The sequence below is a fragment of the Watersipora subatra genome, chromosome 7 (genome assembly GCF_963576615.1).
Source record: "Watersipora subatra chromosome 7, tzWatSuba1.1, whole genome shotgun sequence".
Lineage (NCBI taxonomy): Eukaryota > Metazoa > Bryozoa > Gymnolaemata > Cheilostomatida > Watersiporidae > Watersipora > Watersipora subatra.
Window position 1 is genome coordinate 21548154 of NC_088714.1, and position 121131 is coordinate 21669284.

The window sequence follows — 121131 nt, forward strand, 5'->3', positions numbered from 1 at the left end:
ATGATGTACAATTATAGTGTAAAACGTAATATTAGAAAAGTACATACAACAGGGAAAAAGGTTTCCAAGATAATCTAGGATTCATTTCCCTGCAAAAAAAACTAAAATTGTGCCAATATTGATTTTCCTGATTATTGTGGCGCATGAAAGTTATGGGTATCTAAATGAACTTTTAGGCCGATCTAATTTATAATGAAGGTTTGTTAATATTGTACTTTAAAATGTCGATCAATCCGCAGACGGTTTTTAATTTTTAAAAAGCAACATTACGCTGAAGTATTGTTCCCCTAGTAATTATTAATGTTATTCTCTTATACCGTTGCAAAAAAGGGATATTACAAAAAGTGCATGTATATGAACACTGTTAAATATCTTCTGATATTTAAAAGATTTTGAATAACGCTACTAAAACTCTATCTCAATAGTAATGCATGAAAGTGATAAGCCCAACCAAACCTAGACAAAGGGTAGACAACTCCCTAGTAGAGAAAACGTTTGCTCAAAGTATTGCATCATTCAGTGACTTTTTGAAAAGTGATATTCAGTAGGGTTTCCCAAAGGATTCATGTAGTATGAATCAGAAGTAGTATAGATTCTGTAGTATAAATAAGAATTGCATACACCTTGCTTCACATTGGTAACACACACGAGTTAGGAGACAGAGCACAAAGAGTGTGAAGTATCATCTATTTCTTTTTCTTGCATACAACTGCGGAAAAACTTTAGCACATTACCTCTCTTGCTTTAACAGATGGCTCGGCAACATCAGGTAACTAACTTATACATATGTATATATATATACATGTACATATAGTATATATATACATGTATATATAGTATATATATACACATACGTGTATATAGTATACATACATGTATATATAGTATATATATACACATATATAGTATAGACAGATATATAGTATATATGCATATATAGTATGTATATGTATATATATATAAGTAAAAACGTAAGATATACATATATATATATATATATATATATATAGTACATATGTACATGTAGTATAAAAACCATATAAAACATTATATATAACAAACAGTATATAAAACAATGGTAACCTGTGTGGCATATTTCTTTAATTTTGCTGCAGTATATTTGGTTATTTTTGTTGGCAACTAACTTATACATATGTATATATATACATATATATATATACATGTATATATAGTATATATATATATATATATATCTATATATAAATATATGTATATATATATTTATATTTCTATATATATATATATATATATATATAATACAATTAAAATTTTATGAAAGTATTTGCTATTTTGCTGTAAATGTTTTTAAAATGGTATTCCTTGAAAATGGTCTCATAAATGAAAATGATCGATAGTGGTAATGCTAATCAATTGTGGAAATCCATTGATAAATTTTGACCATGACATCTCCATTGCCAGACTGTCACGGCCAACAGCGTTTTTCTTTTAACTTTCACGCTTTTTCCTATGTTAAAAAGATGCTTCAAGGTTAACACGGTTTATAATTGTAAATATGTATTATTGCATTGCGTATAAAAGCGAAAGGAATTTTGACATCATACAATTGATTTTATGTTAAAACTTTTTTAGCTGCTATTAGTGAAAGCATAGATCTCGTTTAACGTTGGTACAAAGTATTTTACACGAAACAACATTGTGCTGTAAATTATCTAAGACGAGTCATTACTTGCAACGCTCTTACGACTCACACTTGTACGAGTCATACCATTGTTGCATGTTATGACGCGTGTTATGTTGCATCATAACAGCGTACTGTAGCAGTTGTATGTATTTAAAGTAGTTGTGTGTCATCTTGGAATTATTATGTAAAAATTAAGTTATTTCTTTGTTCGGGGTAAATCTAACTCACTGTGCAGACTACGTGGTGACATGGTGACGTGGTGACATGCTATTATCCGATATACAGTAGGCCTAATTGCCCTGCACTCACTCCGTAATTATCTGATATTATGCTATGAACTATCATGTAGAATGATAGTATATAATGTGTTTGGTGCTCTATTGTTGAGTTGTTGAGACTTGAATTAAGCTAGTCTGTTATATCTTACACTCAAACTTATTTGGATAGAATATTAGCACAAACATCTTTAGCAGATTACGCTGTGTTAGTAATTATAACCTGCAAATATATGTTCTTGCATAACGAATAACTTGTACATTATTTTTGGGCTGCTGCGTTGATTGGATTACAAGCGAAGCCAACGGACGTCGTAGCTTCACTATTCCAGCCTTGACGATAGTCGTAATGACAATAACTAGTCTACCAATAAAACACTGAATAACACTGACCAGCCTCATTCCCAGATCCAATCAATAGCTTCGGTTGTGCGTACGCCGTCCAGTGAAACTTCCAAGTTACAATATTTCCATTATATGTTCGCTATTAGCTTCGCGCTGCTGCGAGGATTTATCAAGGAGTTGGGAAATATATTTTCCAAAGGTTTGTTATAAAAGTCGAGAGTCAGTAAAGCAATATCAATTTATTGTTCCTGGTAGACTAATCAAAATAACCAAATTTACATTTATGCTTGTGTAACGGCCTTGCTTGTACATTGCGATGATGGCCATTCACAGAAAACAGTGCTGTCGGACGTGATGTAAGGTGTAGACGAGTTTAAGCTTCAGGTAATTTTTACATATTAGTAGCAGCATTGAAATTTGTAAAGGATTGTTTGTGTCAATTAGTTATTCCCAATATTTGCATTATAATCATACATTCGTAATCGTTGTTTTAGCCTAGCGCTGCCAAGACGGCAAAGAAAATGGCCGACAAATCTAAAGATCCCCAAGATTCATCCTTTGACAGCGCATTAGGTGACAGCATTGCTAGTGATCACAGCAGTTATAGTGACTCCGTTGACTCTGTGACTCCGCCATCACTCAGTTATAGTGATGGCAGACCGCACACAGATTCTTCTAAGGAATTGTATTTGACGCCTGATCTAGCATATTATAGTGGCAGCAGCTGCGGTGCGTTTGCTCGCGAGACTGTGAAGTCAACACCAACGACTAGACATTTGGCAGACGACACAAATAACGGCAACTACTTTAAGGGAAATCTTCAGCAATATATAGATAAACTTGATAGTATAGCTGACTTCCGCTCTTGGGATCCAATAAAAGATATAAAAAACCTGCTAAGTAAAGAACATTTGGAGGAGCTTCGGCAACTTTTATGGGAACAAGACGAAGATAAAGAATTGTAAGTTATTATTCAATGCGAGCTACTGATTATAATAGTTTTGTCTTTTAGTTGTGATATTACATTGCTGTTTCAACTGTCATTATAAACAATACTATTTTTTAGTGAAGCCATAAATGCCGCTAGATATGGCGATGACAAAATGGTAGCTCTAGCCTTGTTCACCGCCAAAAGTCACAAGCAGCTCAATACGATGAATGCTGATCGTCAAACAGTTTTACATATAGCAGCTGAAAAGTGTTCTCCCCATTGCTGCCGCTTACTAATAACCCGAGGCTGTGATGGCGCGATTGCAGATGTGTGGGGTACGTATCAACATAGTTATTTTGATCATTTCCAATTATTGAGATAAATATATTTGCTGATCAATAATCTTTTCACATGTTAATAAATTATCATGTAATTATTTATTGCAGGCAACACTCCTTTGCACATTGCTGCCATGTTTGGCCGACCAGAAGTTATAAAAGCTCTTTGCACTACCCTGTCTAAAACTGAAGTTCATCATCCTTATTTTCGTGTACCATATAAATCACTTCCTCAAGATAATGTTCAGTCATACAATCATGATGGCCGAGCACCTGTTCATTTGGCTGCTCAAGAACCCCACAGTGAGAGGCATCAAGCATCTTTGAAAGCTTTGGTCAAATATGCACGGGCTGACATAGACTATCGGGTGAGTTTTATTGACGGGTTTATATATCTGTTTGCCACTTATCTATGCAAATACTCATACCAATCAATTAATTTGCTAAACATTTATTTTTTGATCAAATCCAAAGCTGATTTAACAAAAGTCAAACGTTTTTCACTACAAATCCATTTTGTTGTGCTGCTCATGCTGTAACACCTAGGAACAGATTTGTAGTGGGAACAATTGACTTTCCTGACAAGTTTTAGTTGAAAAAAATTACTTCACCTATTACTATTAGTGTAGAGTTTTTTTTGTAGATTTGAGTTTTACTTTATCTTATTTATGTTTAATCATAACATTACTACATATATATTGTTTACGTAATTATTTATTTTTAATCATAGAATCGCTATATATATTATTTATATATACATTAATTAATAAATATTATTTATATTATATATATATTTATATACAAATACTAGGTATTTTACTCTGGCTAAGATAAATAATAATCATAGACCTAGTAAAGGTGCTTGTTGTCCTGTTGTCCAAATTGTGCTGTTGCACAATTGTGCTTGTCAGTCATCAAACTCGTAACCTCGGCTTTCATTGATATCCAACATGATATTACCATATTGACAGCATCATCTTTCACCCTCAGCATGATTTGACCATATTGACAGCTTCATATTTTACCCTCAGTTCATTTGCTTTCTTTTTAATTCAAGAATTATGGTAGTTTTTAGCATCTCACTCTCCATTGAAATTTTCATGCCAGCATCACTGTATCCCTTGTATAACGAGTTTCATGTTTTATTTCAGAGGTTTGGCGATGGTTATGCTCCTGCTCACATAGCTATAGACAACGATGACTATGACTGTCTCGAGATGTGTTTACGAATAGGCGCTGATTCTGAAGTTCGCAATTTTCGCAGCGAGACCCCTCAGCAAATGGCCTACCTTTGTTATAATAACGACAAAGATCACAGGACGGTAAGCTGATTGGCTAACCAGTCTCCTTCCATAAAAGGAACAGAATCTATGATATCAAATAGGGGCGAATAGCTTAAAAAACAAATCCTTTAAATGAATATCTGAGAATTTGCCAAGATTGTTTGAATTACTACATTTTCCTTTTGATATTATTGACATTATTATTTGTGCATATTATTTTGATATTATTGACGCCTTGACATTTATTTGTGCATGGAAAATCAGAAAAGTTTGTTTGATATGGCAGGTGATACTTTGTCAAAAACATGGAGCTGGAGCATATCAGCTGGATTATGCAGAAGCTGAGCCATTTACTGATGATGAGGAGATGGATGTGGAAGAGGTAAATATTTATGATCTGCTGTGCGTTATGTGCTGCTGAACAGCATGTGAGCTAGGCTTGTATGACACTCCCTTGGCAACCCAATTCTTTGTATTTTATAAAAGATGCAAACAATCAATGTATTGGTTACTGCCCATACATGTCTGTTGGAACTTCTAATAAAAAGGCTTTCACATCCTGGAACAAGTTATGGTTATCATGTTATTCACATTGGTTTTTCATGCAAGCCACTTGATAGCTTTGTATGATATCAGCTTTGGCTTTGCACAATTGTAATCACTCAAGCGTTTATCATGTTGCTATTGATTAATCATAGTACCATGGTGAGGGTTGCCGAGTCACCCCCTTCCTCGTGTCATGTATGTGCGCACACTGGTTATGTTCAGGGATTGATATATATGACTTGATTGAACATGACCTGAATAATTACCGGCTGAGCCGTTCCTAGGGATTCCAGTTTGCCTCGGAAAACCCGCCTATTGCGTACCAGCTTTCCAAAATTGCCTGGAAAACAGCTCTCTAAGCCTGCGCATGGTTGAACACATACAGCATTTAATTGATGTCTGCCATGCCTTGATAATACAATGCTCTTCATTTTTAGGAGAAAGCGTGCCCTGTCTCAGAAGAAAGCCTCCGACAGTATATGGAACAGATGAATATGGGATAAATGACGCATATTCTAAACCACTGCTTTATTGCTTGTATGTGTCAGAGAAGCTCATCCTTCGTCTACATCCCTCAATATATTTTTTATTTGTTTTTATTTACTATTATAAATTTTACAAATGTTTTTATATGAGTGTTTTATGTTCAATTAACTAGTCAGTCATTCAGATCAGACAACAAGGTTTTTGGCATATGCATGCTCAATATCATTATGATGGACGTAGTCATGTAGAAAAGCGTAAATTGAAGAACTCTAGTGAGTGAAGACAATAAGAAAAATAAAAAAGAATGAGTGGAGAAAGGTTGCACTGTATGGGAGTGAAGAAAGGTTGCAGTGTATGAAGAGTGAAGAAAGGTTGCGCTGTATGGATTGTGAAGAAAGGTTGCAGTGTATGAAGAGTGAAGAAAGGTTGCGCTGTATGGATTGTGAAGAAAGGTTGCACTGTATGGAGAGTGAAGAAAGGTTGCACTGTATGGAGAGTGACGAAAGGTTGCACTGTATGGAGAGTGAAGATGCATGGGTTGCGGTGTAGAATAAATAATACTATCTTGTTAAAATCTCAGAGATTTTGTATTGCAAATGCTTAGAGTGTGTTACATGATGTGCCAAGTGGTGTTGGTATGGCTGGTGTAAAATTGGATATTTAATATCTAGTAGTGAATGGAATGACTGACTTACAATTATTTTCACTAAACTTTGAAGGCTATTATATTAACTGTTTTCCAAATATATCACCTTTTCAACCGTTTTAGTGAAATTGTCTTCAAAAATTTTTTGACAATGCAGCAAGTTGAATGCCAAATTTTATCAATCATTTGCCAGTGGTGCTTACGAGATTCCCATCAAGCTGAAGGACTAGTCTGCTTGCTCGATACGCCTTCGATCATCAGAAAAACAATTGCTTTTATTGTATCAAGATGGTCAAAATAAAATAAAACTATCAAGAAACTTGCCTTTGTTTAATAGCTTATCTGCTTCTTAGCAGTCTGATCCGCATGTGCATAACAGTGAAAAAAGCCTGGCAGACTTGACCATACAATTAGAAGCCTAAGTGATGTTTGCTTAATGGTGATAGCAAATTTGTTGTTATTAGCAACCAAGACAACACAACGGTTGAAAACACACTAGAAGTAAATTTTTTCATTTTTCTTACCTTCCCACCTGCTTGAAAAAATGATTTATAGAATCAGCTTATTCCAGAGACCATGGCTAGAATAATCTTTATTTGTTTTAAAACTAAATGAAGGAATAGATATTATTAAAATTGTTTCATAAAATAGATTATTGCATACTGCTTCAAATGACAATGATTTAAAAATGTTTGAGCCATGTATTTGAAAACATGATATTGAATAACATGAAATAAATATGAACGCTTAATTTCAGCAAAATACGCATGGACGGATTAACCTAAAATTTCTGCATCAGACTATAACAATCTCATGTTTCTTTTCTATCACAAATTATACGAAAGAGACGTACAAATTAAAGGAAACTATTCTTGTTTTGTAGCCTATGCGTCATCCAGTTGGCATAGTAGAGCCACTCCTCGAGACACCCAAAAATCGGGAGAAAGATCGGAAGGCAACTGTATGGCAGTGACAAAGTTAGTAGACAAGCCTGTGCTGGAGAGGGTACCAGCTCGTGCGGAGGTACGATACAATGGACATGCATAATATTTGTCCTCACTTGTGGTCATGGTGACACTTGTCTCAGCAGCTATCTGACAACAGATAATCAGCAAGAATAACCATGGTGCATTACTATTCCAGCGCCATCAACAGTATTTCACTTATTTTGGCTATTTCAACTGCTTACAAGCTAGTCAACGTATGCCTCATATGGAAGGTAATAGATCTCTTACTGCAGCTATCCATATGTCATATTATATTTTTTTACTATGGAGAATGTAAAGTTCATCTCCTATTTGAGATGTCTTGTAATATATCTGCCAGTTTCATTCTAAAGTTTTGACAATAAATCTTCAATTGCTCAATATTTCATATGGAATTTTCTTTTTTGCATTATTACCTTATGTGTCCAGTCTGAGTATCAGCCCATTTCGTACGATATCACAGTTTTGGTGAAAACATTGTAACATCTTTAATATCATGTAAGAGTTTCATTCCACAATGGTTAATAATAAATGAATGGTAATATTCTAAGACCAGCTGAAATGAGAATTTTTATATAATACATATAATATATTTTTATTGTATATTATATAATACACCTATGTATTATATAATACCCATTATATACGTTATATAACGCATAACTCTATGCTGTACCTGAGTTGGTTGAAGGACTAGCTCGGGTAGCCTTGAAAACCTATGGCCCGGTCTGGAGTCTCTGAGGCACTTCTGCTCAATGTCCCATCTCGCACCATCAAGATAGAGTCCAAATACTAAGATGCCATCCCCTTCATATACAGGGCCCTGTGCAGTTCAACTCAAGCACATTAGCAAAATCCAGCAATATTATGGTACACTGCTAGTCTATTTGGAACTCTCATATGGAAAGGTTAAACACTACCGCGGGTGCACGGAAAGCAAATAATAAAAATACAAGTTTAAATGTCAACAAATTAGCACCTGCTGCAGTTGTCAAGTATATACGAAGATCACCTTACTATATGTTGTAAAAAGACTAGCAAAGAATAATAGAATTGGTTAGCCAATCATTCTTACAATAAAGATATGTCCGTTTTACTTTAATTATTTTGAAAGAAACTCTAAAAACTCCATGATAACACAAAAAGGGATAAAACGCTCAACTATTCAAATATTATAATAGCTAAAATATACTTCAGCTTTTAAAGGCAAAATATTATTTCATTTTATACAAGAAACGGCTTGTTTGGTACTAGATGTAAACAAATGAATTTTTTATGCAAGCCTCAATAGTGTAAAATTCCTAGCAGACAACCATACTTCCATATAATGACTAGTTCCAAAAAGCTTTACAAATTGTAGAAAATGTAATTTGCAGCATAGCCTGGTGGTGGAGTGAGGAGGGGCTTTGGCTGGCAAAAGTCTGATATGGATAAATGAGCAGATTAACATAATTCACCTCTGGGGACAAACGATGAATAAACATGCGAAAGGTCAACACTCTACTTCTACACATATACTACAGGTATATGATTTTTATGGTTTCACATTTTGATTTATGTATTTTTTAAGGTAGGGCCACACGAAACAAAATTCTCACGAAATCGGCGACATTTGGACGAAACGATTCGTACGAATTGACATTTGGACGAATTCATCCATCGTTGGTTGCGCACCATGAACGAGTCCTGAATTGGACGAAACGTCAGAAATTCCTACGAATCGTTGTTTGATTGGTCGGTTGAAAAGGTTAGTTGAATGTTGAAGGTCGTTTTCTTCTACGTCTGAAGCAAATGATTGAAACGGAATCGGCTTCAATTTATCACCGCGTTCTGATTGGCTAGTTGAAATTTAGTTTCGTACGAATCCGTGGTGGGGAAACTCCGTGTGGCAGGTCAGAAATTTTGTACGAATGGAATTTCCCAGATTAGTTGAAATTACACGATACGTGTGGCCCCACCTTTAGTCAGCATCAGTTTTTTATGAGCATATATACAAACATTTTATTCATCTGACTGAGACAAATACACATGCACTTTAAACTTTTAAACTTTATATATACAGTGTAAATACTTGACTTTATTATGTTTCATTAACTACCTGAAATCCAAGTTCGGTGACTTTAAGGGATAATTTAGTATCATGCAACTGAACTTCCTGGTCAATAGAGGGATTGGGCCGAACCGTGAACTCAAAGTTAAGAGTATCAATAGAAATTGTCTTCTGTCTAGCATGATTCTGTAGCACAGCTGTTAGGAACCCTGTAAATACCGCTGGACTTTATTGCAAACAAAACATGATGATTAGCAAACATCTAAAGTGAAGTCTAGCAATGACAACTTACTGTGTTCAAATCTAGGAACTTAAGCTACATGTTACACTTTGTTTTATTATTACTATTAGGCCTGCTATTTTGAGAAAAATATTTTCTGTATCCGAAATAATATTTCCATGTTTAACTTTCATATTAATTCTTGCAAAATTTTTAACCACACCCAGAGAATGTTATAAATAAAAAGGCGGTCTTGCAAATTTTTTTACATTTAGAATGCTTATTGCATCAGGGTTTCACTAATTCCACCTGAATGTGAATTATTTCTCGAGTAAACATTTAAATATCATATGTTCTGCACATCAATGCTGCCAGTCAGCATTGTAGAAGTTTTTTTAATAAAAGTTAAAGTCAGCAAAGCTATGTGAAGAAACATAATACTGTCATTTTTACTGAAGCATCCTTTTTATGTAGACATCAGCATATCTGACTATCTGCACAGGTTCAAAACTTAAAAAACAATTTTGCAAATTAATACTGCCTGATAATAACAAACCTAGCTAAAAATTAAGGTAAACGATCAGAGAATAAAAAATATTCATTTTTTCTCCATCTTTGTGAATTATGCATTTTTGAATTGAGAGTAACCTTAAAATAAATGTGGATTACTTTAGAAGTTTAGGCATTCAAGAAAAGTTGATAATGACGATGTAGTGGGAATTCCGAGCCAAGTTGGAATCCCTACACCATTAGATTAGCTATTGATAACATGTTTAATAAACACAGCGCGCCTGCGAAACGCAGGCGTGTCAAATCCCTTTGACCCAAACAATAACTATATTGTGCCTTTGGTGCCAGGGTTCTGAGAAATAATATCAGAATTCGATTAGAATTACTTCCAATTGGGATTTTGCCACAGCAGTTGCGTTACGAACAAAAAGTGCTTATCAAGCCCTAGAAATCCAAGAAAATCTATTCACAAAAAGTTTTCCATAAAGCATGTGGAATGATGAATAAGTAAAAAAATTCCTTCGAATTTCCTTCATTCTAGTACATGACTCATAGTTACTTGTTATATATTATAGTACATGACTCATAGTTACTTGTTATATATTATAGTACATGACTCATAGTTACTTGTTATATATTCTAATACATGACTCATAGTTACTTGTTATATATTATAGTACATGACTCATAATTACTTGTTATATATTATAGTACATGACTCATAGTTACTTGTTATATATTCTAGTACATGACTCATAATTACTTGTTATATACCGGTATTCTAATACATGACTCATAGTTACTTGTTATATATTCTAGGACATGACTCATATTTACTTGTTATATATTCTAGTACATGACTCATAATTACTTGTTATATATTCTAGTACATGACTCATAATTACTTGTTATATATTATAGTACATGACTCATAGTTACTTGTTATATATTCTAGAACATTACTCATAATTACTTGTTATATATTCTAGTACATGACTCTTAGTTACTTGTTATATATTCTAGTACATGACTCATAATTACTTGTTATATATTCTAGTACATGACTCATATTTACTTGTTATATATTATAGTACATGACTCATAGTTACTTGTTATATATTCTAGAACATGACTCATAGTTACTTGTTATATATTCTAGTACATGACTCATAATTACTTGTTATATATTATAGTACATGACTCATAGTTACTTGTTATATATTCTAGAACATTACTCATAGTTACTTGTTATATATTCTAGTACATGACTCATAGTTACTTGTTATATATTCTAGTACATGACTCATGGATACTTGTTATCTATTCTAGTATATGACTCATAGATATCTTGTTATATATTTTAGAACATGACTCACAGTTACTTGTTATATATTCCAGTACATGACTAATAGTTACTTGTTATATATTCTATTATATGACTCATAGATATCTAGTTATATATTTTAGAACATGACTCATAGTTACTTGTTATATATTCTAGTACATGACTCTTAGTTACTTGTTATATATTCTAGAACACGACTCATAGTTACGTATAAATCATTCTAGTACAATGATTTGGACACATTTCTGGAGTAAAACTATTCATTCTATACAAACCATTGCAAAGAGAAATGCTTACCTTGAGGAAAGAAGAAAGATGAGATCCAGTAGCTGCGGGGGTGCTCAGATCGATAGAGGTAGGAGTTGTCTAACATTGCAGGACTCGGCGTCTCTTTACCTTTGTCCTTGCCGGTCTGGGTGCTGAATATATGCTTCTTGTACTCAACCTCTGCATGCATGGCCACCTGGCGGCCAAGCATTATCAATGATTAAATGAGCAGTAGATATGGATAAAATATTTATTTCTGAAAAAAATTGTATATAGAATAAACTGATAGTTAAATAGGTTGTTAAGGTGATGGCAAGTATTTAATACCATTTAATAAAATATTTCTAACCAATTCCCACACTGCAAAACATACATGCATTTACTGAGAGTAACATAAACAGCCAAACATTTTAGATGTCACTGTAAACAGTGAGATCTAAAATGCTTGTCTGTCACTCAGTGACATCACATTTTAGATGTCACTGTCACTCAGTGACATCTAAAATGTTTGTCACTGTAAACAGTGAGAAACAGTGCTATGTAACAGTTTTATTTCATGTATTTAAAAAGAATTATTACACACTCGTGAAAAACTTTTTATGATTGCCAGAATTAGTTTCATACAAAATAAAAATACATGTATATGTGATGATAGCGCGCATGTTATTTTATACTAGACTGTATGATGTACTTTCTGCTGGCCTGCCAGATCAAGAAATTCCAACGAACTGGGAGTTTTAACTCTGGGTAGCACGCTAGCTTAGCAGCTGGCAAAATTACAAAATCTTGATGACATTCAGACCTCTATTTTTTGCCTCGTATAAAGCGGCTAGCGGTTTGTGGCAAGGTGCCAGAGACACATTCCTAAGCCTCACCTTACTCACCCCTCCCTACTGCCACATAGAAACAAAGTCATAAATTATACTGCAACCGACAGAGGATTTGCATAATGCTTCAAGATTTAGGAGAATCGCACAAGTTGGAAATGCTCCGAAATGTCACGTCTTATGCGGTCCAATATTTTTATGACTGATTTATCACCTGATGGCACCATCTGGAAAGGTACTCTACCCGTTGACTCAAGTCTATCACCCAAGAACCAAGCGGTTTCATAGACTCGTAGGCAACTTTCTGCAAAGAAATCAATAATAACAATAAGATTCTAGAAGAAATGTATCTGATTGCCGTAGGTGACAAACAGACAGAGCTATGAATTTCTGCGTATTTAAACCAAAATGAGTCAGTAAATGTTGAAATTTTAAAGATAAAAGAATAAATAGCTTAATCCAGTTTTCCAACTATATTATAAGATATTTCAATCTAGCCACCTTATGTTAATCTACGTAATGACAAAACAGTGCAGTATAACTATACGAGCTGTCCATTATTAATATTATTATTACAGTTAAATATTATTTTTACGAAGTCTAATTGATTCTTTATATGACTCAACCTTCCATGCTGCAACATCAAAGTTTAATAATGAACTGCAAAGGTTATGGTTAACTTCCATGAGGTGGGCAAATAAAATATACGTGTAATTACTTATTATTACTATTAAATATCTTAGTGTATAAAACAGGTAAAGCTGAACAAGAATTTTAAAATAGTAGATTGAAGAGCAACCTGTGCTATTTCAAAGTAATGATACTATAAACGTAAAATACCCTTTACGGAACATGTGTGTTTGTTGGATCACAGACTCGTGTGAAAGATCAAAGGTTGTTGTGTGATAGGTTTGCAAGCCTTCCAAATGAGTATGTCATTGAAACATCTATTATTCAAGCTGGGATCATTTACATGTAAATTAGTGAACTTCAAACAAACCCGTAAAAATCGGAGACTGGGTTCAACTAATAAACATGAGTACCCAGGGTTGATACTCCCCCCAAAAGGCCCATTAGGCTCGGCCCAATATCACGTTTTAGGGGGGGGGGTTCAGACCATGGGGCAGTGTCAGTGAATTGCTACTTTAGGGGGGTTTCCACAGCCCGGCCAGTGAAGGGCCCATAGAAATTATTTTTATAGCTTCTGAATCATATTGGATGTTTAGCGGGACGTGGAACCTGGGCGCCCCCTTGGGAACTTCTAGTATTTAGGGGGTGTATTTCAAATTGACCAACCAGGTGATTGGGGGTACAATATCCAAGTCTGGGCCTAGCCAGGTGAGTGTTTCTTTCAGAGTATCAGCCCTGGGCATGAGTAGTGCTTGCATATCATGTGATTTACTTTCCTTGTTATAAAACCAGCTCAACCAATGCGATTCGCTGATACTGATCAAAGTCATACACGCATATATGTTTTCCTATTGATGGAAAACTCACTTTCCATCCTTTTATCAATCAATGATCAATTGACCAGTCGCAGCCAGTCATCATCATGAGAAATTAAACAGCAGTTTACATCGGTCCTTGAGTGAATCGCAAAACAAAATGATATGTCACTTGTATATTGACCTCAGATACGAAATAGCTTGTTCTTGCCCTAGAAGCATGTAAAACGCTTAAAAGCTATCATTTAAACCCACTAGCATAGTCTGTGCTCCTACATTATTGGGTTATTAATACCAGTGGCTATAGCTTAAATGACGAACCTTCCATATAGAAGGAATAATCTGGCCGAGTATGGAATGATAGATGTCCTCTAGCTCTTCTGACATGATTATCTCCCCCTTGACAGCCCTACAGAGCAGCGTGAGGGACTTGCATATCGTCTCAAGAAGTTTGTTCATACGGTCGACTTCTTGTCTCAAGAAGGTGACGAGAGCTGATTGCAAGATCCGCTGACTTAAGAATTCTGCCAAAAGTTACCAACCAGATAAATCTTTGATTAATCTATTTTTAAATCCAATTATCAGTAACTAGCGCCACTAGTAATTGCGTAGAAGTAATAACATAGATATCTGAGTTAGAGATATTCAAGATACAAAGTTACGATAGTTCTTATATTTTATTGCTTTGTTCAATTTGAAAGCCTAGATTTGTGATTACTACAAGCGTATGTTCTCTGTCAAGCATTTGCTAGTCAATCAATCAAGCTATCTTTACCATAATAAGAGGCGTGTCCGTCTGTCTCTTCATCTGTCCGAAGCTATAGTTGAAAATTGGAGAAAAAATATTGCACTGTATAGGATTCAAACCCATGCAATGCGATTTTTAAATACTTGTGAAGGATAACAGAACTAATGTGTGAGGTCAAATACACCACCCTTTATTAGTACTATCACTCTGGTAGTATTGTGTGTGGTAAGTGGTCATCAGGTGTAATAAGTATTTGCACAATTATTCTAAAGTTTGAAACGGTCGAGTGGCAGGGAAGTTGAATAGCCGGATTTGATTCCCAAGCGGTGCAATCTTTTTTCCCCGCTCTTAGTTTGGCTTTAGACTTATGAAAATGCCAAGTAATGACTAGTATTCTAGATATGGTGCTGGTATAGTCTCAGTAGGGCCGAGTGTTGCGGGTTGAAATCCTATACAATGCAATGTTTTTTCTCCAACTTCCAACTATAGCTTTGGACAGATGGAGGAACAGACAAACCCGCTTTTTATTATGGTAAAGATAGACTAGCATTGATTGACTAGCAAATGCTTGACAGAGAATATACGCTTGCAGTAATCACAGATCTATCGCTTCAAATTGAACAAAGCAATAAGATATAAGAAAATTTCCTCATTCCTTATTTTGTGTATCTGATTTAAGAAAATATTTAATACCAAACTTATTAAAGTTTCTTGAAAATAAAAGCAGAACACTCAATACAGTGTGAGTACGAGATAAATATAACACTACCCAACAGCGCATATAAAACACGCAACACTAAACAATATTTTTAATTCCGAATAGTCATCGATGCTTGATAACATTTTTTAGCTGCTGTATTCCAAAGAACACACAAGTAGATAAGTTTGGTATCAGAAGATATCTGCGTGTCTCCAAGCAGGTGTCGAAGGTGAGACGTAAATACTTCACAGGCACCATTTACTGCTTGTGTGACGTGATAGCTAGCGCCTTGCTATATGCACTTCGATCTTACTATTTTTCACCATGCTTGTTTCCAACTGAAAAAAACCTTTGGGCAGATTTCTGAATGTAAAGAAAGTTGTTAAAAGTACACCGAGTACATGTAAGAATATAGGGGATAAAAGTATAAATAAATTATAAACCTTACAGCCATTCAGGTAATGCCTAATAAGTGACACACAGAAGTAAGACTTTAGTCAAAATGACACAAAGAAGTGATGCCATCTTGTCAATGTGACACACAGTAGTGGTGACATCTCGTCAAAGTGTCACACAGAAAAGATAACATCTAGTCAAAGTGACCCACAGAAGTGATGAAATCTTATCAAGGTATCACACAGTGGTGATGACATCTAGCCAAGGTGACCCATAGAAGTGATGACATCTTGTCAATGTGACACACAGAAGTGATGACATCTAGTCAAAGTGACTCACAAAAGTTATGACATTTAGTCAAAGTGTCACACAGAAGTGATGACATCTAGTCAAAGTGACTCACAAAAGTTATGACATTTAGTCAAAGTGTCACACAGAAGTTATGACATTTAGTCAAAGTGTCACACAGAAGTTATGACATTTAGTCAAAGTGTCACACAGAAGTTATGACATTTAGTCAAAGTGTCACACAGAAGTTATGACATTTAGTCAAAGTGTCACACAGAAGTTATGACATTTAGTCAAGGTCAGAATAGAGCACCTGGCAGTTCAATGTCTTTGCTTCGTCTTTGAACTATCTGAGAGGAAAGATCAGCTTTCATAAGAGACTGGAATGTAAAAAGTCGTTTTGGAGGCTGAGCTCCAGATGGAAGTTGGGGCGGGTTCATGATAGCCTCCTCATCTTCCACTACAGATGGGATGTTGCGAAGCATGTCATCACACGCTTCCAAAACCACTTCATCGCTAGTCTTCACCACAGTTCTAGAGATCAAGATAGAATATAGAGTACTACGTCCAAACAAGCATTGACAAAAACACAATGAGAAACAACTCCAAATAGCTTTCATAATTGAAAAACTGTTTCATAGGCATACATCTTGCTCAACGTCCCAATTTGTGAAAGTATAACAATTTCACCTTAGGTGCAAAATGTTTTTATAGCCATTTAATTCGATCAAGGTAATAGTGCTTAACAAAACAAATGTGAATACCAAGCAATGAAGTGGTATAATTGTGTTAAGTTGGAAAAGTTGACAAGTTTACACAAGTCAATAAAATTGAAGAATGCACTACGTGTCCTTTTTGGATGTGCACTGCACTTGTATTGTGCTGACGTGCCTGAGCAAAAACACAGACCACAGGCAGAAATGGTTACTGACTGTTGCTATTTGCTTTGGCATTTAAGCTATTATGGAAAACAAATAGGTACTATGATTACATCAGCATGAGAGGATTTCATTAAACCTTGATGAGGGAAACAGTAAGGGAAGTTTTTTACAGCTCCTGAGAAATAAATACTCCTGGAAGCAAATACAAATCAGTGAAATTGGCCTGCTACTCTAACCTACTTAATGAAACATTGAAATAAAGAGTTGCTTGAAGTAACACAGATACATGTATGTGTATAACAACTTAACTTTGGGAGATAAGAATAACTCATTGGAAGTTATCTACTACTGCCACACCAGAGCTTCGAAATTTTATGAAAATAAAATTCTTTTTTCATGAGACATTAAAACATAGAGCTACATAGACTAACATAGACATGTCTATGACGGCTTAAAGTTTGGAGACAAAGATAACTCTATGGAATTTACCTACTACTTTAATTTGTGGGCCTAGAACTAATATGATAATATGTCTGTTAAAACACTGAAGCGGGAGTGTTTCATAAGGCAATGTAAAGCTACTTTTTACAGCAAGAAGCCATAATTACCCAGAAGAAAGATGGGTGGAGAGGTTAGGCTGTACACTCAGTACTGTTTGTATGATAGTTCGAGCCTGACTTTCCATGCAGGTCATCTCGGAGTCGGTAGTCATTCCGAATAGGCTGGGAGAGTCAACTGTGGGTAGCTTATGGGTAATATGTCTCTTTATGTCGCTAAAAGCATACTCCACTGGCATGGGCTTGTAGAGCTGTCAAAATAGAGATTAAAAATATTTAAAATATAGCATGATGTTTTCCAATTTTTTTAACTTTTATACATTCAAACTGTAAGTTTACGTGACTGATACTTCCATGGTTCCCTTCCATCTTTGATGTGTCTAAAAGATTTCCAACATGAAATAAATGCACACAAATTGCCAGACATTTGAATGGCAACCTCATCTATTTGATCTTAACTACTTTTCTTTCTATCTTCAATTTGAAAGGAATGTTATACAGGTGGCTAAACTTGCCTCTGGAAAATACATATTGTGACCGCACCTGACACACCAGAGCACCTGACACAGGCTGCTCAATTAAGTTAGTATGAGGAGTTGAATGAACAAAATCAAAACTTCGTCTTGAAGTATAGTAACCAACTTTCAGTCAAGTTAAATGATTCAACTAATTATCAGAAATGCTGCCAGTGCATTTATTTAACTTTGACACATGATTAGCCACATGCATGACTACTAGGTCTGTCGATAACACATAGATGATTCCATGCACTAAGTACAAACCACCAGTCTACTTCCTGAAATGACTAATAAAGTATTGTGAATGTTTTGATAGAGAATTCTGATGGGTGGCAGCAAACATTCTGTTATGATGAATTACAGATGACAGCTGCAACAGTGTGACTACAGATGACAGGTGCTCTAGTATGACTAATTTGGTCATGGTTAAAATAAGTATTTTCCTATACTAAGTATTTGTAAACCTATTCGAGAGTGCAATGTACGTAGAAAGCTTTATGCTGACTGTTGCCGCTGACTTTGTATATACCTGAATGACAATAGACACATCGGCATATTTTAATATATTGAAAGGATATGCTGTACCTTCACACAAGCCCAATGATTAACCGCGTCTTATAAGACATGACGTGTCCGTTACATGAACAATGTTTTAAATTATTCTGAATATACTAACGAGAATAATGATATGCCAGCTTAGTCGAAACTCATGTATTTTTATAACAACAGTTTTTATATATATTCAGATACTTGAAACCTTTGAAAAAAGGTTTAAATTTGCAAAAAAAGTACCCTAAATATAGGCTAGAATAATGAGATCTTCAACATTTATAAATTGAAGGATGACTAGTGGTCATATCTCAACTTATTTCACCGACTTCTTTGATGAGTGCTGAAGTTTTAGTATTAGAAATTTGGGATTTTCTGTGTCAGTACATCGTAGTAAGCCGAGCTAACCAGTTTTTACTTGCTGGCATCAGTTGTTGTTGTTGTCATTGTTACTATTGGCAGAAGAATTGTGATTGCTATAGAGATTGGCATGCAGCGTGTTGATGAGATAGCATTGGGCAATGCCTGATTGTTTACGACTTCAAACAGTAAAAACATTTCCTGCTAAAGTACAGCGTGTGAAAAATGGCAAAACCTACAATGAAGTGTAAATATGAATACTTTCAACTATGCCTTAAAACCAAAGAAATATGTAACAATAGATTGTTAAAAAAGTAACTTGAAAAAAATGCAAAAATTTTTCGAACTTATACTAGAGTTAACTTTGCAGTTACCGTAAAACCTCTAATTGAACGTCACTTCTATTTGAATGCCCCCTCCAATTGACCGCCACTATAGAGGAAAGGTTGAAAAATGAAGCGCCATGGCATTCAATTAGAGGTTTTACGGTAACTCATGGAGTCTAAACTGATAAAATGATAATTCCTCATTCTGATAGCAGGTAAAAACATCCTGTTGGAATCAGAGACAAGAAAAAAGATATGTGAACAATGCTCACCCCATCAGTAGAGTACACGTGGTTCTCTTGCAGGGCGTGGCCAGAGTAGAATTTACTAAGAAGTGCATGCAAGCACCTGCGGTCCCAGTCATCGGTGACCCTACCTCCATAGGTGATGTCACCTGTAAGGTAATGCAAAGCCTTCCATGGCACTTCTTCGGCTCCATCCAACAACATCCCAAGCTGCAGCATCGCTACCTGCGGATGGAATGGTAAGAAGTGATTTAACCATGAGAGGTCATCCAAATTTATCTAAAGAGGTCTAACTTGATATTTAAAACAAGATTTTTAAAGGCTACAAGTTATAACGCTGCCTGCAGATGGAATGACCATGAGAGGTCGTCCAAATTTATGTAAAGAGGTCTAACTTGATATTTGAGACAAGATTTTCAAATACTACAAGTTATGAAAAAAAAACAGATTTTTTAGTTTTTATAAGTAAGATCATAGTTTGCCACTCCTGAAATCTATTACACGCAGCTTCCAACTTACGCAACAGCAAAGACATTGAGCATACTCGCTACATATCCTCGGTTTGCTGAGAACTTTCAACAGCAATGTTTTAGCAACAGTTTAACAACATTCATTGGTTAAAGATTGTGTCTCATACATGTTTCAAACAACAATGAGTTGTGGCCAGAATATCCTTAAATTAATATAGTTTATGAGGAAGTTACTATAACTAACGTACAGACCAAGAGATTATTATTATTAGGAAAGGAAATCCGAATGCCAGCCAAAGAAATATGCATTGCCCTGCTTGGACGAAGCCTCCAAATACATAAAACAAATAGTAAAATCTTTCAATCTAGGCAACTTTTGTTATCAACAATCATGATAAGCCCACCAACGCAGAGTTCCCCTTGATAAATACTGGGTCTGTTTGGACCACTTCAGCGAGCGCATGACCACCCAGTCTATGATAACACTAGCATTGTATCCTACAAAATATTGCAAAACTCAACCAGATTAGATCTTCATTAAGACCAGAATAGGCAATTAAAAGCATTCTCCATCAAAAGATAATTTCCATATTGTATGATTGGACAGAATGTTTATAGCCTGTGTTTGTGAGAAATAACCCAAAAGACTTTTTAAACTTTTAGGTTTGATACATCCACAGGAACAAAACATATTCTGTATGACTCGTAAACACTATCTTCCAGTGTATATCAAAAACATACGCCTTGAAATCAGTCTCTTTGTATATAATAACTAAAAATGAGTAATCTTTGACATGCTTCTATAACCTGATCACGCTTCTATAACCTAACCTTATCATGCTTCTAAACCGTGGCATGATAAAGCAAATACAATGAACAAAGATAAAATTTAGTCATCAAGTATACAGGTATATTACCTCTGTCATACTCCCAGATAAAAGGATATCTAAAACAAACTTGAAAAGTCAAAAGTTACCTCAAGATCAGAATCGTTGAACTCGTATGGAATATTCCAGCCAAGGGCGCCGTACTTCTTCCTTTCATGAATAACTGAGTTAAAGAGGCAGAGACCATAGAGGAGGTTCTTCATTGTCACACTTTTAGCACTTGTATAAAATCTCTCAAAGCTTCCACTTTGGATGGACCTTAAGAGGCTAGATTTGACACCTTGCGGAGCGTCTACAGCGACCTATCAGTAGATCAGAAAAAAGTAGGCTCTCTTTCAGAGTTGCATGTAGTAACAAGTTTGGGTGTTTTGGACCCTCTATAAGTAGAAGGTATGCGATTGTCATGCGTATGAGGTGGTCCGAATCCAATCATATACTTTTCAGCATTTTAGACGAATGACAGTAAGTTTTTTGAAAAGTACATGGCAAGAGATGATAACTGCGACAGGTAAGATTTGGTGCTGCTTTAAAAATGTTTTTACTGGATTCATCTGTGAGTGTTCAATAGAGTAATAACCGTACCAGTTACACGATGCTGACAAGTATGTGTAGAAGATAATTTTATGGAACCAAATAAATGCTTATCGCCTACTCCATACAATAATAGATGCATTTTCGATATTTATTCACACCTATCCTTCCAGGGTATGCATAGGGGGTATAAACGCGTGCTTATTTACATAAGGCTTTCAGAACCAATTAAACCTGCCGCAGTTATAACAAAAAACTCACCGAATTGACAAAACACTGAACTAATTAACAAAACACTTTTCTTAATAGGTAAAAGATAGCTGACAAAAGCCAAGTTGGTGCTGCAAGGTATGAAGTTGGTACTGTAGGCTATAAACCTTGATGCCTGTTTGGAGGATGGAAACAGGAAATTTATCCTCAGGCTTGCTGCTAAGGAACAGTCTAAATTGAGGGTCGACATCTGACTGGGGCTTGCTGAAGTTAGAGACGATAGACTTGAGTCTCGGCATCCACGAGGCTGCCAGGTGGCAGTTTTGAAGAAACACCCAGCGTCCTACAAATCCACATATCGAAGCCCTAATATAGGAGAGATTCTTTTGACAAGACTTCGGTGAAAGATACCAATTGAAATAAGCAGTTATTTATCCAGCTGATCAAAAGAGTAATAGCAAACATCTCCTCAGAGTTTTACCAACAAAACACTCAGAAAAGATCCCAAATAGATTGTAACAACCGAATGTTATTGTTGGGTGACTTGATATAATTTGATTATTTTATAAAGTCGACTTCATTTGCAAAGTCAGACTAAAGATATATTAATAGCTGAAATAAGTTACTTATAAGTATTACGTCTACTAGCAACATAACATCATTAGGCATAAACAGTGTAACAAAATTTAATATATAATACAAATGAGAACTACCATACTATGTGATATATTCAAATATAAAACCACATAAATAATGCAAAATAATATTATACATTGCGATAATATATTAATGTATTATAATGAATTAATATATTATAAAATCATATATAGGTGTATAAAATGACTTTAAAGATAATAACTATATTAAAATTACAATTATTGATACATAAATATACAAATATATCGTGTAGCAACATTATGCCAGCATTCAGTTTAACCTGTTGATAATACTATAGACGCCTAGAGGAGGCAGTAAATAGCTAACCGGAGAGAAACACTCATATATACTTGTAGGACACTAGTATACACAGTGCATAAATATTCCCTCCCAGTATTGTCACATAAGTAACAATCTCAGGACCCCCTTTGATAGCACCAAATATAAAACACCGGATTGATTAAACACTTCATAAAATGACTACTTCAGCTTGAAAATATCAACACGCACCTTTGAGTATTTGTGCTTTATTTATAAACTCCTCAGCTTTAGGACCTTGGCCTCGACCTAACGATACCATATCTAAATGTAAGGTGCTTCCTCTCATGTCCCGTGCAAACTTCAGAATCTGCCCTGTTGGATCTGAGCCTAAAATATGTGAACAAAAGTTACGCACGACCACGCAACTCTTAATAAAAGGATCGGACAATAATTTCTTTTAAATAAAAAACTATTTAATTCAAGAGAATTAATTGATTTATAACAAGGTAGAATAATATAAAGCTGATTCGGACAGAACCATCTTAGCACTATATTAAAGACTCCAACTACAACATTGACAACCATATTTTAATTTTAAATTACACTGATTGAGACTTGAACGTGTGAAAAAGATCTTTAATCGACAAATAATATGCATCCTTTTTTGCTTTATGATTTTTGTATGGCATAATATAGAAAACATTTTAGTTTAAAAGGAAATTTTTGCTAAGAGCTAAATATATATATGCACTATGGGAGAGCACTATGGGAGAGCATTATGAGAGAGCACTGTGGGGGAGCACTATGGGAGAGCAATATATACATGCACTATACATGCACTATACATGCTCTCCCATATGCACTATGGTAGAGCTTACTCTCCAGTATATAGTTTTCATCAGCGCTTTAAAATATTTATATTTAGTTTACTTCCTTCGTCTGGCCTGGCAAATAATACTCAGAATTATATATATATACATTGTATATATATATGTATATATATATAATGTATATATATACATTGTATATATATATGTATATATACACATGTATATATATATACAATGTATATATATACAATATATATATCTATATATACAATATATATATCTATATATACAATATATATATATATAAAATTTATTCATGTAAAACCTTAGATAAAAAACAACTTCATTACTATTAGTTTCATGTCTGTTACGCAGACAATCATCAGATGTTACGCAGACAATCATCCTGATGATTGTCTGCGTAACAGACATGAAACTAATAGTAATGAAGTTGTTTTTTATCTAAGGTTTTACATGAATAAATTTTATATTTAAGCTCTGATCACTCATTGAGCACTATTTGGCAGCTTTAACACACCACATTGGAATATATATATATATATATATTCCAATATACATATATACAATGTAGATATATATACACACCGTATATATATACACTGTATATATATATATACATGTATATATATATATATATATATATATATATATATATATATATATATATATATATATATATATATATATATATATATATATATATATATTATTCGATATTTAATAGAAACAATTTAAAACTTAGCTATAGCTGCATGAAGAATATTGGACAGATTATTACAAATAACAACAAAGCGCAGCTATCAAATGAAAAGCCAACAGCAACATGCAACTGTCGAGATAAAAGTACGTGTCCACTGCCAAATGCATGTTTGTCCAGTTCCGTCATCTATCAGGCTACAGTTATGACCAAAGAACCTAATGCTACCAAACAGACATATGTTGGCTTGACAGAGGGCTCATTCAAGAAAAGATATTACAACCATCGTAGCAGCTTCCACAATACATCAAAACGAACTTCAACAGAACTAAGTAATTATATATGGCAGCTTAAAGATCGATCCATCCAGTACGATATCAAGTGGAGAGTGTTGAAAAAAGCGAGTAGTTACAATAAGACCAGTAAACGCTGTAATTTGTGTATTTGGGAGAAATACTTCATTTTATACAAACCTGAGCTTGCAAGCTTAAACTCAAGAAACGAGCTTGTGTCAAAGTGCAGACATTCAAATAAGCACTTAATTTGCAATGCTGTGACATGAACCAATTAAATTGTTGTATTACCATATATGTAGCTGGCCTTTATCGTTAAGCTACTCGATGTGTTTTTACGTACAGTCATATGAGCTTCAAATCATTTTAATTTTACCTGATGAATGGTAGCAACCATGAAACTTTAAGTTGTAAAATGTTTTAAAAGTTTTCAGTTCTTAATATAGTTTATATAAATGCTCTATTTTAATATTGAGCACTCTCTTCTAGTGAACTGCAACCTTCTTCTTCATCAGTATACACGCTCCTTTTTAGTTGAGCACTTTTAGCGATCACTAGCAATGGAACGAATAAACTTTGACTACTCAGATAAGAACATTCCGATACCATCAGAGGACGAGTATATCAGGAAACTCATTGAGAAAACTGAGCAGTTTTGTAGACGTATGAGATGGAAAGCCTTCTTCTATTTAAACCCGAACATAACATCAGAAGACAAGGAAACCTACGGCTTTAAGTCCAGAAAGACACCACCAGTGATTCCAGAAACCAGCAAGTTTGAGACTCGTCTACTCAACATAATCAAACATATCAAGTTCAAGAAATTAAAGGATAATTTTTTAAGGAAGATGCAGTCTGACATTAAACAACATGCAAAGAATGTCAATACCATTCTAGTACCTGCAGACAAAACAACTAACTACTACAAGCTGGATACCAACACTTACAATGATCTTCTCAAAAACAGTATCACCAAGTCTTATAGCAAGGTCGATAATAACACTATATCCTCCATCACGAGAGAAACAATGGAGATAGCTGATTCTCTTAACATCAGTGACAGGATAGACTCATTGGCAACCAATGATGCCTTTATCACTTTAAAAGACCACAAGGCGAGTTTTGCATCTAAACCATCTTGCCGCCTAATCAACCCTACTAAGAACGAACTTGGCATCGTAAGCAAGAACATAGTAGAACGCATAAACTTTAAAATAAATAGCGCCATCAGCATAAATCAATGGAAGAACACACATGACGTAATCACATGGTTCAATGCTATTCCTAATAAGAAAGAGTGTAGATTTCTATCTTTTGATGTTGTTGAGTTCTACCCCTCCATATCTATTGACCTTCTATCTCTAGCTTTAGACTTTGCTACCAACTACGAGACTATAACATCTGATGAGCGCAGAATAATCTTGCACACCAAAAAGACCCTGCTATATAGTGATCATGAAGCATGGGGGAAATCAGGACATGCAGACTGCTTCGATGTGGCTATGGGCTCCTATGATGGAGCAGAGATATGTGAACTGGTTGGCTGCTTTATGTTACATCAGATAAACCAAATCACAAAAGAGACTTTTGGATTATACCGAGATGATGGACTTGGCGTAGTGAGAGCAACTCCTAAACAGACTGAGAAGCTCAAGAAAAATCTGTGCACATTATTCCATCGATATGGGCTGAAAATATCTGTAGATGCAAATAAAAGCACCGTTGACTTTTTGGATATATCGTTAGATCTACAGAATGAAGTATATAGACCCTTCAGCAAGCCTAATAATGTTCCTAGATACGTGCACACAAGATCTAACCATCCACCTTCCATCATCAAAAACATTCCAGCATCAGTCAACCTGCGCCTCTCCGCAATATCATCAAATCATGATATATTTAGACAAAATACAAAAGAGCACCAAGAAGCCCTTAATAGAAGTGGATACCATCATAAACTGACATTTAGTGAGAATATAACATCGCATAACACCAGAAGCAAACGCAGGAGAAATATACTTTGGTATAACCCCCCTTTCTCTAAAAATGTTGCCACCAATATAGGAAAGCTTTTCTTCAGAGCTCTGAGTGAAGAATTTCCCAAAGATCATAAACTTTATTCGATATTTAATAGAAACAATTTAAAACTTAGCTATAGCTGCATGAAGAATATTGGACAGATTATTACAAATAACAACAAAGCGCAGCTATCAAATGAAAAGCCAACAGCAACATGCAACTGTCGAGATAAAAGTACGTGTCCACTGCCAAATGCATGTTTGTCCAGTTCCGTCATCTATCAGGCTACAGTTATGACCAAAGAACCTAATGCTACCAAACAGACATATGTTGGCTTGACAGAGGGCTCATTCAAGAAAAGATATTACAACCATCGTAGCAGCTTCCACAATACATCAAAACGAACTTCAACAGAACTAAGTAATTATATATGGCAGCTTAAAGATCGATCCATCCAGTACGATATCAAGTGGAGAGTGTTGAAAAAAGCGAGTAGTTACAATAAGACCAGTAAACGCTGTAATTTGTGTATTTGGGAGAAATACTTCATTTTATACAAACCTGAGCTTGCAAGCTTAAACTCAAGAAACGAGCTTGTGTCAAAGTGCAGACATTCAAATAAGCACTTAATTTGCAATGCTGTGACATGAACCAATTAAATTGTTGTATTACCATATATGTAGCTGGCCTTTATCGTTAAGCTACTCGATGTGTTTTTACGTACAGTCATATGAGCTTCAAATCATTTTAATTTTACCTGATGAATGGTAGCAACCATGAAACTTTAAGTTGTAAAATGTTTTAAAAGTTTTCAGTTCTTAATATAGTTTATATAAATGCTCTATTTTAATATTGAGCACTCTCTTCTAGTGAACTGCAACCTTCTTCTTCATCAGTATATATATATATATATATATATATATATATATACATGTATATATATATATACAGTGTATATATATACGGTGTGTATATATATCTACATTGTATATATATCTACATTGTATATATATACAATGTATATATATACAATGAATATATATATACATTGTATATATATATACAATGTATATATATATACATTGTATATATATATACATTGTATATATATACAATGTATATAAATATACATTGTATATATACAATATGTATATAAAGCTATACAATGTATATATATACAATGTATATATATACATTGTATATATACATGTATATATATACATGTATATATATATACAATGTATATATATACATTGTATATATATACATTGTATAGCTTTATATACATATTGTATATATACAATGTATATTTATATACATTGTATATATATACAATGAATATATATATACAATGAATATATATATACATTGTATATATATATACAATGTATATATATATACATTGTATATATATATATATACATTGTATATATATACAATGTATATAAATATACATTGTATATATACAATATGTATATAAAGCTATACAATGTATATATATACAATGTATATATATACATTGTATATATACATGTATATATATACATGTATATATATACAATGTATATATATACATTGTATATATATACATTGTATAGCTTTATATACATATTGTATATATACAATATGTATATAAAGCTATACAATGTATATATATACAATGTATATATATACATTGTATATATACATGTATATATATACATGTATATATATACAATGTATATATATACATTGTATATATATACATTGTATAGCTTTATATACATATTGTATATATACAATGTATATTTATATACATTGTATATATATACAATGTATATATATATATACAATGTATATACATTGTATATATACATGTATATATATATATACATGTATATATAAATATACAATGTATATATATACAATATATATATACAATATATATATATATACAATATATATATATACAGTGTATATACATATCTACATTGTATATATATCTACATTGCATATATATCTACATTGTATATATATCTACATTGCATGTATATCTACATTGTATATATATACAATGTATATATATACATTGTATATATATATACAATGTATATATATATACGTTGTATATATACAATATATATATAAAGCTTATTTAAAACTACAGGTTAAAATCATTACTACTAATAATACAGTGCAATCATTACTATTAATTACAGCGTAAACTACATATACTTATATATATAGAACTATATATATAACTGCATATATATAACTACATATATATAACTACACACATATATATCTATATATATAGGCCTATATATATATATATATATATATATATATATATATATATAGGCCTATCTATATATATAACTACACATATATATATATCTATATATATAGGCCTATATATATCTACATATATAGGTCTATATATATATATCTATATATAGGCCTATATATATATATCTACATATATAGGCCTATATATATATATCTATATATAGGCCTATATATATATATATATATATCTATATATAGGCCTATATATATATATATATCACTATATATATAACTATATATGTATGCATATATATATATATAACTATATGTATATGCATATATATAACTATATATATAACTATTTATATAACTCTATAGGCGAGTGCTCAAACTCCCAGGTCCTTGGTAGGAGACCCGAGTTAGAGCAGAAATTACCACCCATACGGGTTAACCGGGGTGAGGAAACAATTTTTATAAATATAAAAATTTATATATATAAAAATTTTTATTTATAAAATATATATATATTTATATATAACTATATATATAACTATATATACAACTATATATATAACTATATATATATAACTATATATATAACTATATATATAACTATATATAAATAACTATATATATAACTATATATAACCATATATAAATATATGTAACTATATATAAATATATATAACTATATATAAATATATATACCTATATATAAATATATATAACTAAATATAAATAACTATATATAACTAAATATAAATATATATAACTAAATATAAATATATATAACTATATATATACATATATATATATATGTACATGTATATACATGTATATACATGTATATATAAATAATTATATATACAATTAATACATATACATATATGTATATATAATTCTGAGCATTATTTGCCAGGCCAGCCGAAGGAAGTAAACTAAATAATATAAACATTTTAAAGCGCTGATGAAAACTATATACTGGAGAGTAAGCTCTACCATAGTGCATATGGGAGAGCATGTATAGTGCATGTATAGTGCATGTATATAGTGCTCTCCCATAGTGCTCCCCCACAGTGCTCTCTCTTAATGCTCCCCCACAAGGCTCTCTCATAGTGCTCTCCCATAGTGCTCTCTCATAGTGTTCTCTCATAGTGCTCTCCCATAGTGCTCTCCCATAGTGCTCCCCCACAGTGCTCTCTCATAGTGCTCTCCCATAGTGCTCTCTCATAGTGCTCTCTCATAGTGCTCTCCCATAGTGCTCCCCCATAGTGCTCTCTCATAGTGCTCTCCCATAGTGCTCCCCCATAGTGCTCTCTCATAGTGCTCCCCCATAGTGCTCTCTCATAGTGCTCTCTCATAGTGCTCCCCCATAGTGCTCTCCCATAGTGCTCTCTCATAGTGCTCTCCCATAGTGCTCTCCCATAGTGCTCTCCCATAGTGCTCCCCCATAGTGCTCCCCCATAGTGCTCCCCCATAGTGCTCTCTCATAGTGCTCTCTCATAGTGCTCCCCCATAGTGCTCTCCCATAGTGCTCTCTCATAGTGCTCTCCCATAGTGCTCTCCCATAGTGCTCCCCCATAGTGCTCCCCCATAGTGCTCCCCCACAGTGCTCTCCCATAGTGCTCCCCCATAGTGCTCCCCCACAGTGCTCTCACATAGTGCTCTCCCATAGTGCTCTCCCATAGTGCTCTCCCATAGTGCTCTCCCCTAGTGCTCCCCCATAGTGCATATATATATTTCTTTTTCTCTAAAAGTATGCGTGTTTGTGGATCTGTCTGTCACTCCGGCTATAGCTATAGCGGACGCTGAATATTTCACCGATGCGGCCACACGTTACGATGCCCCTGTTAAGAAATATTTTTTCGTAAGGTTCAATTACTATATCTGGGGTCAAAGTCAATTCTTCTCACGCAATTATATCGTCTCCGTAGAAAGAGCCTCTACATTCCCTCACCGTTCAATCAGATAAAGACAGTCCGATATCTCATTTTTACATTTGTACCAAAGTCGAAAGGTACCAGTATAGACGTATTAAAAGTTTTGATGGATAGCTTCTGGTGGAACGGTAACCTTTTTTTATACACACACTTCTATGCAAGAATAGGTATTATTAATTCTACATATTCAGGATTTTTATTTCGCTTTCTCAGTTCGTGTTAATTGTATCATGACAGAATCATCTTCTATTGTAATCGTAGGAAAACAGACTTAATTTAGCTATTGCTAATTATTTCACATTTGCATCTAAACCTTTTTATAGTCGTTTTATTTTTTTTTATTTATCTGACCTGCACAAAACATTTTTCTTATGATACAAAGTTTAAAAGTTGTTTGACAAAGTTTGAAAACCTTTACAGTTGTTTTTATTTTCTCTCTTAATTTATTTCAATTACACAAAAACACTTTTCTCATAATATGTAGTTTGAAAGTTAGAATGGCAAATTTTGTTATAAGTTAAATACAAATCAATTTCCCATGAAAGACTTATTTATTACTCGGGCAACGCAGGGTAGCACAGCTAGTACATATATATTTCTCAAAGTCCATCGCCTGTTTTCCTTCGGTACGTCTAACTATAACTATCTTGGAATAATGACTCCGTATCACAGAAGATTTGAACCCGGACATTCCGGTATACTAGTCAGACGCTGTACCAACTCAGTCACACGAATGTGACCATTTCACTTGCGATATATGTCGCAATATGGCAGCAAATACACGACGACTTTGCGTACTACGCAGGGTGATTGCCTAACCTCACCGAGAGGGTAGCTTTTATTTGCCAGTCCAACTAAATATAAATATTTTAAAGCACTGATAAAAGCTACACCATAGAGTGAGTTCTTCCATAGTTATAATAGGTTATCTGCTTGATACACGGAATAGTAAGGCTTTACTAATATACTCTCTATAGGGTTAAAAAGGAGCTGACAGCAATTCATATAAGATTTAAAAAGACGTAGATTTAAGTTGCAAAAATAAAAAGACGTTTTATTAAACCAGCGTTGCGGCACATTTAATAAAAACCAATGCAGCTATACCTTTTCGAGTTTAGCTTTCGCACCCTTTTAGAATGAAGATTAAATTTAATTTCTAAACTATGCAATTTTGTTACTAAAACGGTTTCTAAAAAACATTACTTGTATTTAGTATTATTTTCGTGTCGACACTGTGTTACGAGGCTCTGACTCCATTTTCATTAATATTAAAATTTCTCCTATATTGCGAAGATTTGAAAGACAATATCAAGGAGAAACATTCAACTCAGAGCTTTTCCAAAAATGGCTTTTAGGCTGTAAGTTACAGAAAATTCCTCTATGACTAGCACAATCATGGAAATCTGACTCTATCTCATAGCACTTTACATTATTCATGAAATGATACACGAGGAAATACTGCACCTGGAAAGGTTCCTCATTGGCTAATAGGAAACTGACTCACCTGTAGCCAATAGAAATATTAGTGGAGTTTTAGCGTTGACTTCATCAAATACTTCCCTGAGCTCGTACTGTGGAGCCTGCAGCGAGAGTATAGATTAGGGGAAGTTTCTATCATACACTTCCATAAGAACACATATGGGAAAACTACCGTAGTGCGCAAAATGAACTGAGCCCCCTTTGTTCGTTAAACAAATTTCTCAAACTTATTTATAACTTGTTGATCAAGTCTTTGTTACAAGTGAACAAACATAAATTATATACCATAAATTATATATCAATAGATTCAACCTCTAGTCACAATTCAGAATATCTCATCAAATCATGTCTAGGATGCAACCCACTCAGATTAGATGCAGTTTCTCGAACCAATGTAATAAAACTGATTGAATTACATATCAGCAGGTTTCGTGATATGATTTCAGGTTTCTAAAATTTATACTTTAATATAAATTAAATTATAAATTTAAATTCTTTGTTACCAACAATCTAGTCTTGTAGGTTATTTCTTGCATAATATGGATGTCTGTCGAAAATTGGCATTGACTTGCATCTTAGCGATGCATGCTTGGGTCAAGCAGTATGGTAGAGAAGAGGTGACCCAGTTTTCAGTATCTACCACTTCCGTAACTGTCAGATTATCCCGAAGCCTTTGCAACACATCCTGTCTGACAGAGCCAGGTAGGCATTTCACTTGCCCAGTGTGCAAAGAACAGAGGTGAATCTTTAATGTGCCCACATTGTCAGTGTGGTACACGGAGCCTCCAAGTTATGGGCTAGATCCAAAAGACTCAGCAGTTTAGAGTTGAAAGCTTGTTGAGAGCTTTTTGTCAGATCGGCATTAAGCAGGACTCGAACCACCGACCCCTTGGTTGACAGTCAAAGGCGCAATCACTCGACCATGCCTAGTGGGTGTCTGTTTGTTTCTGACGTTTCTTGCATAACACCACAAACAAACAGAATATTGCAGTACAAAGTGTGCAGCAAAACAAGAAATGTTCAGAATTTAGCCTGCATGATCATTCAAAACATAAGTTTAAAAATGATTGGTTTAAATATTTGAAATCAGAACAAAATAAGGATTAATTTAATATATGATTTATGGTTATTGACTAAATTCACGATGAGTAACAATATCGCAAATGAGAGTTTTAGTTTTCCAACTAAGGGGTCCAGTATATTCCACACACCACTGCAGATGATACAAACATCTATTAGAAGTGCTGATATGAAGTGTTAAACATATTTTTCATCAGATGTCTATGAAGAAGTACTAGCCAAGATATGGCTAAGCGAACATGTTGTAGTTAATATGCCTAAATTTACTTCTAAAAAGTCATTCAAAAGACCAGAAGCTAGTCTATGTATCTATATACATGTATATATATATTTTTTTTTTCAAAGTATGTTTTATGTCTGTATGTCTCTATGTCGTTGTGTCGTGTGTCTGCATTCCGGCTATAGCTATTAAAATCTTGGAATAAATAATCCATACCGAAGAAGATTTTATCTCGGACCCTCCCGTCCGCCAATTCGACACCCTACCCAATAGGTCGCAGAGAATGTGTTATTATATATGGGTCGCTATATGGGAGCACATACCCAACGGCTTTGCATACCACGCAGGGTGATTGCGCAAGTAAGTGATTGTCATTAGTTAGCTTTCTAAAAATTTTCCATTGGCAATCTGTCAGGCTAATAGTATGTGGCAAGCAGCTCTCATTACTTCTCATCGTTTATAAGCTGATTTTTAATACCCAGGCATACCCAGAGGTAGCACAGCTAGTGTAAGTATATATGTAAGCATATATGCTGTACAACCAATGTTTCGGCAGATTTCCCATAATATTTCTGTTAAATCTGTGCGTAAAAATTCTATGTTTCAAGTTGGTTAAACAAATATTTTTTAGACTTAGTTTTAAACATGAAATTCTCAACTGTTTTCGATTTCCTTTGAAAAGTCTGCAATGCTCACACACTTATTATCACTGAAACCAGCATCATATGATGAAAGACGTCAAGAGGAGGGGTTAACCGACAGCCACCATCCAACTGCGTGTCGATGTTGTAATTTGCATCATAATAAACTGATATAAATGTCATGAGTACCTTAGCATATCTGTCACCCATCTGCTGCTCAATAAATATTCTCATAGACGGTGTCAGTGAATCTGGCCTCAGAACCTTGACAAGCATTATTCTCTGAAAGGGGCTGAGGTACTCCCATGTGAAGACAACTTCTTCTGTTTCTTTGTCTGAGAGCATAAATAAAACATTGACTTGTATAGGAAGCAAAGTTTGCGCTCTACCATAGTTTTTGGCTAGTTAACAGTCTAATAACAATGTACTAATAAGCCATGTTTGATCGACTGGTGCTTACGTGAGAATTTAAAAAGTGGGCAAACTTTCTGAAAAAGATCTCTCAAAGTAGGAAAAGCTCATTCGATACGTACCGCTGCTATCAGAAGTCCACGGATGGGCAATCAAACTGTACACATCAGAAGCTGTCTTAAATGAACTCCATTGCTTATGACAGTTACGGATTGATCGACAGAGACCAGCAAAGACTGGGAGAATAACTTCCAGATGTTGACACAGCTTCCACATGGAGTCTTTTACCCAGTTTGGACGTTGTGGCGCATCTCCTTCGCGTGATACAAACTCGAGTCTTTGCATCGCTGATAAACCTACGTTTGTAAAAGAAACTCATAAAATGCTGGATATCTCTGTACATACTACAGAAACCGTCTTTGATGAGCGCATTGCAGTTCGAAAGAACCCTACAAGTTATTCAAAGTAACAAAAGATGGATTCATGCTAATTGCATGCGAGCTTCCTCTTGGGAGAGGTTTGACAACTCCTTGGAAGCCATGCTAGATTATCTATGTTTACATCACCAGCCATTGCAAGGCCTTTGGAAGAGCAGTGATTGTAATTATGGGAGGACTTTCAATATACACTATAATTGTATATATAAATATAATAATATATAATAATATATTATACATATTATAATATATTATTATACATATAACATATATCTACATATATCTAATAATATAATATATAATAATATACACATATAGGTATAACTGACAGATAACATATATGCAACTGTCAACTATATTTTATCTGTCAGGCAACTGTATGTTATCTCTTATATTGTACTGTATTTCTTGCTATTGTTAGTATTATAGCAAAGCTAGCTAGATTTGAACTTTTTTGATTGGTTTACGTAGCTTTGTAAGAACAAATAAATGAACTATCTGCGGTATTGATAATGCACAAACTACTATTTCATATCTCTATTAACAAATCCCACTTGATCATTGTGTGGCTGTGCGTATGTTATTCTATGTGATTGTTACGTGCCTCAACATCTCTATGGTGGATTTTGTCGAAACTTCACAAGAATATGCTCCTAGCAATAGTAACAATCATCGTACTAATACAATAACAATCTATCTACCAGATGGCAGCATTAAATTGATGCCGCTGTTATACCGTCATGCTGCTGTAACACCTCTTCATCGAGCATGTTAGCGAGAACAGGTCCCTGTAAGAAGGCCTGCCACTCGATATCAGCAATAGCATCGACTCCGCTGACCGTGTCTGGAAAGTTCTGCTTGGCCTTCATGATGTTGGCTGTCAGAAGGAAGGAGAAGACAAGCTGGTGCTTAGAGAAGAGAGCCATAGACACGACCCTGTAGACTTGCCACGTCAGACTGAAATGAGAAAACATTCCATAGAAGCAACATGTGTATATTCAAGTTTAGATAACTTCTAAACAGTTTGGTAGGGAATCAATTTTTATCATATACTTAAATAGATATGAAGTTAACAGATTTGTAGTTATTGCTAAAGGATCACTTAACGTAAGCCAGAAAACAAATGAATCATAACCAAACGGTTTTTATAACAGCTCTACTACAAACTATCACCGTTCCCTCGTCAGGAAACAAGAAAAATGCTTGAAAATTGAACAAAACTAACACAAAATTGCATTAAACTTTAGCAACTCGGGTAAATAAAAATGACAGTCGCGTAAACTAAAGTTTAGAAAACCTCAAAGTAAAAATACTGTTAAACTCTACCCATTAATCATGAGTCGCATGTATGAATCAAGCTGAGCTGGAGTCATCATCTCACTCGCCATTCTTGTTGATTGTCTCCTCCGACTAGCAAATGGCAACTGTGATGATCTGCAACAGATAACAAGTCCCCACTTGGTAAATTTAATACTGTTTTGGAAAAAGTGACATGCATCTAGTGAAACTTATAATGTTTTGTATTTACTATTATAGTTTTTTATAATTCCTCATTATCGTTCATTAGTATTATTATAGAAAATCTATCTAAATTTTAACTTTTTGTGATTGGTATTAAGGTTATGTTCGCTCCCGAGAAAAAAAACTGCTCTATGGTATCAATAATGCAAAAACTACCTTTCCATATCTCTATTAATAAATTCCACGTTGTCATTGTGTGTGCATGTCTGCTGATTTGCGTAATCGCTATACAATTTAGGAAATTTTTTTGGAAGGCTCCCTGCCTTCTGGCAGGTTGCCAAAAATATTTGCTATTAATATTTTCTTACAATCAGCTTCTCAAATCCTGATTAGATCTCAATCTGATTAGATGCTCAAGAATGCGCCTTGACATGCTTCAAGGACAATATGGATTGCGCTCATGGATTGCTGTCGTGAAAGTGGTGTCATATTTTGCGCTGAACATCTACAAGCGTGCTGCAGGTTACCTGATTGAATATGAACGAGATCCCGAGCAACCCTAAGCTTGATGCTAGTATTGTAACAAGTTTCATCAATTACTTTACAGAATTTGTATGAAGTATTTGCAGAAACATTAAGCGGTTGATTTCTCTTTCTATCAACAGCAGTAGACAACACCGACTTTATCTACCAAATCTACCTCCTCCTTACACAGAACCAATTTCTTATGTCTACACTCATTACACATCTGTTCGCTATCGGTTGGGTTCTACGAACTATTCCATATAATTATAGCTTTGATGATGGGGTCTTACTTTCGGTCGCTGCTCATTCTTTCTTCCGTCTGCATATCTAGACTGGCTCCAACGCTTATCTCAGGGCTCTGTCTTGAAGATGGCCTAATCACCCCTAAAACAAACATGGTCAGACTAAAAAAAACCCACATAATCTAAGTTACACTCTAGAGGCAGTTGGCATTTTTTAATAACTGCAAACTGGCCCAGACAATAGTGTTTGTCCCAGCCAAAAAGAAAATTCCCAATAGCTAACTGTGAAAGAGCAGAAAAAATTGGCAGCTCTTGAAGCGTAGAAGGGTCAATGCAAAAAATGAAGGTGTTTGTGAACCAGGCAGCGATGGTACTTTTTGTCTGAGCCAACAACAAAATTTTCAATAGATAACTTTGAAGGGCAGAAAGAATTGGCAGGTCTTGAAGCTTAGAAAAATCAATGAAAGAAATGAAAGTGTTTGTGAATGGCCATACTTTTTGTCTGGGTCAAAAAAAAAATTTCCAATAGATAACTTTCAAAGAAAGAAGAAAATTTTAATCTGTGAAAGTTGAGTCTTCATATAGATTTACAGTATGACATTAATCCAAAGATATTAGGAATCCCAAAGTCCACCAATCATATTCTAAATTTTTCCTGCTTCTTTTAGTGAAGGGAATTAAAAACTGAGACATATCTTGTGGAATTCACTTACTGACTCAGCAAACTTTCCATAGTATACTGAAATACTCTTCCATAGAGATTTAATGAGACAAGATCTAAGTTAATTAGCCATCTTCAACCACAGACAATGTTTAGCTTGTCATAATCTACTGATGATTAGCTCTATTAGTTCTTCTTGCGGGACTCCACTTTAGTCACGCTTGATGTCATCCACCACAACTTACCAGGAACTTATCTTAAACTTTCTCCAATGTGTACATCACACAGGCCTACTCATTATTTTGGATGGTATCAACAACAGTTTCACTGTGTACACTTAACCCCATGTTATATGCATACATAAGAGAATGATAATATGATACTGCATATTGTTGGAATCCTCTACCAAACGCAGACATGTTATTGGTCTCTTATATGCATTAGGCATAATTTGAGTTGAACTTATGAGATATAATTTGAAGCAGTATTAGCAGGGAATGAGTAGAAAGAAAAATCTATCATGCGCTTTCTATTCTAGAAGCTGTTTCCTGCGTTCTCTACTCCGGCAATTTGAATTGAACAACGAAAGCTCTTTTATGGTTGATTTTAATAAAACTTGACACGTTTGGTCTCAAACAATTGTCTCAAAACAACAAACTGAAATGTTTTATAGAGTATTAAGTCTACAAGCAAATATAAATTAGCATGGAATGGATATTAAATTGCAAATTGCAAATTATTACAAGATTTATTCTATAAGGTTTCTCTCGAGCACTTTCACCTCATTAGATTGTTAATTGCATTAAGAAGTATCCAAGATAAACTGTGAAACTTTATATGGTTACCTAGGAGTGCTAAGCTATAAAAAATGTTAATTACTCGTAAATTTGATTGGAATTTAGAAAAAATACATTCTGCTCAAAGAATATTTCCAGAAAAGCAACACAAAGAAAAAATGTAAGTCAGTTTTATTCTCGTTTCTAATAAATACTCAGTTAATAGTGCCAGTTTGTTCCTTAAAGAGCATCAGGAATGTCTGACAAAAAGCTATGTATGTTGTACGCAGGCATTCATGCTTGGTTGTTAAGATTAGATATTAAAAAATTATAAAATTATACTGACTAGTACCCTGGTAGTTCACCAGGTGCAATAACTAACTGCAATCTAATTGCACAATTATTCAGAAACAGAGCAAGGTGGTCCACTGGTACAGGTGGTAGAGTGTCAGCCTACTAACCTGAAAGTATGAGTTCAAATCCTATTGAAAGTAATATTTTTTTCTACAAGCATGGTTTCGAACAGTCGGATGAACCCAGCTCTTATTATAGTAAAAACTAAATCTTATTAGTTTGACCAAGTACATAAGTTCTTCGATAATTTCTACTATAGCATCACAATTGCCCCAAACAAACATGTTGGCATTAAAAGAAGGCTGCCGGTCCAAAGGCATAGGCGGAAGGGCTGGGTGTTACGACAAGGCTTACCTGACAGGCTTCTCCCTGGGTCCATATCAGCAGATTTTCTTGGCAGCTCTTGAAGCTTAGAAGGGTCAATGCAAGAAATGAAAGTGTTTGTGAACCAGGGCAGCGACCACTGGTACATGTAGTTGATGCTGGACAACTCAGATAGTACAAAGTAGAGGACGGCTCCTCGAGTGGCCACCTGCAGGTATGACATACTTTCTATTGTATTTATAACAGACAAGAGGTCATTTTAATCTCTAAGAAGGATGTTAAAAATAATATATGAATTTAATTATTTTTGCTAAGTTATCTGTTCATTCATTAGACAAGGCGAAACAACTTCACAACTCATGATGCACTACCAATTTTGTAAGGATACCTATGTTTTAGCCATCTACATATATATTACTTAATAACTGTGAGCTGAGGCTCATAAGAATCACAGACTATGCAAACTCGTGAGTTTATAGTGAAAACAAGCCCTAATCTGACAAAAAATGGAGAGATGAATATCAAAAGATGGTATCAATGAACTGATGAACAAACAAACTAGATGCCATGCAGACGCTTTCTAGTAGCTTCAAGGGCTTGATGATGTCTGACAAAAAGATTTATGGAGTTTTGTTTTCTTATGGTTAGACACGCTGGAGAGAACTAACTGAAATAGATCAATGACAATTTCCCATAAAAATAAGCACCTTCTCAATACACATTGACTTATGCTTCAATATTAATGAATGTTCTATTGTAACAAGTCAGATTCTCTCTGTGCTCGTGAGCTTCCACAGCTTTCATCCTCAGCAAATTTCAAAGCTAACACATTAATCTCCTAGTTGACTCATCATGCTAATCCTTTAAGAAAAATTCAATCAGCATAATAAAGGAATCTACATATTCTTACTATGAATATACAGTAAATGCTTCATCACTTTTATGAAGTTAATACATGACTTATCAGTTTAATATAACACAAAGTTTTTGATAGTAAGCAGTGGAATATGCCTATGCATGATGATAGATATTGTAGTACACATGTACATGATAGTGTAATACACATGATAGTGTAATACACAAGTACATGATAGTGTAATACACGTGTACATGATAGTGTAGTACACATGTACATGATAGTGTAATACACATGTACATGATAGTGTAATACACATGTACATGATAGTGCAATACACAAGTACATGATAGTGTAATACACATGTACATGATAGTGTAATACACATGATAGTGTAATACACAAGTACATGATAGTGTAATACACAAGTACATTATAGTGTAGTACACATGTACATGATAGTGTAATACACATGATAGTGTAATACTCTTGTACATGATAGTGTAATACACATGATAGTGTAATACACATGTACATGATAGTGTAATACACAAGTACATGATAGTGTAATACATATGTACATGATAGTGTAATACACAAGTACAAGTAATGTACATTATAGTGTAAGATACATAGACAAATAATGAAAGACTCACAGGTAAGTATTTTTGTCTCATAATGTTCATATCCTTCTCTGTCTGCTCAGAGAGATTCATTCTTTTGCCGATCTCTAGTGACATAGTCTTACTCTGCTCAAGGGTACTGATGAGATCCTCATCATCCAGGATGTGACCTTCAGACATGATATGGGTAAAGACATACATGAAGAAATATGTGTTTATATAACCTTGGTATAGGCCAGTGCTTCACAGTGTAAAGCACGATACCCCCATCTCAAAGGGGCTTGAGCCTTCGTTATGGGGTGCGCTTGACCTCAGAGAACACGCTTTTTATTTTATTGTCTGGCTATTCAAGAATAAAGTGCAATCACACCTCCACTACATCAGGGGCGGTGGCGGTCTCATTATCAGTGTGTGGGCAAAGAACATTCGCTCAGTAGTGTAGGAATGTTGTTTGAGCAGATTATATGCACCACCAACACAACACAGAACAAGAGTACGAAGTGTAGAGAGCAGACCCTCAAGAAAAAAATGTTTAACAGAGATTAAATAACAGGCAGAGAGAAATGGAAATAAAGAGACAAAAAAAGACTCTTGAAAGCTAAGATGAGGAAATCTAACGGAGCATATGTAGCGCCTGGATTTATCGTGACGCATTTTATTTTTAAATTTTATATCACTTCTTTTTTTTCTCTTCGGTATTAATAAGGAAACAATATTATGCAGAGGTGTACTTACAACAATTTTATAGACAATTCATATTATTTATAATTGTAGTGGGGAAGGGGGGCACGAGGTCTTTTCTCTTTCCTTGGAAAATAACAGGAAATATTTGAGAAGCACTGGAATATGCGCTCTTGTCTGTTATGGGTCAGCTAGAGACTCTAATCGATATGTTACGGCAGCAGCAACAAGCACCTGCGATTTCTGATATAGCCTGAGAAAACATAAAGATTGTTTGGACAAGGGGATAGTCCAAACAATCATAGTCAATCATATCAACATCGACTATGATTGTTGTATAACAATCATAGCTATAACTATGTGATGCATAACAAACTTATACATCACATATCGGCTGTGATGTATAGGTTTGTTATAAAACACAACTTTGAGAAAACTATTCTAATAAGACTCTAGTTAGAAGGTAGAACAATGCAAAGTCTAAATTTTTGATTTAATTTGAATTAAACCTCGAGAGGTATTATCAGCTACTTATGTTACCTGATCAAAAAACATACGAAAGCAGTTTATGGTAAAATCTGTATCAGCAAGTGATGTAGCAGATGAGATCTACCCTGCTGCTTTGCGTTTTAGTTGAGACTTCTTTAAAAAGTTAATGCATAATTAAAAACAAAGATGTTTGCCAAACATTTTTCTTGTCCTTCACTTTACAAACACTAAAGTATCACACGACAAACTACTGACTCTTTTAAAAATCTTGGCTCAAAAATGATCATGCCATGCTTAAAAATGGAAAGTAACTAAAATTGTACTAACCTTCAGACTTCTGTAAAAGGTCAAGAGTTTTGTCTTCAAGCTGTTTGAGCATGCCCATGTCACTAGCGATACTCTCTAGTAGCATCGACCTGCACACAAGAAACAGGAGACTTTATCACCTAAACAGCAACTATAAATACATGTAGATACAACACAGCTGATATACAATAATAACACATAAATAATGTATTATTTTAGTTCTGAGTGGATGTAAGAGTGGGCCTCATTTAGGCCGCTGTTAGCTTCAACCAACAACTTATGACTAGAGTGGTCATGTGATGACTAGAGTATAATCAACTCATAGTCAGCTGTTGGTAGCACCAATTAGGTCTCATCTAATAGATAGGCTAAAGGAACCCACTAAACGATGACAGAAAAACCATTTAATTTGGGTGTAAATATCTCACAAGGTTTGAAAGCTTGAAGGGGGGGGGGGGGGGGACAAAAGCTCTCTATCAACATCCTCTTTGAGTCAGTCAAACAGCTCTTGAGTATAACAGATAGAGATTTTTGTCAACAGATGGCTGAAAGTAAGCTTTCTTAGATTTGATAAAAATTGCCAAAAAAAAGTTCTTTTTAATTCAAGAGGAACTTGCACAAAATTTTAGTGGATTTTATCAGAAAGTATCAGTATTTTTCTTTCATTTGCGATCGTTTCTAATGTTTGAGGTGATCTGACTGCCAGGATGTTTCAAGATTAAAATAAACAAAACATGATCATCATTAAAATGCTCAGAAGAAAATATATGTGAAACGATGTCTCTAGCTGTTTCCGCTGGAATTGGCTATTGCCTTCAAGTTGCAGTGTTACCAGTCTCTATTTCGTCTGTCTCCTTGCAACTAGAAATGTCATAATAACACCTTTGCTTGATCTGAGCGTTTTAACCGCGATCAAGTTTTGTCAATTTTAATCTTGAAACATCCTGGCAGTCAGATTACCTCAAACATTAAAAACAATCGCAAATAATAGAAAAATACTGATACGTTCTGATAAAATCCACTAAAATTTTGTGGAAGTTCCTCTTTAAGAGAACTCTACTGATGTTTACGAGTTACCTGTGCGGTAATATTTACTAGACATAAGTAACTGTGTAATGTCAACAACGATATATGGTAATACTGCAATAGATTAAATTGGATTCTCTACTAACTTACATCTATGGTTGATTCTTAGATGCCGATAAAGTTAAAATAGAAAAAATGACCGCTAAAACTTGCACGCTTTTGATGACTTATCAAAGTCGTACCTACCTAGTTATTGATTAAATAATAAATCACAACTTGGGTGATTCCGTCAAACCAACTTCAACAGACCAATATGCATTTCTAAACTAGTAGAATTTCAGAAAAGAGATAAATGCTGAAACAAGAGAAAATTCAGTGATTCATGTATGAAAATCAATTAAGTTGGAGAGATAAACCTCTGTGTCTCGAGTTGTGGGTTTTCCTGCTTGACGACGGAGGAAAGGAGCTGCTCCTGGAGGCCATCAAAAGTCACTGTAAAGTTGATTATGGAGACTTCTATGCAGACTGCAGGCAGATAGTGAGGATTGCTCAGTGAAGTTATCAGGTACAGTCTACAACAAACAATATATTACCTACATGGAACAAAGTATACAGGCAACAAACTACCTGTGGTCTGCTTGCTACAGCCACAACATCGCCACCAATCATCGCCATAATACTACCTGTTGCAACTAAAACATAACCTTCAACAACCAGAACATAACCCGATACAACTCAAAATTAACCTGTCACAACCAGGATATAACCTGTCACAACCAGGATATAACCTGTCACAACCAGGATATAACCTGTCACAACCAGGATATAACCGGTCACAACCAGGATTTAACCTGTCACAACCAGGATATAACCTGTCACAATCAAAATGAAACAGTCATTCTCATCTTTGGTTTAACATATGAATAAATCAGAAATGCCACCCACAGATTTACCTAACTCCAGAATGTTATTGCTTTCAGTGTAATCTCAGAAGATGAGACATATGGGACAGTAAATATTGTAGTCAAAACAATCAGTTGTCTTCTCATGAGTTATTAATCTATTTTTTACTGATGACTTCCAGAAAATTAAGTGTATCAACAGACAACCTGACTACCCTGACAAACTAAAGAACTACCTACTTATTATGTACAACTCAGTACGAGTCAATAAACTATGACATCATAACAAATTCAAAAGAAAACTGGGAAAGTCAGATAGCCTGAGACCCACCTAAAGTTCTGGTTGTACTCAATCTCAGTCTCTCCAAGGGTGATGATTTCATGACCACCACGGGTAAATGTGTCTCTCAGCAAGATTGGCCTAAGCGAAGGATCCAATTCTTCAGTGACCTTGGTGAGGACTATTGGGTCACCCACCCTCAATGCCCTCTCCATCGACCTCATGTAATTAGGATCATCTGCCTGCGCTACGATGAGGCTTGACCCTTCTGTCTCCTTTATCCAGCTGCAAACACAACAAAGTATATGAACAATTTCATATAGAAACACATAACATACATAAAATTTTATTAAAATATAACACATCTAGAACTAGTCTGTGAGTTTATTTACTTGATATTTCTTGACTCACAATCATCCACAACTTTTTACAAAGTCCTAAAAATATTCAAAATCAAAGTAATATTTTATGAAATCCTGGCTTTTTGCCAATAGATTTTTCTAGAAGGCAATTGCGGGTACAAATAGAAACGCCCCTTTATTGGTCTATAAGTCATAGTTACAGACTTTACTGCAGTTTTACAGGATTTAGTAAAGCTGTATCTGATCTGAGAATTTAATTGGTATCTTGTTTACCTATATATATAGAAACATAATATACACAAATCTAGAACTAGTCTGTAAGCTTACAGACTTCATATTTCTTGACTCATCATTATGCACAAAGTCCTACAAATATTGAAAATCAAAACAATATTTTATGAAAATCTGCCTTTTTGACCAAAGATCTATCTAGAATACAATTGCGGGCACCAATAGAACCGCCCTTCTACACAGTCTATGTTAGGTCTAAGTTTACAAGGTCATGGTTACAGACTTTACACCAGTTTTACAGAATTTAGCAAAGCTGTATTTGATCTGAGAATTTAACTGTTATATTAGTTCACCTGTCATGCTCTCAATTTATATGAAGTAAGTTTGAGTAATTAATTACAAATATTGATAAAAAATTAAAACAATTCCAGCTTGATATACTACACTCTCTTAGTGAACACAACAATCTCGGCTATCATGCTAACTATAACAATACTTTTTCACCATCATATACTTATACTATTTAACTAAATATATTAAGCAACACCAATTGCTCAAAACTTTTTAAAACAATATATTTCCTGTGAGCTGGTCAGTTTGATACATGCACCACTTTATCTGAATGTTGAGGTCACGAAGCACTGATATATACAGTAAGTATGAAACTATGAGCTTACTGCAAGGCCTGTCCCTGAGGGTCGATGAGGAGGGGCCACTTGAAGCTGCTCTTTATTATAATGGCATTTTCCACGGAGTGACCATCCTGTGGCAGCCCCTCTGTGTGCCAATGTAAGACTTGGTTTTGCACAGCCATATCCTTGACAAAGTCGTAGCCCTGTCCAAACAGAAAGTATTCAATATCAATGAATTGTGAGTCGCAAACTCTTTGTGTAACTTCATAAACATGTTTAGTCAACAAGCATATCCAGCATAATTAGGATAAAATGTAACTGCTAATGAGTCATATGATGGATATATGCTGACACTTGGAGTCATATGATAGATATATGCTGACACTTGGAGTCATATGATGAATATATGCTGACACTTGGAGTCATATGATGAATATATGCTGACACTTGGAGTCATATGATAGATATACGCTGACACTGAGTTATATGATGGATATATGCTGACACTTTGAGTCATATGATAGATATACGCTGACACTTTGAGTTATATGATGGATATATGCTGACACTTTGAGTCATATGATAGATATACGCTGACACTTTGAGTTATATGATAGATATATGCTGACACTTTGAGTTATATGATGGATATATGCTGATACGCAGCTAGTTAATTGTTATTTAGAAATTAGCAAACAGACTGGCAGCCTTTATAAACAATGAACACAATAAAAGACAGAAAAAGTGAAATGATGGTGAGTAAAAGGCGAATATTTTAAAGTCAGCTGGTAAAGGATAACATAACGATTATCTAAAAAAACCGGGCTATTTATGAAAAATTGTAATTGCAACACTAATGAACAGGTTCTGGTGATTTCAATGAATAAAAAAGAAATATTGTGAGATTTTGAAACTAAAAAACAAGGCACCGTCGCTAAACTCTGTCTATCAAATCATATTCAAAAAAGGGAGTTGTCTACCTTGGAAAGAGGCAATTGCCTGAGCTGGCACTGCTTGGTCCAACCCTCCATCATGGATGTTCTGTATTTGGTAGTAAAAGCACCAAAGTATGAGACAGCTGCTGCCGAGAGCAGCGAGTCACCAACTATCGCTGAAACCTTCAAATCAAGTTCGTCCACCAGGTCTGCCCAACGTATCTACAGTTTGTTAAAACTCTCATAGAAATATTGATAGAGTTAATCAGGATCATAGGCTATCGCTATATAGAAGTGCCCCTTTAAAGAAAACGCATTAAATTTTTCAATCAAACTATAAAAATGAGATTGGTATTTTTAACAATTTTAAATAGGACACAAGAAAAAGTCCAAACATATATATATTAAACAAATTAAACTTTCTATTGTGGTCATTGTCCAATCAAAACATCAAGAATAATATACAAAGATCCCATTGCAAACTGATATACTAACATATGAAGAAATAATATTCACGAAATTTGTTGTTGTGTTACCACAACCAGCCTATACAATGCGCTCTATGAGTCAATATGCAGACGATTACATTTGCGTTGCATACTCTAAAGAATTGAAAACCTTTCATTATTCACCCTCTAAAATACTTAAAAAGAAAGATAGTTGTCACCTTATCACTTTGTGAAAGTTGGGCGAACTTATTTAATATGTGCCTCATGTACAAGTAGGTATGACATAATTATTCTACCTTTTCATCTGCAAGAGCATTAGTTAGAACTGATGCACGATCTAGTCTCAGAGCAGTTGTCTTCTTCCGTTCCTTCAACATTTCTCTCTGGTTTACACTGTCTTGGTACTGATTTTGGATAAGTGCCAAGTGGTCCATAATCTACACAAAAATGTAAGATAATACTGCCTCAGTGTCTAGCGAATCAACAACTACCGCAGGCAAACAACCAAATAGCTAAAAGACATCTCAAGAACACAAGCTATAATCGAATACCTGTGGTTCTATTACCACTTATAAAGTTGAGGACTTTCCCATGACCCCAAATTCAATAGGACGCTTACTCAACTAAACTATACACCAGTTGTTGATGTAAATTCTACATCTAGGTCATTGTGACCTAACTTATAGTGGTGACTTTGAATCAATAAGGTTCAGCCACCAGAAGGCCTCTAATCCAGTCCCCAAGGACATCAAAGTCTCAAAACCATGTTGAAACTCACAGTAATTTAACTGCAGGTGTTTTATATATACAGTATTTGACAACTAAAGTTTATGTTATAGTAGTAACAGTAAAATACATACTATAAAGGTGAGGTATTTGGACCCTAAGGGCCTTTAGTCGTAGCCCCATAAAACTACATAGCCTAAAGCAAACTCTGGACCTATAGAAGTTGCCCTGTGAAAGTTCGGTCCAATGTCGTTCACTGGTTTTAGAACACTTAGAAGACAAACAAACAAACAAACAAAGATAGATTATGTATGTAGATATCTGACTAGACATTTATTAAAATAATTTTGTTGTTTTACCTGATACTTAGAGCTATAAACTGCTTTTAGCAGTGAAGCACTTCAAAATATATTTCAATTTCAACAGGATAGTCAGATGTTGACCAGAGTGTCAAAAACGAATGGGCAATTGAAACCAAATATGGATCAATACTTGACCAATCAGGACTTCATGAGTCTTACACGAGCGACACTTTATGCCGCGGGTTATCACTAGTATTAGCTACAATGTCAGCCTACCTTCTGGAGACTACTCTGCTTGTTAGTCAGGTGTTCCTGAGCCAGTTGGAGGGCTTCCTTAGCCTCATCCACCCTCTTCTGCTTAGGCTTAACCATCTTAAAGACATTGTGGTAATGCTCGAGAGCGAGAACCCACTGACATATCGACTGGCAAGACATGGAAACTGTCTTTACCTTGTCAGGAACAAAGTCTGGATCCGATGTGAACTGTTTCAGCCGCTGGAATATCTGAATACATAAAGAAAAATCATTATTGTGAGCGCTGGTTATGTTGTGTGAGATGTTACATTGGTAACATCTCTTTAGTTGAGTGAGACCCTCTCTAATTCTCTCTCACAATTATGCATATAGATGTTAAATAGCTGCAAGATATTCTCTGTGTGCACACGTTAGTCTGTGTTAGTCTGTGTAAACACCATGCGTTTCAACACTCTATGGCTGATTTCATCCAAGCTTCACACGCATATGCTCCATACCTTTCGCCAGGTCCCCAAAAATATTTGATTTCAAAATTCTTCCTAGTTCTTGAGAACCAGCCTCTCAAACACCTATCTATAGACTATCTGACTGAAAAAGAAAAAATTCCTGGCTTACTGCTAGTTTTCAATAATATAAACTACTTGTTCCTTAATTCTCTTTTTAAATAAATAAATTGGCTTCATTTAATTTAAGCTGATTAAGGTGGTAATATTGGCAAAGGCACTTTCATTACCAGGTTTCTTAAGACGACATTGTTGAGGGTTCGCCTTAAACTAATACATAGTTGAACGAGCGCAAATATCCAACAAAACCTACATGTAGGAGAAAATGATACATTTTATCTAAACGATCACTAGACAAAAAATTCTCTGTCCATTTTATCTGACACACGAACTTAACAATGATTCAGCAAGCTAGGTATATTCTGAGTGAGTTTAAACATTACTTTCCCTAAATACCCGAATTGGCCAATAGAATAAATCTAGCTTTACTCAATAAGGAGAAAACAAAAGCCTATAACAACTCAACCTTATCAATCGTTTCCCCGTACAAATTTATAAATCAAGTTCATTACAAGGTTTTATCCTAGATTACTGCAGATTCGTGCTCATGTGATCAAGGCCTAGGTTTAAGTATTATTTGATTACATCTCAAAGCAATCTAGATGCACCCTGAACCCTTATTGTTTAGTGATGACCTAGCAGAAGGTGAAGCGCTACCCCAATTTATTTAGCTGAATTTAATTGAGTTTAGTTGAATTATTTAGTTACCTCAGCTAAAATACTCCTCATCCCTCAAGTAGTTTTACACAAGTTGAAACTTACAATATATTAAGCTGCTAAAACCTGAAAAGATTTTGATAGTTTTCCCAATGATATGCAGCCCCCCCCCAAGGATAAGCAACGGCTATCATATGGGTGGGGCTTAATAATCGAGCTCTGTTGGGATGAACCCGAATACGGCACCCGAACAGACAAATATGTTGAATAAAGCTGAGTAAATTTAAAAATACTATGAACTATAGTGGTTATTTTACTGATCTGTTGAATTCAGTTTGTTGTCAAATAAATATAGTTGCCCAATATTGTCACTATTATGATCAGTCAGTTGCCATTCACAAGCATTCATTATATTAATAGTCGCCATTGTGAAATAGCCCAAATTTGGTTTTATATTTAGATTTTGAGCATGAAAACTACACTGCACAGCTTTGCTTGCTGTCCCATCTTATTGGCCAGGTCAAACAATATGACAACGATGTAAAGACTTTGTCATTTTATATTAGGGGTGGAAAAATATTGATAAAAAACTAGAGAAAAAAGGACGTCATTCGGGTGATTTCGAGTAAATTATATTTAACTGTAAGCATATACTACGACCTCTAAAAGTCTCAAAACTGGTAAAAATAGGTAATTTGAAATGTTTTATTTTCCATGGATTCATTATTTTGGTTAGGTGTTACCCCTACATTGTAGAAATTCAAGGTTTGCTATTGTGAACCGCGGGGTCTACTGACTGAATGAGCTAATGAAACAATAACAGCGAGTCGTGTTTTCCAAAACCTAACCAGGCAACGCGACCGCCCCCCGAGAATTGTGTAAGCTCCGAAACCCAGGCTAGCACAATCCCAACAGAGCTCGATCATTAAACCCCGCCCATATGATAGCCGTTGCCTATCTTTGGGGGGGGGGGGGGCTGTATATCATTGGTTTTTTCACTCACAAACCTGACAGAAGTGTATGAAAAATAATTTTTAAAACATGTATGTTAATATGTAATATGTTAATTAAATTACATATTTTATATATAACATATGTAATTTAATCACATTAAATTACATATGTTATATATAACATATGTAAATTAATGTTGTTTATTTAACATATTACAAATTAACATACATATATGTAACATGTTTGTAATATGTTCTGTAAAGCCAGACCATTATAAGCAGCTGGAGATAACCTACTGTTCAGCTCATAGACATCTGACCTTTAGGAAACTAATCAATAATACCTTCTCAGGAATGTGGTCTTTGTCGATATGAATAAGTTTTGAGAGGAACTGCGCATCAGCGAGCATAGACAGCGCAGATGCCCAATCAGGTTTTGGTGCTCCCAAGAGTATCTGAACTGCACCTACAACCTTTTTTACGAGCACTGGTGGTTTCATGTAGCATTTAATCTCTGCGATATCTCTTTGGTTGAGTGAGTCGAGAGCTGTGATAGCAGTTTCCAATGCTGGTATGACCTCTGCCAGATCTCTCTCACAGTCCTGCACAAAAATGGTAAAATTTTGACTTTGCTCTTTCGCCTTTTAAAAATTATGAAATGATTTGAGTTCCCCAAACTTGTATTAATATATACTCGGGAATTCAATGAGACTGTTTATGTGACGTATAACAGACTCAAAGCGCAAGTGTTATTCCTCGAAACTACTCGATCAATTGGGTATTTTCCTCAATGAATGCCATGCAGGTATTTTTGGCTACAGCTGCAGTTCAAACAAAAATGAAGACAATCAGCAAGGCCTCACCTTAGCATATGTTTCTACAATGTCTGTTTCCTTCTGCATGATAGACTCTTCCTTTTGTACAATCTGCTTCACCTGGTCTACTGCTTCCTCATCTTTAACTAGTTGTTCCATAAGAGACTCTGTCTCCTAGGTAACGCAAGACCATTATGGAAATTTGTAGCATTGATCAACGCATTACCAAGGGTAGATGTTTTCTGTTTATGAAAATGTCAAGTTACATGAGGAGTTATCAACTCTCTAAAGAAAAAATTAAATTTCCCGAAGTGTTCAAAACTTTCTAGATGCAAAAGGAAATTAGGGGTGATCAATTTTTTGAAAATAAAATAAAATTGAGAGTTATCCAACGAGCTTTTTAGGCATATAATGTAATCACTAGTTATTGATACTAGAAAGATAACATGACTTACAAACTATTAACAACCTACACACATGAAGACGTATCACAGAGAGCTAAATACTTTCAACAATTGTATCAACTCTCTCTTGAACTAATATGATATAGAGATTGTCAGCAGTTCAAAAACTATAGAATATTCTAGACCCTGAGTGCATAGAGTTAAAGGCTATATATGTATGTCTTAAATAATTTATATCTATGTCATTCAAACCTTAGCTTTTTCTTCAATCTTTGGTCCAATATTAACGAGCTCTTCTTGCATCACTCCAACCAGAGAGTTGGCTTCTGATAGTTTGGCGAGTCCATTGATAAGTCGTTGTCTGTAACACACATGCAAGTAATAGTAAAGTACTATCTGCAACATACATGTAAATAATAGCAAAGTGCGGTCTGTAACCTATCTATCGATCTATCCATCTATCTATCTATCCATCTATCTATCGATCTATCCATCTATCTATCTATCCATCTATCTATCGATCTATCCATCTATCTATCCATTTATCTATCGATCCATCTATCGATCCATCTATCGATCTATCTATCGATCCATCTATCGATCTATCTATCGATCTATCTATCGATCTATCCATCTATCTATCTATCCATCTATCTATCTATCGATCTATCTATCTATTTATCTATCTACCCATCTATCTATCTATCTATCTATCTATCTATCTATCTATCTATCTATCTATCTATCTATCTATCTATCTATCTATCTATCTATCTATCTATCTATGACTGTAACTGTGCTGATATCCTTATACTATTAAGGTTATTTCAGTAAGTTTTATATAGGCCTAATAGAGTGTAACACGCTGACCTATTCTTTTGAAAGTTTGCGTTGTTCTCATTGAGCATGCGGCTGTAGACCTTAATAAACTCTAGATAAGAACTTGGGGTGGTATAATAGCGTCGCCTGATTTCATCCCAAAATCTCTGGGCCTCAGTCTCGACTGACTTGTGTATGCTGACACATATTTCTCCAACCATTTCCTTGACCGTCTGAAAAGTTCCAACAAATTTTAAAATATTCAATGTAATTAGTTTACAGACAAATAAAGTATTACACCGATATGGCGTTCAATAACCTTTAAACTAAAGTTATAGAGTGATGAACCAAGAAAAAGTGATCTATTTGAATAAAAACCTTGATCATACTAATAACAAATTTAACGTGTCGTTGGTTGCTTTTCCAAAATATGACAACCATGACGGTTGGTTTTTGACACAAGATGAGCATCGAGACTTGCTGCAAACTACTTTACTAAATAAGGGGTGAAGTGGCCTAACAGTTGCACCAGTTGATGCTACAAGTTGATGGTTCTACAATGCTGTGGTCTTTTATAAGACACGACAAGGACTCTGTAAGTTTGCCCACACGTAAGCCATAAGCAACCGGGGTACACGTAAGATGATAGGATTCCAATCGAGCAGTTTTCACAAGTTTAGAAAAGTTAAGGTAATTTTTGCTTTGGATGGGGTGCAGGGAGCTTCTCGACAATTGATTTAGGTAGGGTTTATTGATAGTATATGGGTGCACGACTGAAGATGCATCGTTAAGATCTTTGTAAATATTTTTACGTCGTTAGGCTACGAGAACCAGACGCTCATTAATAAATAAGTTTGATGTAGGCTAAAATGTTTTGTTGGATTTCTCTGTAGAGTACTTAATGTTTTGGTGACTCACTGCTGAGAGTAGCAAACAGCGGATAACTCCAACTTTTGGGGTACACATAGGCTAATGAATGTTTAACAAGTACCCCATTCCATGGTAGAAATTTTTTCTACAACCCTTTTTTATCCTCTTTAGGTCGCATGACCTTCCCTAGGTCACATGACCTTCTCTAGGTATAGTGACCCTTTTTAGCTTACATAACCCTCTATCAGTCACATGACCCCCTCTAGATCAAGTGACCCCTCTAGATCACATGACCCTCTCTAGGTCACGCAAGCCCCTTTAGATCACATGAACCTCTCTAGGTCACGTAACCCCCTCTAGATCAGGTGACCTCCTCTAGATCACATGACCCTAACTAGGGTAAACGCGGCTTGCTTAAGGGTGTACATAAGAAATATGAAAGCACCCTTAGTAGTCACTGTTGCCAACAACGCTGCCAACAAGAGGCAACAAAGAGTGTTTTATATCAACCCACGTCTGGACTTTTGGTGACCTCTAGAGTGAATGCTTTTCTTGGAAGATACATGTTGGCTACGACAAGCATGGCCTCTTCTGACCACTCGTCATACCAGTCAATCGTGCAACAGCTTATCAGCGACGGATTCATTCGACATCGCTGCCGGAATGTGTGGCCCGCTGGTGACATTGTCAGCACTATGTGAAGGTTTCTCTTTAATCGCTGAAAATAAAAAGTAGTAATAATGTAGGTGGATAAAAGAGCTCAAATATAACTCACATAACCAGAGCAAACCGGTTTGTCTATTACCTATAAAGAATCGAGAAACCTAGAATGAGCTGATGCAGTTGATCTGAGTGGTCACACCTGACAAAAAGCTTCTTGTCCATAATCTCTGACTCACCAACTCAACCAATGATAACGAAATCTATATTTTGAGTGAGCCTAAACATCATTAGTTTCCGCGAATAATTGACCAATAGTATAGTTCAACACACGCATATTTTCGCGAAATAATCAACTTTTATTGTTACTGTACATTACGGAACAGTAAACAGATTTGTCTGAAACGCTTGCATAGCCTTAAACTAGGTGAAGTTCTAAGTACTTTAAATTATGAAAAAATTTATTATTTGTTATACATTTGGTTTTAAATTTTAACCAGCTTCTGTACTTTCACTTACAAAATTTCAATTTACTTTAACTTAAAAAGTTATGTTAAAAATCACGTTGGCGGTAGAGTTAATGTTTGCTGGAATTGTCTTTAAATATTTAAAAATTCAAATACCAATAATACAATCATAAGTAGAAGTAGGACTGATCTAACAAATCAAAGTAAATACTCACATCTATGAAGAACTGAAAGACAGCAATCCTGTTGTCTGGCACTCCTTGCTCTGAAGCTAGCTGTTTTATCTCCATGATAATACCATCCATTTCTTCATTGTCAAACAGCCCTGGCACTTCTCCAGAATTGAGAATACAGTTTATGTCTTCAAGAAATTCTTCCTACAACAGAATTTGCCCTCGGTATAAACTGCTGAAGTTGAAACTAGTGAACATAACAAAGAGACGCGTATCTATAGTGACCTCTTCCCAACACAATAATTAAGGGTATGACAAGAACAGAAAACAGCAGAAACATAGTTGAATTTGATTTAAATTCATTATTTAATTTATAAATAGAATGTAAAATAATATCAATTGTTTGTTTAAAACATCTTCAAACTGCTAAGCAGATTGAGCAATAATAAGGAAAGATCTTGAAGACCGATGGCGGCTCTGCTATGGTTTATCATATGTTGTTTGTTATTTTAAAGTCGCTGGTTGACTAATTATAGAATAAGGTAGTTGACTAATGATTAGTTAATCATGGAAAACCTAACTTTGTTCTTCAAATCTATTTGAATATAAAGGAGCAGAGCGTTTACCGTAAATTCTGGCGTATTAGTCAACTCGGCGGATAAAACGAAGTTTAAAACTTGGTTTAGAAATACCAGTTTAGACATGTACCTGTTGTGTAAGTCGACTCTCTCCCTGGCTCAAATCTTCTGATTGGAATAGTTCAGTCAGGATCAGAAGCGAGCGATGCGTAGTTGAAGAAATGGCATCAGCCAAAAACGCCTGTATTTTTGGTGCCGTCGGCAATACAATAATTAACAAATGAACGAAAGAAGGCCGGCCTAGTGAAGACCACATGGCACAAAAAACAACACTTCACCATCGTATTGGCTTGTCTCGCCAATAGAACAAAACTGCCAGCTTTGATAATATTCACATATTTAACAGAAAAACACTACCGCAAGACAGAGTTTTTTCAGGAACCGTGATTCATGTACGAGAAAAAGAATGGATAGACGATAGCGGATAAATCATATAGATTATCGAAGTGTGGGTTTGTAGGAAGATACTACAAAAAAAGCATTAAATTCGAGAAAAAAAAACGTTATTCTAGAAAATAATCCTATTGATGACAATTTGAATGGTGAAGAATGAAACTTTGTGTTTGTTCTCATGTTGAGTAGGATCACTAGTATTTTAATATTTTATAAATAAATCCCTATATGTCATATGTGATTTTAATTTACAATAATTTTTTGAATTCGAATTTTGCTAAAATTAAATTCATGAAAAACTCGACTTCCGTAAAAGTTAAAGACTTTTAGGATTAAGCTTAAAGTTTGACATCAAATCTTTGACTTATACGCCGGAATTTACAGTATGTAAAGATTACACGAAGATCGTGCAAATTACCTGCAATGCATATACAGACCAGCCAACAACTACCACCCAGATAATTGTGTTGACCCATACTGTAACATACCTTACGAGCTATGGTTGAAAACCCAATGTTGTCACCATTAACTCGAATATACAAAAAAACTGGTCCTTGAAAGTATAATGTTTGATAATAATAATAATAATGTAAGATTTGCTGCAACAAATATTCTGTCACCATTAACTCGAATATACAAAAAAACTGGTCCTTGAAAGTATAATGTTTGATAATAATAATAATAATGTAAGATTTGCTGCAACAAATATTCTGTAAAAAGGAGTTGCTAAATGGGTTATAGAAAGTTTATAGTTAAAGTTTAAAGTTTAGCTCCTCACACCTCATGTTATTGTAATGGACCACCAATCATACAGAATACTGAATAAAGAAGCAGCGAATAAGAAACCTTAACGATGTCGCTGTCAGTTAGCAAGAAGACGACACTCTTTCCCTGTACGCCGGCCATCTTGAAGAGCTTCTTAAGGTCATCCCTGAAGTCTGTGATGCTGTAGCCACGAGAGAGAGCGAGTCTGAAGAGGGTACATCCAGCGATGTAGCAAGCAAGTCCAACGACGGTGGCCTTTCCTGTGCCATCTAGTCCAACCTGCACACAGCGATACACAACTAACAGCAGGCCCATTATACTCAAAACTAGCCCGAGAAACTTTCCGGGTTCTGTATTCCTCGTTTAGTTACCATTGTCTAACGCAAACAATTTACAGCTTATGTTAGTCCTCAGTTGACCATAAATAACTCCGAGAGAAACCCATGTTGACTTTTTCTCATTTTTAGTTTTCCGTCATGTTTACTTCACCTCCATGTTCACTTTTTCACATGGTTGCTTTTTCTCAGTTTTAACATCCCTCCATTATCCACAAAATAAATTTATATATAAGTACAGATACTTCACAACTTACATGTACATGTAATCAATTAATGAGAAATTCAAACCATGCATGTACTAGTAAGTCTTCCAAAACATGGGCAGAGAAAGGTGTTAAGGGAAATGCTGAGAATATGACACAGCATGTCACAAATGAATGTGACGAATGAACCAAAAGCAAATAAAGAATCAGTCAATGAGTTGGTAATGGAAAGCACACGTGAGTGTATAGCCAGACATATACCATAAGCATGTGACGAGAAGGTTGTCTGAAAACTCTCACAGCGCGGCAAATATGATGCACAGCCTCTTCAAAGAAAACAAACTTTTTCATCTGAGCAAGTGACAGGTGCTGCCGCATATGGTACTCTTCAAGGATGTTTCTTAGTTTATCCAGGTCAGACGTGGGACGATAGATCTGAAATGAGTTAATGAGAGCAGTGGATGAACTATCATAGAGAAAACTAATAAAAAATGTAACCCTGCAATAAAACACCTTTAGCTACCCATGACCTATATGTATATATGTTGAATATTTATAAGATATTATAAAGATTTACTTCATACAGATGATAACGACTGCATTTTGTATAAAGTTTTCTAGAGGAGTTTGTACCTTTCATGACTATTGTAATTTAGAAGTCTAGCAGTTTAACATGTCTTTGTTCATATACTCCTTTATAAATATATCTGTACTAGATGAATGCCCGGCATTGCATGGGTAATAGAGTAATTATCTAATGAATTTGAGTAACTTAGCTAAAAAGCTAGATCTTTACTAAATTCTTTACTAAAACAATACTGTTACATGTAACTGTTAACAGTGCTAGTTATTAATCCTAAGCAAGCGCTTTATGCGTGAGTATCTTAACCAGTATAATGACTATTTCCCAAACAAATTTATTCTATTCGGTGTAAATTAATGATTAAGTTTGCCGCCTCTAAATCTTGAGGTTCTGAGATCAAATCCAATGCCGGTCGGACTTTTCATTGCTAGATGTTAATCGCCATAACTAAAGAAAGAGTTTAACAAAAAGACAAATACTGAGATTTATATATATTATAGGTTTACAAAAGTAAGTATGTTTGCAAAAGTTGGAGAAACTATGGAAATGATATGAAAGCCAATTTATTAAATATCTAGTTATTGAATACCACTAAACTAAGTTCTTATTGCTATTTTACTGGCAACATTTTCATGTATAACAAAAATGTTTCTCAAATTATGCCATACAAGAATCATATGCTCATTGACCCTAACAACTTGGTCGGCAAACAATGTAAATGCTAACGCCAATATAAAGCACTAATTGAGGCGAACTAGTCCCAGAGCTACAACATAAGGGCATCAGCAGTCTAAAATTTAAAACAAGCTTGTGCAAAGAAAAGAATATCTTAAAAATTAAATACAAAACTATCTGAGACAAGACATACGACGATAAGCATTTGGCAGACAAACTCCAGGCTAAATAAGAATGGCGTAAGCTCAAAACAAAAGCGCAGTTTAATGGTAAGTTGGGAGAGGAATGGCGATGAGAGAATAATCCAAGTATGCTAGTAGGGAAGTAATAGGCCGTGAGTAGGAGATGATGTTCGATAAAATGGGAGAAAAGGCGAATAAAACACCCTTGAATATCGATGGCAGGTGAAATAAAAGATCTTACCCCTTCTTCACCTAACAACTGAAATACATATCAGAATTATGAAATTATCCTGACTTGCACACTCAGTTTTTTATGTTTTTTTCATAGAATTTCAGGCATCCCTCACATACGGACAGTTTCTTGTGCATCTGCACAGCATTCGTCATCCCATTTCTCATCAACATTCAATCAAAATCCACTATCATTTCACATATATCACAAGCCATCATGCACAACCAGAGAGGAAACCTTAGTTTTCTAGACAAAAACTGTCTCAAATTAAATTACCTTTTTGAATGATGCTTGCCAAATCTTACCTTGTTCGGAGCGGGAGCATCAGCTGTAGATGAGCTAGCGGAGTCCAAGTCTAAGAAGTCAGTGAACAAAATGGGTTTGGTCATCAACTGCTCTGTCGTCCAACTCACCTGTATCAACAATAGCGAAATGATACAAGCAAAGAAGACTTGTGCCGAGTGACTTGTACAAAAGGTATGGTGAAACATGCTAAACAAACATGAAAAAATAACTGTTCACGCTGAATGGCCAATTAAAAAGAAGCTAATACTGATAATAGAATACATGAAACGAGTGCAGAACTGTGAAAGTCTACAACTAGGTGACTAAAAACTAAAGATCACAAATGTACACAAGGAAATCTTGAAAGAATACCTCAAATACAGAGCGCAATCCAAACGCGTGTGAACAGCGAACAGCGAACGACGAAATGTTGCAAGTAGTGAATTGAAACAGAGGCAAACATGAAAAAAGAAATGGGGTAACAAGCAAAATATGTTTACATTCAACCAGCTGTCATTCATGGGAGAGTGCACCCAGGAGCGCAGACTTGGAGCTGTGAGATTCCGGTCTCGTATCTGTTTGTGCGATGGCTGTTAGCAAAGGTACACAGACTAAACAACAAGATAACACGAGGTCTCACAAGGTCTCACAAGCACTCAGTTTTATGGCTGATAGAAACTAGATTGTCATAGTGTAAGAGAAGAATGAACTTTGTATGTTTGCTTTTCTCCTTAAAATAACTTACTGACTCTTCAAGAATTTTAATAATCGACAAAATCATGAAAAATAACTTGTAATGACGCGAAACAGTATTTTGCCTTTCCAGTTTGCAAACAAATAACTCTCCAGATATAGGATACAGAATTCCAGTTATTATAACTAAGATAATTAGCTCACTTTGTCCATGATATTGAATTGCCAAAATGTTTTATTCAGCTATGGATAGTAATATGCAAACACTGGTATCATATTAAAAAAGTTATTATTAATACAAAGTATTTATTAACACTCAACATTCATCAATTTCTTTGAATTCTAATTACATGATTTTTTCAGATTAACAGGAAAAACTTATGGTACAGCAATTTGTACATTTCACAGGTTGACAGTCAACGCCAATATTACTAGGCTAACAAGTAACTCTTAGCTTCTTAAAATTTATTATCGACTGATGTCTCTAACATTTCAACAACAAATGTTTTTATACTAGACTAACAGGAACATTTTGTAGTTTGATATTTTAATATTTTCCAACTAAAAAATTATTGATTGAAAAATTGGACTAAAATTTTTGTTAATGCGGATAAGTTGCAATGTGAGATGACTGACATGGTTGTACAATGTCTGTTATGACTAGGGAGAGCAATAATGAGACATGTACTAGTGCCAAGTATACCTAAATGTTGAGTGAAACACGTAATATTATGTTGAGTGCGACATGTAATATCATTCAAACAAAATAATCACACTTTATGCATTACATGATCTGGAATCTAAAACATTTAAATCAGGAAGTATGAATCACATAAGCTCATAAATATACTAATGGCGTAAAGCTGACAATCCCTTGTATAGTGTGCTAAAATGCCACATAGAAAGCGCATTGGAAATCCAAAACTTGTTATTGTTTTAATAATCTTTTGTTCGTAATAAACTACATTGGTTATATTTAAGGATAGAAAAGCACAGAAGTTAAAAGTTGTAAAGATAAAAAATTCCAATTGTACTATCCATGCAATGACTGGGAATACAAGCCATTCTTTACTTGCATAGATGGATCCTGTAAGCAGGCTGTCACTGCACAACAATTGGGCGTTCACAATATATTGGACTATGATTAAAGCATGGACTACGAGTGGTTCCACCAGAGTAAGTATAGTCAACTTCTGATAACTCATTTGTTTTGTTTGGAACTCAATTTTGTCCTTTAAACATCCACACAAAATTAAATATCATGTGAAAACCAGTACTACTTCCTACATAGGATATGTGTAATTTTAACCAATATACCTACATGTACATATCATATAAATGTACATATCATATATATGTACATATCATATACATGTAGATGTCATGTACATGTATATATCATATATATTTACATATCATATACATGAAGATATCACTGTATACATGTACATAGATGTCATATACAAGTAAATGTAGATATCATACACATAAAGATATCATACAACTGTAGATATCATACACATGTAAGTGTCATATACACAAATATATCATATACGTGTAGATACCATATTCATGATGATATCATATACATATAGATATTGTACACCTGTAGATTAGTGAAGCTAGGCTGAGATGCATATAAGCCTAGTAATGACCCAAGCATATGATCATATACATTATGTAACTTTATGATGAGAACCAAAAATAACAGAATGGTTCTGAAATTTTGAAAAGGCAATTAGGAACCCTCTACTTGCAAAATATTGATTAGAAAATTGAAGTAAATATTTCTGTAATGCTATGTTACACATATAATAATAAATCCTATAATGCTGCCTCAGCAATAAGTAATTTGAATTACCTGACTGTCTTCCATCTGCTAACATGTTATACTTTGTTTTATTATAGCAACTACCTTCGAACAAGTAATTCATATGATATAAATAATCATAACTACATTAAATAGTAAAACTAAATACTTGTATCTTATATTTAAATACAAAACTGAATACAACTCATTTATTATACCTGTATGCTAACCGCAATAATTCCAGCTAAATATGCTTAGATTTGACAGAACAAACTATATGGTTAGAACATTATTGGACAATCCCAGACATCTAACTTGAAATGTTACCCATTGGTTAACAGTTTTTGACTTTTAAAAACTTCAGTTTTAGATGAAAGTGTTTTCAGCTTGCATATAGAAGACTATTGTTGATACAGTGAAAACTAGCAGTGTATACAGCCATGTGTGTGAATGTATCCAGGATTCCAGGTGCACAGGTATTACAGAGTATGCACCAAGTTTACCTTGAAATAGTCATGGAGCATCTCAGAGAGGAAGCCATAGAACTTTTCTCGGTCCGCGATAGAGATGAGCCTGTCATGGAAGGTTCTAGTAACCTCATGGGCTAGCAGTTGAGCACACAAGTCTCTGTTGACAATCACCTCCTCATTTGCCTGTAGCAGTCCTTGAATAACCTGCATAGAAAAACGATCGCTAAAATCTTGGCTATCTGACAAGAGAGTCAGAGGAAGGCACCGATAACTCTTCATATCTTCATACATTTGAGTCAAGCAGTTTTGGCTTGTATGGAGAAATTTCCAGTTACATCATTAAATTTTTGACAGATTAAAATAGCTTGAGTGTCAAAAAATCGGTTCAAAATTTTAATCATATTTTACTAACACATTATCAAAGTGATTTCCAATAGATCGCGCAAAGTTGTTAGAAATCAAAATGAGATTAATATGCGATTAGAATGTAGGCACTTCCTTGGAAAGATATGCTTGAAATAGACTCAGAAAACTTTAACTATAACTGCTAGCAGTATTTTACTCAGGGAATGAGAACAGTAATGTGAGAACTGGGTACCGAGCACCAATCAGAATAGAGTAATGTGAGAACTGGGTACCGAGCACCAATCAGAATAGAGTAATGTGAGAACTGGGTACCGAGCACCAATCAGAATAGAGTAATGTGAGAACTGGGTACCGAGCACCAATCAGAATAGAGTAATGTAAGAACTGGGTACCGAGCACCAATCAGAATAGAGTAATACAAAATTATTCTTTTAAAAAGTTTTAACAGCGCAAACCTAGTCACCTGAGAAAGGTCTCTGATATTGAACGTATAGTGTATCTTAGTAGGAGTAGGCAGCATTTCATTGCACATCCTGTAGTAGATAGCTATGCTGCCACTGACGAATGAGAAGAGAGCCTCCTTTACTTCTGGAACAAAGTCTCCCTCGTGAAGGAATTTACCAAGCTGTACCTGATAGATGTGCTGTAGACTTCTGGTTGAGGGAGTAGGCAGCGCCAGCATGCTGTCAAATGACAAAATGCTCTTGTCACATAAATCAGTCAGACAGAACTCATAGAAATAGCCAAATGACAAAGAGTATAACAGTAAAGACCGAGTCAAAGGAGGTGAAAAGTGTGATGAGGTGAAGAGTCAAATATGATACAAAGCTTAGCTGTGATAATGCCAAGCATAATATAATTTTACCTAAAAATATGATACAGATAATATGTTGACAGAAAGCAATTTTATATAATAAGCACAATGCAATACAACACTAAAATACAATTTAGCCAAACAATAACACAAAAGACAATACAATTTAGTACACTATGCTACTGTATTATATAATACATCCTTACATGGTATTATACAGATACAAAGGATGTAATATATCATGAACCGGCCAGCTACACTGAAATATGGTATGATAGAACAAGCTATGATATAGCTCGCTTTAACATGGTATACAATTCTATGACATGGTACGACACCATGATGTAACATAACACACTGTGATATGATTCAAAGCACTATAGTATTGTACGAAACGCTGTATACACTGTACACCGAAAGTATATCAACATAGAGCACAATCCAGAATGGCCAAATACTGTAAACAACACATTTAACATTGCTCTCCACACCAAATTAAAAGTACAGATTATTTGCACACTGGCAGGCAATTGTTAAACTGGCGCTTGATAAAAGAAAATATAAAAAATACCACAACAACCAATAGACTATTCAGTAACACAAAATAGGCCCTCAGCACGAGATAAAAACTTACCAGAAATGCTTGAGAAGCCTGGGATTGACTACATTCCTTCCTCCTCCAGGGGGTGCACAGGCAGCCGCAAAGGTCATATCGGCAGTGTTCTGTTCAACACATAAGCTTAGACGATAGCTATCCAATAGGTACATAGTGTTTTTCAGTAAGTTATTTAAAGAACAATTTGACGTTTGAATACAGCTGATAAAACTGTTTTTATTATAGTACAATTAGTATATTATTAGTATATAGAGAATGGGTGAATTTATGTAGGCCTATTGCCTTTCATATGATTTTAAAATCTAACCATCTGGCTCTCGATATTGTACATGTAACTGCGGCAGATAACTACAAGATAATTATGAAAGAAAACAAAAACCAAACAGAGTAAGTAGTTTTTTTTCCCACTCTTCAAAAGTAGTCGAAAATAAAGGAAAAGTATCTTGCTGGCAGCTCTGAGCAATGAACTTTCCTTTTAGCTTAAACAGTGGTTTCTTAAAAAGAAATTGTTAGATCCTACCTTTCAAACTATTTGTCATTTTTTTTCAATCTTGAATGATTAAAAAGAATGTGTGTCACAAATGACTTAACTAACATTTTTTAGATCACAAACCTTCCATTGAAGTTTCTTTGTGTCGTAGAAGCCGCCAAGGTCAAGGAACTGACGAAGAAGCTCAAGAGGAGGCTGTGCACCGTAAATCTCTTGTGAGGGCACATTGAGGTCGTCAATGAAGACAATCACCTATAGTACGGACCAAAATGGCTACTTTGTATTGTACTTGGTATCCAGCTAAATCTCTTTACTAAATGTCTTTTTAATGGCATATCAATCATACAACAATCAAGGTCAATAATACATACAATATCTGAAGCCAAAATATGTGTAAACTTCTAAAATCTTAAGTTTGACTTTCTAAACACGTAGGAGGAAAACAAGCAAAACAACCAACGATACGGGTTGTAGCGCACCACTGCACAGTTTGCCATGTTGTTTTCAGATGACCTTAATAATGGTTAACAACAGAAGCATTTGACGTACCTTCCTACCACGTGGTCCAACCATGTTGTCCTTGCCTTTTCTAACAAGCCTCTGTATTACCTGCGAGCACGTCCTCTGCACAGAAGTCTGCGCGCTAAATTGGATGATGGAGGAGAGAACTCCTGGAGATGGCTTTGCTTTTTGTGAGCCAAACAAGTTCATTTTTTCGACCCCGGTGTCTAAAAGAGGAAGTCCGTTTTCTATAACTCATTACAATTAGAGCAAAAATGCTACCAAACAATATTAAAATAAGCGAGGGCAGTTAAACAAAATTTGAACAGCAAACCATACAGCAACAGATGAACAATGACAGGTTTTGGGGCAAATATAAGGAGATCTGCAAAACTATACTAACACACATATTTATGATTAGATGCTCAACTCGACTATGGTAACTATGGTAACGGGTAATACAAGAAAGGTTTAGGGGGATATAAAAGACCTAAGCAGCCTACATCCTATGTTACTGCCTAGTTATGAACTGTAAACAGGATTTTTGACCTAGGTAGTCGTCCAAAAGTACTACACCGGATTGGGAGAAGAAGTGAGAGCTATATACTAACTTCTTTGTAACAGCACATCAAAAACTTGACTGAAACGAAAAAATTCTGTGACATACGACACTCGATAAGCTAATGCCAGGTAAAATACTGCGGCAACTGTTGCAGGTACAAATGCACTTAGCAGGCAGACGTTATGACTATGACTACAGCCATCCGTTGTCAGGAGGACGAGCTTGTTGAGTAAACAAATTTTGTTGAAAACTGAATAAATAGTGACAATGCTAATTCAATGAGGTCGATTAGAAGGTAAGTTAAGCATTACTACTGGACATCTTGCCTGACTACTGACACTTACTACACTACTACTGTCTCCTGATTGTCTGCCAGACTACCGAAACAAAACAGTCCAAACGACTGCTACCACAAGTTGAGAGTTGGATAGTTGCTGACAATGCAAAGCAAGTAAAATACAAAAATATCTAAAGAATAACACAGTAAAAGTTACCTGCGGATGGACGTTTTACCTGCGCCTCAGTTGCAGAGAGTGGAACTGAACAGATAGAACAGGTTGACCCAAAATGAAAATGCATTTAATATAGATGTACTAAAAGCGTTTGAAAATAGTATTATTAAACTAAAAACTTGCAATTCAACTAACAGAACAGATGGACATTACTATGTGACTGTTGCTACATGACTGTTGCTATGTGACTGTTGCTAAGTGACTGTTACCATGTGACTGTTGCTATGTGACTTTTGCTATGTGAAAATCTACATGTATATTAATAAATCCCCTTTGCCATTAAATATGTTAGTGTCTGTCTGTTAGTCTGCGTAAACGCTGCGTTTCCCCATTTTATTGGCCGATTTTTTCTAAACTTCACACTCATATGCTCTGTGTTTTCTACCAGGTCGTCAAAACTATTTTGTCTGAAAACTCCATCTGGTCCTTGAGAACCAGCCTCATAAACACCCACCTGCGGGATATCTGACTAAAACTGAAAGAAATCTCAGGCATTGGTGCAAAAAAATCAGGTTAGCATTTTTATTCTCGATGGTAGGATTACAGCTGGCAATGAATTCACACGTCTACCTTGAAGTGATTATAAACGACCTTGACATTATGACAAAAAATTAAAACCTATAGATTTGATTTTTTATGATCAGAACTATAAAGAAGTAGGTGAGGTCGCTGTTTCTTGCTGTAATCGTAGAATGGCATGACAACAGTCTTTACATAACAACCAGTTATTTCAATCAATAGAGAATTCACAATAGATTATACACTTGATACAATTAATTATACGCAAATTCATAACTACATTATGAAACAAATGTTTTGCTTGCTATAGATTAAAATTGACTAAACTCAACAGGAAACTGGATAGCTTTGCTACTAACCATAGACAAGAGCTGTAATTCATACTAACAAAGTAGAAAAGACTCACCCTCATTTCCTCTTGTCAGTGTCATGATGTTCTCAATAAGTTCATTGTTTTTGTCAGCAAAATTGAAAACGCTGCCGAGCAAGGAGTCAGCCTTGGTTCCTGTCCCGCCCTCCTTTGATATTTGTTTGATCATGTTGAGTATCAGAGCTGACTTGCCTACCCCTGACTCTCCTAGTCAATTGTAAGGTGAAGGTGTGTAGTTTTTAACAATTACCAAATTTAATTAAAGTTTATATTAACACATTCTGTAAATGCTAAATTTCTTAATTCGTAAAAATATATTTTAAATATCTAGCCTCTGCTCCAAAGTTAACATATGCTAACCAGTAAGTAGGACGGGGTGCTTGTCTAGCAGAAGTACAGCCATGAGGAATGAGTATCTCACTGAGTCTACCGTAGGAACAATCTCATTGGCTAGGATCCTTTTCTGCTGCTCTGCCTGTGAGTTGTGTAGTTCACCTGCACAACACAGTATTTATATGACACGCATTAACAGGGTACGTATATAGCATTACATTCACACAGATATTAATAAGTCACTATATATTATAACATTATGTTTATGTTTAAAAAAAACTTCATGTTGGGAGAGCTATCGCTTCTGATCTCCTTACAACAGTTGCTACCTGTTTCGAGCTTTGTGCATTGCCAAAAACAAAATTTTTCGTAAGAGATTTGTATCCTAACCAGATTTGCTACATCCAAGTAACTATATAATCTGTAAAAATGATCAAAGTAAGAGAAAAGCCATGTCGATTCAAAGTTCAACTTACCAGTCTAAATTATTTTTAACCAATTAACTGAAATTACTTGATGTTAGCCTCTGACATGAAGTCTTATCAAATTGTTGGTTGACCTATTATTTGAGAAAAAGAACAGGCCACAAATGGTTCAAAACAATAAATATGCATCCATTTAGTTCTAAAAGTGATTAATCAATATAATTTACATGTATATAACGCATTGTTGAAAAAGTTGGCAGTGAGTACAAATAATTCAAAACCATTTTGGCGCGTTGAAAAGTTAGGAAATGACTAATAAGTTAAAAGAAGCTCTCTATCGGTTACTAACCAAGAGACATGATTGCTGACTTCTCAATCAGAGTCTGTGTAGAAGGAACCAGCACGTCCCAGAGCACAAAGTTGCCAGATTTCATGTCAACAAAATAGCTGTAAATGGTCTTATTTCCAGTGGGAAGTCTTACACCTGCATGAGAGCGAGGGGAGGATATGATTTGTCAATGATGGCGAAGAAAACAGAAAACTGTATTGTTGAATGTTTCAAGTTACTCAAATAAGTCTCACAGCTTTTTTGAGATTTTATGGTACTACTGCTGGTTTAGTTCGACATAATGAAATAAGTTGGATGCCCCTTTCTGACACCCCTAATAACCTTGAAGGAGATTTCAATCTCAGACTGTTAAAAACTCTGACCTCTAGAATATGACGGTTCGACTAATCATATTAGTACCTACTTACATACATAGTGTGTTACAATACATAATACATATGTGTTAGTTTTTACACTTTACAAATATATAGTTGTATATTTGCTATTAACAATGCCTTTTTAATAACAAACATACAACTTTTTAAATATTCATAAGCTTGTTTACAAAAGTCTAAACAATTTTTCGCCATAATAGAATGAGATTATTCTTTGTAATGATTACGAGATTAATTTTTAGTCTATATTTTGGTCTCTAATTTCTATAGTACCCAAAATTTATGTTACGATGAAAGGTATTTGTTCAAGTCCATATTATTTGTAAACAAACCTTCTCACTCGCAGAGTAGGTTGAAATAACTAATTGTATCATAAAACAAGCCGTGGGTGCCAAAAAAAAGCCGGTGAATACCATCAAAAGGTTTTTGAATGTTATAAATGACTTAAGCTCAAATAGCTATCACATCTAACATATTCACCATCAACTAATACTTTTATACTAAAGCTATTTTGAAGATCAACTTACAAAACATTTTAATCAATTTTATCAGAAGTTTCTCTATCATTATGATCGTTTTTGATGTTTGAGGTGATCTGACTGCCAGCATGTTTCAAGACTAAAATTGACAAAACTTGATCGACAAAATTTGTTAAAACGCTTCAAGTACAAATGAATAATAACCTGATGACTTGAGTGCCGTAGTTAGTAGTTTATAATATTTCTAGATTGAATCAACAAGTCCAGTTTAACAACCAAACCCAACTAGTGTGCGCCCAACTGCAATGTTTCATATACCTCACAGATCTTTACCAGATTGACTGTTAGGTAAATCCACAAGCAAACAGAGATTAATGTGACGTACCAAGAGGAGGCTCGGTGTCGAAGACCTCGTGTACAAAGTTATCAAACTCGTACGTCACGCTGACTTCCTGTTTTTGTTCTCCTCTTTGAATGATTCCGCCATCATCGTCCAGATTTTCATCTCGTTCAAAGTTTCCACCAAAGCTCCAAACAAAGGAAAAGACGTAGAGCTTTCCTAAAAAGTTGGTGATTTGTGACGGGTTCTTCTGAGCGAAGTACATATCATCTCTGCAAAGAAGCATCAGCATTTGAAAGTCTAAACACCCAACACATCTATTGCATGAAAACATAACTACCAAAATCTGTCCAACAAAAATAGTTGTTAAAAATGTCAGGTTAGGTTGAAAGAGGGAATGCTCAGGAGTTTAGGAGTTTAAACCATACAAGTGCAAAAAATTGATAAAACTTAAAAAAAAAAGCCAATTTGTGAGGGCAACTTTCAAAACATTTTTTATCAAGTTTCACTTGAAGGCATAGACCTATTAACTATACTTATACTATTAACTATACTACATATAGTTAATAGGTCTATGCTTGAAGGTAATCTAAAGGTATTTAAACCAGGTCAAACAAACTGCTAAGTCGCTGCTTTGAAACTCAGGAAAATCAACAGACGTGTTATGAATCATTAGACATCTAAATTCCATAAACAGTGGCCAATTGATTTGAAGAGACAGGAATACTCACGTGTTCTGCTTCATCTTATCTTCGTCATACGCCATAACTTGGCGTCTGCTGCGCCGACGTTTATTCCTGCGAGCGCTTATGTCTGTGAACGCAGAGCTAGTTGTACTTCCAGCACTTCCTGGCCTGTTATGGCCACCACCCATTGGTGGTTTCTCTAGAAGATAAATCACCAAAGATAAAGTAAGTCAACAAACATTGTTAAGGCTACTGTTCGACCAATCAGATAGAGGTATGGTTAGTGGGAACTGTATTACATCATTACTAAATGTTGAAACTGATTATGGGCAAAGCAACCTGTGAGACAAAAAAATTTGTTTCAAGGTTTGGAATATTATAAAAATCTATAATCTGGGTATAGAAGCTTTGAGATTAGAACATAACATCCAAGTAGGTGTGTGTGTGTGTGTGTGTGTGTGTGTGTGTGCGTGCGTGCATAGGGTGTGTGTGTAGGGTGTGTGGTGTGTGTGTAGGGTGTGTGTGTAGGGTGTGTGTGTGGTGTGTGTAGGGTGTGTGGTGTGCGTGTGGTGTGTGTGCATGTGTGTGTGGTGTGTGTTGTGTGTGTGTGTAGGGTGTGTGTGTGTGTAGGGTATGCGTGTGTGAGGTGATGTCCCCAAAGTTAGTGTTAAATTCTCATGGACTATAACTGAAAAACGGATAAGATGACAGCTCCAAAAATCAGTGCATTTGTAAACCCAACAAAAAATGTTTTAATATGTTATTTTTTAAAGCTCTTAATGATAGATGAAAATTGTCCTCAAAGTGATGGTAAAAATATCGCGTCCCCAATTGCATGCGTTTACAAGACTGTGTGTGTGTGTGTAGGGTGTGTGTGTAGGGTATGCGTGTGTGGTGTGTGTAGGGTGTGTGTGTGTAGGGTGTGTGTGTAGGGTATGCGTGTGTGGTGTGTGTAGGGTGTGTGTGCGTGTGTGTGTGGTGTGTAGGGCGTGTGTGTGTAGGGTGTGTGTGTGTGGTGTGTGTAAATGCTATGCGTTTCCACAACTTTCATCAGATCAAATGCGAGCGAGGTTTGGATTTCATGTAAATCTCCGCATTTGCTCTACGCCTTTTACCAGGTCGCTAAACGTATTTGGCTTCTGTTACATGACTAGCTTTTTAGCCGGTATGAGAGAGAAAGATATTACTTTCTAACCAAGCCTAAAGCTTAATGATAAATGTGTTATTTCATTATTGACAAAATATTCTGTGCTTTATACAAGACTTTTAGTCAGGTTGTGTATATAATGGTCTTCTCTGAGAAATGTGTGGCTGTGAGTTTCATCCATTCCTATGGTGAAACAGTGCAATATGTGCTGTAAAGCTACATTCTGTCAGCAGGCTATCTCATTAAAAACAAAAGAAATCCCGCGCAAGGCCAGGGTTAAGGCTAATATTCTATGAAAAAAGTGTTCCGTCTAGTATTTTTAACAATGCCAGGTACATGTACGTAGTACCTCTACACCTACCCCTCACATTGGAAATATATGAGATATTAATATATTTATATAAATATATTAATATACATTTCATATATATATATGAAATTTGTATGAAATATATATGAAATATATATTTATATAAAGAAATATTTAAAATTTATTATATATTAAGAATATATTTAAAGAATAATATCATAAAGAATTTAATATTATAAAAAAATAAATTTATTCTTTCTTTTACCTTCCATGACTTCTCCAAAGCCTCCGTTGTTAGCCAAGAAGTTGATAAATGCAGACAAAATTCCACAAAGGCAAAAGACAAGGGAAAGTTCTGGAGCAGGAACATGCTGCTGCTTGTAATGCTGCCTCCAAAAGACATACCCTATAAGAGCATTAGATGAGAGGTGAAGCAGAGTCACATAGTAAAGTTGTTTTATTATACTTTACGTGTAAAAATACTAATATTAACACAGTTATTTCAAACATATAGCAATGCTATTTTAAATGTAGCCCATTTGATAACAGCTTGTTTGGCTATTACTAATTCATATTATTTTAAAATTACTTCCCAGCAGCTAAAAAAATAATTATTTTACATTTTCATTGTAGCTCGGTGAAACCAAGAAAATTATTTGAATTTCAGAAGCTTCACATGTTCCATTAAAAGCCAATTGTTGAAAGTTACTTCTGCACTACCAGGTTGATAAAGTAAAAGCTAACTTGTAGAAGAGAAGACAATTTCACAAAAATATCATATTGTTTATTTTTGACAAGAAGACAAAGGATGCTTTTTGAATAACTTACAATTCTCATTATAAAAAGAGGTAAATCTATTTCCATAAAATGTTAAATATAAGGAATGACAAAAGATTGAGTAACTAACAGAATTTAGGTCCTTAACAAGCTCAGCATTCATCTAACTCATACAAGATGGGGAGACAACTATATCAATGTTGTCTCAAGCTGTGTATCAACAAAATAGCTACTACCATCTCTTGTATTTGCTTCATATACTAGTAGCCACTAGTGTAAAACAGAACATTCAGTCATCTGAGCAGTGAGTAAATAATCAGATCTCAGCAGAGGACCTTAAACCAACGATTCTGCAGAGCCAAGTCGTCTAGCAAAAGACACCAAAAATATCATTTATGACAGTTCACCTTATCATGACAGTACACCTTATTATGACAGTACACCTTATTATGACAGTTCACCTTATTATGGCAGTTCACCGTATTATGACAGCTCACCTTATTATGACTACATAATACACCTGGCATGACAAAACACTCTCTGCATCTGGGCAAGTGAACTGAACGGCTCATCGGCGGCATTTGTTAAACAAGTCATTGTTGTACTTGTACGGTTCATGCAGGCAATTGTTACAGATTAATACTTCATAGACAGCATTTATAATAGCTGATAAAGCTCATACTGCTGTCTGTCACACTGTTCTGGGTACTCAAGTAATTTGACCTGCTATTTAGCCGTAGCACTAAATCGTCTTTTCTTAAAAAAATTGTAATACCATTTTTATCAAAAAACCTGTACAAAGAAATTTCACTAGGATTAGATAAATCCAGCACTGCTATCAGGATAATAGAAAAGTATCTACAGAACATGACTTACATGTATGTAGGTCTATGACACTATTTATCAGCACAAGATCCATAAAAAGTTAATTTTGTAGATAGTTTATTAGTTTAGGTAATCTCATTAGTCAAAAAAATTTAACGCATGTGTTATTATGGTTTAACTACCTATAATGAATTCAATGGAAGTAAAAATGATTCAAGAGCAGATAACTCTCATAGACTGTTGAGTGGTTCTAGAATGGTGGGTTACATTAGTGGCTTAACCCAAACAAAACCAGGTTACCTTTCTCAATAGAGTATTCAAACAGAGCAAACAAGTGCTCCTTAGCAGACTCTGGTAGCTCTCTGGGTAGCCTCTGCAACCATGTTTTCACATATGGCCTCCAGCTCAAGTCTACAGGATCCTATAACATACAACTATTTGTACAACAGCCACACGGGCTTGGTTAATACCTACCATAAGAGCATATTCCTTAATAGGCTGTGGCTGAGTAGAACATAGAAGAGTATAGACAATCATGTAAACATCGTTTTATATAAAGCCTCACTTCCGGTGGCGGCGTACGTTCAGAAAGTTTGAATACGCTTGCATTTGCATTAGGCCGAGTTTTTTTACACGTTTCGAAGCCTAGAACCAATGCTAAAAAATAAATATTGACTGAAGGTCTTTCATATTAGTCTAAACTAATAAAGAAGTTTAATTTCTAATAATAATTAAAAAATTAATTATTATTCAAAAAAAACGGATTTTACCCTTTATTTGATATACAACTTTGGAGTTTTTTTTTAAAACATTTAAAAAAACAACTTTTAATATATGCGAATCATGAACAAAGTAAAAATGGAGATGTAGAATTGTTGTGGTTAAGTAACCCTAGCCACTTTTTGAAGTGGGTTTTTGGAAGGTGAAAGTTAGTGTCTCAGTAATATCCTATCAATGGGAGGTGTAGCATTTCCGCCGCCACGGCTAACCAGCTATGACGTCATTCTCTAAACTCTTCTAATTTTAAACTCAGGGTTGTCTGTATGATGCTTATGAGTTGAGTCTTTATAAACGGTAAGAGTCATTGCTGAGCCGTATAGTTAACTGTCATGTTCCGCACGACTAGCCCATTTCCTGTAGCTATTTCATTATCTAGGTACTCCTTATTCTGATTCAGACAGGCTTTCAATTGGCCAATGCTCACTTTTATTACCACAATGTCTGTTATCACTGATTACCCTTTACTGGGTGACACCGTAAAATGGTGTGTGCGATGTCGATGACCACCGAGCAACATATGTGAGACTAGGTATGATTGCCAGAGGTTTCATCAGTCGTGAGATTTTTATCACTTACTAACTTTTACAGGACCTAATCAATTGTATAGGAGAACAAGTACAAAATTGTTAGCCACAATCCTCAAATTAAAGAGTTGTTTTCTCAAAAAAATTAAAAGAAGATAACTCTAGATCTTCAGTAAGAAATTCAATGATTATCTATTTTATCTATATATATAAATCTTAGATTTTATCTGTAGTTCGTTTGTTGGTCTGTCATTTGTGTGTCCAGTTATAGCAATAAAGTTTTAAAGACAAAAAACTCGTTTCGCACTGTATTTGCACTCAGATCCTCCACTTCTGCAGGCAGACTTTGTGTCGACAAGGCAAACTGGCTACATCGCTATACAATGGAATAATTGTGGTCATATCCATTACATTGTTTAAAATAAGCATAACAAAGTTTTGTGATGTTGGGTAATGCATAATGTCACACGTAACGATTATAAGCTGTCTTCATGGCTATTATTATAGCCTAAGTTACTAACTTAAATTAGACAACTTGCTAATTTTGCCATTGGCTAATTAATTAACTTATCAAATGGTAACTACATTACCTGCTACTGTTTATAAGCTGTTTTTTATTAATTAGCTGGTATACATCTAATTACATCTAAATGCATCTAACTGCTAAATGCACTTGAATTGACTCCGTGTCCAGTCCTAGATAAAATATGGTATAATGAGACTTATACAAATACGAGCAGATTCAGTCAAACAACTGAAAGGTGAAACAGAAAAGTTACCATGTAAACCATAGCACATCTGCTGATGGTGGCTGGGCTAGCCTGAGATAAGTTATCCACTTCAAAGAGCAATCGCATGCCATCAGCTAAGGCTATTCTTTCTCCATTGGATAAACAGAGAACCTTCGAGTCATCTAGTACAGTGTTAAGGTTCTCCACCCACATTGTGTCGACAGGCCCGTCCATCACTAACCTGCAATTAAGTAGAAATGAGGCAAGCATACAAACAAGATCTGCAATTGAATATTTTACAGGAAAATTGTAAGAAGCTGAAATCATATTCTTGATAATAACAACACATTTTCTTTATCTAAGTACATCTGAGAGAAATAAAACAAGGAAATATGATAATAAATGTGAAAAGAGAACAAGAATGATCATAAAAACTTAAAGCAAATAAGCTTATGGAGGTATTGGAAGTAAAGCAAAAAATTAAGAAAAACAATTGGAAATACTAACCATCTCCAGTTAACAATGCCATCATTAGAAGATGCTGCCTCAGCCTCCGATGATGGAGCAGTGAGTGACGAATCTACCACCTACAATGATTAACTAAACATGTGTCGTTGACAGATTGACCTCTACTCGCTTTACCTGGCCTAAACACCACTGCAGTTACATGTAGCCTATATTATGATAGACTATGAAACTGCTTTCACCCTACCACTTGAGCTAACCCAGCTGTCAAACTAAACAACAAGCGCTAATACTAAAATAAGTCATTAGTCTTAGATGCTAATTGTTAAGAAACTATGTTCAGTTAAATGTAAAATGATTTCTAAACAGTTGGCAAACCAGCCATCACCAACTGCAGACGTACTTCAGTGTCAGGTTGACTCCCGGCAGTTCCAGCTCCTTCTGTCTTCTTTGAATCTGGTTTGTTGTCTTGGTTGAGCTCTTTGGCGAAACGTCGAACTGTAGATGCGATGAGACCATCACTCCATTCAAATGTGTTTGGGTCTGACTCTCCATAAAGCTCTCCGAGCTGGCAGCACTTTGGGTTGATGACGCAACTCTCAACATGGCCTTTCTTACTCGCCCTCAACAGTTGCTAGTGATAAGATATGACAGGTAAGTATGAGGAGAGATAAGAATATTATTGTTGATTAGAAGGTAAAATAGTGCCGGAAGTTATTGAATGCCAGTAGAATATAACTCTCTAAAGACAAGATTAAGAAGCCAAAATGTTTAAACTTTTATGTGCCAACTTTGGTGATCAGTATTGAAAATATTTTAATAGTTTTGAAAAAAAAAGCCTTCAAATCAATGTTTACAAGCTGATTTATCACTTAATCTGGTACACCATGTGCATTTTCTGGAAATTTTTGTTTCCGATTTCTAAGACTGAAGTAACAGCAAGTAGGTGATTGATTACCTTAGACTTCTAATGTAAGTGATAACCTTAGACCTCCAGACTAGGTAATAACCTTAGACTTCTAATGTAAGTGGTAACCTTAGACCTCTAGATTAAGTAATAACCTTAGACCCCCAGAGTAAGTGATAACCTTAGACCTCTAGACTAGGTAATAACCTTAGACCTCCAGAGTAAGTGATTACCTTAGACCTCTAGACTAGGTAATAACCTTAGACTTCTAATGTAAGTGATAACCTTAGACCTCTAGACTAGGTAATAACCTTAGACCTCCAGAGTAAGTGATTACCTTAGACCTCTAGAATAAGTGATTACCTTAGACTTCTAGAATAAGTGATTACCTTAGACTTCTAGAATAAGTGATAACCTTAGACTTCTAAAGTAGGTACTATGCTATATATGTCATGCGCTGTCACACCATATGCATTATATGTTATGACTACAAAGTATTCTATAAAACTACTCTGATAGCAAAATGCATCACCCGTCGTAAAATGACCATTTACTCGCTGTTCACCCGGCAGTAGATTCTAATTGCAAAAAACTATTTTTAACAAGGGTGGATAACCTCTACTAAATTTATACTGTCAATCAAAAATTGTGATGACATGAAAGATAACACTACAAGCATGTTTATATAGAAATATTCAAAATAAATTTTCAAGAGAAGTGACATGTTATGAAAATAAACAATATAACTTTAAACAAAAACTGCAGCAAATGAAAGTATTGTAGAATAGGGAAAAGTGTGAATGTATTTTTTACAATCGATAAAATTGATGAATATATCAATAAAGACTAAAGAGTCGACCACATACAGAGTACAGATACAAATTTAAATATTGCTCTCTTCTATGACCACTAGCCTTTTTTATTGACTCTCTAACTGTAGCAACACAACTTAGCAAGGTTTACCTGTACAACTCATTCCACATATATCTTTTGCACTTGTACAGTTTTATCAGACTACAACTACTAAACAGCATCCAATCCTTATCACCTTGTAATATCTGTCATCCTATTCAGAGCCACTATTAAATTTTACTTACTTTCAATAAGAAACTATGAGTTTAGACAAGGACTAGCTAATAAGAAAGACGAGTCTAACACGGACAACGACCATTACCTGCTTGAAACTAAAGATGTTTACACGTCGTCGTTGGCTACGCGTATTCTGATGCTTCTGATATCTCTGGTTGTAAAAGCAAAATTGGTATAACAATGGCTACAATACCACAGAGGAACAACAGACAGTAAAATATAAAAGTTTATTCATAGGTGATAATTGTTATCTTGTTAGTAAGGCGATCTTGGTAAATTGTTGTCATTGATCGGATAAAGGCAACCACAATGTAACGTTGAAACTAAAGACCACAAAAGACAATTTTTAAATCACCCGACAGTAATATATACCAGTTAGCTTTAATGCGTACTTGTGGAAAAATTTCTGTTCGGCTACAAAGGCTTCAATTAAGGGTTGTTCTTTAATGAGACTTCAATTAAATATTATCCTACTTTATTTCAAAACTTTTGCTAAAATGTTTTAGGATTTTACGCCATCTGAGTTCTACAACCGGAACCAGAATTTTGGAACAAAAAATTCCTATAGTTTTAAGTATACTGAAAATGACTCCAATCAAGGTAAAGGTAGAATTTATTTTATTGCCTTATCCACACATATAATATTTATATGATTGACAATATTGAAACGATTGCGCTCACTCACTTAATTATGTATAAATGTTGCCATTGTTAAAATATTTCTTTAAAAAACCGAGAAAAAACTCTGTGATCTCTCCTGAGTGTATGCTATCTCAGGGCAGTAAACAGAGCGTGTGTCTGTTAAGCGGGAAAATCTCCTGAGATTATTAAAAACAATTCTCTGATTCAGCAAAATTTAAAATCGCAAAATTGAATTAAAATTGTCATTGAAGGTAAAGGGGGTGAAGGAGTAAAATTTATTTCATTTCCTTATCCATCCATATAATGAAACATTTATATTTAAACAGTATTTAAACGACTGCGCTCACGCACATAATTATGCATAAATGTTGTCATTGTTAAAAAATCTCATAAAAAACTGGAAAAAATTCTGAGATCTCTTCTGAGTGTGTGTTATCTCAGAGCAGTAAACAGAGCGTATGCCTGTCACACGGGAAAACCTCCTGGATTATTAAAAAACTGGAAAAATCTCTTCTTATCTGAAAAATTAGAATAAGTTTCCTTAGAGGTGAGACTAATAACAAAGTTACACAAACCTAGTAATTTCATTGGAAAGCTCATTTCTCTGCTAAACTTCAAAACCTAATAAAAACTACTGCCAATGACAGCTTAGGTGCAATTTTCCATCTATCATCAGCAACATGGGCGATATCAAATAATATGCTGTTTTTGTAGTTTTTAGCGCCACTTGCTGAGTGTTAGTCACTCGCTGAAACGCTGAGTAGATATCGGTAGAATGAATAAAACAAGCAATACCGAAAGAATCATAAACATAATACAACTTCACTCACTAGGGCAGGATAAATGAAACAAAAAATATATCACACAATTCATTCTGCTGCCACAGACTCACCAATCTAAAATCTCACCAAGTTTTGCTTATCAGACTCATCCATTCCCTTATTCACCAACACTGTTTCAATATTCAGATTCCGTGACCTACCATTGTATTTTTATTGAGAGAGTTGATGGTATCCCCTTTGCTATTCTGCAAAATTTCAGTGATAGTAGGCAGCAGCACTAAGGCTTTCTGTAGAATATTTCTGACTGTCGTCTTCCCTCCACAAGTTGGTCCAACGAGCATGACTCCGTGTCGCACCTGCAACTGGCTGTGCAGCTGCTTGACTTTGTCTATCTGACTTGGCCACCATTGTAGACCAAGATCTCTTGTGGTGATTGATATGGCTTTCTGTGCAGTAAAACATCAGCGTTGAAAAGAGAAAGCTAGGCAACTTTGATCTCACCAATTAAATGAAAATGTTTGAGATTTATTTAAATTCTACGATGAATAAACGCAATCATTCAAAAAACGTTAATCTCTTTATGCCGAGTTGGCTATGTGAGAGCAATTTATTGACTCATGTGTCTATTATTCATGTTGTTGCTAAGCAACAAAACAATTTTAAACACAATTTGTTTGCACAGTTTCATATTACTAAAAACTGCCTAATAAGAGCTTTTCAGTTAGACTTTGAGAATTATCTTCTCTTACCCAAATGCTCATTCATAACTAGCTTTTACAAAACGACTAATTTTGCATATGAAAATGTTTCTAAATATACATAAACTTCGTTTTTTTTGAGATTCTAATAGTTTTACAATGAGTAAATCTTCTAATATCGATTCCACGTGAAGACGAGTCACATCAACAGCCACAGGGTTGCAAGTATATTTAAAAATAACTCTGTTCTAATATGCCAATTTTTAACAGGATACTTTTTAAACATCTTATGTATTAATATAATTAAATTTTTGTAAAGTTATAGATCATTTCAGGCACAGATGTAAGGTTTGTGTTAGCTATAAAACAAACAAATTCCATATTTCATCAGGTGAACACCAAAGAACTCATGCACAGCCTACTATATCCTACTGCACTGGTAATAGTAGAGTGACCTTATTAATAATTAAAGAGTATAAAGAGTAATTATATAACATATAAATTGTAAACACACAAGTAAATGCTACTACTGCATTTTCAACTAGTAAACCGCTATACAGTCAGCTCAAGATCAAATTGAGAGCGAGGCACCACTTACCTCAAGAGCGACATTTTCGGGTTTAGGAGGTTTCATCCCTGGAAAGAGATCTTCAAGAAGACTTTCAAAAAGTGGCACATCCTCCGCTATGAATTTTGGGAGATTCGCGTCTCGCAGGGAATGGATAAGTATGTACGATTCTTCTACCTCAAGTTCATTTTCATTCGCTGCCTCAGGCTGCTGACTGATATTGGAACAGATCATTAGAAATAAAAGTGTGAAAACATCAATGATAGGGCATGTATCTAGAACAAAGCTAGGGTTTGATGTATGCCCCATCCTAGTATCTACTCTGACAACTTATACACATTTGTTATGAGATACAGTAATAAATATTAACTCTCAAGCAAATGAGTAACCTCACTCTTGTTAACATTTTGACTACCAGCAGAATTGTGTTTTTTTTCATTAATGTAATCCGTTTCTAATGTTCTTCAAGTTTTTTGTTAATTACATGCAAAGATAAAAAAATTCAGTTTCCAAAACTTTAAAATTGACCAACCGAGAGGAGTGCCTGGTGGAGTTGCCTTTCCTATGGCCAGCCATGACAAGAATGGACTTGATAGCTCTCATTCCGAAATCATAGTGGTCTTGTTGAGAAAGCTGTGTGCTAGCTAGCTGATAAAGGTTTACTATCTTCCGAGAGAGCATCTTGGCCGACTGGAATCCTGGGAATAAAATAGCAAGATAACAAGATGTCACTCACTGCAAAAGATAAAAGATAAAAAATGAAACTTGAAATGGAGAAGTAGAATTAAGTTATAGATCAGTTAAAGTTCAATAATAGATAATAAACCTTTACAAATAGTTAACCCTTCACCAAGTGATTCTCTGAAGTATACACAGATAAAGGCAATAAAAATTGTGGCGAACTGAAATTTGGTCAAACGGTGGCAGAATATCAAAAAAAATTCATTTCCTATGCCTTGTAACCAAGCTAATAACATAATAGATTCACTTCCTTCATTTATATGTGTACACAGAGGCTAATCACAGTATTTTTTATATTGCTCTGCAACAACAAGAATAACTTTAAACTTCACATTTCCAACTTTTTCACTCCATCAATACCAGGATCCATCGATGGTATCTGACTGTCAAACATAAGGTGGTGGCCGACTGTATCCCTTAGCGGCTTAGCCAATGATCACAGTCCCTGCTCAAGCCTAGACTAGAAATACTGATGAATTTCACAGTAGACCTACGGCTAACATGAACAGCTGTTTATGCCACTTAAAGTTGTACATTGTATGAACTAGAGGAAGGCAAGATGCCATGGGTGTCTCAACGAGAGGTATAATAAGTCTTATCCGCCTACCTTCAGAAAAGAGCATAATCTCCGCAATGAGGGCGTAATGAGGGACCATCATAGCCACAGGTCTAAATAATGACTTGAGATTGTCGGGCAGCTCCACTCGACCCGCGTATCTACAGAATAAAAATCTCAACAATGAGTATCCCTCAGTCTATAAATGTTTATTTATCAGTTCACACAATCAGTATCCTTTAGGAGATTGTAAATAATAGAATGCAACTACCAGAAAAGAGAAATCCACAAAACTAATGACTCACGTGGGATTCATTGTAATGAAATATCCACAAGTTGGATTGAGACGTATCTCTCGACCCTCAAACATGAACCTTGGAGCCATGCTATCTTTTGCAGTCTTGATGGTATGAATTTGTTGGGCTACCACTGACAGTACTTCGATGTCAATGCGATTAAACTCATCAAAACAGCACCACGAGCCTGACTGAGACAAGCCTGAGAAAAATTTGCCCAGCATCTACAACAAATGTGTGAAGTCGCACTTATTGCAAGCCTAGTAAGTAATAATTTTTCTTCATTTGCCTACATAGAAGATTCCATAAAAATAAGACAAAAATGGTATAAGAAAATTTATTAAATTCGCAAGTCAATGGCAAGTCGCCAAGCCAAATAATACTTAACTGTAGAAAATTTTAAAACGCATACAACATGCTACCAAATATATTAACAATTGTGATATAGGAGATAGCACCTTCTTCCAAACATTTATTCAATGTCAGATAGATACATCTCGGATGTATAATTTTTTTAAATTAAGTATTATTACTCTTCAAAATCGATAAGCAAGTCAGAATGGTAGACAAGCTTATGGGCATCATTGCATACAACTAAGAATTTCATAAGCAGGGCAACTGAAGACAGTGTAGCTAACTGATTCAGCGCATGAGCACACTATATATATTAAATTTTTAAACTGAACACTTAAAAAAGACACTAAGTCTAATTGAAAACTTCATTTTAAATTTCACTCATTGATCAAATTCTAGAGTTGCACTGAGACACATCTAATAATGTTCATCAAATGGAGGGGACTGGCATTTACAAGCAGGTGTTAACTCACTTTATAGTCCAGACCCTCTGAGCAGTTAAAGACCACACACTGCTTTCCCAACGACTGCAATTAGACCACACAAATAGCATGAACGGTATACTGTGTACATATGGCTTGCTGATGACATATCTATCATTTCTATATCTGAACACACTCTAAAGAGTTGTGATGTTGATACGTATTTATACATTAATGTATACATGGGATTTCTACATTTGAACTGACAACCAGTCTTGACAGATGGCTACTATAATAGATATAGCAGTACCCAATGACTACAACATAACCGGCAAAAAGAGAGAATATCTCCTACTAGGAGAGATATTGAAAAATGCTGGCATTTTAAAACAACTGTGATTCCAGAAGTCATTGAAGCATTCGGTGCAATAACACCTGCATATCAAATATGGTCCAAATACTGGCCACAATCAACTCAAGTAAGTTGTAGAAAAGTGCTATAATGGGAACTGCTAAGATCTTGAGGCGGGTGCTCAAACTCCCAGGTTTTTGGTAGGAGATCCGAGCTTGAGTAGACATCACTACAGACTAAGATTAACCAGGGTGAGGAAACAATTGTTTGTATATATGTATAAAATGGATATAACATATAACTAGAAATGTATATATTTCTCATGATTCTTTGTTTCTATACAGCTAACAAATTTCTTTCAATCATCAAATAAAACAGTTTATAGTACGAATTAACTTCAATTTTAGTTTAAATCTACACATTTCTGTTTATATATACGATAAGTGCATACAACAACGTTATCAAAGTTCCTAAAACGTACCTTTGCAAGGTCTTTCACTGTTTCAGTTTTTCCTGTTCCAGCAGGTCCTGCAGGTGAACCACCCAAATGGAGGTGGAGAGCACCTGTTAGTGTCAGATAGCACCTGTCAGTTAGAGGTGTCATGACAAGCCTGGGTGAACAGCCGAGGTACTCGTACCCATAGCTGAATGAAGCATCACACTGTATGAGTAGACAGTCGTTCTTCTGTTCATCCCATTCATATCTCAGCTGCCTACATAATGGAGCACAAGTGTTCAACTAAACAAGAGCATTGGTGATAGTAATGATAGTATATATATTAGTAAGATGTTATTATGTTATGATTTGAATTTAATAATATTCCTGTTTACGAGCTTGTTCCATTTGTTGCCATCATTAAACTGCAATAGTTGTGAAAGTCACTAATGAGCTTTAAGTTTTTGCGCCTATAATGAGAGCCGTCTGTTAAATTGAAGCAATCAAAGTTGAATGCTTTGCTCCTGGGAATTCTAAAATTTCATGAGCTTGTACCATAATTCAGAGCCAAAGATGACATGTAAAAGATAGTAATGATTAATCAGAGTTCACACACCAAAATGTAAAAAAATTACAAAGCTTTTATTTTATTCGATTTGAGTTATCAAATGGTAGAGAATTCAGGCATGAGTTTTACAGTCTTATGCAGTTGTAACAGTTTTATGTTCGTAGTTAGTGATGTAACATCAAGATCTTTGTTTGAATCAATCACATCTGCACAATTACTTGCTGTTATCATACAAACTCGCTTCCACTAATCCAACTACTTGCCTAGACATTCTATAAGTTTCATTTTGTAAAAAAAATGCTCACAGGAGAATAAAATAATATTTCATCCCTGAACCGAGTTGGAGCAACATCTATTGGTTCTCCGAAGGGTTGATTATGTACTGTCCAACAAATGAAAGAAATTAACTGACTCTATTGAAAAGACTTTCTAATATACAATTCTGAAAAGATTAGAGACTATATAAATACTTATTCACATGCACAATTTTTTATCATAAATACAAATTAAATAGCTTACATTGTATGTTTGTGAGTTGCTCAAAAGCTACGTGAGTCAACCACTCAGATAACTACAAGCATCACTAATTGCTATTTATGCAACGCTCTCGACAGATATATGAATTTTTAAATATTAATATACTTACTACGTCACAAGAGAGAGAAAGACAATAGATTTACCAGTAAATAGTAGTAACTAGTACTAGTACCTGAGCCACTCAAAGTCACTTTTATCACAGATCTCTGACTGTATGAGTGAGCTGATGATGTCTCTGTTATGCACCTGCACGGTGAGAAGTGCCTCTACACTCAACCTCTTGAAGCTAGACAGCTCAGTTGACACGAGTTCAGCTAGCTGACCCAGTGACAGCTTCATCTCCTCTCGGTATTTCTCCATGGCAGTCAAACACTTGTAGTCAGCGAAGCATTTGCTCATCGCCTTGTTGAACATTATTTGAATCTGCAAAAGAGAACATGTCGATGTGAGTGGTTCTGTTTGCAATCCCTAGATCTTATGTGCATGGTCTCTACTTCCTTATTGCAAGTAGAAGCTGTGCATGAGGTGTGATACCATATGACTTTAGTCAAGTGTCTCTGTGCCTGATGACAAGGCAGCCATCATGATTAAAGAGCAAAGAGTTCCTCTTGTGTTTGAATGCCACCGGCGGTTTAGACCGCCAAGCTGGATATCACAATGATAAGGGCAAAACACACAACTATAAAAATTCACTGAAGTCCACAGTTGATAACATATTGAATTGTTTACACATTCGCTCAGTTGCTCCTGACCATAGTAACGATGTCCTTCATGTCCATTATATGAGAAAGTACACTAGAAGTAGATGACAAGCATATTTTGAAAGATTATTTCAATAAAAAAGGAAACAGATATATAGTCAAACTTTTCCATATGCGAGTAATTTCAATTCGATTCAAAATCTTTGTTTATTAATTTGGTTTGTTACATACAATGTAGTCTTGACCATTCAACTTTTTGCACAGTTCTATATAATGCATTTTTACTGCTATACGTAGTTACCTGCAACATTTATTTACATCGCATTGTTCCATACATTAAAACTGTTTCATGTCTCAATTTAAACTGTTTCATAAGATATACTTCTACACATACACTGCAACTCATTTAATTTGTTCCACAGCCCAAACTAATAATGATAACTTCTTAATAAGTGTTGCAGGTAACTAAATATAGCAGTAAAAATGCATTGTATAAACTATGCAAAAAGTTGAATGATCAAGACTACATATTACGTAACGATCAAGTTAATAAAATAATAATCTATAAAAAACATGTTTTTTGTTACTTCAACTTGGTTAGAGACACTTGAAAAATCATGTACACTTGGAGATTCATAGAATCAGCCATAGACCTATTAACTATACCATAGTTAATATAATATATATTAACTATAGTATAGTAAATAGGTCTATGGAATCAGTAGTGAAGGAAATCAAGGAGATATGCAGCATAACATTCGGTGACATATACAAGATGAGGTTTAAGCTAACTTGGATTGTTCAATTTTTATTACTTTTCATTCTTCTCACATATTATTTTTTTCTATTTTCACTAGCTTCTTTACTATTTGCTCAAGTTGTACATCTCATATTTGAGATAATCCAGAAAAAATTATAAGTATTGGTTTGAATTTGACTCTGCACGGTAGTGAGTATAGCAGAGATCACCCACTCGCAGGCTACCTGCCAAAAAAACAGAAAAATATTATATATTTATAGCCTCTAATCACCTTCAAGCTTATATGTAGTACTAAAATCAGGTATGATGAGTCTCAAAATGAGGTAAATCACAATTTAAGTCTGCAATATTTCTTATTATCAATTAACTGTTGATACAAACTTTAAGATTCTCTAGTTGATACTTGAACTTTAGATCATGAATGTTAGATATTTATGAAGTTTGGAGCGTATTTACTGCAATGTCCAACTCTAAAACATGTATACGAGTTGTATAACGACTTTACATTCATCATCTAATGAGTGGTTCCAACCATGCTGGCTTTCCTCGTCACTCTCAGCTTATCTTATGCGTTATCAAGTTTACAAGTTCCTATTTCATCAGAAACTCTGACTTATCCTCCAGTCCTACAACTTATAATCTCCTATAAACTCAGTCTGAGGGTGTTCAACCACTCGTGCCCCTCACAGTAGATCATGTTAAAAGTAAGAGCGAAGGTAGGAAAAGAGTTATTACATACCACGGTAAGCACAACCTGCCCGGGATGTTCAATAACCCACTCCTTGAGGTCAGACCCCAACCAGCTGGCCAGTCCATTCTTGACGTGTCTACAAATAAATGCATCCATCAATCTGATGTCTACAGAGAGTTTGATATCTTGAGATGGAATGAGGATATAGTGTGCGACAGCTTGGAAAGAGTAAACGAATGAGAAGAGATAAAAAGGAAAGGATAATAAAAAATAAGAAATAAAAAGGAAGCCGCTGCAGTATGATGAAAAGGAAGCCACTGTAGTATGATAAAAAGGAAGCCGCTGTAGTATAATAAAATGAAAGCCGCGGTAGTATGATAAAAAGGAAGTCGCTGTAGTAAGATAAAAAAGAAGCCGCTGTAGTATGATAAAAAGGAAGCCGCTGTAGTATGACAAAAAGGAAGTCACTGTAGTATGATAACAAGGAAGTCGCTCCAGTATGATAAAAAGAAGCCGCTGTAATATGATGAGAAGGAAGTCGCTCCAGTATGATAAAAAGGAAGTCACAGTAGTATGATAAAAAAAAGCCGCTGTAGTACGATAAAAAGGAAGTCGCTGTAGTACGAAAAAAAGGAAGTCCTTGTAGTATGATAAAAAGGAAGTTGCTGTAGTATGATAAAAAGGAAGTCGTTGTAGTACGATAAAAAGGAAGTCCTTGTAGTATGATAAAAAGGAAGTCCTTGCAGTATGATAAAAAGGAAGTTGCTGTAGTATGATAAAAAGCAAGTCGTTGTAGTATGATAAAAAAGAAGTCGCTGTAGTATGATAAAAAGGAAGCCGCTGTAGTATGATAAAAAGGAAATTACTGTAGTATGATAAAAAAGAAGTCGCTGTAGTAAGATAAAAAGGAAGTCGCTGTAGTATGATAAAAAGGATGTTGCTGTAGTATGATAAAAAGGAAGTTGCTGTAGTATGATAAAAAGGAAGTCGTTGTAGTATGATAAAAAGGAAGTCGCTCCAGTATGATAAAAGGGAATTACAAACGAAGGTGTTTCAAGAGCAAGAATTTAACTTATTAAAGTAATGACTAGAATTTGTCCGGTTGAGAAACATCACTAATATAAAAAGAAAAGCTTACTTTTTTACAGCGTCAAACATTCCCGTCTCCACCACGCCTAGCCAGCCTTCTACTGGTGGTCGAGCTCTCACATTCCTGAAATGCAGCAATTCCTATGACAGCTACTATGACTTTCAATGCACATTGATCAATACAACTATCGAGCAATAGCAGATTAAATGTTTGCGAATTATTTAAAAAGTGGTAAATTAACAATTTTTTACACATACATAGTAGTTGAACTTACCATCCACAAAAATCACATTTAATGGCAAGATCATAAACATCTTTTAAATGTCTTTAGCAATTGAATCGCAAAATTTTTTTGTTGATATAATAGATTACTTTAAGACTAAAAATTTAACCGCCAAGCTTGTTCCTATCTTTAAATAATAACAAAACAGTTAAAGATCACAAAACACTGGTTTTGGCGAAATAATCACAAAACACTGGTTTTGGCGAAACAAATACCTACAGTTAATAAAGCTCATATGCGCTCTACTATAAGCATCTACAATAATAAATATACAATACATCTTCTTGTGTTGTCACGGCTTAAAATAATAAATGAACTTACTTAGGCATAAGAAGTTGTTCACCCTCTGCAGATTTCATACTTTTTACCGTAGGTGGCTGCCTCGGGATCGTTTGTATGTCCAGAGACTGAATGTTGGCAAAACACTTGGCGAGGTGAGGTTGAACTGCCTCAGGGTTCTTACTGTGGGCCAAGATGTCGAGAAGCTCATCATTGGACAGGAAGTAGAACCGGGGAAACACGAGTCTTTTCGTCTCAAGATAATCCTAAACAAATGAGCTATAGGTAGTTTTCATAGAAGATGGAATGACTTGAATTGTGTCAGCTTTAAACATAAGAATGACATATAGCACATCATGGAATCATAACTCCTAGAATTGCTGCTCAGATGCTTTTCTTCAGTAAACAAATAAAATAGTTACATCTAATTACAATACAAAATGATAATGACACCTAAATATATACTTTTTAACAGTATCCTAGCATTAAGATAATAATAATATTAGCATTACTATAATATCGCGATGCTAATACTTCCATAACAATAAGGGTGATAAAATCATATCCAAGACACTTCTATTCTTAAGTACATACTATTATTATGAATTATTCCAAGCACAGTGACAAAATAAATAAACAGCAGTCTATTGGGAGTTATCCCACCAACAGGTTAGGTATGATACAAGATAGCCAAACTCTTTCAACTTATTTGAAAAAGTTTGTTACCAACTTCAGCTTATGTGTTACCAACTATTATGAGACTATAAGAGCTTGACTGATATTGCGTTTCAACAGAGAACAAAATCTCTCAGAACTCAGCTAGTATGAGCAGTGATCAGCTAGCAATCACGTACATAGAGTTGGTTATGTTAGCGATACTTCTCGTTTCAGTCATGTATATTCTACAGATTGTTCTCTCGCCCTCTTACCTCCAAGCACTTGTGAATTTTCTCCAAGCTGGTGTTAGAAGCCTGTAACATTTCTAGAACACCTGGTGCTGTCGCTGCCTTTAGGGCATTAGGACGGTCCACAGTTCGCCTCATTATATCCCTCCAGGCTTTGTCGACGTTTCCAAATAGCTTGGATTCAGTTGGGAGTTGTCTCTGCAACAAACGATAACTTGAGACACTATCAATAATTAATAGGATAGTTGCTGTATTTTAGAAAAGATTATTTATGTAGATGCTTCCGGAAACATTCTACCAAACCACGTAAATGTATGAATATGATTGGAGAAAATCGAGCATGAATTGTACAAACAGTTGATTAAAAAATTGCTTTTTCATCAGCTCATTGGCTGACCAGCTCAATTATAGAGTGGACACTAATAATAAAATGGTGGTATCATGCTAAGGAGTTGTGCTACCGCACTACGATGGTATTGTGCAATGATGCAACAATGCTATTGTAGAATGATGATATGGTGCTATGATGTTACCACGCTATGATGGTATAGTGGTACAATTCTATCATGCTATCATGCTATCATGCTATGATGCTATGATGCTATGACTTAGTTTTATGCAACATTTTGAAACTGCGCTTAAAAGCTATAATACTGTGATGAGCCGGTTTTAAAATTGTAGAAAGCACTGAGGATATGGTACTATGATGGTATGATCCATTCTTACTTACTTGGATGTCTGGATTACCGAAGATCTGTTCGAGGTAAAGCCAGTTTCTCTGGCAGTTCATCCATTCATCTAGAGTTCTGGAAAAGAGAGTCAACCTTCTCTCCCAGTCATCCACCTGCAGTCAGATGTTTCACTGCTACTGTGTTGACAGACCAGTTGTAATATATGAAAGCAAGATATGTGATATATCTTTCACATACATGTAATATATGTGATATATGAAAAATTGATAATAAAATTTAGATATTGAGAATGAGAAATCGTAAAAAAACAGTTTAGAAGATGCAATAAAGGAGAATATAATCGACTTCTTAAGGTTTCAACAAGGATCATCAATTGTGAGTCATTTGATTGAGTCTAATGACAGTTTATCCAATTTCAATGACTGTTAAAAACTATAAAAGCCTCAATTTACATTATATAAAGAAGTCAAACTGCTGTATAGTGACTGGTATAGGGTAGCTCAAATGAACCCTCTGACCATGCTACTACATAGTCAGAGGATTCATTTGAGTGAGATTGGAAAATATGCTCTAGGTTATGGCTTTATATATGAAAGCTGCAAATTGATATTTTCAGGATCACAATTTTGAATTGCAGACAACCCCTTGAATCAGAATACTAAGACTGTAGAACAGTAGAACTTTAGAACTGTAGAACTTTAGAACTGCAGGCAACCATTTCAGCTCTACAAGGTAAAACTTTAGAACTTTAGAACTGCAGGCAACCATTTCAGCTCTACAAGGTAAAACTTTAGATGAGTGACATAAAACTTTAAATCTGCAAAGTGAAATATTTTGATGCAAATTTTTACTCTCTGTTTTTAATTTTTTCAATAGTCTAAAAAAGGTGGAATAATGTCTAATGTCATTTGCTGGTCTTGCAATACAATATTCGCATGAAAAAACAAGTAGACGATAAATAACTGCATTACACCCAAGAAACATAATAATAACGATAGGTGAAAGTTGACCAGGTCATACAAATGAACATATGACTTGGAATAATGGCAGCTCTTCAGCGAATCACTTGTACTATGAAGTGCTTATACATAACAAAGAGGAGTAATAAGAATGATGACATATAATAATATAATAGAATGTCTAATCATAACATTTAATCTAGCAATTCTGGAGTTGATAAATGATAAAATGATAAGTTATAAAACCAATAGTGAAAAAGTAAAACCTAAATCTAATCTAAATTAGGTGAAACAGAGAAGACGATTAACATTTTTGAATTTTATATGTAAAATTCTTTATCCATGCCAGCTCCATAACACTCTAAGACTTCCATAAAACAGAGGCAATATATGACATCCATAAAGTTGAAACACTGTCTGATACCCACAGAGTTGGGACATTATATGATCTTCATAGGGTTGAGATACTATATGATACCCATAAAGTAGAGACACTATATGATACCCATAGAGTTGGGACACTATAGGATACCCACAGAGTTGGGACACTTTATGATACCCATAAATTAGAGACACTATATGACATCCATAAAGTTGAGACACTGTCTGATACCCGCAGAGTTGGGACACTATATGATCTCCACAGGGTTGAGACACTATATGATACCCAGAAAGTAGAGACACTATATGACATCCATAAAGTTGAGACACTGTCTGATACCCATAGAGCTGGAACACTATATGATACCCACAGAGTGGAGACACTATATGATACCCATAAAGTAGAGACCTATATGACACTCATAGAGTTGAGACACTATATATGATACCCATAGAGCTATCACCTGAGTTTTAATTGGTGTCACATATCTGGAGCCTCTGATAGTCCCAATTGTCACCTGACTTTCCTCAAGTAATGCTGCCACATCATCGGCAGCACTGACAATGTGGGTGTCTCGAGCCTGATGAGGCACAAATCTAAACTCTGTACTATGCCAAAGTGCCACAACCTGCAGAGAGAATAACAACGGCTATTTAAACCTTTCAGTAGCTCAAACATGACGGAATTATATGCAATTGTACGCAGGTCCTAATTGGTTGCCTACTAATATTTGTTCAAGCCTTTCCAAAGAGAAACCATCCATCTCCTCAAAACAATGTTTTCAGATTAATATAAAACACTAGACTCAACACAGCTAGACTAACAAAAAGAGGAAAGAAGAGAAGCCTGTGGTCTTACCTTTTGCAACATGGTCTCCAGTGTAGCCTCATTAGATGCTGTGGTTGAAATGTCCTGGATTTTAATTTTCTGTTTGTATATCTTCATCTCAAGAAGATTACCAAGGGTGAAAGCCTGGCCTCGTGGTATTTGCCTTCCGATGAGTGCTTCTATCTCATTCCAATGTCGAGCTCGCAGTGAAGGGTTACGCAGTGACACAATTACTGGCATACCTATATTATACAGAACATCTTAGTGACCTTGACCATAATGGATAAAAACGGTAAGAGATTTATATCACAAATATTGGAAAATGCTGTTGAAAAAATGGCCGGTAAAAGGCTTGTGTACTACTAGCATGTTAGGGATATTCTGCTGCTTGGAAATGTATATACGTAACGAACATATACAGTGTTTCCAAACTCCTGGTGACATATTTTAACCACATTTATTAAACAGTGGCAAATTTTCACGAGGGTATCGAAGAGCTAAGAGTTGTCCGCTCTTTGCATGTTCAACCACCCCTCGCTCACAAGCATTAGAGGAAGTACACTGTATGCTCATATAGAATACTGATGGTTGGACCACAACCAAGAAAACGGACAAAATAATTTAAAAACAATGACTGAGATGAAAAAGCTGGAAGTTTAAAAGACTATAAAAAGTGGCAGTACCTTGCTTGAAATCAGTCACTCGTTGCTTGAGAATTGGCACAACGTCATTGGTTGGCAGGCCTACAACAGGTCACATGACATTTTAATAATTGATCTAGTTGGTAGAATACTTGTGTACTAGAAGACAATTAACAAAACAACTGGTTCTAGAAATGTCTGATTATGTAGCCAATCTGGAATTCATATCTTTAACAACAAACTATATTTTATAATCGCACGGTATATTATTAACAGCATCTAGTAGTAGTCGTGGCTTAGTTGTTAGGATCCTGATTTATGATCAATAGGTGATCAATTGGTTGGTGGTCGAGTCACATAAGGACTATGAGTGATGGTACGAAGGGCGACTAACCACAATTGCTCCTATACTACATCAGTCTAAAGTGTGTATAGTTAGCACAAAAAAGACTCAGCCGGATTTCTCAAGGGGTACTAGACTATAATCAATCCTAGAGTTGTATTAATAAAATCATCTTTACGGCTGACATGAACCCAGTTGCTGATATAAATGAGTACTGTGGATATATTTTATACCTTCAAGAATGCAAGCATTGCTGACATACACAATATTGCATTGCAAAACCACATTAAACAAAATAATTCGTAACATTTGTGGTACCAACAACATATATAAATGTATGTTTATATATATGGGCCTTTTTTAAGCGTAGATGCATCAAGTTTATTTTTAAACCTCACAAATAAAAGAAAGATACTCATAATCCTTTGATTAACATAAAACATATAGCAATACTCAGCACCACTAGATATAACATAAATTAAATATTGAACAATAATTAACCAATTCTAGTAATAGTTTGTGAAGGAGATAACAAGAAATAGTTGACAGACAATTCAATAACAGAGTACGTATATAGAGATAGTGAAAAGCAGTCAATTACAGCAAAAAAAACAACAATGGTCTTACAATATATTTCTTTCCATTTGTGCAGCATGATTGATAATATGGAATGTGTCAGAATAGTTAAGACAAGTTTTGGCTGTAGACAATTCTTGGCTGCTAATATTAAAAGGTTTCATAAAATAATGAAAAAATCTGGTGGACCGTTTGGCAGTCCAGGCCTTTTTAGGATGGAACAAAGTATTATAAAGAAAAGATATACTGAGTCTAGTATTGAAAGATAAATCAATGTACAAAGATAAAATTCTAGAACACTTTCTAATAAAAAAAACTTCAATCATAAAATTGAACAACACAAAATTATAAGTTGCAAAACATTATGCTAATACAAGTATCTATAGTAAGACATACTGCTCACCTTTCTCCAGCATGTAGACAGTTTGTGTAAACCTGTTGACATTCTTCTGCAGACTCTCAACATTGAGCAGGTCAAAGGTCGTTGCTGTCCACTCTTCCACTAGCTTGGTCAGCTCTTCGGAGGATTCCCATAAAAGCCTACGAAGCGTCAGGTCTCTCTCTATCTCACCCAATTCACTCTGCACAACGTGTGCTTTTACTCCTTCATCTCTGTCCAGCAGGATGTAGTCCCTGACAGTAGTGCATATTTGAAATGAAAAGTTGTCTACCCTTGCTGAGAGCAATTGCAAAGAAGAGAAAAATTCCTCAAAAAACTGCAATAATTAGCAAGTGCGTATATGTTTAATGTCACTTGGTCTACTGTCGCTTAAAAAGTGGAAAACTTGTGATGAGCTGTAGCAGATTCCATTTAAGGCAATTAAAATAGAACACACCCTCTGTGTGAGAGTGTGCCACGTGATATTCCAGGTGAAGACATGTCAAAAGAAAGTGTGTACAAAAGTGTGCAGTAAAAGTATACATAAAGTAAATTGTATCAGCTCACCTAGACACATGCCGAGTGCTATAAATGAGACTAGTTGTTAGATTATAGCTCTTGAATATTAGAGGCATCAAAAACGGTTTATATCAAAAATGTAACAACATGAGCTTGCATTGCCTTGCACTAGACCCATTCAAAAGTACTCAAGCAACAACATCTAAACTATAATGTTATGCTATAGTTATCATAATGCTTCTCTGCTACCATAAAACAACAACATGGCACTGAGAGGTAGACAACAGCAACGATAATCCATCTAGCCTCGAAACTCACTCAGCTTTTTTTGAAGAGGCTAGAGAGGTCCCAAACCTCTCTTGATAGTTAGCATAGTTCCTCACTTTGGTCGATAGACTCTGTACTTCATCTTGCAGGCCTACGTGGATGCAACATAAATGCGGTGATATGAAAGAGTACGAAAAAGAAAACTTGCTATGAGTGTACTCGTGTGAATTGATAAGAGGTTCCAACATTTATTTGTGGGGTCAAGTAACTCAACATCAATTACAGCCATGTCAATAGATATAGTCTTGTAAAATACTGTTTAATATCATGATATTAAGGTATATTGTTATTTAATACCATGATATTGAGGTATATTATTATTTAATATCATGATGTTGAGGCATATTCTTGTTTAATATCATGATATTGAGACATATTATACAGTATATAAACCTGCAATATTTACCAAGTTTAGTTTGTTGAACCTGCCAATTCAAATGTTAAGGAAATGTAAACTGAAGGATTTAAACAAAAGTTTAACAACTCTTTATCTCAGTTTTGAACTTGAAGTATGATTAAATATATACGTTTATTGGGCAGTCCATAATCAATTTTATAGAAAAGATGTTTTACATACGGTGCAAAAAAATAATAAATAAAAAGAAAGGTATCATATCATGTAAAATTATGTAAATGCTCAAACTCTTTTCTAGTCGTCTATCATAAAACTGCTAACAAAAATGGTTCTGCAAAAAAGCATAAAGTTTGGAGTTTTGTTTAACTGGGACTTTTATACACCAAGAAGCCATTTTGTCATCCCCTCCATATGAGTCAATTGTTCTCCAATATATACTTGCTCTGTGGAAGTTTTCAGACAAAAGCATTCTGTATTTTGAGTTCTGTATTTTGAGTTCTGTATTTTGAGTTCTGTATTTTGAGTTCTGTATTTTGAGTTCTGACCGACTAAAAAAATTAAGTTTAAGTTGGCTGAAAAGGTTTTCACCAGAAATGTTGTAGTTGTGATTCGTACAAATGATTTTGGGCCATTTCAAAATCTTTTATAACTCTTTTTATAGTAATAGCACTATTTCATTGGTAAGCAAATGAAGATAATTCATGAAATGCAGATTTTAGGGTGAAACCCTTGTAAATGTAACATTGTAATAAACGAACAACATGGATATTATTAACGCAATAAAATTATAAAAAAATGGTCGACCAAAAAACGAGTGCTAATGTTGATAAACAACATATTTGAGTCAATATGTACTTGTAACAAACTGCATGTAGTTTTAAAAAAATGGCACAAAAGAAACCAGCATCGAACTGTACACCAGCATACGGTGTACAGCTGGTACAGGTACAAACCAGTACCAGTTGGTACAGTATACAGCTGGTACTGTGCACTGTACCAGCATACAGCTCCTTTATATACATACTATATAAAGAAGCAACTAGAAAAACTGCACACAAGAAAATGATATAAAAGACACAAATGAATCGCACAGAAAAATACAAAAAGTATCGCAAACAAGAAAGTGATGAAGAATATAACTACAAGTAATACCGCAGAAGTTTAATAATTTAAGATAAACAGTTTAAATAAATATGTTTAGTAATAAACAGAACAGTAGAGCAAAATGCAGCGCTCATAAGAGATAGAACAATACAAGTGGTAACTGTGGAATAACCATGAAATAGCAGCCAGCAAAAACTAGGCAAAGGATTAACTTAATCTTCTCCTACCTTTAATCTTCTCAAGGGCCACCAGGCTCATAGTCTCAGAGCTGATAAGCAGAGGATCTCGCACCACATTCCTAAGTGTCATCAAGGTAAATCTTGTCTCCCGCACAAGAGAGTTGAGGTCCGTGCTGAAGACTCTTATGTTCTCCTCTTTCTTAGCTTCGCAGTACAATATTGTTGACTGAAATTTACAAATGTCTATGAACCATCTAAGTGTCCATTTATAGGACAAATTATCTATAAACCAACCAAGTGTCCATTTATAGGTCAAATTATCTATAAACCAACCAAGTGTCCATTTATAGGTCAAATTATCTATAAACCAACCAAGTGTCCATTTATAGGTCAAATTATCTATAAACAACTAAGTGTCATAAAGCAAAACCAAACACTTTCTGTCAGCAGCAGGCACTGTACTTCACCAGAAATTTGAAAATCTATAACCATTTATGTACAAAACTTAGGTATATTTACTACAATTTAGGTACTCTTGGAACAATATTCCATCTTTGAATATCAGTTTTGCTAAGCCGTAACTACCTATTCTCTGAATAGAAGGAAGATAAATCCAATAACACTATAAATATTAGTGAAATAATAGGTGGGAGTCACCATATTGTCAGACCTGAACATTTGGTCTAACGACGATTTGTCCAATTCCAATTGGCCCAAAGCTAATTCGTCTACAACTTGTCCAAATATATGATTGATCAAACAGTGTTAAAAAGCAGATTGGATGCATTATTAGAAGAGAATCTAACACGAAACTAAAGAAAAATATATTGAACTTGAATAGAGAATCTTGACTGTTTTAGCAAAAAGGACAATAACGATATGTTTCAGTTTCTACAAGCGCTGGCACGTTATCTAAAGTTTGAGCTAGTAGTATAATTATAATACTGTGCATTATGTTCCACTTTTGTCTCCTTTTTCAATTTCAACATTTTCTTATACTCAAAAATTACTTGAATTTACATTTTATCCAATAAGGTTTTTGCTGTATTAGCATCTGTGTATTAAACACAAGCCTCTGATTTAAGTTTTCGTATTTCTATCCTTGTCTTTACATCAATTTTAGACGAATCATCATTAGACCAAATGGTTTATTGGAAGAATCGACTGCAGATGAAATGTCTTTTGATGAACCAGTCTATTAGACCAATTGGATTTGATCTGATCGGTATTAGATCAATCATTGTTAGACCATTCATACAAAATACCTTATTATATGTATGCAGATTGTCCTCCACATTATTAATAATTAATATTTCAACCAAGAGGTGAAACCTAATGCCAACTCTTTCTAACATCATTAACAATAAAATTGAGAGTTGGCAATCAAACATTTAACAAACACCTAAACATATGACAATCAGTTATTGGCTGAGTGGTAGACAGACATTAGAGGTCAAAAACTCACAAAGGCAAACATATAAGTACCTTGAGATGTTGGAAGCTGGGGGCTAGGGTTTGATAAAGAGCGAAATGCTCGGGATGGACACCGACATCAAACTCTTTGGCGATTGTGTAGAGGCGGGTGACGACGTTGAATTCTCTCTCAAGAGCCGGCATGTCGGCAACCATTCGACTCAGGTAGCTCAGGTGCTCAACAAACGCATCGACTGTCTCTGGAGTCTGATCCAGTTTCTTACTTGAGCTCTATATTTGAACAAAATTAAAAAAGAAAATATAGTTTAACAAAGTGAAATGTATTATTTTGAATTCCTCAAGCAAGTTATATATAATATTTATAAAGAGATATTATATAATTTCCATTTAGTCTGTGATATTTGCGTTGAACACTTTTTTTTTATATATATACATATATATATACATATATATAATATATATTATATTATATATTTATAATATATTATATATATAATATATATATGTATATATATACATACATATATACATAAATATACCTATATACCTATGTACATACTTACATATACATATATATGCAGACAAATATACATACATATATTGTGTGATTGACAGTGTGAAATATACTTATATTACATGACAATAAAAGTGTATATATCTCACAACCCCTAGGAACCTAAATGTACAATATATCGATATCACATAACATTCGCTGCGACTCCAACTAGATATAACCAATAATGCTCTTTAGAAGTTCATAATTTGACTCTGGGATATGTCGCTACTGACAATGATCAAACGACCAACCTAACACAAACTTTATACCGACAATCAAACTAACACTTCAAACTAAAGTCTGTGACAAACCTTGATAATGGTGAGCAAATCATCGTTCTTCTTCTTTGCAACGGTTGGCAGCTTGTTATTAATAGCTTTTATAACAGCTGAAGGATAGGGCAGACAACTCTGTGAGAACTCGTCAGCTGACAAGTCTATCATACCCAGGCGCCTCTTTTTGGTCATTCTCTTCATCTGGTTAATCTGGGAGAACGAACGACATTCATTACAATTTTCCTTTCTTCTTAAAAAGAAAATTAACTGGTTATCCTGAAAGTCATGTTTAAATGTATTATTATATTTATTTCTCAGATTCCTCTCAAGTTTATTTTTACGTTATAAGATTTTTACAGCGATTTTAGATGCTTCTTGTTCTACGTAGAATATCCTTTCTCTTCAAGAATATAAAAGTTGTAATAGACTTTAGCAAACCGATATACAGTGGAACCTCTATGTACAAAGGTAATTTAGTCCGCAAGCCATTTTGTAAGTAAAAAATTTCATAAGTGGAACCTGATTTTACCATATAAAAGCCCTAATTTATTCCAAGCCTCCACAAAACTCAGATATAACATTCATATAAATTATAAATACAAGCCATGGTTAAAACATGTAACAACAAATTACATTACTACATAATAAGTAGAAAAAGCACACAGCAAAAAAATACAAACCCGTATAATAACGAATGAATGAAAATGAATCAATGACAACTATGAATGGTATGTTTGTTTGTTTACCATTGGTGTTGGCCGTCTAGACGAAAAAGAAAATACCATGGGAAGTGGGAGGCTGGTGGTCAAAAAAGGCGAATGTTGTATTGTTGTTTTGGTTATGTTCAAAAAAATTTTTTTTTCAAAACATAAGTGTAAAGATTTATTTTCATCGGCACGAACTGAAAACCTGCCACCACAGAATTGGAATTGCCAGAAACTAAAGTTGTCCTACCATGCTACCATACATGCGATATATGATAACTCTAAATTATCTGATGAACGAACTAAAATACATCATTTACTGACTTCTGCGAGCAAAAAAACTGAGTGAGGTACATTCTAAACAACACCCATGAGAAGCAAAGGGACCAAAATATGAAACAAACAAATGGTCCAAAGTATGAAAGGCCTTTCAGCCTTTGGTATCTAGTAACATCTTCCTCAAGTTGAAGCAACATTTCTATCTAAAAACGTTTCGTAACTTATAAATTTCGTATGTAGAGTTTTTGTAAATAGAGGTCCCACTGTCATAATGTGACCTCATTGTCTCAGTTTTAAAATACCTGGTTTAAACTCTCCCCTAAATATTCTTCTCCAACTGTAACGCTGCTCGGGCAGCCAACCAACCAGCAGCTACTTGTCTCCAACTGAATTAGTAACTATCCTGATTGTGTTATGTCACCATTATTTTTCAGATTTCCCATCTCAAAGTTCAACTCTTACACTCTGATGCTGTAACCAGTGATTTTCACAGTAGTCTTGTAACATACTCTATATTTACCTGCTCAGTGTGAGTCTTGAGTGCTTGTTGAAAGTCATCTGTGCCCCAAGTTTTCAACTCCATCATAGTGGTTATGTCTGTATTGCGTGCGTGGTCAACCATGAGACAATACTTGGAGTAGTCCTATATAATGGGGGAGACAACAGCTACTATTGGTAACTGGCATCGATGAACTTGAAAATATTTATTTGTAATTTCATATATTAAAAACGGAATGGTTTTGTTTACATGGTTATTACATTTTACTAATAATATAATTGAGAATAAAAAAATGTCCATTTCATATGGTAGTATCTTTGCAAGCTGCTAATAAAACCAAAGCTTAATGCTCGTCTGTTGGAGTTGACACTTATTTTCAAGGTGAATTCATTATTTATGTCTAAAATCAGTAAACAATGAACTTCTTGTGAAATTAAATAAACTAATTCATGACTTTGCATGCAGGCTATGACAGTTAGTTAATTCAATAATAGATCTATGGACCGAAATGTATTTTACCGAAAATTATTGATCTGAGAACATGTTCTAAAATTAATATGTTGATGAGGAGAATACCTGAGAATAGGAGACAACTTCTTCTAGAACCTCTTCCATGCAGTCATTGAGCTCTTCTGTCATATCTTGATACTCTGGATCATCAGAGAAGAGTTGGTTTGTGTCCGGGTATATTGGCTTCAAATCATCATCAGCGTCAAGGAAGTCATCAGGGTCAACAGAATTCAGTTTGAGGTCAAAGCGAGGATTTGAGCAAAAAACATCCAACTTTGGATCCTCTTGTAGAGATTCGTATGCACCTATAACAGCAAAAAATAAGAGCGTTAATATAACTTTATAATTAGTGTTGTACTATTTAGATAACTCTATTGCTTGTGTTGTAACATTCAAATAACTATATCATTTTGTTGTGATATTCATATAACTCTATTGCTAATGTTGTAATATTGAGATAACTCTATTGTTGGGCTTATGATCTTAAAATAACTCTACAGTTGTGTTATGATATTCAAACGAATATATTTCTAGTTGTTGTACGTATTAAGATAACTTTCCAGTTAATGTGGAAGTACATCTATGGCTATTGATATAATATTCAGATAACCATTCTCTTGGTATACTTACTGATTTGACTAATGAGTGGTTTATTGTTAGTGTTACAACACTTAAAAAGTTAGTGTCTCTGTGGTTTTTAAATTGGCTACTAGTGATATTACAACAATTGTCATGCAAATATTACACATACTTAGTCCGTAATCTAGAGGTTAGCGTGTGGAGACTGTCTAAAGATGAAAACTTACTTTTATATAATACTAGCTGTGCCACCCGGCGCTGCCCGTGTAATAGAAAAGTCTTTGGACAGAAAATTGATTTGTATTTAACATATAACAACATTTGCCATTCTAACTTTCAAACTACATATCATGAGAAAAGTGTTTTGTATTATAAACAATAAGAAGTAGTGAGAGTTGTTTGCTATTAGCCAGTTTAATAATGTGAGCGAAAAGCTTCTCATGACGTTATGCTATGACCCGCGTCATACACAAAGCATTTAGGTATTTGCTCTCATAGAATGGCTTATATTGGCAAAGTAGCAATTTGATTTATGTAGTCTAGTGGGCAAGGCGTCAGACTAACAAACAGCACGGTCTGAGATCGAATCTACTTCGGTACGGAATATTTATTCCAAGATTTTAAGATCTATAGCCGGAAAACCAACAAACGACGACATACTTTGAGAAATAAATATATAGATTGAGTCAAACCTTTGCTAATAATCACACTGAGCAAAATATGATGTTGTAAAGGAATATATATGAGACCACAATTGTACTGATAGTGTACTGTATGGCTGGAAGTAATTATGGCTAATGAGACATGTTTCAATGTTTATGGTAAATTCTAGGCACACCTGTAGTACCCAAAGCTAGCACTATGTTTATACCCCTTATAGACTTGATGACAGAACACCTTGTCAAGACAGTCTCATAGATTAAACCTAAAATGTAATTCAAAACAGCGCTAATCGCTTCTAACCCAAGAAGCCTATAAACTCTATAGACACAAGCTATACAACAACTAACTGAAAAAACCTGAGATGAATGAAACATTACCAAATGACAAATATTTACATAACATTATGAAGCAATTTAAACAAGGAGGTCAAGGAGATTCCTTAAAAGGTACAGCAGACATGTACATTCATTTGGCACATCCTAAAGACTCTAATTATGTGAGACCGACAAAGCTAATACTAACTAGTGCCTTAAGGAAAACTCTTTCTGTCACAAAAAGAACTCACATATCGCTGAAGAAAAACCATTTATGATGTCTTTGAGAACTGCTCTGAATCGCCCTGTTCCGGGAGAGAGAACCGCTTTTGTGGCGGCAAATTTTTCCTTGCGAGGTTGTCGAGAAGTCATCTCACCATAAGCATAGTCTGTTTCCTCGATATCAACTTCCTGTTCATTTTCCAAATCGTCATCATCATCTTTATCTTCGCTGATATATGTGACTGAAGAACCATCTATGTCCGATTCATTGTCCCCTGCCACAATTTCTCCTAAGAAAAGCAGGTAAATCAACAGAGCATCAACAGCAGGTAAAACCTTGCTAGCAAGTAGAATGTATGCAAGAGGTAAAATACTGCCAGCAAGTGCAAAGCATAAAGCAGGTAATGAGTACAAAATAGACAGCAGGTAAACTATTGCTAGCCAGCAGAGCATAAACAGCAGGTAACGAGTACAAAATAGACAGCAGGTAAACTATTGATAGCGAGTAGAATATATGTAAGTATAAACTAGTAATAGGAAACAAAGCATAAATAGAAGGTAAAATACTGCTAAAAATACTATTCCCTTGTCAGATTCGCAGGTAAGACACCATGAACTAGATACAAATTTTCATAAAATATTGTCACAACATACATTCGTTACACGATAGTTAATTTAAAGAGCTACAGCAATAAAATTGAATCACAAAAATCAGTTGAACTTCAGCACCTGTCTATCAACTATTTATCAACATTATATTGCTGCTGCAATGCCTTGAAAGTCAGCAGTGTTTAATATTAGTTAAATTTTAGCGTTGGTTTTATCAAATTTTTTTAAATATTACAAATAGATCAATGCAAAATCTTCCAATTCAAGCTGCAGTAAAAACAAAAGAGCTTCCATTATAGGAAGCATTGAGTGAACAGCAATTAAAATATATATACTGTAAAATATCTATTTGAACGCCATGGCGCTTTATTTTTCAACCTTTCTCAGATAGTGGCGTTCAGATAGAGGTGGCATTCAAATAGAGGCGGCGTTCAAATAGAGACGGCGTTCAAATAAAAATGGTGCTCAATTAAAGCTTTTACAGCAAATATTACCATTTCCAACGTTCCAAAAAGGTCAGGCTGAATGTGGACAAATCCATAATTTTTATAAATCTTATCAACAAAATATTATTACAGCGCGAGGCTATAACCATTTTTGCTTTAAATTTCCTTCAAGATGATAATAGACACATCGGTAAACAGCACACATATGAGTTTATAAACAGAATGAACACTAACCATCTTTCACATCTACACCAGAAGTGACTCTCTCAGGAAAGGTAACACCTTTTCTTCCAGAACCGTCTCTCATATGAGCTGAGACATTCCTCATCGCTGAATGAAGTCCAGCAGAACGTCGACTGCTCTCTGGAGAGCCATTAGCCGCAACTTTCACAGGGTTGAGAAGAACCATAGATATGCTGAAGATTGGCTCTGGTATCTCCTCAATGATCTCTTGCTCATGTACCTCTCTTAGCACCTACAATAAGTCAGTCGTAAGATTACCTACTGATGATGTGTCAAACTTGCATGTATTCTCTTAACAATTCACCTCACAAACTCCATATTAATGTTTCAAAAACTACCATAAGAAAAGTCTATTTAAAAAATTGAAAATTCTGAAAATGATATCAAATACAATTTTAAAAAGCATTACAATTTTGAAAAAGCCTCATAGCTTGTAGGGAGATCAACTATTTGGCAAAACGTTCTGTAATATTCAAACGACGCAGAGCTTAGCAACAACACTAAATCACAAAGACCCTAGAGCTGTTGAACTAGAAGCCAGGAGCACAGAAAATGGCTCTAAGCTAATCCAGTACGTTAATCAGTTACCTTAAAGGAGCGACTCTTAAAGATTGAAAAAGCTGAGAAACCAATTTGATTTTTAAAGAATCAGGCAGCATGTAAAACTAAAAATATACTTAGGCTTAGGTAAAAATTGAAAAATGGCCTACATTATTGGTGAGTGAGACAATTTAATAGACTTTATGTGACAAGCACTATCACAGAGGATCATATTATAGGTTATCTAAAAGAAAAGTGCTGTTAGGAATACTATTTTAAATACGCATATGGTATGCACTGCAATAAGCAAAAGAATAATAAGCAATGACTGGGACAACTAGCAATGTGTGACTAGCAATGAGCAAAACAACTAAAAGTTACAAGGATATCTGACAGTAAACAGAAAAATAACACTAAGCAGGGCAGTTGGCAATGAGTAGAACTAGCAATGAGCAGAATGAAAAATACAGGATTACATGCAATGAACAGAACAACCAGCAATACGGAAAATAGCTAGCAATAAACATGATGAGAAATACACAGACTAAGTAACAGTTAACAGCTAACTAGCAATAAGCAACTAACTAGCAATAAGCAACTAACTAACAATAAGCAACTAACTAGCAATGAGCAGCTAACTAGCAATAAGTAGCTAACTATCAATAAGCAACTAACTAGCAATAAACAACTAACTAGCAATAACCAATTAACTAGCAATAAGCAGCTAACTAGCAATAATCAACTAACTAGCAATAAGCAACTAACTAGCAATGAGCAACTAGCTAGCAATAACCAACTAGCTAGCAATAAGCAACCAACTAGCAATAAGCAACTAACTAGCAATAATCAATTAACTAGCAATAAGTAACTATCTAGCAACAAGCAACTAACTGGCAATGAGCGAATAGCAAGCAATAAGCAAATAGCTAGCGATAAACAAACTAGCATAGAAAACATGTGCTAGGCGTACTTACATGATCGGCATCAGGTATGACATGCTCAGATACAGCCTTATCAAAGTCAAATATCGGTACCGTATACTCATTCTTCTTCTTCTTACCATCTGGTTTGCAGACAGACGTAGATAGTGGTTTGGTTACAGTAGAAGTTGTCTCCGGTGAGAGAGTATAAGGCTGAGAGGTCATGTCAGTCCTATGGGCACAGTAGATAGTAAACACATAGCAAACAATTTGCCTGGTGACAAGGCTGCAGGTACTCACAAAGAAATTCTGCTTTTCGGACTTCTAGATGACTATTTACCATTGCCTTGGCTGGTTAGAAATTAGCAATAGGTTTTTTGAAGAGATTAGCATACCCTTTAGTTTAGTTACTACATACTAAAGTTTTATTTAACAGAGCTTCCCATAATTCTTCTTGGGTCAAAAGGTCGCTCAGTAATCAGAACTTCAAATCAGTCATGGAATTATCAGTAATTGCTTTCCTTAATGCAGTCCTGGTAGAACTACCACATGAGGAGTAATAACAAACTATTCAGTTAGCCAATTCTTCAGCCTCTCCTAAATATGCCGAATAGCTCACTAAAAGTTTGCAAAATTTAGATTAATAAAAATTAAAATAAACTTGAATTTATTGATTAAATTAAAAAAATTACAGATAACGAAAATAGATTAAATTAAACACTGAAGAAAAATTGGGTGTGTCGTGTGTTAAAGATTATGGACCTACTACAACAACGAAGAACAAGAAATTGTTTTCAGCTTTAAAAATCTTTGCGTATGCCTCAACATAGTTTTTTCACTCACACAATATTGATGAAATGTGTTGAGATATGAGCAGTAGATGCACTACTACAATTATCAAATTCAGTATACGCACTACTACAATAATTAAATGCAGTATATGCACTACTGCAATAATGAAATGCAGTATATGCACTACTACAACAATGAAATACAATATATGCACTACTACAACAATGAAATACAATATATCCACAACTACAATAATGAAATACAGTATATGCACTACTACAATGATGAAATGCAGTATATGCACTACTACAACAATTAAGTGCAGTATATGCACTACTACCATAATGAAATGTAGTATATGCACTACTAAAATAATGAAATGCAGTATATGCACTACTACAATAATGAAAAACGATATATGCACTACTGCAATAATGAAATACAATATATGCACAACTACAATAATGAAATACAGTATATGTACTACTACAATGATGAAATGCAGTATATGCACTACTACAACAATTAAATGCAGTATATGCACTACTATCGTAATGAAATGTAGTGTATGCACTACTAAAATAATGAAATGCAGTATATGCACTACTACAATAATGAAAAACAATATATGCACTACTGCAATAATGAATTACAATATATGCACTACTACAATAATTAAATTCAGTATATGCACTACTACAATAATGGAATGCAGTATATGCACTACTACAATAATGAAATACAGTATATGCACTACTACAATAATGAAATACAATATATGCACTACTATAATAATGAAATGTAGTTTATGCACTACTAAAATAATGAAATGCAGTATATCCACTACTACAATAATGGAATATAATATATGCAATACTACAACAATGAAATGCATTAGCAATCAAATATGCACTAATGTTCGAGCACAAAAAGTATTCTATTACACCTTCAATGAGAATACATAACATATATCGATATGTTATATTCAAAAGGCCACATATTATGTTGCGAAGTTTATAAATACGCTTATGAGACTGGAGAAAATTCAGCTGACAGGTTAGTGTAATAGCTCTGTTAGAAGTGTGGTCGGGGTGGAAGAAAATCACTCAGATCTGAAGTGAACAGTGACTAGATTATCAAATAAGAAACAGGAAATACATATCAACTAATTACTAACGACTAAAGCAGGCTAAAACAGGAAGTGGGATATCATGATAGACCTGGATGAAACTAGTCAAGCAGCCACCATGCAAAGAAAGAAAGTGGACAATACAGGAAGGAACTGGACAGTAGTAAAATGCTTGTTGTACACTACCTGGGAAGTTTTCCTGCTGGTTTTGACCTGAGCAATAGAAAAGCAGCGATGACGCAATCCAATCTAGCAATGTTAAGAATTTGTTTTTTAGAAGTTATCAGGAGCAATCAGCTTCAAATTGTATTAAAAACAACCACAACTGTTTATAGACTTTATTTGAACTAAATAAAATACATTTATATATAAATCCTAATAAATGCATGTTAGATTTCTAAACAAGAGTTCAGCTCCATCCGCTATCACCACTGTAGGGAGACAATGCATTGGCATATCTAATCTCATTTCCAACTTGTACTTGTAAATGACATTAAAAAAAACTTTATAAAAATCTTTTTAGATTAAAGCCCAATGTGGTAAAATTTTGATAAAAATTTGATCAATAACAAATGACAAACAATATGTCTGCTGATCAACAGCAGACATATCTAAAAGATTTTAAACAAAAATAGGATTTGAAGCTAGTAGTTGTTTACTAACCTGTATGTCTTAGCAGAGTTCCTTGTTGGGCGACTCTTGTAAAACCTTGATGAGCCTGGGAGAGAGGAAGTGTCACTGAAATCTCCATCCTGCTCTTCTTCTTCAGGATCCTGTTGAATAGACCTCAGGCTTATTTTCTAGATTAGATAGTCTACAGAGACGGTATCTCCTTCAATTGCTGAGATAGCCACGAAATGCGCCATTAAATTAAATCCCTATTAAATTCTCCGCTGAATAGTAAAAATATTTTATGCAGCTTAATTGTGTTGAAGCAGGCCAAAGTCTTGTTACGTGTAATGAGACAGTTTTAACCGTTGTCTTTGACACGCAACAAAGTGTTTAATTTAGTTAGTTTATTTGAATTAATTTAATTTAGCGTGTGGTCTTTACCTTTCACATCATCATTTTCCTTATCAAATCACTCAATCACAACTTGCCTGAGTGTTTGATTATTCACTATTGGCCGTTTTTGTGTTTGTCACTAGAAACATTTTCTGTAGTTTGTTTGCTTTAATAGTAAAATTCTGTGACACTGCTTAAGTTGTAAAAATTAACAAAAATTTAACAAAAGCAATAATTTTTATTTTCATCTAATTTTGGTCGCAAACAATAGTTATGATACGAGCAGCTATGGTCATTACTTAAACACCAAATTCTGTTCATGAACTATAGGTACTATTGTTTAATGAATTTGTTTACTAAAATCTGTGAAATAATGCTTTACAGATAACACCCTACATAACACACTACATAACACCCGACATAACACACTACATAACACCCTACATAATACACTACATAACACACTACATAACACACTACATAACACGCTACATAACACCCGACATAACACACTACATAACACCCGACATAACACACTACATAAAACCCTACATAATACACTACATAACACACTACATAACACACTACATAACACCCTACATAACACATTACATAACACGCTACATAGCACACTAAATAACACACTACATGACACGCTACATAGCACACTAAATAACACATTACATAACACACTACATAACACACTACATAACACCCTACATAACACATTACATAACACGCTACATAGCACACTAAATAACACACTACATGACACGCTACATAGCACACTAAATAACACATTACATAACACACTACATAACACACTACATAACAGACTATCACTCATTTGAAAAACTGATACCAATAAAGCAGACCCTACCACACATCTAATAGGCCAGACACCCTGTACCATATTTATTTTTCATAAAAGCTATATGTACCACTAATTTAATAGACTCTATGCCTTCCCTAATAAAACAGTTCCTTTCTGACAAAAACAATTCTATTTCAATGATGAGCTACTCATGAGCTCAAACAAGCTCCATAATCTCATTGATACTTTAAAATCCATCGGATCTCATTGATACTTTAAAATCCATCGAATCTCATTGATACTTTCTTGAAGCTCTTGCTGATGGTTTTCTATTTCGCTTTCTCCTTTCCCACTCACATACTCAATAAAAAAGATGAAAAAATCAAATCACGCATAAACTAGGGCGAAAATTTACTCAGACCTAAGCTAAGGTTGAAAAGGAGGTGGGGATATATACACCAAAGGAAAACATGATGACAAACGGGTAAAGTGGAATCACTTACCGCAGGCTATGACAATAACATAACGTGTAACAGATAACATAACATGATAACAGTCATGACAATAATATTGAAGTGTTGGCAAATCATAGTTTTTGTGTATTAAATTTCATTTTGAGTTTCGAGTCATTACATACAGATTGGGAGTTATCAGCACATATAAACATTCAGCATCATGAAAAAAATTTACACTAAAACAGCTAAGGATAAGTTTTATGAAACTATCGAGACTATCGAAACTATCTTAAAACATAAACCATAAAATGACACAAAAGAATCTGTGCTGCCATGCTGGTTCTCAATAAATCTACAACAAAGTTACTTACTACTTCCTCTCCAACAACATTAGCGGATGCAGTCATGAACTCTAGCAAATGGTGCATTGATGTCTTCACAATTCGTCTCAGCAACTCGAGCACTTGCATGTCGACAAGACGCAGAAATTGAATGAGACGAGCGAGGACCTTCCTCCACTCGGCTATCTGTGTGTAGGTAGGCTTCTCTGTAAATAATATTGCCCCAGATGGTCAATCATCATCGGTTTAAATCAGGAGGCAACATTTAAATACTAAATGACTGGTTACAGTGGTCTGAAGGTTTGAATATATGCCAAAAATATAAATTAAATTAAACTAATAAACATTGGAACTATAAACTATATAATAAATACATAATATAAATATTTACTAATTGTTGATCAAGTTGATCAACACAAAATATAAGAGATCATAGTTAATGCTGACGCTGTTTCTAGTTCTTAGCCTGCTTTAACAAACCACTGAGAAAAATCCTTGATATATGTTTCCCCAAATCTGTTCTAAAAATTAGTCTGCCCAAAGTCAAAGTTAGAGGTTTGCGTAAAAAATTGCTTCATATGAGATTTGAACTCACAACCTTGGAGTTGTGAGACCGACACCCTAACACCTGCACCAGCATGTAGTTTAATCATCTGAATTCAGCCAGCAGTGAGATGAAAGACTATATGTCTTCAATCCACTATAGACAGCTAAAAAATTTGTCCAACAACTTCTATCTCCTTAGAATAATTGTGCACATACTTATACTCTGTCCTATATTGGCACTACAGACGATCTTTTACGGCAAGCAAGACTGTCAGGGTACTGGCTCTCACAATAAAAGAGATCATATGACCAGCGATATCCCTATTGGAAACTCCTGGCATCATCTTTTCTTTCATAAACCGATAGCATGCAATTAAACAATGCCACAATAGCTGTCTATAGTTGATTGAAAGCATATAGTCCTTCATCTCACTGCTGCCTGAATTCAGATGATTAAACTAATGGCTGGTTCACACTATGTCGTCATATGGCGGTGTTGTCCTCTTGTCAATTATTCGTCGATTATGTACACCATAAACTGAAGGCGTCGTCAAGGCAACGCGGATACTTCGGGAATGTTTGAACTGATCAAACTTTCTCAATAGTTTCCCAAACACCTACAACCTGTGCAATGTTTATCGCTTCTGCGGTGGTAATTGTCCGCCTCGGATTGCTCGATTTGTATTTCCTTTTATGACAGTTGCTGCGGGACTAGTATTTCGTCTTTTCCATGACCCATTTTATATAGAGAATGTTATACCGTGAAAATTTCAATGATGCAAAAGTGGATGAGTTTGTGATATTGTGAACATAATTATCACAGACTATCACCGAAGTGTTCTGTGATTAACCTCGACATATGGTGATATAATGTGAACCAGCAGAGTGCACATATCAATCAATCTAGCTATAACCAATAAGTTAAATCAATTTAAAAGCAATGAGTTAGTAAAATCCACCCATGTTACAGCTAGATTAGAAATAGATTGTATGAGAAATGTCCCAATAGCTATTCTAATATAGTGACAGTGGAGAAGACAAATCCCAGTCTAAGCGCTATGCAAGCATGGTTGATATTACTTTTAAAGGCAACCTCCCGTTATCGTGGATAGAAAGTAAAGATGACCAATAACTAAATAATTTGTAACTTACTTTTAGCTGAACGAGGCGTCTCTGGACGGATCCCTTTAGTCACGCCTTCCAACTCTGCTACAGCCTGCAGTTTAAAACAGCCACAAGTCTTGATTAACTAAATCATATTTCAACAGCATTCTATAGCGTGAACAGTATTTAACTGTGTGCAGTTGTCAAAACTTTATTTACTGATTGACAACTGCTGAACATGACTGAACTTTTTTTCACGCATAGTCCAACTAATTTAGTGGTTGTGCTCAATTCTGTGAACACCAAATGAGTCAAATGATATAAGCATACATATTTTATTTTTGGATACTCATTAAAATAAAATTTAAAATTAATTTCTCAAATGCTTCGCTATAATGTTTTTAATAATAAAAAATTGCACTTTGATTCGGATACTTTCTTAAAACGTAACCCCAATTTAAATAAAAAGAAAGAATAATTATTTTTGAATTAATTATATTATAGAATTATTTGTTTTTCTAAAAAATACAGTAGGACCTACTCAATTAAAAAGACCATAATTTGATTCCAAACTCAGTCTTATAAATCTCTTGCTAGGAAGCCAGCTAGTTCTGTATATAAAATTCGCTGAATTTTAGAAAAATCTGAACAGCGACAACTTTACCCGCTGACATCGCTTTTAGATGATAGAGAAGAATACACAGCATTCAAAGCACATAGCTCTCTTGCTAAAAATACAAAAAAGGTAAAATAATGCTCACCGCACAAGACTCCCAGACAATGAGCACAATCTGCTTCCTGAGAGCGAGCAGTGCCTCGCTGCCTTTCTTTGAAGCGCTACTCTGAATGCTTGCAAAATCAGAAAGTGTGTAGGTACGATTCTTATCAACATCCACAAGTAATATCCCAGAATCCTTAGTACCATATCCTGTGAGACTGCTAGAGGCAGCCTCGCATATTGACTGAACGTGTAAGAGACATCCTTGGAGCACCTCATTGGCAAGGAATAGTCTTTTCGTGAGTAATCCGCTAAAACCATCCACTCTTTGTTGATCACAGGTTAACTTTTGACAACAAAGACTTCATTTATTTGTTCTACTTGAACATAGACCTGTATGTCAGGTTTCACAGGTGCCATACACGGCAAAAACTATGTCAAACGTGCCTGCACTTTTTAACTAATCTTGCAGTAGTGCTCACGCTTATTGAATCCATAACCTGATGAATTTTATGATGAAAGCCAACTTTTTAAAAAGATTTCAGCACTGCAAGTTTCTTGCTAGCTTTGGTTTGCTAACGAAATAAGTTTTATCATATTCAAAAAATTTTATATGGAATGGTCAAAGAATTTGAATGTGTTAGAAATTTATTAAACAAAATTAAATGCTACAGTTCTGATAAAAATTTTGTACATCAAATTGGAATGTCAGATGGCCGTCCCCTATTCATATTCACTGAATGACAAGAACTGCTACAAACCTGCTGCCATCAGATTTATTGTTTCTGACTATGCGATGCCACATGGTGAAAGCCTTCCACTTCCTGAACTTTTTGAAGATCGGAATACGAATGATCTGATTATAAAGGTCTTTCTCCCAAATCCACTGCAAGACGGGAGTAGCGACAGAGTCAGCCATTGGGTCCTTCGGATTCATCTAGAGTGAATAGAATGGAAACAGCATGAGATCAAGATGAGATTAACTGTGTTTCCATCTACCTTCGCATTGTATCACTTAATCTATTCTATACACAGAAAAGAACCAGATATTTAAAACAACCTCCAAAATTTAAACAGGAAGTTGTGTCATGTTTAAAAGTTTCCCCACGACCTTTGAGATACACTCAAGTTTTGATGACAAGTCTGAAATAAAAGATGACAATTAGAACAGATCAAGTGGCATTCCATCAATTTGTAGAGAACAACGTCTTTATTAATAAATCTCACTTTGTCATTGTGCGTGTCTGTCTGTTAGTCCACATAAACACTATTTGTTTACACATTTTTTGGCTGATTTCACCACAATGTCAAACGCAAACGGTCTGTGTCTTTCGCCAGATTACTTAAAATATTTGGTTTCAAAACGCCTTCTGGTTTATGTAAACCAGCCTCTTAAAGACCCACGTGCGGGCCATCTAATTGTAAATAAAAGAAATCTCAGAGCATTGCCGAACTTACTGCCAGTTACAGCTAATCAATCAATAATCAATATCGGTTACAGCTAATCAATCTACATATTTACAGATTTAAATTATCTACAGTTGACAAATGTCATTAAATAGATTTAATGCATTCCAGTTTAAGCATTAAAGTTTAGATTACCTTGGCTCATAGTTCAGTGTAGCTACTTTTAACCAATAGAGAACACAACTCCACAGCTAAGAATATTTTTTAGTAGTATCCAACGAATTACTATTTTCAATCAAACTAAAAATTTATTTTTAAATAAGAATATCATAACCAACATAAAGGATATTGTAAATTCAAACCAATACGTGGAACTGCTAAATCTAATCTGGGTAACACCTACATATGTGACGTAGGTAGAGCTGACTGTCCAGTAGTGGTCTTTAGCCCGGGCCTGCACTTGAGTTACTGTACTCAGACTATATGGATTATAAGGAGCAGTAGGATCAGCAAATGAAGTAGGAAGGCAGTAAAAAAACTTTCCAGGGTCAGGTAGAGGGCAGAATGATGTTTCCTAGCAAAAATAATAATTACTCTGTAAGCCTGTGGGAGAAATAACTTGAGCAATTACTATGCGATTGCAAATAGGTATGAGATGTAGTGAGATGTCTATTTGCCTAACTATCAAAAGTCATTGACAGTATTTAGTCTATTAGAGGTACACAATATTTCAAAACTCTAAGAAACAACAACTGACAATTAAAAAAGAACTAGTATTCGCACCCGGCGTTGGCTGGGTGATGGACGTAGTTACAATCATATGTGACAATATATTTATTTATATTCAATCTATCCGCTATCTTTCTTTCATATACGTGTATATGAAAAACAAAGTTTGTCTGTCTGTCAGCTTATAAAAATCAAACCACAAATAGTTAGGTAAAAGCAAACATATGGATCTTATGTAACTCTTTACAAGGAAGCCTATTTCGACTTTGATCAGGGTCCTCTTTGGAGGTTTACTGGCCAACTTTGTGAACTTTACACACTGTAAAATATAAATCCAAGTGTTTCTTGGTTTATTTGCTTGTCGTATGTCCAATTATAGCGACAAAGTTATAGGAACTTTGGCAGACATGTGTGCTACCTTGCCGACATGACAACCTTGCCATACTATGGAGTAATTGTAGACATACTTATCACACCTGCCATGCTTTAATGGCGTATGGGACAGCCAGTGTATTAGAAAAAAAAACTTGTCCAGACTTTCCCAGAATGCTATAAATATATGTGTATATAGCATAAACTTAATTAAACTTAGACACACAAAGAAATAAACAAACATCTTCGTTTAAAAGTTAGAATGGTAAATATTGTATATTTTGGTAGAAAATAAATTTTTTGGGCAAAAAAATTTTTGATTACCCATGCACTGCAGGACATTCATCTAGTACAGTATATACCTATGATAGTTATGGTTTACTTATCATAACTTCATATCAATATTTCAGGCAATCTGTCAAATAAATGGACAGAGTTTTAGTTGATTTGTTAAATGCTTAAAACTTTAAGTCCTGATACAAATTGACTGTAACATATACTCGTACATACCCCTATGCATAAAGAATTGAAAGCACCATAAATTATTCATTGACTACATACCAGCTAATCTAATCATCAGCCATTTAAATAACCAAATACGTAAATGGACACCTGACCATCTAAACAGTAGATAACTCCTAAAAACCTAAAATGAACAATAACATCTCATAGAACTTACTGGATCTTTTAGCAGTTTTTTCATCTCCATGAGAACTTCCCGAGATCCACCGCAGGTGGTGGGGAACTTAGCAGTCCAGCCTCTCTTCTTTAGCATCGTGAGGATCAGATCAACCAAACTATCTTTTGCTGGTGATTGATTTGCATCTGCAAATAAGCAAAACATTTGAAGCAGTCGTAAAGAATTGTTTTGTTTTAAATTTTACAGTCAGAAAATAATATTAAGGTCCCTAAAATATGTAAAAGTATACTACAAAACAAGACAGTAAAGTGAGGAGCCGGTGATATCAGGCAAGGTTCTTTGTTAAAATAATAAATCTCTTAAAAGCTCTAAAAACATTAAAAAATTAAAAACATTAGAGTTGAATTTAAAATCATTAAATTACCATTAAAGTCATTAAAAATAAAAGCTAACAAAAAATCATTATCACAAAATATGAACTAGAGATGTACTGACTTGACAACATAGAAAGAAATGCAGAAACTCAAACAGTGAATGTGATCATGCATGCTGATTGGCTCACTCTACCATTCTATTGATATGCCACCAAAATATTTTATGCTCAGCATGCCTGTATGACATCGTAGAATTTTAAAAAAGGTTAAATTGTTTTCAAAATGTTACATTTTTATTGTTCTTTGATAAAGAAGGTGATTTGTGTCAATTTTCTATTCAAAGAGCCGCTCGTCGTGGCTGAACAGATAGCAATCCTATAGATTTAAAGCAATGTTGAACAACATATGAAGAACATATTATAATTGAGTGATTTTCTATGTCAAGGTGCAATTGCATCAAGGCTGAAATATATCCCCATCAAACCAGTAGGTTTCCGAGGCTACTAATAAGCCTATGATAGAACTTCCAGATGAACATTTAAAATAAATTACCCGCATCAGCTAGCCTCTGATCTGACATCGCAGATCCTGTGCTGATGGATCGCTCACTCAAAGGCCCTCCTTCATCCAGAACTCTTTCTGAAGCAATAGCTAAAACATGAATTTAATGTCTGAGCAACCCTAGGAAGATGCATGGCGCTGAGAGTCAGCAAAAAGAAAGGTTTGTGACATCGTGAAAATAATAGCTGATGCCTACCAGGTATGTGCCCATCATCTAGCTCTGTAACCGCGCTGAACTCCGACAATGCAGATGATGACCTGGAGTTATCTTTCCCGGGAGCGGAGACTTCCTCCTTTGTCTCAGGAGGTTTGACCTTGAGCGGCTGTAGGCTGAAAGGGTAGACTAAGAGTAAGCAGAACAAATACTCAAAAGGGCAAATAGATGATAACTCCAGACAGCAGAAGAGCAGTCATTGCGCTAACAAAATGGATAGAGTCACTCTGAGCAAGTTTCTGTGAGTCATAGAAGAGCTAAAAAAAGTAGCAACCACAAAAGATGTTAGCAAATAACAAAGTTGCTTTTTAGAATTCTTGAAGACTTCCAGTTGAATTGACCGACAGCAATGGGAGTCAGATAAACTTCACTCCCTAATAAAGAGAGCAACTATGGCCTAGTAGTCTAGAGTGCCCGACCTGCACACAACAGGTCGGGGGTTCAATTCCCAAAAAAGACAATAGGTGGTGAAAAGAATAACATTCAATCTTAAATAGCTCAGGTTTCCTTGCCACTGGATTCAGACATGTCAAGCCAAGACCACAGAACCATTGTTTGGGCAAGATTGTTTGGGCAAGATTGTTTGGGCAAGATTGTTTGGGCAACATTGATCGAAAAAATATGCACAGCCTCTGTTTGCAAAATGTAAATATCTTACTCAATCTGTGAGGAACCGTACATGCAATAAAGAGCGATCCAGAATGAACAATTTAACATTAACTATACAATTATTTAAATCGCCAAATAAAAAACATCAGGCGGCAGGTTTAATAGCCAACGACCCTCACCCAAAAATAAAAAATAATTTTTTCCAATTGCTAAAAGTTTCAATGCAAAGAAATGGTATAAGGTGTTCCAAACTTAAAGCTATACTACATGGGAATATTGACACTGGATACAGAAATTCCTTTAGGTAAAGTTTCTCATCTAACAAGTCTGAATAAAGTCTACTGTAGTTATTTCAGCAAACTATGGCTTGAATTCTTAACAGATAACAAATTGATACAAAAACCAAGTGAAGTTATTATTTTGTAAGACAACGAGCTTTGTGAACTGCATTGGGTTACATTAGAGTACATCACAAAATGAATTTTCTTTGGTATAAAGGCTAAAAAGAGACAGTGACATTAAGAAGCATTGTAACATTATAAAATGGTTAGCATAAGACTTATAGGAAGAACAGAAGAGCATACAGCAATAGTGAGGCTTAGCCAGGAGTTGTCTACTCATAACACATCAACCTCGGCTGTATAAACTGTCCTCTTGAAAAGGTGACAGTATTATTAGTAATAGAGGTATGACGATATCACTACACAAAATTCAACTTTATTTCAACTGCTTATTAAAGGGCCAAAATTCTAACAAATAAAAAATATAAAGTAATAAAGGTGCCATAAAACAAAAACGGTTACACAGAATTTTGAAGGGCGTAGAATTGACATGTTATCTACCCCTCTTCATGAAATAAAAGCTGAAAAAAACGAGATGCAAAAAACATCCAACTATCTACACTTCCTTAAATTGTATAATCTATTTTATCAAAAGGCGTCATGCAAGCTTGCCATGTGTTTATTTCAGGAAATAGGGCAAACTTTCCCTTAAAAATTCATACATATGAGAAGACAACTCCCATTTAAAAACTCACTAGATGTTTAAAAATACAAACCCTTTACAGTGACCAGGAAATCTAAAACATTAAACATGCTTAGGCAACTTATAGGACTTCTTGGTTATTGGAAAATAGATCTTTTTTAAATTAATACGTGAATAGCCTAAAAAGTATCTCAGGCTATTTTACAACCTAAGATATCCAGCAGGTTATTAAAAATCGTCACTCTCCACATAATATAGTAAAATTGTGTTTTGAATTCAAGATATCCATTGTATAGCATCATCCAGTATGCTGACTTTATAGCTAGATTAAAAATTAATTAAAATTGAAACAAATAACAATAAATTAGCTTATTTAATCTTGAATGAGACCTGTGACAACAATAATCAGGTCAACACGGAGTGGGCTTGCAAATTATATACAATAAATATCCCATTGTTATTTATGTAGTTACGTTGTTACATAATATTGCAACATAACTCTACAGTGCTATTAAAATATTCCATATACCTTGGTGGGTATTTGCTGAATATAATATATGGGTTTAATATTTCCATTGTAATCAATCCCCTTATCATTTAATTGAAAAGATAGTCTAATGCAGGGTGCAGAGGCTGAAACAAAGTCAGATATAAAAAATTGAGTTTTTTTTATATGTTGCTGCTGTGTGAAAACTTTAGACACTTCTTAGAGTGACCTTCTAATAACATATTGTTTGCATATATTCTGAATATGTCTGTTTTTCATTGCTTTGAACCGTTTCTGTTTCATTCTAAACAAGGGGATGTGAGACCCGCCCACGTCAGTCGTAGGGAGAATAAAGATGAAAACAAATAAAGAAGCGCTGGCCTGGACAACAAGAAAGTTTACTTGCCCCAAAAAATATCACAGAACTGCAAATATCTATAATACTATAAGATAGCAAACTTTATGAATATGAGATTGGTACAGATAGTGAGGTGCTTGACTGTCAATCTCAAGGTCAGTAGATTTGCATTATTTCTCACACAAACTCCCAACTCACATTTTTAGTTTCGTTTGAAAACATAGAATGTATGAAGTTGGATTTTTATGAAAAGACTGCTTCTGCCTTAATTGCAAAGGGAAACGTGATTCTTTTCAGAACTAGGTGGTTTTCTCTAAACTCATAAAACAATTATTAGGTGTATAGCAGTGAATCGAATTAGCGATAAGTTGAATAAAAGAGACATAGAGAAACCAATCTAATAGTCACTGCTCTACACCCGCTACCTTTTGATGGCAGACATAAAGCAACTTTTTTTTAAAGAACATAACTGAAAGCAGAATAAACTTGCCAACTTTCAACAATAGTGAGACACAACTGAAACGCAATAGATAAGTGTTCTGTTGCTGAACTGGCCTGAACACTATGCAGCCAAAATTATATATCATTAGCAACAACAAGCGAAAACAAATGAAGTGCTGTACTTACCCTCTTCAGTGTACAAAATAAGGCTCATGATTATTAGCAATAAAACATAAAATTTATATAATATATATAAATATATAAAATTTATATAATATATAAATTTATACATATTAATTAATTATATACTATATAATCTCTGTAGCAAATAAAGCAATCTGCTGGCTATAGAAATAGCAAGAGTCAAATGTATATGTTGCGACTACCCTAGACAGTATAATAAACCTATATAATATAAGTATATATAATAATATTATATGAATATAATATAAATCTTGAAAACCGATGAAAATCGGTTGGTAACAGCATTGAGCAAGCGCTAACACCATTTCCCGTGCTGACTCAGTAAAACACTAACAGCCAGTAAAATCATTATTCCGTATCCAAAATATACATTTACACATGAAGTTAACAAAGTTGATACAACCCGCCTCTCTATGCGATTGCTTACACTTAATACACATTATATCCCTTTTTTAAATAAACTAAAATAAATAGTTTACTTTATAAACTATTTATTATAGTTTATAAAATAAATTATAATATTATAGTTTATTTTATAAACTAAAATATTATTTTATAAATACTTTAGCTTATAAAGTATAAATTTTTTTATAAATACTTAATTTAAAAAAACTTCAACGTAAAGTGAGCTAAACCTATGCATATGTAACTTGAACCGGCCATGTTTCTACTAGTCATCATAAAGCTTGTTTAGAAGTTCTTTATAAGTCTAGTTGCCATAGCGATAGCATAGTTAATAACTCATTAAATGAGGTGTCTAACAAATAACTAATTGCTTTAGCAGCAATGATAAATTAAAAACAGATAAAGAGGCAGCACTCACTGGCCGACTTGTAGTCTGTTGTCAGCAGCTTGGTTGTTTTTTACTCGTTTGAGCTTCTGATAATCTCGCTTTAGCATGGTGGTTCTGATGCCTGCTGAACCCTGTCGGGGAGGATTCGGAGTAACCCGACTCTGCAATGAAATCATATTTGGCTGAATTAAAACCACTGCAGCTAAAAAATATAAAACGAGTAACTATATTAATGAAATTACTGAGATTATATGATGGTTCACTGCGAGTGTGAACTATTTCTTCCAAGCACAAATTTTTTCATGACTTGTTTGATATGTCACTTACCTTCAAAAATGAGTTGTTTATTTTAAAGAAGTTAGCAGAGCAAAACTGAGAGCTAAATTAGTGTTAGCAATATAGCAATAAGAGTACTAACACCACATTTTAGAGTGTTAATAAAAGTTCAATCTGATAAAAGATGTAAGATCATCACAGTTTCATAAAGGTGGTAATTGAGCAAAAAGAAGAGAGCAGCTGTCTCATACTCTCTGTTCTATTAACAGACTAGCTATGCAGTGACAAAACTCTTTAAGAAAACATATTGCAGATATAATTTAAAGTCAGGGCATAAGAGAACTGAGGATTAGTTATAGGTCATAAGTGACCTTAGTGCACTTATGCCATACCTGTGAAGATTTTGGAGTAACTTCTGTACCACTGGCCCTACCATACATTATAGCTTCTCTTTCTTTTACAGTTTTCAAAGCTTCAGAAGTGTCTGGTCTGCTGATCAATGTAGCCATCAAGTTTATTGGGACCTGTGATTACCACAAGTAATGCAATAACAACAACTATAAAATTTAGTCGGAATTTGTCTAGGGAAGCTTTTTCTCTACCAGGATGAATATTGTGAT

General features: G+C 34.8%; 2 protein-coding genes across 4 annotated transcripts; one reads left to right on the plus strand and one right to left on the minus strand.

Annotated features, from left to right (window-relative positions):
- The first annotated feature begins 736 nt into the window (after positions 1 to 736).
- LOC137401062 (NF-kappa-B inhibitor alpha-like) lies at positions 737 to 7535 on the plus strand. Of its 3 annotated transcripts, XM_068087413.1 has the most exons (8): positions 737 to 769; positions 2778 to 3244; positions 3350 to 3549; positions 3661 to 3920; positions 4704 to 4874; positions 5122 to 5217; positions 5819 to 5918; positions 7397 to 7535. In XM_068087413.1, exons 1-7 carry the CDS (start codon positions 752 to 754, stop codon positions 5882 to 5884), a joined length of 1278 nt encoding a protein of 425 aa, XP_067943514.1. In that variant the 5' UTR covers positions 737 to 751; the 3' UTR covers positions 5885 to 5918; positions 7397 to 7535. The 3 variants fall into 3 exon arrangements, with proteins under 3 accessions (XP_067943514.1, XP_067943513.1, XP_067943515.1); XM_068087412.1 differs by lacking the exon at positions 7397 to 7535 and having other exon boundaries at positions 5819 to 6011; XM_068087414.1 differs by lacking the exons at positions 737 to 769; positions 7397 to 7535 and adding an exon at positions 2443 to 2667 and having other exon boundaries at positions 5819 to 6011.
- Positions 7398 to 113941, minus strand: LOC137401061 (dynein axonemal heavy chain 6-like). The gene is made up of 83 exons (XM_068087411.1): positions 113873 to 113941; positions 112824 to 112999; positions 112106 to 112373; positions 109725 to 109862; positions 107739 to 107879; positions 105616 to 105628; positions 105213 to 105400; positions 103690 to 103930; positions 102430 to 102687; positions 100689 to 100927; positions 100134 to 100256; positions 98667 to 98840; positions 97851 to 98069; positions 96414 to 96591; positions 94719 to 94818; positions 93906 to 94135; positions 92626 to 92685; positions 91973 to 92184; positions 91578 to 91742; positions 89812 to 89925; positions 89106 to 89279; positions 88219 to 88442; positions 87663 to 87737; positions 86573 to 86660; positions 84545 to 84795; positions 83313 to 83544; positions 82531 to 82584; positions 81713 to 81927; positions 81459 to 81568; positions 80643 to 80808; positions 80141 to 80324; positions 79045 to 79290; positions 75828 to 76058; positions 75467 to 75546; positions 75008 to 75200; positions 73225 to 73345; positions 71588 to 71728; positions 69911 to 70064; positions 69225 to 69451; positions 67987 to 68121; positions 67240 to 67374; positions 66916 to 67086; positions 64965 to 65143; positions 64539 to 64667; positions 63944 to 64032; positions 62959 to 63178; positions 62163 to 62333; positions 59195 to 59284; positions 57461 to 57634; positions 56740 to 56937; positions 54905 to 55066; positions 54077 to 54280; positions 52744 to 52925; positions 52126 to 52234; positions 51518 to 51643; positions 50999 to 51256; positions 48503 to 48730; positions 47495 to 47635; positions 46795 to 46971; positions 45860 to 46017; positions 44641 to 44874; positions 43824 to 43979; positions 42403 to 42491; positions 40939 to 41075; positions 39457 to 39634; positions 37360 to 37453; positions 36410 to 36517; positions 35820 to 36040; positions 34769 to 35002; positions 34425 to 34570; positions 32320 to 32395; positions 22997 to 23134; positions 21997 to 22172; positions 21178 to 21390; positions 19759 to 19956; positions 17785 to 17984; positions 16609 to 16829; positions 14485 to 14687; positions 12933 to 13022; positions 11922 to 12087; positions 9598 to 9758; positions 8176 to 8322; positions 7398 to 7607 (listed from the first exon to the last, which is right to left on the minus strand). The coding sequence occupies exons 2-83, from the start codon at positions 112997 to 112999 to the stop codon at positions 7398 to 7400; spliced, it is 13635 nt and encodes a 4544-aa protein (XP_067943512.1). The 5' UTR covers positions 113873 to 113941.
- Positions 113942 to 121131: the final 7190 nt, after the last annotated feature.

What these genes read in the sequence shown, in the direction of transcription:
- LOC137401062 (XM_068087413.1), top strand. An exon ending in ACGACAAAGATCACAGGACG is followed by an intron (nt 4,875 to 5,121) that starts GTAAGCTGATTG and finishes TTGATATGGCAG; the next exon opens with GTGATACTTTGTCAAAAACA. An exon ending in AGGAGATGGATGTGGAAGAG is followed by an intron (nt 5,218 to 5,818) that starts GTAAATATTTAT and finishes CTTCATTTTTAG; the next exon opens with GAGAAAGCGTGCCCTGTCTC.
- LOC137401061 (XM_068087411.1), bottom strand. Translation starts at nt 112,999, where the DNA reads ATGAATCCGAAGGACCCAATGGCTGACTCTGTCGCTACTCCCGTCTTG. An exon ending in TCATACCTGATGCCGATCAT is followed by an intron (nt 103,931 to 105,212) that starts GTAAGTACGCCT and finishes GACTTATTGTAG; the next exon opens with GTGCTAAGAGAGGTACATGA. An exon ending in ATCTTTCTTCTTTCCTCAAG is followed by an intron (nt 9,759 to 11,921) that starts GTAAGCATTTCT and finishes CGGTATTTACAG; the next exon opens with GGTTCCTAACAGCTGTGCTA.